Consider the following 144,179-nt stretch of genomic DNA (forward strand, 5'->3'; position numbering starts at 1 on the left):
GAAATCATGCGGAATTTAAATAAAAACCAGAAAAAAACTTCACAAACCGAAAGAAGAGGACACTGAGGCCAAGAGTAATTCCAGGTATAGGAACACCTCGATGGCAGCTAAGAACCATTCGACCCATCTTAGTCTGCCCGTTTCATGATGCGTTATCCGCAGATCCTGCGAGGTATGGCAGAAACGGAGATCCGATCGAATCCGGACCAGTACAACGCAATAGAACCGTTTGGTAACAAACAATTTCACACATTCCGTTTTGAATTCTGGAACATACTATTAACGAGGTGGTTGTTTTCCTAATTGATTTTCTATTTTTCTCGATATTCTATATCATTTAGTTATTTTATAACTATTATTAACTTTTCTATTTTATTCTGTGGACGCCGTAAATTGTTTTTGTCTTGATTCACCAAAACTTCCCGATCTAATCCAGACCGGTACAAGGCGATAGAACCGTTTGGTAACATAAAGAGTAATTGCAGCCAACATATGAAAAAGTTTTAATAGGTAGTCATTTTTCAGAGGGTCGATCATCCTTAAGGTGTTCGGGGAATGTGTATTCTACATTCAGTATCGCGACATATTCCTTGAAACTAATGGTAAAAAAATGTACGACCAACCAGTCTGCGCTACCATGTCCCAAACACGCCTAAATTAGGATTAGTTACAAAGACAGATTATTGACTATAGCAGGATATTGTAGAAAAGTCTAGAATGAGTTCCCAAGTACTTTACAGATAATAGAAACCTAAAATAAATAGAATTCCGATCGTAGAAACATACGGCTACCAACATACTCGGTACAATACATCCTTGGGTTTCGTCCTAAACAGTAACAAAATTACAACCTTCATGCATTCCCTAACTTTTTAATTCAGCGAACGGACCATGGGAATGATTGTACATCCATTCCATCGCCAGTGCTTGACCCTTTCCGTGCCGGACAGAGGGTTAAAGATCATGAGGATTAGACCGGGCTTCTGGAGAAAAAAGGAATTAACATAGCAGGCGAGTGGCATTTAACCCTTCGCTACAGAGATCACCGGTCCCAACTTTCAAAAACCGGAATTGAAGGAAAAAATAATTTTGTAACGGTCGGAAGCCTTTGAAAAACTTTTGAAATTCATAAGATAAGCTCCAGATGCCATGGACATGTGAACTTGGTCATGTGACGGAGCTCCCTTGGCTTGGCAAAGCATGGGTTACATTCCCAGTTTGAAGTGGTGGGAGGGACCGGAGGCTGAGATCAGTTGTATGGAGCATCACTTCATTAGCTCTGTGGCACCAGTCAGTCTGGCCAGGGATACTAGAGGTTTTTATGTAAGGAGTTGGGAGCAGACAGTCCACAAACTCCCAAGGATCCCGACCGCGCAAAGTCTAACACTGAAGAATCACACCACTAAAAGCGGTAAGTCAGCGAGTGACCAAAAGTTACTCTTTAAGTCCAATTTGTATATTTGATTATTAATTATTACATTTTATTTTACTTTTGTTTTGGTCAAATTTTGACAATGTAAATTTTTGTGCGTATAAATATAAGTAGGCCACACTGTAATTATTCCAATTTTTTGGGGGGGGGTTTATGGTAAATAACACGTATTTAAGACAATTATTGTACAATTAATAAAGTTTTAAGGTAAATGATATATTTGATAGAATGGCAGTCTAATCATTCACAGTTCCAATGGTTGACAGCCCTAATAATTATTTTTTATTAACGTAGGCTTTCAGTGTTTTTTTTTTTTTTTCTAAAGGTCATTGGTTCTACTTGAGTAACCACAATACTTACATTTTGGCTTTGCATAAGTTTTATTATTTCGTTTTATTAGAATTTCAAAACTTTTTGAAAGATTTAAAAACTATTAAGCGTTGAAAGCATCAGAAACGTAAAAATTTTATTTTTTTTGAAAAAACAACACATTTTTGTTTTTGGATTTTTTGGCAAATTTTTACTGAATTAATTTTAATATTAAATTAACCGATTTATAGTCAAAATACACGGACAAACTTAATAACACCTCGATTGCGCCAACAATAAATACGTATAATTCCAGGGAAAGGAATCAACACCACAAAAATCTAAACGATATCCATTAATGCCAAAATATTACCTAATTATTAATAACTTTGTTATTTTTTTTCTGTGCTTTATATGATTGATCACTTCGCGGAATATGTATTTCTCGAGGTTTTTTTTTAGTAATTTACTAGAGCTTGGATCTTGAAATGGTTTATTTCACGTTTTTGTCTCTTTTTCGAGTACTCAGTCTCTTTGTAGCTAGAATTGAGATTAATTTATCAGGCCAAGTTTCTGGAAGGCCCCGACTATCAAACAAGCGTTGATTTCCTAAAACAAAAAAAATGGCTGGCGTCAAAAAGACTATAATTTTAATGGCATAATATTGTAATGAAGTGGTAGAGATCTCTGTTATGCCCTCACTTTGGCCCAGTTTTCAGACCATTAGTGGGAATCTCATGCAAAGTGGAAAAACTAATTGTGTATTTCAGGAATATTGGGTTCGCTTTTCATTAATTTTGGTGTTTTTTTTAATACTATTCTCCATTGTTTTGCGTATTTTTTCCAGGATTAGACATTAAAATAGTTCCACAGGCAGAAAGAGAAGAACTCATTTACTCTTTGAGTATTTAGCGAGGATTAATCAGTCTGCATTATCTCAAACCCCAGGATTAACGTTTTACTGGTTACCGTGCGCCATTGGATTGTCACCTGCCATTGAGATAAAGACTCTCGTATCGTAAATGATTTAAAGGAAGGCAAAGGCGTAATTAAATGAAATTTAACTACAGTTTTTTTTTCTGTGAATAGAATTTTATGAATTACACAAAATTATGAGATATATATATATTTTTTAGGGCATTTTAGAGAAGATTGTAGACGATGAACAAATAAACAAAACATAAGGCCTTAAAAAAATGTAAGCAAACCACTAGCTAAATTCTGACTCATTGGAACATTCTATTTTCCACCCAATATTTACTTAGGAAAAATGTCAATAAATATGTTTTTATAATTGAAGTGCGAAACAGCGGTAATTTTTATTTACGTTTATGTAGAATTTACTATTTCTTCCAACTTTGCACCATATTTATACATTTGGGTATTTATTCTTAAGAATCAACCAAAATCCATTTTTTTATATAAATAAATCGTGCAAAATATTTTGTTCATTTTGAAAGAAATTGCGAAAGCAAAATACGTATCGCAATATAAAAATTAGCCGGAATTTATATTCAAAATTTACCAAGGATTTGGAACGAGGCACTGACCTAACATTAGTTAATTTATTCCAATATATGATAATTATAATGTAATTTTTCTAAAATGTTCTACTATTTTACAGAAAACTTCTGATCCGTGAGCGTAATCTAACTAGAACTTTTATTGATATCATTTCCTTGTTTATTATTAATTTTTTTTTTAATTTCTGACATTTTTTAAATTATTACTGGAATTACTATTAGCCCAACAGTGAATATTTGGATTGCTAAATGAATAATAATAATATAAAAAAATATCTAAAATATTTAGACAAAAGTTAATAACATTTCTAAATGTTCTAAATGTTTCTAAATTTTCTTTTATATGGAACGTGGGAATATTTTTCATATGAATATTCAAACAAATTACATTTTACATCTAGAATTACAGATCATCCGTTTAGAGAGGCCTTTTAATTTCTGATTAGACTATCTTGTTGTATTATCAGCGAAAATCTAAAAAAAAACATTTTAGGCGACGTCCTACTAGGAACAAATTCCTCTTTCTTCCAGGTTCAAGGAAATCATATTAAGTCTAATTATTACATCGTTTTCCGATTTAGCTAAAAACGTCATAGCCCGCAAAGCTTGGTTTCGCCACACCTGATATTTTACTCTGTGGACATTGAGAGTCTCCATTTTGCAAACAATTTCACACCTTCCATTTTGAATTCTGGAACATACTATTAACGAGGTGGTTGTTTTCTTAAAAGATTTTCTATCTTACTCGATATTCTATATCATTTAGTTCTTTTATAACTATTATTATCTTTTGTAGTTTATTCTGTGAACGCCGTAAGTTGTTTTTGTCTTAATTCACCAAAACTTCCCTTATTTGCCATCAAATTCTGTGTCCATGTCTATTTGCGATTTTTTGTTGTATGGAAATCAAGTATTTATCGTATTATTTCATTTTCTATACAGAATTTTAATCTGAAAGAAATTCTACATAATTCTTAATTTTGTATAAATAGGGTTGCATGGGAGCATTTTTTATAACATTTTATTACACGTCGATACTTATATTATTTACTGCGCCAAGAGAGTAAATGCGCCAATAAGTTTCTCTCCTTTTGCTGATTGGGTGCTGTATGTTTTTTAATCCTAAGGTAAAAGTCTTGGAATTCTTTAAACACTTTTTAAATATTTTTTGTTGATTTACGAAGATGGTGGTAGATAGAAAAGATGTCATACGTTTTTTGGACTTTAGAGGTGATAGATAAGTGGAACTGTCTCCAAGGCGAAATGGTAGCTGCTAATACAGTGAGGGCATTTAAACATGCATGGGATAGAGATATGGCTCCTGGCTCTAAGACGAGACCAAGGAAATTGGCAAAAACACGCTAAACTGTAATCTTTATCATTGCAAAAAGAAGCAACATCGTCTATATAACCCACTCCTTTAGCCTCACTACCGCCTCCTCTGAGGGGTATAGTGTTTGTAACGTTGTCCTTCCTAATCGTACATATTAGGAACTCAAGTACACAAATCAAAGCAGAGGGGACACCAGGCACCCCATATTTACTACGGATTGTAAGCATACTTGTTCCCGTGAAACTATTTGTTATTTGAGCATCCATCACAAAGAACTTTAAGAGATAATGATTCCATCTCATCTTCTGTAGGACTTGCTAGATACCCACCGAAAAGCCCTTCAGAATCAGCTGGTAACATGAACAGTTTCTATGGCCTGTCCTTTGTATGGTTAATAACTGCTTTGATTAAGTTTAAGTTATCATATAAACTATACCCGGGGACACCACACACTTGGTAAGGGTTAAGCAACCCTTCTATGCTATGTCTCAAATTGTTGTACATACAATAATAGAGCGCCAGCAGATCCTGTAGCGCTATTACAATAAAATTGACAATATAAAAGTTGACAATAAGGTTTTCACATGTGAAGACACACAGGTACAGAAGGTGAAGACGGTCAGGCTCTTATGAGCATAAAATCTACTAGATGGTATACACATAATTTAACTAAAATCTTATAGTCGCAATTTAAAATTATAATTTTTTCTAATTTTTATTATTTTTTAATTTGTATTTTTTGTGCCAATCGCCTAAAAATATTGTTTCATTTCCAGGCACCTTTCCTATTTTTTTTCCCCCCAATTGGTTTTAACTGTTGATGTCAATCCTTTATGACTATCCTTCATCTGTTCCAATCCGAGTTAGTCCCTCAAATCCCAAGTAAATCTTGTCTTGTGGTTTTTTATAGACCAGGAAAACCCATCAATAAAATCAAAGCCTGGTTTATCAACAAATATGTTACCCTAACAAATAACGTCAATCCCTGCAAATCTGTTTTTATAGGAACCTGACCACACAGATAGTCCATGTGGCCAGTCCTCATATCTTTTTATAATTCCGGCAGTGTGGGATGGTAAAAACAACAAATACGGATTAAATATAATCCATGTATCCTGTCAGCAATGGCCATCTTCGGCACTCAGGCAAGAGTCGTCTTGTTGACCAGAGGGACCTGTGGATATTTTTTAGCATTCTTTCTTCCTCCTTCCATTGGAAAATAGTTCAGGAGATGGAGCTACTCAGGGAAGCTGGCCTTAAGTAATTCTAGGCAACATACTTGATGTTGACTATAGACGTTGAATTTTACCTTGGCTTTCACCACAGGTGTCTGCTCTATTCTGGTCCCCAGGTCCACTTTGCTATCATTGTCGTTGATCCATGATGTCTCATTAAACACCTAATTTCTATTAGATGATAGGTGATTGCACATAATTTTGGTTCTTTGTGGTCCCAGGTACTTGACAGGGAATCACTGCCTGTTGTTTCTTTTATTTGTGCACCATTATCCAGGTTTCCCATTTTTAAAATAAAACTGGGAGATGCCGCTACCTGCTGTTTGTTCTCCTTTGGTGTTAGAATATGCTCACCTTACCTCTCAGGTGAGGATACCTCTGCCCGCTGCTTATTGAGCTCCTTTCATCTTATCTGTAAACTTCTCTTCCTGGAGTTGATCGGATTGGATCAGCTAGTGACATTTTAGCTTCCATCTGTTCGTTCAAAAGTTCTGGAGGGAAGTCAGGCTCTGGTTGAGTTGATGTTTGATTCATGTTGTTTGGGACTGCGTTTGTTTTTGTTGAGTTGGTTTTGCTTTGCTGTAGCCCTTGGAAGATGGTCAACATAAGTAGATGCAATTTTCTGGGACGATGCGTGGATTATACAGTCCTCTAGTAGGCTGGCACTCCCTCATTATATAGTTCACCATTTTTATTTACCGGTTTAACCCCGTTGGGTTCAATGACATACCAGGTACTTCATAAAACTCTCACAGGACCTGTGATGTCCCCGGTACGTCATCAGTTGAAATAGCTCCCACAAAAGCAGTGGTTACAAGAATGTCAGCAGCGGTGCCTGTGTGATTATGGTGAAATTATGTTGCCTTGATCGCCACAATCATGAGGGCATCTCTGTGTTCATCGTTTCTCCTCCTCACTGGGATTGTGAGTTGAAGACAGACAGAGAACTGTAAGAAAACACAGTTATTAACACAGCCCTACTTGTTCTGAACATAAACATGATATAACCTGGGTGGGTACACTAATTGAGAACGCTGCAGCATCCGATTTCGCCCGGCAGTCTATTGGGCATTCGCCCGGTGTGCCATGTGGCCAGTCCTGGTTTGGTTGGAGGTCTTCAGGTTCCTCCAACGCAGTCTGAGTCCTCTTGAAAAAAGACTTCCAACCTCCATTTTAATGTCTATTTTTCAATGTATATAAGGAGAACACATCTTAACCACCATGACTTTGTCACACAGGCCACGTGGTAACGCATTCTCACACCTCAGAGCTTTAACAAAGTCGCTATAAATGGGTTTTCCTGTGAACGTCGTCACACGGGCGCCTCCCGTTGGGTAGCGTTACCTCCGTATACTGATCTTCAACTACATACTTCAGTTATTGACCTCCATTTTCTTCCTTATTGATGTGGATTCTCAGTGTTCTTTATCCATCTAGTCCGGTGCTGAAGGATGTTTTGGCGAGACCCATGAGAGGACCCACATTAATTCCCTCATAATTCCCCCATAAATAGGAACATTTGTCCCAAATCTCTTTCCCTTGTGAGCAGGATTAGTCTGATATGATAATGACGATGATTCCAACTGGAATTATCCATAATCTAAACTTTTCTTTGGAGATAAAATAATTGAATCCTTAAACTTTTTTTTTAACTAAATATAGTCTTAATTTCCAATATTAATTTCCAATATATAACATTAAACAAATGATTACTAAATGGGTCCCTATTTAAATAAATCACTTATGCCACTTAAGGCCGGCTGGTGGTCAGCACTTTGAGTATGAGGTGTTTAGAGGTACAATTCCCGTTGGAACCTATTAGCAAAATGCAATGCAGAGGCATCCTAGACCCAGAATCTACTTTTACTAAGGGGGGGCAAATGAGGCATTAGTGTCTTGTTAATTATTTTAATTTTTGCTTGTTACAAAACCCATTTAATGAGGTTTGACATTTAATCCACATGATCTCATAAGGTCACCAGTAGAACCCGACTCCACTGATTAAACTATACATTGTTTGAGGGATACAGGCTGTTAAATTATAATATTAAATATTAAATATACCATTTAGCACATATATTTAAACACATTTTATTTAAAGAGATCTGTTAGATGTGTGGCTAGCGACAGGTCCTTATAGAGACTTTTTTATGTGATTTTGTGACCTACTTATTGTTATTTATGCATTTAATGATATAACTGAATGTATAAGCATTGCTCCTGCCACATTATAATGACATTTAGGGCTGTAGGACTCCGTGAGACACCAGCCACCAAAATAAGAGGGATATCGAGAAGGGAAAGAGGGACAGGAGGATTTGGGTCCTCAAGAGGGACTGTCTTTCCTTAACAGGGACACTTGGGAGGTATGGAGAGTGCCACTGTTTTTTCTCATACTAATACTCCATCTGTGGCCTCCAAAGTATTGATACAGAGTTGTGTAACTGCGTTCAGATCGTGTAGTCTTCTCACATCTAGCATCATTGACCTTGTTCCCTTGGGCTGTCTCCGTTTCGAGAGATGTTTAGATAAACCGACACGGCTGTAGCCTCGTTACATGTCTCCTAATTGAACCTCGATGTACTTACACAGAATATTCTTTTTAAAAATTCACTCTACTTGGAACTGACTGAGTGCTCGGGGCGCTTTGACGTCGTCCTACGCTCATCTGGGTTGCTGGAATGTCTTCATATTACCGTATTTGCTCGATTATAAGATGTAACCCCCCCCCCAAATTTGTATATTAATTAAGGAAAAAAGAAAAAGCTTAGATGACCCTATAGGAAAAAAAAAGTTTTACTAGTAAATCTTAATTCATGTAAACTATTTTTTCATATTTAATAAAAACTAAGATTGAGAAAAATGCATTTTTGTATTTATTTCCTTTTATTTGCCAACCTGCCCCCCAGTTATGCATATCTGCCCCCAAGCTTGCCACTCTGCCCCCAGATAGACCTTATACCCCCTATATGCCACTCTGCCTCCTACTTAAGCTTTATACCCCCAAAATGCAACTATGCCTTCCTGGTATGACACTCTGTCCCCCAGAATGGGTTATACCCCCTATTTGCCACTCTGCCTCCCCAGGCTTACCAATGCATCCTCAAACTTGCAGCCAGACTCCCTGGTGTCTAGTGGGGGCAGCCGGCGGGCGTTTGCTTGATGCGCGTAGATAACCTCCACTTCTTCCCGGCACTTCTGCAGGGGCTTCTATGACTGAGCACCGGAAGGTCATGTGATGCCGGCGCGCCGTCATAGAAGCCCCAGCAGAATTGCTGGGTAGCAGCAGAGGTTGCCTGTGGGCATCTCACAGGCGTCAGAGAGGAGGATCCAGGTCCCCTGCAGCGCTGCAGGGGATCTGGATCTTAGTCTTGTAGTCAGACCTCATTTTGAAACACTGTGTACATGTGCTTGGCCTCAAAAAAGAAAATGCACATTAAAGTGCTTTGTATGGAAACAAAAGCACAGCTTTTGGAGAAGCTGCAGCTCCAGACTTGCAGCACAATTCTTACGTGGTCACTTTTTCACACCACTGATTGGCTGTTCGAAAGCAGCCTATCAGCAGCATGAAAATGCTTCCCATTAAGGAAGATTGGGAATAAGATCCCCATCTCTACAGGATGTTATGCTGATGAACGGTTTCTCGGCATGAAGTCCTGACGCAGTGACCGGCTCATTAGGATTTTATTACCTTTACCAAGAGGCGAAAAACAATCACCCAATTATTGCTCAATAACCGCTAATTCCAAAGAAACGCAAATATTTGACCAAGAGAAGAGAGGAGCAGGGTTATAAAGGGTATTACTAGCGGAAGGCACCTTCAACACCTACCGGTGGCTTGGGATGGAAGGCCACATCCCTGAAAGGCTGTCGTCACTGGTTTGATCCCAAGAGGAATCCAGGCAAAAGAACTTGATAGATAATAATAATAATAAATAGTAAAAATAATAATAATAATAATAATAATGCTACCTCTTGCTCTGGTCACAATTTTTTTTCCCCAGAATATATTTATATATTTATTCTACATTTATTTTATATTCAAACCAGGAACCAGAAACAGTTCAAAGGAAGAATTATTTCCATCTATATGTTTTATACCAGGACTCTTGTGATTTTTTTTTCTGTAATGTCCCCATTTTAGCAGTCTCGGATATATGTAAAGCAAGAAATCTGTTTTAGCATGAAACCTGATGTTATATAGCGAATGCCATTTCTCAGCTTATAAATAAACTCCCTTATATAACTTGTATTAACTTCTTACAAGATCAATGGTGCCACCTAGTGGTCAAAGAGAAGACTCAGACGTCTGGAGGTCGGGCTTCCCTAAGTTTTCGTAACTTTCAAAAGTTTGATAAATGTGGAATATATATATATATATATTATGGGCAACCAATAAATATTGTGAAAGTGCGGATTAATAAAATTACCCGTAAATAGGTTAGTAGGCAATACTTACAAGTAATAAGATCAAAAGTGCAGAGTAAATTAAAAAGACCTCGATAGGTTAATCACAGCTGATTTCCTCTGAATTATTGATATTTGACGTTTTCATTCACAGTCCTACGTTTTGATGGCATTGCAACAAGAAATGGTTAGAAAACCATTTATACAGTAGTGCCATCACAGTTTTGCCCCAATATCAGGGTCTCAGGGTGAAGGGGTAGATTTTCCAAGCCTGGAGATGACTCCTTCCTATTCTCTATGCCGTGATCATATATATAAGGCTCCCAGTTGGTGCTTTTGCTACCTGTGTGTTATGGTTGAGATCCTTGCTTTAATGCAGGTGACTCTGTTAAGTATATCTTTAAATAATAATAAGTCAAGGCTTCTGGTGTTACCGGGGGGGGGGGGGCTGTCACCTTCTGACCCCTGGCACACACATACTCCTTCTCATATATACACATTCATGGTCACACACTTATACATACACACTCATGTTAACACACACTTACACATTCATGCTCACTTACACATATACATTCATACTCACACAAATACACATTCACGCTAATGCATACACATTTATACTCTTATGCTACCACACATACTTACACAGTCATGTTAACACATACCTCCTCTCACACATACTTACACATACACATTCATGCTCACACACATTCATGCTAACACACACTTACATGCGGACACTCACATACACATCCATGCTGACACAATCTTACACATTCAAGGTCATACAAACACTTATACATACACTCTCATGCTAACATACATACAGCCATATATATATATACACATACTTCCCTCCCTTACCCTCTCTATCACTCGGTCCCTCTCCCACCCCCTTACCTCACCCGCAGCTCTCTCTCTCTCTCTCTCTCTCTCGCTGCTTCCACGCCACATGAACCTCTCTGAGTTCCGGCTGCACAAGCCGACCCAAAATTGTTCATAAAGGGCTAGATTGACCTAGACCAGGCCATTGAATGGCAAGTGCCCCTCTGCCCCCCCCCACTGTTATACTTTACCAAAGGTTTCTCTATGTAGAGTCTAAACTCCAAGCTTTTGTACCCCTCAGCGCAACTCCCACTCTTCTCCTTCAAATGTTTGATCTTAGCCTAGTCACTTTTACTTGGATATGCAATTTACTGCTTTTACAGTCTACCCACAAAGTCACTTGTCCCTGGTCAAGGTAGTGCCCCTCCAGAGGTCTACATAAGGAGACTAGGAGCTGCGCCATGTACATACTACTCCATACATGAGTATGAGCCGAGTTTCCCAGCTGGATTCTAAAGATTTTAGTTACCTCTAGATTTTGAGAAGAAGTTGCAGCAAGCAGCATTCTCTCGCTCCGCCGCTTTCAATATGTCACGCATTTGTTTCAGTTCCTTGTTGTTCACTGGCGCGGAATCTGCTAAAGGTTTATAAATTATAAATAATGATAATAATATTACCTCTCTTTACATGAATTTGAACGCTGAAGGGATTATGCCAAAGGTGCGCCCACCCCGCACACGCCGATTTAATTAGGCTACACGTTTTATTTGCCATGCACTAAACGATGGTAAATCACCATATTCTCTGGCTGCAAAACGATTCATGCAAGAAAAGCTGCATTTCCCTATAGGGCATAATGGGTTAAACATAGAATTAACATTTTTTTGTGACCTATCCCCGGCTATGTGAAGGAAATCATTGTTGCCCATCCTGGAAGCCGGGGGGTTACGATCTAATTTTTGCTTCTTAAAACAAACTGTCGCACAGCAGAGAGGTCTTGAAGGGTTAACGCTAAGTGCTTTCGAACTCATGGTAGTTTGCTAAATTATTCAGGCACAGAATGATCCTAAAAACCCCAACTGGGATTCCATTTAGGCCACGTCGTTCCGGAGCTTGACTGCGTCTCAGGTCTTTATTTAACTGCTGAACATGCTTTCTGGTAAAAGAGTAAAACGACAAGAACCGCAGGGTTTGAAACGTTTTCTCCAACATCATAAGTGGGACAAAGTCAAAACTTTTCTGCCACCCAACATGGCCTCTTGTTCTAAACTTCCTTCTTTGTTAAATCCCTTTATGTATTTAAATGTCTCTCTCCCATCCTCTCTCTCTTCTTTCCCCATCTCTTTCTTCTCTCCCATCCCCTCTTTCTCTCCTCTCCGATCTCCTCTTTTTCTCCTCTCCCCCGTCTCTCTCTCTTCTCTCCACCAAGCCGGACATGTTGAAATTCCTTAAACATCTTGACGTACAGATCCTCTTTTCTTCTAAACTAGAATAACACTGCTGAAGGTCCTTGGACAGGTGCACGTGACGCAGTAAGTTTAATGTGTGTGCGGGATAAAGTAACAGAGAAGCTCTCAAAAATACTCTCCCGGAACATTTTTCGGTGTTTGCCAAGCCCTGTCTCCAAAAAACATCTACATCATGCCGTATTCTGCAAAAGTACCATACCATACGTGGTACACCTCGGGTGCTAGAGACCTATTCTGAAGATCTGAACTGCCTGCCCTACTTGACTCTTTACCATCGAAGTCCCATTTCTAGGTTATGGCTTCTCCTTCAACTGCTTGCCCCACTTGAACCTTTACCATCCAAGTCCCATTTCTAGGTTATGGCTTCTCCTTCAACTGCTTGTCCCACTTGACCCTTTAACATCTAAGTCCCATTTCCAGGTTATGGCTTCTCCTTCAACTGCTTGCCCCACTCGAGTCTTTACCATGGAGGTCCCATTTCTAGGTTATGGCTTCTCCTTCAAATGCTTGTCCCACTTGAACCTTTACCATCGAAGTCCCATTTCTAGGTTATGGCTTCTCCTTCAACTGCTTGCCCCACTCGAGTCTTTCCCATTGAGGTCCAATTTCTAGGTTATGGCTTCTCCTTCCTCCTTATTCGGATGAACTACTACTCTTAGTGGCACTTAGTGGCATTGTAGCTCCCATACAGTGACAGGTAGGGTGATAGAGCATCTTCACCACTAAATTATGGATGACCACCAAGAGGCGAAGCTCCCGTAATAATCTCTGTTTCAATAAATGCCCTCATTTGAAGTTTTTAGTACACAGTGGGCACCATCAATCCCAAGAGTTGCATGCCAGTCATTTAGATTAATGTCCAAACCAGTCTTAATGGGCTTTAATCCTATTACAGCTTTAGGATGTCTCTAATTACTACTTAATTAACCAATCAACGTTCATTATCATTCAGCCAAGCTAAGATCTACCTCCTAGCCCATTGCGGATAAGGCCCCCCCGGGATATTAGATAAATAGTACCATGGCTTTATACGTTACGGAAAGGGGAGGGGAAAAAAATGGGCGACATGGTTCTGGCATTAGTAGGTGGGACTCAAAATTTAGACGAGAAGAGAAAGATGTGGACCTGCGGTTGCCGAATGTCACTGCACATTAACTCTGTTTTGCGGTAACCTCTCGCCCGCGGTGAAACACCACAGCTGCATCCCAACCGCAGCCGTATCCAAGAAAAACAACAGTGTCTTTTCCCCGCTGCTCTGTCTCTGTGAGCTAATGTCACAAGCCGAACCCACGGCTCCCGCAGCGCAGCGGGGGGTACGTGTTAATGTCCGTATGAATTTAGCAGCAACTTGGCCTGACGTTGCAGAAGAAGCGAATGAGAATTTGGTTTGGAGAACATCTCCATGACCCGGACCTCATGCGGAGAACAAGATTATTATTATTTTTTTTTTTTAATTAAAATAATTCCATTATTGGATATTGAGAATTAAGAATTAAATTTTAATAAAGGGGTTGTTTGTTTTATTGTTTTTTCATAACATTTGGATGAATATCGGTGCGCAGAATTGAAAAAAATCACATATTTTAGGGAGCTCGGGAGCGACCTGAGTTATATATATAGTTTCTAATTTGATGTTGTTACCGGTTATATGGATAATTCACTGAGTTCTAATATTGATTTAATGTCACTTTACTTGACACTAAGCCACTTGTATCTGATGCGTCGTTCTTGCCTGGAAGGTGTCTCGGGAATTGGCCTTATTGACCGACAAGGTCAACACACGGGGCAGAACCGATGGCATTAACAGATGCCACGAAGCTGAAGAATTCACAAATTCTGGGGGAAAAAAGCTCTTCAAATGTCATATTATAGTAAGAGGTCCGACTTATAAAAATATCAACACGGACACCACCGGTAATGATAAATGTTTGTATAATTGCATTAATAAATATTTTATATATATATATATATATATATATATATACCGTATATTTACTGGTATATATATATATATATATATATACACACGCAATGTACATAGGTGCTGATTTATTTTTTTCTTTCCTCGCTTTTATCTCCTTGGTTCTTTTCCCATGGAATTGTCAAATATCCACTATTAGAGTTTCATGCGTAGATATGATATGAGATACGAGAGTAGGACGGCGGGAAATAGCATCACGGCTTTTCTAGGAGGTCTTCGGTTGTAGAATAGTCCTCACCGATCCTAGTTTAGCGATTTCTCTCACGTGCCACCATCCGCCACCCGTTTTATTAATCCCTAAAACGTTTTATTGCAATTTACCAGCAAACATAAGTATAGCTGGATTGGAAATGACAATGCCCCAGTGAAGAAGCAGGTCTCACCTGAGGTCAAGCAGGACCTGATACTAATACTAATGACTGTAAAGCTATTGATGGTGTCAGCTTTTCCCTGGGCTTTTCTCTCCCTTGACCTCCTTCTACCCTTACAAAGGCTAAGTAAACCAATCAACAACAATCAGCAACTTAACAACAGAGAAGTGACTCTCAGCATCTCTCCGGGTTTCTTTAGGAGACTCCGGATGAAGCGCTGCTTCAATATCAATACAGGGAATCTCCGGGTCGGGAGGAGTTGAAGCGCGTCCCGCTCCCCACGACTGCCCCATTAACAATAGCGTGTGTCAGGTGACATCAGCAGGACCGCCCAGTGACATCAACAGGACCTCCTACCCACATCCTGCAAGAGGGGCTCCAGGTAGCCAGACCCAGAAAGTTCCCAGGTATGGCAATAAGTTAAGATGGCTTCAATCATGGTGGGTTTCCAGTATATATATAAATATACACCGTATTTTGCTTATTTTAACCTACATTATTATTATTATTATCTTTATTCATATAGCGCCAACAGTTTACGCAGCGCTTGATACAATCCATAAATTCAAGGGGTAATTGACAGACTAAGACAAACCAATACATTAGGTGTATCCCCTACACTTCCCCTACACTCTGTCTTCAAACCATACCTCCCAGTCTCCCTCTTTCCTCCTCTGATGGCCCTCTTTCCTCCCCTCTTTTCTAGGAGGTCAGAACGTTTGCTGGGTATGAGGGTATCGCAGGGTTCTACGGCCCTAAAAGCCCCAATAATGTGTATAGAAACAGCAGGGAACGTGCAATCATTATAATAAACAAACAGCGTATATGTTAACAACAACATGTTAATCATATACGGGTAACGAGGCCAGTAGAAACCTAGAACCCGCCGGCAGATCGGCCCCATCCGGCCCCCGTCTAGTCCCCCGTTTCTCCTGCTGTAAAGACTCAAACCTTAATCAGTCGTTGGTCTCGTCTTAGATTCAGGAGCCGTGTGTCTATCCCGCGCATGTTTAATACCCTCAATATATTAGAGTATTCTACCAATATTGCCCTAGCCGGGGCAAATCTGGCTAAAGTGCCTGTTATTATTGGTACAGTCATGGCTGCGGTCTGCTCATTAGATCCTTTGCCTGGTTTCCTTATTCTCGTCTCCGATCCTTTCTGTGTAATTATCGTTCGTCTTTTTGGTTTATTATCTCAGCCGCTGACTTCTCTCTCGTTGGCTTGCTGTTGCTGGAGGCCAAGAGCACTCTCCTCCTCCCTTGTGGTCTTACCCTCCCTCCTCTCGCCGCTCTCCACCGCCCGCCCAACAATTGGAAGGATCTCGGCGGTTCGCGCGGACGGGTCCCAAGCCGCGGTGCATTCACAGTTCACGCACACGTCAAGCCTAAGAGAAGCTGACAGCAGAACCTTTACTGGAACAAACGGGAATATAGTATCAGGGAGAAGTGACCGAGCCGTGAACCGTAGCCAAACACAGACCAAATCATCATCAACTAAAATAGCAGGCAGTTCATATCACTTATGTGCGAGGTACCAAATGCAATTGCGTGTCAGGTCGCATTAGATCGGGGATGAATTCTAAATTACCCGTGGAGCGCGCGCCGACAATTTCCTGCCGCCATCTCTGTTGTCTTAGGAAAAACTTCTCAAGACCTCAGATAAGTTCGTCTGGCGACCCTGACGATGGCTGGCGAAAAATTACGGCTTGGAATAAGATCAGGGACGGCGCGACGGGGGTTAAAAGCCAAAAAGGAGACGCAAAATGTTACACAATTGTGTATTATAAATACGGAGACTCAGGAGCCGTATGTCTATCCCATGCATATTTAAATTCCCTCTACCGCTTCTGCTGGGAGGCTGTTCCATTTATCTACCCCTTCTCGGCAAAGTAAATGGTCAGTTCTTTTGTTGTGTTGAAATTATTAGTGATGTACAGACCGTTGGCTCTCTGCATTAAAACACACCAGCATACCTGGGAACTCTCCGGGTTTGACCCGGAGATTGCCGGATGAGCGCTGCTCCTCCGGTTCTCTGGGTCAAGACCGAAATCCTCCGGGTCGCGGGGTCTTGCCACTCCCCGCTCCCTGCCCATTTTTTCCTTTACATGCGGGAACGCCCCCGACGTCAGTGTGACCACCCACCGACGTCAGCGAGACCGCCCAACAGTGTGCAGTCATGGCCGCGCCCCGCAAGGGTAGTCGCAGCCAAGAAGTTCCCAGGTATGGGAATCAGGAGAGGGCAAGCGAGGTAGGCATGGCCTGGCATGATGAGATCCTTGATCCTAAGACAGATTGTTCTTATATTGAGTTCTGAGAACCCCATTGATTGATCAAGAGTTGTTGACAGCCATTGACCGGCGCACATTCAAGTCGCCAAACAGCGGGTGAGCCACGTGCTCCTAAAGCTGCACTATGATTCCCATCAGCCGCCTGAAAACCATGCTTTGTTCAGTCTCAATGCAAAGTATTAAAACTATGAGGACTATTCTGGTACAAAATTTGAAAAGTGGTCTTATCACCATAGAAACCAATGTAATGCTCCTTCTAATTGGACCATTCCATTGGTTGCTATGGCAATCCCTTTTCATGCACACACAGAAAGACCTCAATGGACTGAATATGTGCGTTAAAAGATGGTGTATATTGAGTCCTCAAAAGGTTAAACACAATTATTTAGCAGCAATGTGGAGCAAATCTAATTTTTTTGCTGGGAGGAATGTCCGTCAGCTCAGGTTATAGATATAACGAGACGGACCATGTTTACTGTCAATCCGTGTTATTATAATCCTCCCCCTCTCCCCTTTTTATGGTATGGTCCAGGAGGCTGGAAGGAAGATAACTCAACCAGTTAATAATCAAATAAAGGGGGCCATCCCCAAAACGTCCATTTCATGTACAGCAACGTTTTTTTTTTTATGTAATTCTAAAAATTTGCTTAAACCAAATTGTGTAAATTCTGCCATGGTCCGCCTCGACAAAGTGTAGATGATTGTGCGTAAATTGTGTGTCGTGCGCTGTCCATTTGAATTCATCTACCTCTCATCACCTGGCAGCTATGCTTGCTTTTCTTATCAGGTTTTTTTGGATGACTACTGTGGATACATTTTATACAATTTTATCACAATTAAGTAAAAAGACCCTAGAGTTACTTTTGCGGTATAGTTTACCTTTAGCGCAGGGATGTAGTTGTGTTGGGCACTACTCCAGCACCTATTTCTGCAGCCGCCATACTTTCCACCAAGTGTCAGGGCACATTCGGCCCCCGTCTAATCGCCCGTTTCTCCTGCTGTGAAGACTCAAACCTTAATCAGTCGTTGGTCTCGTCTTAGATGCAGAAGCCGTATGTCTATCCCATTAGGTAGTGGATCACTATGGAGACAGATTGGGCCGAATCCAGAACACACTACCCCTTAAGGGTTTGACTAAAGGGACATATCAAGTAGAACCCAAAAGTGTGTTAATATTTTTTTAGTGACCTTCTTCTGGAGGTTTGTCCCCACAGACCTGGATCTTCTCCATGATGGTGATCATCAAGATCATCACAAGTTCTACGAAAGAGCTCTTGGGAATAATATGGAAAAATATGGAGTGTGGAGGGCGAGGAGAAATATTATGGCCCTGAATCCGAACATGCCAAAAAGAACCCAAAATTATTCTAAGAGCAGGACCAAGAGAAAACGAAAGACGAAAAGCTCACTAGTCCTACACTGCTGGGTGGAAAGCATGAGGATCCCAGTCAAGCAGTTTCCACCTTGCTACAGACCGGAGAGCTTTGATGCATTTATATATTCATCTCATTAAACAATGTATCACTAACACTGGTACCGAACGCGAGGACCTCAGCAACTGAAAGGGTCCCAGGCGGCACGTGGGTAATAATTGCACATTTTGCTGGATACAGTAATGTATCCGGGTCACCAGAGAAGACATCATAGGATGAGCCATCTCTACGGTTTATAAATAAACCACTTTATCTTCTGAATAATGATCCGTTCTAATGGAGACACTTAGCAATTCGCTGAGGGCACTGGGTATAGGGGTCTTCACACGTGGCTTCGACTCCCGGCAACTCATCGGGGAGGTAACATTCTGCAAACGGCGGTTACACAGAGGCCACGAGCCACTTATCCGGAGACTTCTATCAGAAGGGGATTTACAGAACAAAACCACGGCCCTTTTCACACTCCCCTGGTTACCACGGATGAGTGAGGGTCACTTACAGATCAAACAGTAAATACCGGATTGCCTTAGAGGAGGACCCTGGTCCCCTGCAGCGCTACGGGGGATCTGGATCCTAACCCTACTGCTTGCCCACAGCAGGGCTAAATGGAAAAGCAAAAAAACACCTGTCTGGCAACTGTGTAATACGACATTCTTTGGTCTATTCACTAAAGGTGATCAGGGGCCGGCAGTCAAGTTTTTTAAGGCAAACTTGTGCAAATTGGACAAAATTACCCAATTTGCCAATCCATCAATCTCAACCCAACTGCCATAAAACAAAAAAAAGTCAATCGATGAGGGTTTTCATCGCCTTTCCTGAGGATTGACCACAAATATGTATATTAAAATAATGGTGCTTTCTAATTAACAATGAATAAACACAGCAACTAAGCATTATGGGAGATGTGGTCCACACCAACCGGAGGCCAATGGTCACCTAACCTAGCATCCCCACTGAGCCAAATTGCCCATAAACAGTATTTCAAGCATCTGGCCCTCCAGCCCCTGTGATGGCAGCTCAAAGGCCGGTTCACAAGTGGCAGACCTGGCCCCTGGTGGCCACCATATTTCACTTCTATATCTGATTCTATGATTAAAATATTGTCCTAGAGCCATGGGGCAAAGTCCAGAGCTGATTATGGGTAACCAGCGCAGTGAAAATAATTATGGCTAACAAAGCAATTAGTGTTGAAGTCAAAGGGCTTATGGGGGGAGGAATTCTGTCCGTCTGCGAGTTTCTGCTGCCAGGCACTGATTTAAGAGCCTGATCCTTCGTGAAGCACGGGGGGGGGAAATCCTATGACCCATAAGATGATTCCTAAATCCTCTCCATGGCTTGACGCTCGTTATCCCACATGAGTGAGCGCTAGTATCTAATGAGGCTGCCCTACTTAGAGCAGGGGGTGACCCGCTGCCAGCATTTACCCAATAAGGAGGAACGCGGAAAGGAAACAGATACACGGAACGCGGCCGATACAATGTTTCCCTTCAGAAGTTCTTCGTAAGTCCCCCTGAGGTGGCACCTTAGACCATCTTTGGTCCCTGTCCAGATCCTTAATCTGTTCACGGTATACGGCGAGGACGCCTTTTTATAAGGCTCCGTTTTACAAATATCACAAATCGAAAATTGGATACAATGAATAAAAAGCACTTCTCTTAAGTTTCGGGAATCCTACAACTTCTCAGGGTCATTTTTATTGTTGGACATTGAAGGTCCCCTGTGGAATGGTCCCTGGGGATCACCTTTGCTGTGCCTTTTAACTGAGAGGGTGGTAGATACGTGGGACAGCCTCCCTGCAGAAGTGGTAGAGGTTAATACAGCGAGCCAAGTTAAACATAAATGGGATAGGCATATGGCTCCTGAATCTAAGACGAGACCAAGGATTAAATAAGGTTACCGTACCGCGATGGCCAGGACTTGCAGGTTTACTGTTCCTCCGTCCCGTTCTCCCAACCAATATCTTCACTCCAAAAGCTGTAATGGGTATTTGAATGATGTCACTTATTAAACAAATTAAATGTTTTAAAAAACCCAGTTTTTATGTTTTTGTAGTTTTATTTATTTATATATACTGATTATATATATATATATATATATATATATATATAATTTTATTTTTATTTATTTATCTTTGATACCATAGAATTTAAGGTATGGATGGCACTTTTCCCTGAGTCCTGCCCCAGTTATCCATTGAGTGGATCATAACCTACTCTGCAACCTCACTCATTCGCACAAAGTATATGCATATCTTCAGTACTGGGTGGGGAAGTGTTTGGCGCTTGTCAAGCTACGGCAGACAGTGGGTTAATTAAAATAAATGACTACTAATAGGAAGCCAGATTTTTTTTCTAAAACTGAGTGTTTCGTACAGACCCTTCCACTAGAGGGCGCTGCGGATCCAGGCCAGATTTACTAATTATGCACAATAACACCATTGTTTATCGAAATTAACCCTTCGAATAAAGGTCTTCATGCAAAAGAACCAGTAAATATGTCTCTCGTTTCAGCACCCGGTCTTTTTCCCCTGCAGTCTCTATAAAAAGCCCCTGTTAACCCCTGTGTAACCAACCTGGCATTTAACATAGTCGATATTATTGTAAAAATCCTTATATACTACATTAAGGATACCAAAATAAATAAAATTTACATATAACACCTTAAAAAAAACGCCCCCGGATTCAATAAAAGAAGACATCAATTTTTCGCCCCCCCCCAGAATTATTTTATTTTTTCCCCAGAATAATTAAGGTTCATAACATGTTGGATCGGGGGGTTTCAGCGCGTTCTCCGCATGTATTGTCGCAATATCCGGATAAACATGATCTAAACCCCCAAACACACATCGCTTCGCATTAAATGCCCACGAAATGTAAATTCGGTGTCGCCTCTTATTAGGGCTGCCGCAGAGGTAATGTTAGGGGTGACGGCTCGGCTACCGGGGGATATTATTAAGGATAAATCCATGGGAAAAGCCGCGCGAGGACATCGTTGTCAGCGAGGGGTTAACCAGGGCCAGCCATACATTTTGCAGGAGCCACCGTAAAAGGAATGGGCCCCTAGGGACACGCGGCGTCTCCGTGTAAGTGCGCTGATGTCATTGGTACACTGCATCGTCTCTGGCGATGCGGTTTGCTGAAGCGACACGGCGCTAATGCAGATTGGCACTTTCTCTGACTCAAAGTCACAGGCTGACCCAGCTGTGCTCAGTGACCGTGAGCCGAACCCTGCTGCTCCGGCCTGCGCCTGCGCGCTCGCCGACCCCCGCCTTCGGTGTCCCCTGGCGCCGGGGACAGCATTTGCCCGCAGCACAGCTCAGGGCTGTTTGCGAAAGGTGAAGTCTTGTGGGTGGTGGGGGGGGGTGAAGTCGGCTCTCGGAGGGTCTCTGCCCACCTGTATTATAAGGACTGCGGTTCTGCTTGTCTTTACCGCGGGCCGGCGACCTTGCCTTGTCTAAGCTCCATGAGACCCTATAAAATACCCCTCCGTGCGGGGGGCCGAGCTGACTGCATGCCCACAATGTCTCCCATCTTAGGGCTCTATAAGAACCAGAAATAAAAGGCACGCAGGAGATTTGCCAGCCTTAGGATCGTAAATCTGCCGGCAGATCGGCCCCCATCAGCCCGTTTCTCCTGCTGTAAAGATTCAAACCTTAATCAGTCGTTGGTCTCGTCTTCGATTCAGGAGCCGTATGTCTATCCCATGCGTGTTTAATACCCTCACTGTATTACCCTCTACCACTTCTGCTGGGAGGCTGTTCCACTTATCTACCACCCTCTCAGTAAAGTAAAACTTCCTTACATTACATCTCAGCTGCCGACCCTCTTAAGCTATTTTATTAAGATCAAAACCTCTTCCAAACGTTCCCATGGCCAAAATACCCTCTTTTAAAAGGCAATAACGAAGTTTAGAGAGGGAAACAATTATTTAGATGAGGCTCCCATTATCTATTAATGTATTGCAACATTGAATCCCTCGGTGAAGCTGTGATGCTTTTGGAAACTCTTGGGGACTGTCACGGTTTGACGCTGCGGCACCTTCTACGAAGCTGGGTTGGGGGTGATGAGAATGGCGGCCCAAAAACAACAGGAGAGGGTCTTACAGCCTGGCCGTGGTTGCCATAGGATAGAAGAACGTAGGAAGGATAGCCGCTAAAGGGAAGATATTTATATAACCAATTAATTGTCCCTGCGTAAATCTTGCAATACTATCGTTCGCCACTAGAGGGCAACTACTCTTTTTGTATGATATTCAGGTCAGAAGCTCAATTAGCTACATACAGGACCAAGTCCTTAGGTCAGGACCGGTTTTCGGCAGGGTCTTTCAGCGCACCAAGGTTCATTGAGTAAATCAGACAGTCAGGTTACGCTTTTAGGGGCCGATGTGCGGATGAGAGAAACCGGGCTGGATGTGATTCTGGATCTAAATCATAAGAGATTAAATAGCAGTCCTCCCATAAACTGCAGTGGGAAAAATGGGATAAACCAGATGAATTGGACTAGAGTCATTAACAAAAATAAAATGTATCACTGCTTTTGTTTTATTCTCTTTTTTCCTAACGCAATGTACGCTTTATGGGGAGGGGGGGTTAACATGATGCTTTGGGACCCTTAAACTTCAGATGGCTGCCTTGGTTATAATCTATTACTGGATGGTTTGGAAAGGGTTAACACAATATGTTTAGAATTATATAAAAGAAGCAACCCTGATGCAAATATATAAATATTTTTACAATCACCATGGTAATCCATAGAATGTTGCGTATCAGTAGGACCATCAGATGGGCATTTAACCCCTTAGTGACAAAGGTTTAAGGACCGCCCATTGTCTGCATTTTACAGAAATAAACTTTACGAATAATTTACGGTCCCATTTACACAGCCCAGTCTCAAAATGCATTGTTTTCAATGGGTTTAAGGACCGCCCATTGTCCTTAAGGGGTTAATGTTACACAGATTTTTACCCCTGATACCCTCTCATGCCCTGTTAATCAGCAGTAATTAATTAGACATCAGCCGCAGGCTACCCTGGCTGGTTAACAAAACCTGAACGCGTGATCTGACGCAGAATCCCAGGCTGTTTCATTGGCAGGTGCAGCTGATGGATCTCGCCATAAGATCCATGGCAGTATTTAGTTGAGTGCATTGGGTTGTGAGTCAGAATTCTCGGGGGCCAATTCTGCTATAACTGCCAGACTTTCAAAAATATATTTTTTTACCCTAATTTCAGGATGAGTGGGCAGATTCTTAAAGTAACACAGTCTGGAGTGGACTTCATGTAGCCTCTTCTTAGATCAGCCGGACTGCGTGCAGGAAACATGTCTGATCCCTGCTGATAAGGGGTTAATGTGATGCATTGTCCATAAAAACCATTCACACATTGGAAACCTTAGGTAAAGAGTAAGCTGTTTATAAAGTTGTCACCTGAATATATAGTTTTATTTTGCCAGCAGGGCAGTGGATAAGTGGAACAGCTTCCCAGCAGAAGTGGTAGAGGCTAATACAGTGCATGCCTTGATAACACGAGGCAGGAGAGGTCCAGGTCAGTAGTCAGAGGAGAAATGCAGGGAATTTCGTACTGTTTCAACTTCATTGGCTTCCATCACTGAATGAGGTCAAAAGTATAAGAATGAAGGCGTGAATTCTAAGGATCGTGAAAAGTTCTGAGACGGAACAAGCGAAACATGAAATGCTTTGTGCAAACACAGACACACAAAAAAAGTGTTAATTGGTTCACGCAGCGGGGATAATATCACCCGGTGATAAATGCCTCCGATCGATACGGTATTAACCCTGCGATGGCTCGTTCAAAGCAACTCATTCCTTTACAGAAAACATTCAACGTCAATTGTTTTTTCACCACCGAATCAGTATCAGTAATCTCAGTCTGAATTAATAAAAAGGAAATTGTCGATGTTTTTTTTTCCCGATGATTAACCCCTTAAGGACAATGGGCGGTGCGTAAACATGTACTGGCTTTGTCATTAAGGGGTTAAACAGTAGCCTTTACGCCAAATTACTTTTTCCTAAATCCTGCATTTTACAGAAATAAACTTTACGAATAGCTCCCAACGGTCCCATTTACACAGCCCAGTCCCAAGTTTGGAACTCTGTCCCAGGAAGTAGCGAAGGTATGTGACACAGAGATTGGTCCCGTGGTGTGACAATCAATTGAGCCAGGAAGTGATGTCACATCTGGGCTGAGAGAGAGAGGAATCCACAGAGCAAGCTCAGTATAAAAGCATACCTCCCAATACTTCAGGCGTTGACATTGGGATACATGTGCAGGGGGTGTGACAAGAGGCAGGGACCGGGTTCGGTCAGTTCCATGAGGGACCGCCCATCCTCCCCGGAGAGCTGCCCTGTGTTGCGAGGCGGCCATATTGGGTCTGCGATGGAGGCCTATGCAACAAGAGCACAGACTTCTATTGATTTTGCATTTTATTAAGCTGGTGAGGGGAGATCAGGGGATCTCTTCAACTAACTGGCCCTTGATGCCTATTGCCCCCAAACAGGGACAATTTTGCATAGTACAGCCTCAAAAAAAAGGTTAATACTTGGAAGTGGGTCAGCCATAGTTATTTATGATAAAGGCAGATGCACAGATGATGAATGGAACCAATCCAAGTTGTTTTTACAGCTTGGCAAAGGAGCACTTACCCAGTGCCAACCAATTCCTCAAGGCTCAGGGCCCACGGTGGTTCCTGCATGCGCCCGAGGAGCCTCTGAATTTTGAGTTTAATCCTCAAGAGAAAAAAAGAGAAATGGGAAGAAGGGCTGTGATGGAGGGATGAGGTGAAGATGGATGGACAGGAAACTTAAACGAAGGAATGGCACTTGGAGACGGTTTAGGGGACATGGGCCCATAGGCAGAGGATTGTTCAGGGCCTCATTATCAGTTAATTTCATGTCCAAAAACCTCTTAAATATGAAAAAAGCCAGAGACTATAATAATTACAATCAGTCAGATGGGGACATATATATGTCTCCTGGTTTGCCTCCCCATTAAAATACCTATTTAAATCTTTTGTCGGATACTCCATACGGGGGCATTTCGTTCGATTCCCCATCAATGCCAAGTGTCTGGTTTAACCTTTTGCAGTCTTGACGTTGAATTATAGAAATGACAAGTGACATTTTAATCCCATGTAGCATTAGCAACAAAGTTATTTCTACATTACTGAGCATGATTGTGACCCGATGAAGAGCTGCAAGCCTTAAGAGGAGAACAAAGGTGGATACATGCGCAGGATCGGGACAAGCCCTTGGCAGGATTAGTGCTTTAGTGCGGCTGATGGCCACCTTCCAAAAATCTTTCCATCTTCGGACTCTATTACACTGTTCCAGTGTGCGTCTGTATTGTATAAGCCACGGAAGGCATTGGAGTGTGCCTTGGAGCAGTGGTGCCCAACCCAGTCCCCAAGGTATACAATGGTCCAAGTCATATGGCGCCCCCTGTTGGAATAGAGAAGTGGAGAAGTGCCGGTTCTCTGGGTCAACACCTAAATCCTCTGGATCATGGGGTCCTGACACACCCTGCTGCCTGCACATTTCCCTCTTAAATGGGGGTATGATCAGCAACGTCAGCGGTAATGCCCACTGACATTGGTGAGAATGCCCACTTCAAGCAGTGGGACCGCACACGACGTCAGTGGAATCACCCACTGATGTCACCAGGTAGTCCTGGCCGCATCCCGCTAGGGGGGCTCCGGGTAGCCGGAGCCTAAAAGTTCCCAGCAATGGTGGGCAGGAGGGGGCAAAACATGGGCAGGGAGTAGGCATGGCGAAATTATGCCCCCTACCTGGAGATTAAAGACACTAACCTACAGTCTTTAAGTTGGGCATCTTCTGGTGAAGCCCAATAAGTTCTCAGCTCAGGGTATCTACCTGCATCAGTAGACAGAAGGCCCAATGGGGTCCATTTCTTCTTCATGTTTGGGAATTACAGTTGATTTCCAGGACAACCTTTGAGCTCCAAGTGAGTTGAGTGGCATTTGGCTCTGCTATCTTCAAGTCCAAGCTTCCCCCACATTTTGCCCTGTTCCCTGTATATCTGGGCTAGTGCCACCCTATTCATGGGTGGACTCTGACCCCATTCCTTTTGCCTCCAACAAGGACCTACGAGGATTCCCCAGTTTTGGCAAAGACTTGCAGAACCCGGCATGAACCATACCCCTGTAACACCCAACCGCCCAGGGTTCTTGCCCCTTCCCGTTATGCCTTCCTCTGCAGATGCGACGGATCTCAAAGCTTCGGATGGGACAATGTTATCTTTTTCACATCTCATACATTTTCGCCTCCCTCTGCAGCACTGATAGCAGGGGGATACTAGGCTGAAAGTGCAGACATCATCTTTAATTCACAGCGCATTTCGCACACTTCCATGTACATTTTTGACACCATATGAACATGGCTCCTTCATTTTCCCTCTCGATGATGCATCTCCCCGTGCACAGGCACTTTCTGTCTCCAAGTATTATGCATGACTGAGCAGTTTAGTGTTTATTCGCATTTACACGGTGTTACTTTTGGAAGAGGGTAATTCGGGGACATTCTGCCTAAGTATGCCTTATTTTTTTACTTCTCTTCCTGTGTAATTCATCCTTGATGTCTTGCTGGTATAAGGAAACCCATAAAGAATGTATTTTTCATTTAAATTATAGAAATACATTTTTAAAAAAAGGAAAATTTAAAAAAAATACTTTTTTTTTACATTGAGGTTAATGGTTGAATTGATTTTTGCCTTAAAACAATTTATAATCTCATATTTTATGATTCTTACATTTTATTTATATGCAAACATCAGCTTTTCCATCTTTTTACAAAATCCTGACATAGGATTACATACATCATGATTTTAGCAATAACCTCAAGTTTCCCATTTTATGTGTTTCTTGAGTATGCCTTCATCCTTAAAATAAGCAAAAAAAATTAATAATAATAATAAAAAAAAATAATAATAATAAAAAAATAAAATAAATATATATATATAAAAATAACCTTAAAAAGTACAAGAAAACCCAAACCCAATTCCAAGTAAGTGAAATAATCTGCCAATGGAACAACACAAATTAGACTTATATTCAAGGTATATTTTCAATACTTATTAGATAGAGAGATAGATAGATCTATATATAATAATTATTTTAAATAGTGTTAGACTTTTAGCCAGAAAAGATGATAAATATTCATGATAAAATCGGTATATTTTTGTCAGTGACACCATAGGAGCATCTTATCTTAATTTCCTGTTCTCTATATCTGACTGATTATTCCTCCCCATTAAGTTGTCTTAAATTAACTTTGACATTAACATGGCTGTGCCTTCAATCATAATGCACAGAAACAAAACACTGTATGTTAGTAGATTTCAGGATGACTTGAAATCTGACGTTGTTCCGGACCAAACGTGTTGACTTTGTTTTCTGAATTGGTTGATCATTAAAGTAATGATTATTTTTTTTTAATGTTGATCACAGGACAAGAACTTTACGCGATCCACCGGACTGTCTGTCACCGGATACTGGGAATAACTGCAAAGGCGAAGTAATCTCACAAACTATAGAATGACCCAACGCGATCCTTCAGAACGACATTCTCTGCGCCCGGACTATTTACAGTATATTGATGACGTACATACGCAATCAATACATTATCCATCCGTCCAAACCATCGCCCATCAAAACATCACATTTTCGCTGATCTGGGGAGAGAACCGGCCATGTGAGGAGAGGAAAAGTGGAATGACATTTGAGAGCGCGAGTGTCTGCAATTGGGGCGAGAAAAGAATAAAAGAAGTAAATGAAAGAGTGGAAAAGAAGGGAAAAAAGGGCGGCATTACAGGAACAGAAAGACATCGCTCTAATGTCGACTGCCCTTACCCCATCTCCGTGGACAGCCATGAATGAGAGTTAAACTAAGAATTAGTATCGGAGGTCCTCATGCCGGATACATGAGAAACCCCTAGAAGGCACAGCTAGGTGGGCTACTCGTGCGAATGAATGCTCCAAATGGTTCCAGACATAAAGTAAGGGCAGAACGCGACAGCACAAGAGGAACCGGCTAGGGAAAACATGCTCCACGATGCAGGTAGAGTAGATTCCGGATTGAGAATATAAAGAGATCGGGAATCCATAAGTATAACCCAGAATGGTATGATCCAAGGATAAGGTGTGAGGGTACATCGATGTCAAAACATAACCAGACCGTTTATGTTTATGTCATACATAAGGTGAGGCTAGTAGCCACCAACAAGCCCGTAACACAAAAGAAGTCAACAGAAAAATGGATTTACGAGATGAGACACAGCACTTGGAAGAAAACAATAAGACAATAGGAGGGATGTGGGAGTGAGACACGGGGCCAACACAAAAACCAAGAGAATGGGTGGTCAGGACAGGCAAGGACTAAGTCAAGATGGGCAGCGTGGGGGAACCAGAGGTAATGAGGACTGCTGACAAGCCAAGTGCAGAGTAATAATGGGCAATGGGTAATCTGTGGCAAAGTGGCAAAAGTGAAGCAGTCACCGTGGAATCACTCAAAAGCTCCGCAATTTAGAAGTTATCTAATGCCAGATAACAAAGCCGCCTAGCATATGTGCTGACACAATGACCACCGGGCCCTTTGGACGCCATCCTTTCAATAAGGGAGAAAGAAGACTTAATGAGGTAAGTACTTGCAACGGAGAATGATGGAGTTTAATGGTTAAAACAAAACTCATAATTTCCAGGTAATGGGAAGGCCATGATTGTTGTTGTGAAACATTCTACTCTGCATCTTCTCAGCTTTGCAAACAGAACCACAAACCGTTAATTACTCTCTGTTCTGTTAGATGGATGGAGGAGGCCGAGGAACACTCACTCTTGACCCAATTCAAGGATTTCCTTACGTTCTTGTCTGAGGTCCACTTATAGCTCAGCTTTTTTGTTCTTCCATTGTTTTTTGCGATTCTTACAGGAACACTTAAGTTTTTTCAACGGGGACACCAAAGTGATTGTGTCCGCACCGGGATAGACTTAGACCTCGGTCCCATACATAACGTGACCATTAAAGGTCACTGCCCTATTGTCTGCATTTTTTCCATCCCGCTATTCCTCTTCCACAACTCTTTCCACTTTCAGCCAGGGAGGTTCTGCAGAAGAGGATATTATCAACAGAAACCAAGTTACCGAGGATTGAACGCCTGAATCGTACCGTCACAAACAAGCTGTAGACAAATTTCAAGATAAGTCACATGCAAGAGTTTGATCATCTCTTAATATGTTCAGTTTTTTTTATTTTAGAAAATGTTTTTTTTTGTCTGCCCCGTAAGCAGCGGACAATATCCGAAATACAGCGCAGTGGGTAAGTGCGTGGTGACAAAGACGGGGCAAAAGCTGTTCAATATAGACAAGGCGGACATAGAATAAACATACATTTTAATGAGATCACCAATTTCATGACAAATTTAGGGTATGACATATGTGTTGCAGAAGAGGTAAGCAATATTATGACCTAGTTTCCCATTAACAGTGCTAAGCAAGAACATATCTATATGTACCAGAGAATATATGTAACATACAGTAGGATATATTGTTATGACGTCATCAAGCGATGAAGAACGTGTCATCCATTTTTCTACAGTCACTACTAGCGTTACATGGAGATCATTTCAGGGTGAAATACAATAAAATGTTTTCTATATATAAGCATTTAAATAATGTCACACTGAATTACATGAAATATTTACCTTTAAGTTATAAACCAATCGACCAATGACGCGCCTTGATGACTTAAGATGGTAAGAAGTGCCCCTGTTGGGGTTAAGTTCTGACATTTTTACACAAACATGGACAGAAGCCCAAATATCATATTTTTGTGTTTGTTTAATTTACATTTATCAGGGGTCCTTCACCAAACTATGAATCAGTGCCACCACTTTGGGGGGGGGTAGTTAAAAGGTAAACCCCATAGTTTTTAGAACACAATTCTAATTGAATTAATTTCTCGCTAGGATTTTGGGGTAAGTAACCCACCATAGTGCCCTCAGATGCACGGTATGCCCCTTCCTTCAACATATTATCACATATAACGGCATCAGAAGAAACAGATCAATTTATTTCTTCTAAAAGCGCCACAAAGTAGAACCACTACTCCCTTGTCATATAAGTATAAATATAGAAATGACTCAATAAAACCTCGGATTATAATTCACAATTTCCAGATGGTCTACTCTGGCGTGGTCTCAAATCTGAAGAAGACATCCTTTGGATTATAAATATATTTGGGGTTTTTCCTTGGATTATTGAGCGTCTACCCTTGTGGATTACAATAAGAATGTATTGTTTGTATTTTGGATGGCGACTCTTTGGATACGAAGCGGAGGATTCAGGGGCATCGATGAACCTCGCGGATGAAACTGGCTTCACTTTGGCTTGCAAAGTTCTTACTTTCAAATAGCCACCTTGGATCTTCCATGGCAAATGTTTGGAGAATCTTCTTGAAGAAAAGCAAGGGGAGTCCTCTCCAAGAATATGGTCAGTTCCCAAACGTCAACATAGATCCTCCTGCGCGTCCACATTATTAACCAGGAAGGAGCATACCGTGCTCTGCTGTGCCATGGCATTAGTGAACCCCATTCAATCACTCGTATTCCTTTATTTAGACCATATATAAAGTTTGAGAAAGGACACATTCTTTAGAGGTTTGCAGCTCATCAACATGAGTGCCTTAAACCACCGCGGGATTTGGTAGGCGCAGGTATTTAAAGAGATGATGTCATTAGACAACATGTCTGTGGCTTTAATTGAATGGCGTTATCATTTAGTCCAGAGTACAGATGCAGCATATATAAAAAAAATTTGACATCAAATTTCAAGAATGGATTTCCTGTAAACCCAGGTTTAAGGTATGTGATCCAATTGGTATCACTGGCCGGCACGCTGCATCGTCCATGCTTTGGAACTTAGGTGGCACAGATAATCAGGTGAGAATCATGACGCTGTGCCAGTGAACTCTGTATATCAGGGTCACCAAGCGTCCACAATCTTCTCTCACGAGCCAAGCCAGGAGCTTCTTCCAGATTACGAGGAGTGTCCTAAAGAAAGACAAGGTAGGTGGTCAAGAAGTGCCGCAGTCCAACCCTGTTAATTGCATCAAGTTTCACTTTTCAGGTTCAACTTTCCAAAAAACAACAATCAACCCAAGCCCCGCACTTGCGATGATCAAATCCAATGATTTATGATTTAATGAATCTCACCCACCATAGTGCCTTCAGATGCACGATATGCCCCCCCACTTATATATATATATGTTATCGCGTATATCGGCACCAGAAGGAACAGACCAATTTATTTCTTCTAAAAACACTATAATGTAGAACCACCAAGCAATAATCGATCCAAGCCGCACACGTGATGATCAAATCCAAGACACTGGGACGCCAAAAGTGATGAAGGACAAACGTTGGATAAAGATGGGATTAAATATCAGGGTGTACAGTATTATGCATTAACGTTGCATTTACACCCACTAGGTGCAGTATGAGAAACATAATTCCTTGTACCCAAACCATTCCCAGAAATAGGTCTTTAATCAAGTAAAACGTTGCCTCGTTCATTATTTTGCTGGGAAAACTTAATTGTCATGTGACATAAAAGCATGTAGTTACAGGTTAACTGATGGGGATCTTGAGATCTGGTCTGAGACCTATGACATAAGATGCCATCGTAGAGTATGATGCGGGAGAGGAACATCAAGGACCATAATTAAAGGCTCTACTCCCATCACCATCTGGCATTAGGGCTGAATCCACCATTCTTGCTGGAAACATATGGAATTAGTAGCAAATATACCTTATAACATATGCTTGTTTAGGGGCAGGGGGAAACAGGGCACATGTCAACAATTCCTGCTACTAATAACCTAATGTGGACCCCAAGTTCACTATGTAACCTGTATAACATAATAAATAATTAAACATATCTGGTGTCATGTAATGGACAGGGGAGAGTACTATACATTTCAGGGTAACTTATATTAGATGATATATGGGGGTGTATTTACTAAAGGGAGAGTTTTGAGGAGGGTTGTGGCTATAACGCTCTCACGTTGCTATTCATTATAAAGGGCCATCTCTGAAACAAATAGAGCCCATAGTGTCAGACGTAACAGAAGGTTGTTCATATAAATCAAAGACCCATCACAATGCAATATGAAGTTCTTCTAACAAAAGGACATGCTGGGAAAAAGTGGTCAACATCTGTCAGCGGCCATCTTTTCACAATCCAGATTCTGCTGGGGAAGCCCCCGGAGGAGACCTTTTACTTCATACCTCCCAACAGTCCTGTTTTTGTGGTATAGTCACAATTTTCCAGTTTTTGCAGGCAGCGGGGATAATGGGCTGGTTGGGGAGATCTCCTGTTCTCCCATGCCTGGCCCAGGAAGCTGTGCTGTTGCAACGGGTGAGCGGGTGGTCATGCTTTGGCTCCGGCTGCTTCTGACGCAGGTCTGCTCCTCCTTAACTCTTGCCCCATACCCCTATACAGGTGCCATGATCTGGAGTTGAAATTTTTGGGGGTATTTGTAACAGGAACCAAGGGCACCGAGTATTCCTTGGCTGTTGTTACTTGTCAGCGCTTTTGGGTTTAGTGCGTTGTCCCCATGTATCATTCCCCAATATAATGGACGACACCGGTCTTATCGGTTGAACGGAGGAGCACACTTTATTAAGGAACATTTCTAGCCAGACCTAGAGTGTTATCTGCAGTCCATCGGCATACAGTAGTGGCAAGAGTTGGCCAATCAGCTGGTCGTGAAAGCAGCTGGGTGCCAGGCAACGCCCCTCTGAGTCCTGTTAACTCGTCGACCAATCAGCTTGCCATGGAAGCAGCAGGGGGTGCCAGCCGACAATCCACTGAGTCCCGTTTACTCGTTGACCAATCAGCTTGCTGTGGAAGCAGTGGGTGTGCAGGCCAATCACACAAGGATCTACCCCATCCTCCATAAATTGCTATGCAGTGAAGCGGACATAGCGACCAATGGGAAAAAGGCCTAATTTACTATAGAACGTCCCAGCCGGGCTTAGCCTTTGTTATAGCGGCCGCTTGCTTAGCGTTCTCAGGGACAAACAGGTAACGACAACATACAACAAAAAAGGTGGTCTTCAGCACGGGGGCTTCCGTAACAGTATGTTACCGTTATAGCACAGTTTCGGCAAAACAAGAATTGCATTTTTTTCTATTCACATCCTTTTCACAAAAAAAACATCAGCATGACTAACAAAAAATACCATCATTATCCATTAATAAAACACACAAAAAGTGCAATACACTTAATGCGAAGTCATAAAATATATCAAATAAAAGAATATTTCAAAAAGACATTTTGGTTTGAAAAACTTCCAAGTCAAAAAGCGTGAATAATTCCTCATTCCTCCTGGCCTAATAGATACCTACACACGTGTAAATATTCTGGTAGCATATGATATACGATACAGTACATCCAGGTGTAACTTGGCACATACATCTGTGTCGATAGCCAAATTAATCAGACGTTGAAAGAGTCTAGAATTTGACTTGCGGAATGACTCATTTGCATATGGAACTTTACGCCAACATGTGGCGGTACAGTAAATACCGGAGCGGATATCTCACGGAACACGCTAACAGCTCCATGATACTGGGTATTATTGAGTTATGTGCTTAGGTTCAGAAGGTAATACCCTATGTGTGGGGTCAGCGGGATATGTCCAGTTGGTCGGCGGCCAGTAGAGCCACATAGTTTCCAATACCGCCGCTCCAGAGGCAGATCAGGTCCTGTAGTATGCAGCCACCGGCTTGATACGCGACAGGTGCCAAGCAAATATAAAAACATAAATTGCGTGAATTTAGCCGGTGGCCACACATGCATCATTGGGTGGCTACTGGAGTTAAAAGCACCGTGGCTCCCTAGACATCCCGGTCCAGCTCATGTTGGGGTAGCATGCAGAATCCTGAAATCCATAACGTTCCTGATCTCTTCGTGTGATTATCGCATTTCTAAGATATAACGAGCCAGCGATAACAGCTGTCAGGTAGAAGTCATGAAGCTCATGTATTTTTCACTCTACCCATCTTAGGAACATATTCAGAGTGAACGCATCAAGTAAAGCAGAGCTTCCTACAGCAGATCCTCAGCCATTTAACCCCTTAAGGACAATGGGCGGTCCCAAAACCCATTGAAAACAATGCATTTTGAGCCCGTACATGTACGGGCTTTGTCATTAAGGGGTTAATATTAGGTTGTTTTCAGTAAGTGGGTAACTTCGTATTACAGTCTTGATGACCAACTGTGCTTCTCTTCTCTCCTGTGTGGAGAGATCCAATCCTTAATCCAGACTTTTAAGATGTTAGGTTCACAGATGGAGGGTAGTCGTTACTAGTGAGGTACATTAATGATCAGTACTGGGACGGACACTTTTTAATATTTTTATGGTAGACATTACAAAAGGTCTGATAGGTAACGTATGTCTCCACTGGTGGAATAAGCTAAATGGCGAAGAAGAGAGGCAGATAAAGTTTAATGTTGATAAATGTAAAAAAAATGCACTTGGGACGTAAAAATTCAAAGGCAAAACATTGCACTGGGGGTAATTCAAGGTAAGCAAGCAATGCAGCAAAGTGTCCAATAAAGTAAGCAGGCTGCTGGGTTGTATAGTGAGAGGCATTAGTAGCAGGAAGAGAGAAGTGGTTCTGCCACTTCACAAATCTCTGGTCAGACCTCACTTAGAACATTGGGGCAGTTCTGGAGAACCCCATTTCCAGAAGGTTATTGACATCTAGGGAGCTCAGAGGAGGAGGACTAAAATTGGGTGGGGGAATGGTTTGCAGGATAGAAATTATCAGGTAAGATCTAGGGGTCTTAATATGTATGGCTTTGAGGAGAGAAGAGAAAGGAGGGGGGCATTTAAATTAGGGTGCCCAGATGTCCCCGGATTGAGGACACGTTCCCCAATCAAATTATGTCCCTGGACATGTCCCCAGATGCAGGGCTGGATTAACTTCCGCAGGGCCCCTGCAGTTTACCCGTGCGTTGCTCGCACACACTGTGCGAGCAGCATCTCTTGCTTTGTTCAGGGGAAGCAGAAACCCAGCAGTTGAGTATATGAATGAGTGAATGAATGTTTGTGAATGAGTAAATGAACGAATTGCTATGTGCGATAGCATGAATGTGTAAGTGTGGGGAATGGCACAGGGAGGCTGTACGTGATGTGTACACCCCATACTGCTGGCAGCATCAATTTACAAGGGAGGCAGCTAGGTTTCAGAATGTATTGGCTGCTTGTGCATGATAGGAGTGTGATTGCTGTATTAAATATATTTGATTGCTAACAGCAATCACACTCCTATCATGCATACACAGATTCCAGAATGTACTGGTTGCCTGGGCATGATAGGAGTGTGATTGCTGTTAACAATCATATATATTAATATTGTTATTTAATTTTTTTGTCCAGTTTTGGTGTGTTACTTTTAATAGAAGTGTAGTTATTTTTTTTTTGTTTTTTTAAAGGTGTGTGTGCGGTCATTTTAGGTTTTCGGCCAAGTGAATTTCTGAATGTTTTGGTTTCAGTCCAGAATTTTAATTTCGGTGCATCCCTAGGGTTGGTGTGGCAGAGTCTGTCCTGGTGTGTGCGTTTGGGTGTCGGTGTGGCAGAGCCTGTCCTGGTGTGTATTTGGTCATCTTTTTCGTGGCACTTCCTTGAACAAATAAAACTATTTCATTTTTATTTATCCAAAGATAAAACCCCCTCCTAAATGTGCAGTCACTTAAGAGGACAAAACTTTCTAGGCCCAGAAATCAGTGAGAGGAAAAGTAAAGGTTTTGTATTATTTACACTATTTCAATTTGCATATTTTATTAAAAAACATTAGTGGCTTCAGGCGTCCCGTGTATCATGACTTTTTTTTAGTGTACTGATTACTCCCAATCCCATCACATCATACAATCTCTGCATAAACACATACCAAATACACTGCATATATAGTTTGAAGAAAATATGCTTAGAAAATCTTTTTTCGTTTTACCATTTGCCAATTTAAAAAAAATGTCACCAGATTTCATCCTTAATATAAATACATAAAGGGATTTAACAAAGTACAAGAGTTTATTCAAAGGAGGAGAAAAGTTACAGCAAATAAGGGGTCAGAGTCTTAGATGTATTGTAAGACATTTTAAGACATGAGTTGGAGGCAGATACGTGGAACAGCCTCCCAGCAACATGGGGTTCCAAAGCAGGACAGTCCCACTAAACCCAGGACACATGGGGTCTGTGTTAGGATCATGAATTTGCATTTAAAGGGCAAGCGTCTCTGAATACTGAATTTACGACATACAACATGATCCCACTCCTGGATCTCTGATCTTCTGGTGCCAAATGTGAGGGACACAAAAAAAGAACAAGGAAGGAAGGAAGTGATGCCAAGAACATAAAATTAAATTACAGCTGAGGTTTTTAAGCCCAAGGCATTATTTGCCCAGGGGGTAGCGAGTGAAGACGCTCATTGTTCTGCTCTTAGAGGTTAATTGCTGAGATTTACGTACTGCTTCATGTTTTTTGTTCCTCATCATAAAGAAACGGCTTACATCCACGAAGTGTTTCCAGGAGTAACAATTATATAATGAACAATGTCTCTTATCTCCAACTTCTGTGATCAGGTTTGGCCTCCCAATGGCTGGCCAAAATTTGTGCATGAGGTCCATGCGTACCAGACAAAGGTGAGGAGGTATTTGCAGAAATATTACCATGAAATGGTGGAGAGACACGTATGGCGGTGGGTAATCCTCAATGGATGGAACTATTGCGAAACATGGCTGTATAGTACTATATGGACGATGATTCCCTTCCCCATTGTCCCCCTCCCCCAGCTTCCAACCTCTCCTTCTTCGCCATTTTCCTACAGATGGTTCTCGTTACATGTACAATATGTCATATGTACTTCTGCTGACCGTGGCACGCTGTAGAATGGTTGTTGTCTTTTCCTCTGAATAAAATAAAGACGAGATTTTCTTTTTTTTTTTTAAATAATGTTACGGCTGATTTTCGCCAGGGGTTGGTGACCAACAGGTAGCATGATAAGTGTGAATATTCTCCTAGTAAAATAGCCTGGGTTGTCTTCTCTCCAAAAATATATACTTCTGTAGGGGTATTTTGAGCTGGTGGGCTGCTGAACCGTCCCAAACGACCATACGGGCTGCTGAACCGTCCCAAATGACCATACCTGGGAACTTCTAAGCTCCGGCTACCTTCCCTTGCAGAACGCGGCCAGGACTGCCCACTGTGGTCAGCGGGAAATGCCCCCATTTAAAGGGAAAATGGGCGGGGATCAGGGGGTGTCGAGACCCCGCGACCCGGAGGTTTTGGGTCTTGACCCGGAGAACCGGAGCTTCACCCGGAGAGTTCCCAGGTATGCAAATGAGACATGGGCTTCAGAAGATAAAATGTGAAAAAGTTTGGAAAAGGGAACGGAAAGGTTTCATTCTGTGCCCCGTAACTTCAACAAAAGAAAACATTCAAGACACCTATATTAATATATTTTGAGGTATTTTGGTGAACCAAACTGGTTTGGGGTCATAGCAAAATAGAACAAAAAAAATATTTTTTTCCCCCCAAAAAATTATTTTAATGTATTATTCATACTAAATGTTGGACTTTACATCTAAAATTAGCATAAAAAGAAAAGTTCTAAATATTCTAGAAAACAGGCGAGAAGAAGCGGGCGATGTAACTTGGGTGCTGTAATTGTCTTAGTGTCCATGTGATAATATCTGAGCCGTGCAGTAAGATGAGACCGGTCCCTGGAAACTCATTTTACATCTTCCATACTGGATTTCTTAGTCCAGTTGCTGTACAAACCAATAATTCCCAGTATTGGGAGAAAAACATTCAAAATATAAAGCTAGGCTATGAAAATTAAATTAGAATTATTTATTTAAGTAATTTTTGCACCCATATAGCATAATTGCATCCCTAAACATGACGCCAGCAACCAAGCAATGACGAAATCCAAGGCTTTTTAACTAGCATATAAGTGGCTGCCCAAAACAAACATGGCGGCGGGAGAATCCTAACTCCGTCTCTATGGTAGGCATTCCTATTAGCGTTATGGTTTCCCGCGATGGACAGGAAGTCGTTGGTTTTGGTACTCTATGGTTAGCGGATGTGCTTCGTCTCTATGGTTAGGTGTCCAGCTGTCTTGCTGGAAGCTGGCTCAGCTTAGGGGCGGCGGAGGCTTAAGTTTCGCGGGTACATTCAGGGTCCTTCAGGTGGGCAGCGCCGAGTAGAGCAGTGGAAATGCTTAGAGTTTAGTGAGCTCCTCGGGTCTTGGAGGAGAGCTGTCAGGGGTGTGCTGGGAGTTGGAGTGTTACTGGGGGGGTTGTAGGTAGGAGGGGGAGAGAGAGCAGTTGCTGGGGGTAAGGAGGCCTGTAGGCTCATTCCCTGACACAGAGTCCCCAGTGCAGTGCGAGCGGCCCCCCAGTGCAGTGCGAGCGGGCCCCCAGTGCAGTGTCGCCGTCTGATCCAGCAAGATGTGGTTCATGTATGTACTCAGCTGGCTGGCCCTCCTCATCCAGGTGGCCTTTGTAACCCTGGCAATAGGTGAGTACCTCCTCATTACCCTGATTGTTACTGGACTGCCCAATCAGACTGCAAGCTCCAGGGGGCGTGTCATATTTTACTAATTGGTCAGCGACTATTAATAGGGACACTTATTGTAAAAAAAAAAAAAAAAGGGTCTCCGTTGTTCCAGTTTAGTTGGGGCGGGTACCCGGTCACCCAGCCCATTTTATTTCCACGTGTTAAATCCGTACATGTATGTAACATGTATTTTCTATGTATGTCTGCTTTGTTTTAGTCCACAGAAGGTTTATTTAGTTCTATAAAGTTTTGCGGAGTGTTCTGGATCCATACTGCTGCACGGAGCGCTTTTTTCCTTTAAAACAAGAAAATAAAAAATCCTGTACGGTTACAAATTCCTTTAATACTGTAGGCATAAAGAATCTTTAGTACTCAGACTGTACCATTCCACTAGCAGGGGTGCCGGGTAATACCCTGTATGGTTTGGTGGCTTATATATTGTGTGCGCCTCTTTTATGATTTAAGATGACATTATAACGTAAGGAAGCTTTACTTTACTGAGAGCGTGGAAGATAAGTGGAACAGCCTTCCGGCTGTAGGGGGTAATGCAGTGAGGGGATTAAACATGCATGGGATAGACATATGGCTCCTGAATCTAAGACGAGACCAACGACTGATGGGTCTGATCTTTTATGGATCGCGTGTTATTTGCTGCCGGAGGAGACGTTTATTCTGTAAGGTGACGCGTCTCATGGACCTGCAGCTCCCCGTCGGGTTAAGTCCTGTTTATAGGATGGGTGGGGTAATTACCCGCTTTAGTGTACTTTATTGTATTGGTAGAGGAGTCGTGTCATTCAGTGGCAGAAAGCTTTCCCGTTGATGGGGGGGGATTTCTGCTCACGGTTCCAACGCCTGCGGGGTTTGCTGAGCCTGCCCCGGAGGAGCTGCCTGGAGGGCCAGTAAATCGTGTGCGGGGGGTAAAGGGGTGAATGCATACGGAAGGAGTCTGCCGGGTCCCGGCGTGCTTTTGGGAGGGAAACGCCACGTAAATCTATAGGGATATATCTATATCGTATATATTAAACATCTCTATACGTATTGCTTTAATATGCCAGGCTGTTAGAAAAAATGTAATCGCCAACTTGGGAAAAATGGAACAGAACCCTTAAAGTTATTTTGCTGTATACTACTTGTTATGCCCTGTCCTCCTATTGTACTGTGCTGCGGAATATGATGGCGCCATATGAAACAACAATAAAAATAATAAAATTCTATTTTACCCCAAATGGCCAGCTGTTAGAACCTATGGCCCTCTGGGTTCACAAGTCCTGATTTATGACGGGCATAGGTAGGTTGTGACGTGCGGAATGTATTTTTGTACTCTGACCTCTGTGTATGTAGTAAAAGCCTTCCGTGTTCTGCGTCTGATGGGACTTGATTTTATCAATTTGAAAGCAATGACAATATTTGAATGTATGGTGCTCGGAAATCCAGCGCAGACGGGGTTAATGCTGTAAATGGCTTTGTAGCTGGAAACGGCTGTTTTTTAAATGGAATCTCTTCATAGGCGTACAGAGGCCCTTTATCACTCCCATCACTCCTGTGTTCTAATGGCCCTTTATCACTCCCATCACTCCTGTTTTCCAATGGCACTTTATCACTCCCATCACTCCTGTTTTCCAATGGCACTTTATCACTCCCATCACCCCTGGGTTCCAGTGGCCCTTTATCACTCCCATCACATCTGTGTTCCAGTGGCCCTTTATCACTCCCATCACTCCTGGGTTCCAATGGCCCTTTATCACTCCCATCACTCCTGTGTTCCAATGGCCCTTTATCACTCCCATCACTCCTGGGTTCCAATGGCCCTTTATCGCTCCCATCACTTTTGTGTTCCAATGGCCCTTTATCACTCCCATCACTCCTGGGTTCCAATGGCCCTTTATCACTCCCATCACTCCTGGGTTCCAATGGCCCTTTATCGCTCCCATCACTCCTGTGTTCCAATGGCCCTTTATCACTCCCATCACTCCTGTGTTCCAGTGGCCCTTTATCACTCCCATCACTCCTGTGCTCCAACGGCCCTTTATCACTCCCATCACTCCTGTGTTCCAATGGCATGTTCACTGATTCAAGGTTTCAATGGCTAATTGCTGGTTAGACCTTTTTTGTAATTTATGTTACTGACAGAAATTCCCTCTTTTCCATGAAAACAGCTGCGCGACCCCACGTTTTTGCGTGGCGGGGTGTGTGTGACGTGGCTTTCCTCTCTGGCTGTGTTGTTTAACCATTAAGCGCACAAACGTGTAAAAGTCTCTTTTTCAGTAGACGTGTGTTAGACATATGTTTGTATGATGGGTGTGGAGCGGTTTTGTATTAGTGAGCGCGGCTCGAGGTAGAGCTTTCCCAAAACGTCTAAGTTACATTCTGGCTGCATAAAGCACACGGCTACCCAACAACACCGTCCAATTCTGCTGTTTCTACACATTATCGGGGCTTTTAGGGCCGAAGAACCCTGCGGTACCCTCATACCCAACAAACACTCCGAGTGCTCCCTGTAACTCACACTCCGCTAACTAGAGAAATGTGAACATGCGCAGGGTAGACATACGGCTCCTGAATCTGAGACAAGGCCAACGACTGATTAAGGTTTCAGTTTTTACAGGAGAAATGGGGGCCGATTGGGGCCGATCTGCTGATTCTGTGTTGTGTTTGTAAACATTCTGAGCTCCTAGTAATGACAGACTGAAGGATTTGGGGGCTGAGGAGTAACGCGTGGGGGCAGACAGTGCGGGGTACGTGGGATTTACTCGCTAATCGCTCGCAGAAGAAACACTACTAGACTTTAATGTAAACATCTAGCCCTTGTACAGCGCTGCGGCATATGGCGGTGCTATATAAAACAAATAATAATTTCCTGGTTAGACCCCGTGCTGCTCCCTAAAGGGTTTACAGAGGGAATTAAAGCCCCTCAGAGGGACAATAATATATAAATATATATCGTTACCCATTTCCTTGTGTTTTATACCCGAAATCTTACTCGGAGACCTTTAAATCTGTCCATTAATCCTCCGTGCTGATGGCGAGGGTCTGCACCGGGGCAGATACCTGGGTGGGTGGGGAGAGAAATGGGGCAATTCGTCTCATTATGTAGGAATACTCTGATTCCAGGATCGGCCCCTTTTAATATCTTCTGAGCCCTGATGCTGAATGTATAAGAGGGAAAGCGCTTTTCATCACCCGGGAAACGCAAATAAAAATACTTTCAGAAATAGGTAGTCTCTGCCGGCTGGAGGATCCGGTACGTTCGCCGTCCGGCGTCTGCCTCGGGAATGTAAAGGAACCCGTTAAACCATTTAGACGGCGAGGCCCTTCTGTATCCTGGGAGTCCAGAGACAGAGGGGGTTCGTCGTGTAACGCGTGCGTGAGACCCCGCTGCATCCGACGGAGGTCACTGCCCGGTTACACAAATCCTCTGTCACTCATAGTAAATCTGCGAGAGCGCTGACTGGGGGGGGGCTTATTCACGGAGGGTCTCGCTAACCAGCGAAGCTTATGCCACCGGCGCGTCCCTTGTCAGAGGAGTTATGGGGTCCATTCCATGACGACAGAGTTCACGATACATTATGAAGGGCCAGCCCTACTGAACGTATTTATAATGTATATAACGTCACCTAGATCTCTCCTTTACCCGTGGGATTATTCATTATACAGGGCTGCTCTCTGGGGCCCTTCATAATAAATAGTGAAGTGAGCAAACTTTGCGTTTAGTGAATAAACCCCCAATGGTTAAGGAAATGGGCTGCAAGCGGCTCCTTCATATCCCTGTTTGGCAAGCTGGTTAACCCTGTGCATTCCCTGCTAGTCAGTCTCAAACAGTCTCCAAGAACCTTGTAAATCAGAAGCTCTCGTTAAATGACAGACTGGGGGCCCCCGACGTCCTCCCACCGACCAAGCTGTCGGTCCGGCAATCACCTGCTCGGCTCTCTGGCTCTGAAGGTCCAGGAGAAGCGTCACGGTGTCTGTCATAAAGTCCTGCGATCCATGGATGGTCAGGGAAGGGCAGCAGTCTGTCCTATGGCCCCCAGTTACCCTCGCCCCTTACTTACATGATCTACCCCTAAAGAAAGCAGTGGGGGGTATCTGAGTTAATGGCACCCGCTCTGCTGATGGGGTCACAGCCAGCAGCAACAGAAAGGGGGGTCTTTTTGGGAAATAACCTTCTCAGAACTTCATGGACTTGTAGATCAGGGGGTCCCCGTCCACTAATAATTAACCCTTACTGGTGATACATGGAGACATCCTGAGCCAATGAGGAGAAAAGTTACAACAAGAGACCCAAATCTAACAATAGAGGGTCCAAGACTGAGATGGAATGGAAGTTTCACTTTACTGAGAGGCTAGTATAAAAGTGGATCAGCCTCCCAGTAGAAGTGGTAGAGGGTAATACAGTGAGGGGATTAAACATGCATGGGATAGACGGCTCCTGAACCTAAGACCAATGACTAATTAATTTCTACAGCAGGAGAAACGAACAGACCAGATGGGCCGACAGGGGCCGATCTGCTGGCAGATATTTTTTTGTGTCGGCCGGAGGGGGTTATGGGCGTAGCTTTTGGGTGCTCGGTAACGTTACAATGATTTCCCTGTAATAAGGGCAGCGCGCCTGCCATTAATCCCCTTCGCTTTCGCTTGTAAGCCTCGGAGCTCGTATCCCAGAGTCCTCCGGAACGTAAGTCCTGCGTTTGATTTGCGCTTGTTGCTTAGAGGCGGCAGCGGCCCCGGGGGGCCACCGGCAGCTCCGTCCTAGTTTTGTGATCCCTCTTGGTCTGCGTGTAACTAAATTCAGAGCTAGAAATAGCTGCTGATCACTCATCGCAAGGCAAGAGATCAGCGCGGACCCGGCAGATATGGGAGGTCCCCTCACACTGTATGCCGTATAATTCCCAGCCGCTCGCTACGTCAAAGTACCTGAAAAAAAAAAATAATAATTAAAAAAATCAATAAATGAAGATACTACATACTATGTCCTTTTCATTGGCCTCCAGATTGTAAGCTCTTGAGCTCAGGGCCCCTTTTCCCTAATGTATCAGCCCCGTCAGACCCTTTGAGTGTACGGACTCTAAGAGGCTCGTTATTCGTATGATTTCTGTACGTGATGTGTATATCGTCACCGCATGTCTCTCCCTTGGTCTCCTGCAGCGGCCGGACTGTACTACCTGGCGGAGCTGATCGAGGAGTATACTGTTGTCACCAGCAGGATTATAAAGTACATGATCTGGGTAAGTTCTTGGAAGTCCAGGTTTATTCGTACAGTGAAACCAGATTTGTTTTCATGCTAGAAGTCCTGCATTTGCGTTATGATCGTAGGACATTATTCACTAAAAGGGGAGTTGTCTGTCTCGACTTCACTGTGTATTATAGACACATACCCCATGTCCCTGCAGGGAGGGCTGGCCCTGTATAATGCATAGTTCAGTCAGAGATCTGTCATTTAACGCCCGGACCTGCGCGTAGCGGCTGGGTTGGATAAGCTGGCTGTTTGTCTTGCAGTTTTCTACGGCGGTGCTAATTGGACTGTATCTGTTTGAGAAGTTCCCCGGGGTGATGATCGGGGTCGGCCTCTTCACCAACGTGGTGTACTTCGGGCTGCTGCAGACGTTCCCGTTCATCATGCTGACGTCCCCCAACTTCATCTTGTCGTGCGGTGAGTCCCGAGACGTGAAGGTGCCTTTTGTGGCTCACTTAACACTTTAATAATGCTATCTACTAGAAAAGCAGCCTGACTCGCTATCGTACTGCCGTAGAATGGTATGGCTCAGTCTCAATCACCCAGCTGGACACTCTGACTAATGAAAGTCTATGGAGGGTCGGACTTCATTAGCATCGCCATAAAGCATCAGCTCAGTGTGGTGTTTGAGCCGGGAAAGTCATCCAAAATATCACATGACTGACAGCAACGGCGGCTCCAGATCTGCAGATAAAGGGGGTTTATTGGGGCAAAATGAGGGGCACCGGAGGCTACATAACTGTTTGCGGGGCCGGGGTTTTCCCTTTCATCATTTTTTAAGCTTTATGAAATAATCCCATTCTCCTTTACCCAAATTGGGTTATTCCACACAATTTTTCCGAAGTTGCTTACCTAGCAGCCTGATCCACAAGGAATGTGTATAAACTCCTTCAGGACCGGCGTCCTCGTACTGCGTCTTCCCTTGTAGACTGCAGTTTTATTTAAATATTTTAATTCCGTGGTCGTGATTCGCTTCAGTGGTCAGTAGCAGCCGCCCCTCGCGGTCCCAGCGTCCATAGCGATGCTGGATCGCACATCATCGATGACATACCTGGTACGCCCCGGTCTGTGGGTGACACCCAACCAGGAAGTAGCAGGTACGTCACCGGTACAGAAGGGGTTAATTGACTGTAGCGAAATAATCTGCAATGCTTTCTTTCGTGTGAATTACAGAATCGCATAAAGCTGCAGGGATTGCTAAAGTTACAAACGCTTCTGCGCTGCCTACATCCAACGGAACGGAGCCGTAAACAAACGAGGGTAACGGGAATAATATTGATGGCCCGGGCCCCCCCCCGCACACGGTGATGGCCCGCAGTGCCGTTACTGGCCGGGTGCACGCCGGTGGAGCGCAGGTCTCTGACGGCGGCGTAGTCTGCGCAGGGCTGTGCAGTTAATGAGTCAGCAGCTGCTGTCATTAGTCTCTCGGGCTTTAGTAACTTATCACGAGTTATAAACACTCGTCAGCGATTATTCAAAGCCTCTCGCAGCTAAACCTTTAATGTTCCCTGACAGCTCTCGTGGTGCTCAATCACTACTTGGCTTTCCAGTTCTTCGCAGAGGAGTATTACCCCTTCTCAGAGGTACGTTAAAGATATATATATATATATATATGTGTGTTAAAAATATATTTCTATAATTATTCTTATTATGGGCACTAAAAATGGTTCTATATTAGGCTCTATCTAGCATGTTTTATATGATTAAGGGGAGACCTCGTAGCTCTTAAAATCTTGCTCTGTGGATACGCTCGATGTCCACGCGACCTACAGCCCCCCATCGCTTGTGATATGAGGCTGAAATAAAGTCTGGGTTCGTTTCTCTGCCTTTTTTATCCATGATCCTCGGCTCGGGCGTACGTCTGAAGCCCTGCCGTCTGTCTGTCTGGCGTTACTGAAATCCTCTCGCCCCAGACATGAAGCTCCGGAAGGGATTTAGTTAATCTGTCAGGAACACTCATCGCTGTAATCGCACCAAACCGGTCTTCTTCATCCCCCCCCCCTCAGTCTAGAAACCTGACAGATCTAATTTAATCCAAACGTTCCAAAGGTTTAATTAAAACTACTGCTGCTTTCCTAAAGGCCTCATATAGAATAACGGCTCTAGCAGGGATTGCTGAAGTACGTCGGGTGTGCGTGCGTTTATTGATTATGAATTCTCCGCAGGTTCTCGCCTACTTCACCTTCTGCCTGTGGCTCATCCCGTTCGCGTTCTTCGTGTCGCTGTCGGCCGGAGAGAACGTATTGCCGTCGACGATACAACAAGGAGGTGAGTCTGGGCTCCCCGTCGTCAGAGCTCTGAGGAACTCCTGATAATTTAAGAGTAGAGAACGGTTTTTGTTCTATTCCCCTCCCCCCCATATGCACTAGCGTTCAAAAGTTTGGGGTCAACTAGAAATTTCCTTGTTTTTGAAAGAAAAGAAGTGGATCAGAAATCCAGCGCAGGCGGGGTTAATGTTGTAAATGATTATTGTAGTCATTGAGACCCTTTTGTAATAATGCGACAGCCAGAAATTTTCCAGCTGAGTGACCCCAAACTTTGAAATGGTCGTGCACTGGAATATATATATATATTTATATAATTTTGCCCGCAGTCTTGAATGGTTCGGTATAATGATCATAATATCCCAGATCTGGGACTTCTTGGGGTCGTTTCTTTACATTTCGGGTCGCTAAGCGGCGCAGAAGCCAAATTAACTCCAATTCTAGAATTCCTTGTTTTTTTACGGTTGCTTTGTGTCCCGCAGATGACGTGGTGTCCAACTATTTCACAAAGGGTAAGAGAGGAAAGCGTTCTGGAATCCTCGTCGTCTTCTCCTTCGTCAAGGAGGCCATCTTGCCGAGCCGGCAGAAGATGTACTGAGCCTGCTGTAAAAACCTGTGCAAAAGCAGCCATGCAGTATCCCAACGCGCTGCTAAGGAAAACCAGGAATAAAGCATCTGGGGGGTTCATAGCGGCCTGCCATTAGATTTGCACAGAAAAGGAGTTTTTCCCCCCCGAAAAAAGGGATTGTGTTAAGGAATATAAACACCGCAGTACGGATGAAGCACGGTGTGCGGTGGGCTGCGTCTCGTACCCACATGAACTGAGCCTGAAGTGGGGCTTTCCGTTGCGTGGACACAAAAAAACGATCAAAAATATATATCCACCAGTTTGCGGATCATGGTGAAAGTTATTCCTCCCCAGTCTAACCAGTTCTAACAACAGTGATTCAAGGAAAACTCCAAAATGCTCTTCCTGCGAAGGATCGACCCCGTGATCTAGTTGGATTTTAACAAACTTTGCTTAGTGCCAATAGTTTGTACTTTTCATGTCGGCGTAGCGGCCGTTTGGCCCCCCCTGGACGTTCAGCGGAGGCGTTCGGTAAAAGTATCGCTCGTTGTGCCAGCGCATATTTTGATTTGTTTGACGCGAGTCATCGTTCGTCCGCAGCACTGGTCGGCACCCCTGTGAAATAAAGGCTACGTTTCTTAATAATCGTTACTTCTTCTTACTGAGATGCGGCAGGAAAATGGGGGGCGGCCGTCAGCGGAACGTAAAGCCACCCAAAAAACCATGATCGATAGGCAGGCTTAGGGAATGCGATCAGGTGTGATAAAGAACGGGGGGTCCCTTTTTGTTGACATTAGTGAGACGACAGCCTGATCCAGCGGGAGTATTTAGTATTATTTTTTCACCTTTGAAGAAAGACGGGGTCCTGGGACCACCATAGAAATTATTACAGTTAGAACAGAGGTGTCCAACCTGCGGCCCTTCAGCTGATGCAGGACTACGTCTCCCATAATGCTCTTTCAGCTAGGGGGCTGGCTCAGGAATATGGGAGATGTAGTCCTGCAACAGCTGGAGGGCCGCAGGTTGGACACCCCTGCTTTAGGTTGGTCGTTTAACGTCGCCTGTGAAACGCGTTGGGGAGGAGAGCCCTGTCCTTGTTCCAAAAGGACCCCCCTGGTTGTTACACTGAAGCCGCTGGGGAAACTCTGGCGGGTTTTTGGATGCGTTTCTAAGCTTATCCTGATCACCAGCAAATATTGAGAGATTTCAGAATTTTTTAAGGAAATTTTATTTAACGAAATCGCTGCCGCAATCCCGCCTGACAGCGCTCAAAAAATAAAATAAATCAGGTTCTCCTCCTGTGCCCCGGGCAGTTTGATTATTGATTATATATATCTATATAAAACACTTATTTCCTATAAACGCCCCCGTTCTTTAGCCATCTTCTTAAACTGGGAGTCGTATGTCTGTCGCAGGTGAAACTCGATTTCCGGCTGGTTGTGCGGCCCGCAGGCCGGCTGATGCTTTTTGGGCAGTTCAAAGACATGGGTGGACTTGAATTCCTGAGGCATACGGATCCTCCCCCGAGGAACGGTGCCTGGAAAAAGCTTCCTCTCGATGACCTCGTACGGCAGACTCGAGGGTGGCGTGGCGACCCTTCCCGAAGCTGTGCGGATCTTTCGGTTCCCACCGCTGTCTTTTATGATGGATACGTAGGCGCTGAAGTCCTCTCTGATGGGTTCTTCTGGCTCGGCGCCCAATCTGAGAGTGGGACGTCTCGAGATGCTGGTCGCTGGTGGCATTGATGGGTTGACGCTTCGGTTCCAGTTACAGCTCAGCGTTCCAGACCTCCGACTCTGGAACCGCGTAGAGGAACCCGGTGTTTTTGTCTTGTCTCCCTTTTGTAAATGGAGTTTCTCGCCCTTTGAGGATTTAGCGTCGCTATCTTTGTATCCATCAGACGACTTTGAATGGCAACAGCGAAGAGGCTTTGACTCCGATAAATCCCTTTCTCTGCATCCATACTTTTGTCGTATTGTTTCCGGGAAGCCCTTTGCGTCGATCCATTGAGAGAAATTGGATTGACGAAGTAACTCCTCTCGCTTCTGCAATCCGTACAAACAGAATTATAAGGAATTCCATAGACGGACATAAATATATATTGTTTCCAGGCTAATATATTTTATTTAAACACAAAAAATAGACGGTCATTAAGTGGGACAGTGACATAAATATTATAACGCCCTCCCCACAAGAGAAACAGAAGCAATTCCTAAATCCCATTAAGCAGAAACATAATAAATATAATAAAGCAGATTTAATAAATAACAACAGGCAGCAGAGAATATACACAAATTTGAAATCAATTTATGACATCATACAACCATTAAAGGTGCAGCTAGTTCTTTAATAATAAAAAAATATTAACCCTTTTTACACTTACCTTCATATTTAATCGCGTTTCCTGCTCTGTTTCATAAATGTTGTTTACGAGTCTGTCCATCTTCTTCACGTCGCGTGCGTAACTTTCCTTCTCCTTCTTCCACATGACGCTTTTCAGGTACCTGGGGGGGGGGGGAAGGCAATGATATTTATTTATATAGCGCCAGCAGATTCCGTAGAGTTTTCAAATTAAAATCTTTAACAGTAACAAATTGGTACAAAGGGAGAAGAGGGTCCGGCTCCTGGGAGCTTACAATCTAGCCGGTGGTGGAGGAGGGGGGGGTTAGGTTGCGCGCTTGTTGTTAAAATTGGGTTTTCAGGGAGCTTTTGAAAGTCGCGGACGGGAGAGAAACTATAATGGAAAGAGAAGCCTAATGGAATGGAGCTCTGGCCGCTTCGATTAGAGCCGCCACGTTATTGCAGATGCTGAATTGTAGAGTCGGCAAGAAGACTTTGTCCTAACGTGAGAGCAATTGGCTGGGGGCAGAAGCTTTGCCCCTTCAGGACACGCTCGCTGGTTTATACAGATTACAGGACGTATTCACTTAGTAGCGCCGGGGGGAATCAGCCACGAGGAAGGACAATGTCTGCGTTTGAAGAGAGAGGGTTGGAGTCTGATACCTGGCACAGTCGCGATGACAATGGATTTTGCACAAATCGATTGGTTTTAGGCCCTTTGTGTCCTTGGCATAGACGTCTCCTCCAGCCTCCACCAACGTCACGAGACACTCCTGCAGCCCCTCGCGTGCGGCCAGATGAAGAGGTGTTACTCCATTCCTGTCTTTCCTGAAGAAAAATAACAGATATAAATGGGGGGGGGGATAAACAATTATTCAGCAAAGACCCAAAACACTGGCTGTTCATACATCAAGTCCATTTCCCATCACACACCGGCTCAAACGTAGTGTCCCTCTTTCCTCCCTTCTTTTCTAGGAGGTCGGAATGTTTGCTGGGTATGAGGGGATCGCAGGGTTCTACAGCCCTAAAAGCCCCGATAATGTGTATAGAAACAGCAGGAAACGGCTTTATAAATTATACTGAATTGTAAAATGGATTATTCTTCCACTCGGTTATATAATAACTGTAGCTCCTTGCGTTACATTACAGTTTATTGACCCGGGGCGGTGTAATGAGCCCCAAGGAACGTGAGGGACGTTTTTGGAGTCCGTACCGGCCAAAGCACAGACCTCTGCCCCAGGTAAGGTAGCTTTAGGTCTGCTGCCCTATACCAGAAGGCACCCAGTTTCCCCATGTGGGGGCTGGTTTGCCCATAGGGCACAAGACACGCCACTTCTAGTGACATAAAGCATGGGCGGATGAGAAAGGTACTCACGCATTAACGTCAGCTCCGCGGCCTATCAAGAACCGCACGCAGTCCAGCGCTCGAGAGCCGTTCTTCTGGTTTAAAGTCAGGTGGAGAGGACTCCGGCCCAAACGCGTCGGAAGGTTAAGGTTCACGTTGTAACGCTCGGCTAGTAGCTTTAGACACTGGAGCTTGGCTTGGCGGGCAGCCGTATGGACTGCCGTGAAACCCTGTCGGGAAAAACAGATGCAACCATCAGGTTACCGGCAGAGCTACGGATAAAACCGGTCTGACCCCCCCTCCCCCGAACGCCCGCTCTAAATCCTCATTGGCATTGATTTATGTGATTTTGCCCATGCCACATAAAGCTATCGGAACAAAAGTTCTCTTGTCGCTGCACGCCGTCTTAGAACAAGAGGCCGTAATATAAAACGAGAGGGTCGTAGGCTTAGGTAGTTGTACAGCCTCCCAGCAGAGGTGGTAGAGGGTAATACAGTGAGGGTATTAAACATGCATGGGATAGACATACGGCTCCTGAATCTAAGAGGAATCTAACGACTGATTAAGGTTTGAGTCGTTACAGCAGGAGAAACGGGGGCCGACGGGGGCCGGATGGGGCTAATGTGCCGGTAAATGTTGACCAAATGCCACTCGAACAGCACTTACATATCTGTCTGCTTTGAGTTCGGAGCCGGCGTTTGCCAAGCTGAGTTTAAGCCAGTCGACGTTCCCAAGAGTGGCAGCCATCAGCTGGTCTGAGGTGAGGTTGTCCAGCGCGGGCCGCACCGGGGCCTTGTGGCTTCGCGGAGTGAAAAATAAAATGGAAAGCGTTTAATATTACAATGAGGAACAGCCGGCGTCCCATCACTCATATAATTCCCCAGAAAATGCCATTTAGTACAATAAATACGCTTCTATGCTGCGTAATTATTATCATATTCATCGTCGTATGAACCCTCATTCCTGATTATAACCATAGCTGACAACAGTCCCAACAACAGGACCGGTCCCATTTACTTGGACTACTAGAGGTTTAGTATACAGGAAAAACGTGCGTTCCATAGGCACCATGTGACATCATGCTGCCCCATGTGATGTCATTCGCAGTCCAGTACCCCCCTTGATTCTTGTACTAGTCATATATCATCCTCTATATACCTATTTACACATCGATTTGCCCAGAGAAGGCGGGGCTTTGGGCATTAAGGGGCAATAATAATATTATAATAATAATACATCACATTTAACATGATAGGGATTGAATTATACATAAAGTGAAGAATTCAACATTGTATTATTAGTCTAAAAACAAATGATTTTCGTACATTTGTAACATTAAATATCTTTTTCTGCTTGTTTGCTGGCTCTTCCTGGGCCCGAGGGGCTCCTTTTTCCTACGAGGACCAAGTGACGTGGCCCATATAGCAGAAATCCCCCCAAACGGCTGATAATGATTGGGGCACGGGATCCATTCATTATTTATTGGCGTTAATTAGCATCTTAACACTTGGAGAATGTATTTATAGCCAGCCACTCCCATCAGCCTCAGCCAGCTAGGTGGGGTGACAGGTGGCCCTCCGGACAGCCGCGTTCACATTTAACGTGTGTCTTACCTGGAAGAGCCAGACATCACAGAGAGAGGACGCCAACGTCCTGTCACCGCTTCCGATCACGGATCCGTCACGCGTGTCACAGGTCTAGGTATGCAGAGCACACGTCCTTCACACAGAAAGAAAGCCCTGCCTCGAGGAAATCAACACAGTTACCGGGTAACCTGTATAAACAAACAGCGCAAGCTGAGCGATCAGCAGCCACATCCAAACAGAAGTGAGGGATCCAGGGGGTGTGTCCACCCTGATTATCTCTCATTGGCCGCAGAACGTTCTAACCTGAAACAAACAAACAGCGCCTCGTCCAATCCTGGGAGACGGAATCTTCTGTCACCTGCATCCTGCATGCCAAGGCTTTTTTATTTTGTGGTGGTTTTTTTTACACATTTTTTACACCAAATAAAGATTACAGAGGGCAGAAAACACAGCGAATATTTACTAATATTTATTTATAGAGCACCAGCAGATACCGTAGCGCTGTTACAATAAGGGATCGGCAAAAATCAACAAATCAAAGTGAGAAGTTGTTATTAAAGTGATAATTGTGAGGATACGTTTAGCGAATCAATCGCTTTAAAAGGAACTTCTGTATTTGAAGAAATAAAGGTTATTATGAGCATTATATATATATATATATATAGACATGTATGCTGTATATATACCGGTGTGTATATATATATATATATATATATATATACACGGTATACGGAAGATCTAGAGATACGTAATGTCTGACTGATCCTTTATTAGGATACCTGGGAACCCGCGGGCCCCGGATCCTACCCTTGCAGGACGCGGTCAGGACCGCCCACTGATGTCAATGGGCGGTCCCACTGACATTGCGGGGAAGCTCCCCCATTTAAAGGGGAAATATGCGATTTGGGTGTCGTCCGGCAGGTGCAGCGCTTCACCCGGCGTTCCCAAGTATGTTTATTAGTCATTTATTCGCCAAGTGGAGCGTTGTCAGGCGGACGGGTCTCCCGTTTCATCTCTGTCCCTTTCAAACAAAATTAGTCACCTGGTGTTTCCCTTTAAATGTTCTAAAACAGCTCAAGATACACCATTTGTTAGTAAATCTGTTATATAACAACATGTTATGACGGTGAAATTTGGAGAAAATTTCCATTTTTAAGTAGTCTCCCAAGCGTCCCTATTCAGGCGGGTCAGTCCCTCTTTGTTCCCCATACCCCTGATGCCCCTCCTTCCCCTCATTATGTCCCTCTTTTCTAGGAACTCAGAATATTTGCTGGGTATAGGTTTGCCACCTATCCTGATTTTCACAGGACAGTCCTGACTCCTGAGTCTAACTCATTGGGCCCTATAAATTAGTCTGCCGGGCAGGATGAGCTCCCAGACGAGAGCAGCTGATCGCCGAGCAGCCCTCTGTGTTCCCTGTGAAACAGCAGTGGCTACATCGTGACTCGGGCAGACAAAAGCAGTTGATTACAGAGCAGCCCATTGCGTTCTCTGTTCATAAGCCAGACAAGGGCAGTGGCTACACTGTGAATCAGCCAGACAAGAGCAGCTGATTACAGAGCAGCCGAATGAGCGCAATATGAAGGACCGTGCTTCCTATTCAGCTTCACACAGACAGATTCCTGTCAAGCAGGCATTCGCACTCTGCCGTTCTAACTACTCTCAGCCATACAGATGACACTTTACCACACACAGCACTCTCAGCCACACAGATTTCATTCTATCTCATAGACACGACTCTCAAAAAAAAAACTGTAGTTTCATATGGTAGTTTAAGTTATTATATAATGGTATAGAATTACCGGCACATACTAAAAATGCTTAGTGGAAAAGATTTTTAAAAAAGAGATATGTATATAAAAAGCAGGTCACATCCCCATCTCTGAACACCTCAGAAAACTAAAGTGTCCCCCTTGGGCCATTTCGGATATTGGGAGATTTGCTTCGTAATGGAGGGAAGATGTCAGGGTGCCAAACGTTCACCAAATCCTGGCTTAGTGGATACACAGTCTGTGCGGACGGAGGAGATGGTTCACCAAATCCTGGCTTACTGGATGCACATTCTGTACGCACAGAGGAGATGGTTCACCAAGCTTGGTGACAGTTTTCCAGCACGATAGTGAGCCATCTTGTGGCGCTCAGCCGTCAGAAGGCCACGTAATGGCCGTCTGTGCAGCTTCCATTGATTTCATAGCTACTTGAGTCGGTCGGAGGAGATTAGAGGATCTCTCCAACTGGCCCATGATCCCTACCGCCTGCAGAAATTCCACAGCAGGACTGTTCCACGGGACACTCGGGAAGTATGCTGTCTTACAACCGCGATTGCAATCTCAACGCCAGGCGACAACGGTTCTCCGATGGCCGCTGAACTCATGCAAAGTTTGTTTGCAAAAGGGTTGATGTCCAAGTTGTTCTTGATCCGTCGACCTTCTTTTCTGTTACTCGCTTGCAATTAACCTCATTTTACTCAGTCCGCGTCCGAGTGTTTCAGATGACAAGCTGGTGGCATTTAAACTATCAATATTTAATCATCAGAGAATGTATCCTTTAAATGTGAAGCGCCAGGAGGAAATGTCAAGGACTGGAACCTGCCAACATTAATCTAAGATGAAAGTTGAGGGATTTTAACAATATTGACAAGACCCCGCGTTTGCACAATCTGACGCGGCGCGTCCTGACTCCAGACATCATCTGCCCGGTCTCGCTGCACAATCCGTCGGGGGAGAGGGACAGCGGAGGCTTCTCGCGGCACTTGGTATTGATTGCCAGCTGTCTGTATCAATCCTGATCGCCAGCGAAGTACGGTGACCTATGCGGATACCCTGACGTGAGGGTATTATGATGGGTCCTACGCAAGCTTACACAATACAAAACTCTTGTAAACAGAGCAAAGGCATGTTTTGGGATATAACGCCAGGAATTGATTTCCATCCGTGGTAATTCTGAAGATTTCACTGACCTCTTAAGAGTCCCGGAGTGAACAGATAGCAGGGTGACCGGGCAAATCCACTTAATAATAATAGGCGTGTGTATTTTGCCACCCGCATGCATTACTTTGCATTTATCAATATTGAATCTCATCTGCACACCCGATTTAATGACAGCATTCCATCCACCCTGGGATTTCAGGGGTCTAAATTAGGACACCTGTGCTGCGGGGCATTGCTGAACCCACGGTCAGGGCAGGACCACCTACTCACTGAAGAACCACTATTTTTGGTGCTTAACTGCAGAGCGTCACAGGAAGCCACATGGAAGCGTTGATGGAGGTCTCCACCACCACTAGCCCCCCCCCAAGTCTTTGGGCGTTGGGTGCAGATTGGCATGAATTTACAAAGAAAACACAAATATTCATGATTTTCTTTTATTAATAATGATGGGCCTTGTATATAGAACACCGATGTACTCTCTTAAATCCAAGAATATCCAATGTCTGGCCAGTAAAAAGTTTCTATAAAAAGTAAGTTTCAGTTGGATCTGTGTATGTCTTTGAAGAAGCGTCATTTCTGGGTATCCATCCGTTTAACTTGCTGTCAGCTGTCTTGGAAAAGTCAGCTTTTCCTGGTTAAATGTAGCACGTGAATACCACACACGCTACATCAAGACCAACACTATGATACAATGTACCAGAAAGTCAGCATTCAGGATGTCCTGTATCTATTGACCTTTCGCGTCACCTATTGCCAACGCATTTCTCTTGCTCTTCAGAAGACTGGATTTTCTGTGCCGCATCTGTATCAAAATTGGACTTTTATCCATAGACCGGGGTGGTAATGTCGGTGTTATATCATCTGCAAATTACAAAGTATAGTTTTAAGAAACTGCATAAAATGGACATGTTAGTGTAGGATTTTGTGTTATTGTCCTTGACTAAGAATCCAACCATAGCCTGTGGCCCAATCACCTCTGGTGTCAGAAGTCAGCTTCTTGTGACTAGTGGTTTCCATATGGGATCCTTGTTTGGATCATCATTTGGAATAAATACATGCAAGGAATAACACGGTGCTACATTATAGCTGAGTGCACCCATTCAATCTACGAATGCTTTTCTTATGGTACCTTGACCCAGTTTGGTTATTCAAGGCACTTCTTGGCGTCTAGGTGGAGAGGGAACATGTGTGGAAAGAGTTATGCGGAAATAAATACACAATACAAAGTGTGATGGATTGCTAGACCTTTCAGGTTACTTTCTTGTTGCTTTTCAACTGACTCATCCACGATCCTTCGACGTCTGCCCAGCACGCCTTCCAGTTCATTTTCAGTAACTTTCCGGCTAGTCCTGCGAATACTTGTCCTACGACCAGGTTTTCTCATGGTATCCTGCAAGAGATGTGTGCCAGTGTGACATGTCAGGCGGAAGCTTCACCCCAAATATCGAGCAGCATGTTATACTCTAATGCCTCAGGAACTCAAAATGTAGAGTGCAGGAGCCCAATTTCCTTTAATGATCTCAAGGTCAGATTATAGGTCCAATGAGGGTGATACACAACGGGGCTGGCTATAGCCATTAGGCACAAATCTAAACTGGCACCATTGATAGCTACAAAAATAATTAGTACACTCTCCAGTGCCCCCACCTTCTGGCGCTGAAGGTAATGTCCCTATCTTATCACTTACATGAATTAGCCGAAGGCACGGAAGTTGGTTGGTGAAAACCTGGTTGTGAATTGAATTGCCAGTGAGATATGTGGCTGCACTGGAAGATCTCTCTCCCTTCTCCTACCCTTCACTTTTACAAAGACTGCCAAAGCCAACAATCAGCAATATTATTTGCAATTATTATTTAGTGTGTAGAACCCCAAAATGTAGGATGTTGATAATAGCAAAAATAGTAAGGCACCAGGCTAGTTTGGTGATAGATGAGGTCATACATGAAATAAGGACCGTTACGTACCAGAATTCCATGCAGTTCATTGATGACACTCTTGCGCTTGTTGACGGCAGCATAATGGCTCTATGAGTGTGAACAAATGCACGAAAAGGATGAAGGAGATTGACGTTTTAAAACATTGGAGGGTTAATGTAGAAATACAATTGAATTTCTTGGTCTTTTTAGGTAAGAACATGCTTGAAAAGTAGACATTTGTTACTCAATTAAGAAGCTGAAACTCAAAACAACTTCAGGAAAAATAAAAAATTCCACCGATCTCCAGGAACTTGAAGTTGGTGCTGAGTTCCTGAGGCCGAGCTCCATTTTGTTTTGGAGTTCACAGTTAAAAGATGACTTAATGCTGCAGGCGACATGATCTGAATAGTTTTCAGACCCCACCATGTGTTAAAACTCAAACTCCGCATGGGTAATAATTTTGAGGATTGCTGAAACATTCTACTATCTTGTAAGGACTGAATCTGGGTCTGCCGAGCCTATAGATCTATAAGGGGAAAGTGTTGATAACAGAGCCTAGAGAACGTTTGTTCTGTTGACTACAGTCCGGTTCTCAAAGTAACACTAAAATATGCAGATACAGTAGTGTTTGCGTTTGCAATGCTGTAGAGCTGCTACCCAGTACATAGATGCACACCAACCTGCCCATCCCTCCGCACTGGCTTTAGGACAATGCCATGTTTAATTCTCTCCATCATCTCCTTCACGGCTTCAGTTTTAAGGTCTTCACATCCTAAAAACCATGGAGAACCAAAGAACCTACGTTACATCGCGTGAACAGAGCACAGAAGTCCACCCTAAAGGACTAAGTCATAGACCGGAGCTAAACAGGCGACTCTAGTACAGGTCCGCCACGTTAAAAAGCTAGAAGAGGCTGACACAAAATTGGATGAGTACAGAGATCAGCATTAGTGGACTAGTAATGACGTAACAGGCTTGCATTACCAAATTGGGCCCAAATGACTGGTCTTGAACAGAGTTCTTGGCGGATTACAACTATGACCTTTGCCTAGAAAATACAATGGCGCGTTGGCAGACGCCAGCACGTACTTTTTAAAGTGTCGCGTCCTGGTGTCTTCATGCCGCTTCTCTGCTGGATTAACGCGACAGGACTGCAAAAAAGAAAACCGCAGAATCTTGTTATTTCATAGTTTTGTGTCTTCTCCAAAACATTTTGAAGAGTATACAATGAAGTCAAAGTATCAATTTGATGAGATCAGTAACATTGGTGTAGTGTCTACCAATAGATCGCCCCAAGAAAACATTTCTTGGATATCTATATATTTAATATATATTGCGTGTGCCATCGTTTGAAATGTTCTATCCTGTTTGTGAGTTGTCAGCATCCATCGCGATGTGTTACAGGGTCACCGTACCCAAGGCTGAGGAATCACCAGTCAGTTCCCTAATACAGAGCTCCTGCTATCCATGAATCAGTCAGACCACCATTCGTGTAGTATGACAAAAAACACTTTTATTACAAACACATATAACTTATATAGATCCATAATTCTATCAACATTCCTTTAACAGACATTCTCAATACACACAGAACCAACCCCAAATCCCATCAGCTCGGAGTGTACACAGGGAATGGATAAGGTGAGGTGATCCCCCGCCTGTGTTATCCCCCCTGTAGTGCGGGTGCCGTCTGGACAAACAGGGCTGTGCTGGCCGATTACTAGCTCCAGCCGGGTTACATCATTGTCCTTGTGAAGGGCCGGAGCTGCAGCCACATTCAGTCCAGCTATAACTTAAAAACATCCTATAAAATATTACCGGGCCATGGGATCAGAAACAGGACACAGACGCGCTCCATGACCTGGCTAAACCGCACACGAATCCCCACCAAAGACCCCCAAAACACACTCACACAACGAAACACTTTGTGCAAACTGCCCCCCAGACAACCCGACCCAGAGTTCCACGAAAATGTCTGTCTCTGCCCGGGGTCCGGAGGTCCCGGGCAACTCCAATTAACCTGGCTCTGTCACACCTATGGACAAGAATTAAGCCATGCTTGTGTTTATTTGTGTTCTTGACTGCCCCGGAGTTCTAACGCTTCCCGGAAGAGTGGCTTCATGAAGTTTGGGCTACCTGTCTGTGGATGTGGGGCTAGTACCAAAAAGCCTTTAGTGGGAGGGAACTAGGTGTGGAGCAAAGGAAAGTAGGCGAAATGTGGGTGGGAAGTGGGTGTGGCCACACGCTAGCCCCCTGCCCAGAGAAAGCGGAAACTGACCCAGGGAGCAGGGTTCACCAGGAGGCTCCAGGTCAAACTCAGAGGGTTCCCAGGTATGTGTTTGGTCCACCACCCACATTCAGAACCAATAAGGGTATTAGATTATATAGTTTATACAAAAAATCATACCCAGACAGTGACATGAGAGCACGAGATTACCTTCTTACCTTTCTGTAACTTTGAAGGATCGGCAAGGAGGAGGCGGAGGAGGGACAGGGGGTGGAATGGGTGGTGACGGAGCTGCTGTGAATTGTTCGCCAGTTCTACCAATTTCTTCTTTTACTTTTTCTTCCATGACTTTAACTGGATTGAGGGGAAAATCCACAAATGGTAAACAACTTGTTACAAATCCAAAAAAGTTAGCATAGATATCTGCCAAACTTTGGATGAGCTTCCAACCTTCTCACCTTTCTCCTCCAGAAGAGAATATCTCTGAGCTATCTTCTTCAGGTGATGCTGAAGATGGCATTTCTCCATATGTGCTGCTTTCAACTCTTCTTGAATCAACTCAAATTCTTCCTGGGAAGGTCTCTTAACCAATTCCGATTCCAGATTCACCAACTTAGAAGAAAATATATATATTTTTAGAAATGTCAGAATGTTCTGTATCACTGCAAAGAAGGATTGTCAAGTTTATATTACCCCTTTCAATCAAATACTTTAGTTATTTTTTTATTTTAACCAGCTTTGGTCTTAATTCTTATGGGAGCTACAGAAAAAAACCTTTATCACATGGTGTAAACCTAAAGACACGTCGCTTGCAGAGCTTCTGCCTTTGTTTTTTTCTTTTTTTTGCCTTCTTTTGGATCAACAGCCAGAAATAAACAGAAATGGGAAGGGCTGAACTTGATGGACGCATGTCTTCAGCCTATCTAACTATGTAAAGCTAACAAGAAGATAGTGGCCAACGCTGGATGCGGACTGGACTGCGCTCTCACCTTTGACTCTAGATCCTGTTTGGTTTCCTCCAAAGAGTTGGTGAGTTTACGGACTTCTTCCAGAGCACGGAGAAGCATGACGTTGGGTTCCAGGTTCTGCATCAGTATCATGCTCTGTCTGTTTGCTGCCTGTTGCTCTTTTAGCATCTAGGACATAAAAAAAATAATAATTTGGATCATGCTAAGCCTTTTGTGGAAACCAAAGAATAATTTATACGGAAATAATTTGTGAGTACTTTACAAAGCATTTTTTTTAGAGATTTAAACAAACAAAGTAAAAGACTTACATAATGGAGAAGTTGCAGCTCTAAAGCTGCAGCTACTCACCTCCTCTATAGTCCAGCGATTCTTGCCAATGATTGGCTGCTTGGAACACTCCCATTGGGTGCAGTTTCTGTACATACGCACGCTTAGGATCTTGTTAGTCCCCCCACAATGTTTTTTTTTATGCCAGTAGCAGCAAATTCCTCCATTTATTTGCAAGGGGACCACCACAGAAATTAAAATGCATATGATGGCTGGCGTGTCCCTTTAAAGGAAGCTACCGGAAAGGCAGACTCCCACCGTCGTTGTGAAGAACAAAACGTGGTGACTAATGCTCCACGTGGTTTTGGGCCACAGGGAAACCAGGTCCCCAATCTTCTTCTTCTTCGGAGTATGCACTCCCTCCTAAGGAGAATATGCAGCCCCTTTCTTGTTCAAGGAGGGCTGGATCTTTTAGGTGGACTGAAGTCCTCTAATGGTGATGGTGACCAAAAGGCTTAAGCCCCCCACCACCAAAAAGCAAAGTCTCCGGGGACCCAGCTACTGGTTACCCCTGAATCTTATTGCAGATGCTAGCGCCATATGATGTAACACACAACACAATGCAATACAAACATAATTCAACGCCCTTGTTTCTGTAGTCTTACCGCATGCGCAAAAAGCTCTGCCTCCTGACGCAGACTCTGCTCCAGTTCCAGCTGCTGCATCATCTCATTGTATTCGTGGGTGACCATCATAGAAACTGTTTATTGAGAGAAGTTTTTATGCCCATCATTATAAAATAGAATACTCTAGAATATAGAATAGCGATACAGAATATACTCAGAGATACTAATTGCTCAGAGGTCTGTTTAGTAAGCTGTGAGTCCAAACCAGGTGGCTAAAAATTGTCCAACTTACATATTCACTAAAGCCAACTCGCTTCTGGGGAAAAAAACAATCTAAATAATAATTTCTGTAAAAATGTAATTTTTCTGTTCAGCATGCCCTCGCCTGAAACACACAAAATGCAGTGCGCATTCGCTCGCATGTACACAAAAACAACTTATTGAATTTGCAGGCGTTGGCATACAAGGGCATTCTTAGTAAATAGACCCGTTAGTGAGCAGAGGTGTAAATTTCCATGTTTCTGGGTTTTTTTATTTAATACAATCCAGTCCCTTTATTTTTTAGCTAAGATGCTGTAGTGTAATGCATTTCAGCCTTCACTCACCTCTGCTTAGTTTTTTAAATGTCTTCTCATTATTAGACAATACTTTTAAAAGAGATTTTCCTTCCATCCGTTCAATTTCCATCTACATAATTAAAAAAAAATTAATTAAAAAGTGATCTGCAGCAATTTTAACTCTTTCTGTTCTCGTGATACGCTTCAATTTAAAGTATGCCCAGATAGCATTAATTTGTTATATACTTTTTTTTTGGTTCACGTGTCTCATAATTCTAATGAATTCAGTGATATCACCTTTTCTTTTAATTATACACACTAGTTTACTCAATGCCAAGATGCACTGACGATGCACAGAAAGAAAGTGTGTAAGTAGTAGATTCGTCATTCTAACTTTTCTGTAAGAAAGCTAGAATTCTGTTTTTGAGTGTCAGCTCTGCCAACTTACATCAAGATCCACCTAGTTATATGCCCTGGAGATGGGAGCAGGTGAGGCTAAAATGGATGTGATTGGCTGCCTCTGCACAATGATTTCAATGGGGCTCCAATTGACTTTGTAGCGCTGTACAGGAAGTGTACTTAAGTATGCTTCCTGCTTTAAGTAAAAACAGGCAGAAGGAGGAGAAAAATAACAATACAAAATTAAATTGCAAAAAAAAGTCTGAGCTGATCTGAATGTAGAAAAACATGCCGGAGTCCACGCAGAATGAGCGTCAATATTCCTTTTTTGTTTAAATAGAGGACAGACTGTCCCTTTAAGCCAGGTGGAGGGTCGCGGGAATGTTTATTAGTGTCTGTTTAACATTTGGTGGGGAGAATAATTAAAGTATAACAGGCAAGCTAATAAATGATTTACCTCCTCACGCAGTTTTCTTATCTGATCCTTGAGGTCTTCCTTCTCAAGGAAAGCTTCTTGCTTCTCTTTCATCAGACTTGTGATGATCTCCTGCAATTCTGTAAATATAACTACAAACTGTAACCTTACAGACTGTAATGTCTAACGCCGTGTGATAGGATAAGGTGTTAGCCGTACCTTCTATAATACGGAATACAATATTCTATGATTAATGGAGAGCCATCACAAAACCCTCGCCAATACAGCGTGCGGGATACCCATGGATTATGTCAATATACATTTTTCCCCATATTTCCTGTTTCATAAAGGAGTAAAATGTCATAAAATGGACAGGCAAAGAGGCAGGCCTTGGGAAATTGTATAAAGTCATACCACCCATGTGTCCCTGTTTAGTTTGGTCAGTCCCTGTTTGGGGCTCAAATTATTGTGTACAGTTCTAGAGACCCCCATCTGCAGAGTGATATTGACAATCTGAAGAGAGTTCAGAGGAGGGCAACTAAAATGGGGAATGGTTTTCAGGATAATAATTATCGAGAAAAAAATAAAGGATATCAATATGTACAGCTTGCGGAGAGGGGGTGGGAGAGAGGTGTTTAAATCCGTTAATGGATTTAACAAAGAACAAGAGGGACGTTTGTTTCAAAGGAGGAAAAATGTTACAAGAAGAGGCCATGTTATGAAACTAGAGAGTCAGAGGCTTAGATGGAGGTTAAAGAAGTTTTAGTTTACTGAGAGGGTGGTAGATAAGTGGAACAGCCTCCCAGCAGATCTGATAAAGGTAATAGGGAACATGCATGGAATAGGCATATGGCTCCTGCATCTAAGATGGGCCGTATCTACCTCCGCGTCATACTTCCCGTTATGTCACATCATAAATCATATAAAATACATTATTCCACTTTTAAAAAGTCACAATTTTCAACATGACACCTAAAGCGTCTTGCCGAAGCCCCATTTCTGAATACACCCCTCAAAACAAACGCGTCGCTCTCTGACTCTTAGAAATCTCGGGGATTTCAGTGAGAAATGTTTGTAGGCAGGTGGGACTCTAATACAAGATGTGAGATGCTCCATGCCATGATACCTTTAATCTGTTGGTCGTTGTCCGCGCCTCGGTCAGCCGCATGTTCATTCTCTTTTCCCACCGCTTCAGAAACCTCTTGAAACACCGGCGTCAAGACCAAAACTGAAATAAAATAGTATTTGAATTTTAGAAACTATAATAAAATGTTACATATATATCTCCTTATAAAAGTATACATTGCTCTACCTGTGGGCAGTTACCACGTTAAGTAGAGAAATCGTAAGATGACCGGCAATTAAACAAGTTGGAAGCTGGGATGAAGAATATAAATTATCAGGAAAGACTAAGGGGTCATTATATGTCCGGCTTGGAGGAAAGAAGAGAGAGAGGGGGATGCAATAGAAAGTACAGGAGGGAAGCTATTTTGAAAGGAGTCACAATGTTAGAAGAAGAGGTTGTGGTCTATAACGAGAGAGTCAGATGTTTAGAGGTAATGTATGGAAGTTCTACTTTATCAAAAAAGTTGTAGGCTGATACAGTGAGGAGATTTAAACAGGCATGGTATAGACATAAAGTCATTTGCAAACAGAAGGGGTCCTGAGTCTTGTCGTACCCTGACAGGAGGGGAAGGGGAAAAGAAGTGTTACTGGAGATGGAGATGCTAAAGGCACGATCAGAAAGGTTGGATGTAGACCAGAAGAGGGCAGAGGCGCAGAGACCAAGATCATGAAGAGTTTGAAGGAGAAGAGGGTGGTCTGCAGTATCAAAAGCAGCAGAAAGGTCTGGTAGGATTAGCATGGAGTAGTGGCCCTTGGATTTCTCAGCGAGGAAGTAATTTGTAACTTTAGTAACAGCAGTCTCAGTAGAACTTCGGCAGTGGAATCCAGATTGAAAAGGATCGAGTAAAGAGTTGTAGTCAATAAACTTGGGTGATTTATTCATGAAGCTTGAAGGAGAGAGGAACGTAGTTGGGCAGATAAGTCGGGTCCAGGGAGGTCTTTTCCAGGATCGGAGTTATGGTAGCATGCTTGAAGGATGATGGGATGGACCCAGTAGAGAGGGAGAGGTTGAAGATGTGAGCTACTGTAGAGACAAGAGTAGATGAGAGACACTGGGTAGGATGAGAGGTGATAGGATCGAGGGGACATGTTGCTGGACGAGGAAAAAAGTAGAGCACAATCCTCATCTTCAGCGACAGGAGGGTATTGGTGTAGAAGAGGAAGAAGAGTTCAGTCGATGGGAGAACGGGGAGTCATTTTACATCTGATAGTTTCAATGGAATTATTAAAGTATTTGGCAAAGTCAGAGGCATTAAGGTTAGTGGAAAGGGTAGTTGTGATAAGGCGAAGAAGGGAATTGAAAGTATTGAAGTGGCATTTGGGGTTATGAGACAGGGAGGGGATAAGGGAGATAAGGTAGGTTTCCTTAGCGAGGAGCAGAGTCGTAGCAATGTAGCATGAATTTATAATGCAGGAACAGAGAGGTTTTGAGTTGAAGCAACATCATTTTAAGAAGCTTGTTCTGTTTTTCTGCAAATGACCAATCAGAGCCCAGCAAAAAAATATTATTGCAAGAAAATGATTATATAATGTCTGAAAAAAATCATTTTCTGTTTTATTTTGTTAATTTTAAGATTATCTTCCTCCTGTGTACTAACGGTGTCATTGAATTTGCTCCATGATCAAAGGATTGAGTAACCATTACCATTCTCCGGTTGCTGATGTTGAAATGCCGGATCGTCCGTGGCGCCGGTAACTTCCTGGTTCTCTTTGTCTTCATTCAGCACTTCTAGCACAGGATCTATTTGTGTGTTAAATATAATAAAATACAGCGCAACGAAATATGATGGCGCTATATAAAACAATAAATAATAATACAACATCTTTTCTTTGGCTGGCAATGATTGCTTGGCTTATCCAGCATCATTGCCTTTAATCAACATCTCCTTGCACATACAAGATTTTATACTAATTGTATATTAATTGCTGTCCTAGGTTTCCTTGGTCAAAGGAACGGGTAAGATAACTATATCGCTTTACCATTATTTGGTTGCTGAGGTTGAAATGCTGGATCATTGCTGAGTTCGGTAACTTCCTGGATCAGGTTGTCAAACATTGCTAAGTCTTCATTCAGCACTCCTGGCATCGGATCTATTGGCATGTTAAATATATTAACAGATTTAGTAACTTTTTCCCACGTAATTCAAATAATGAAACATGACTGGCGGTGATTGCTGGTTTATACAGTGCCCCGGAACATGACGGGTTTTTGTAAGAGAATAAATGGCTAATTTTATAATAGTAAGGGAGATAGAGGACAACCTTGAGTTGTATGTACCAGAAGTATGTCTCCCTCTGCTGTAGACATAATTCTTGAATTCAAGCATTCTGTGGGGGTCTTTTTCTGGTGGGGTCACATATCTCTAGGGGACACATTTCCAGGGCTTCTAAAAGTAAGTGCAATCTAGGTGGCACCAGCTCACAGAAGTTGAAGGAGCCTAGGAAAATGTATGCCCTCCAGCAGATCTTTACGTCACTTGGGTTACCTTTGTTGTTGTTGTAAAGCATGTCGTGGACAGTGTTTGAACACATTAGGAGCAGAAACATATAAAATGTGAGGTTATCAAGGAGTTCCTCCCACGAGGAGCAGGGCATTTTGTGAGCTATAGCATCTTGCCGGTTCATATGGCATAAGGTACAGGGAAGTGTGGAAGGTCTATGCCTATATGCTGAGTACAAACCTCCACACCCAGCCTTCTAAGGCACAGGGTATTCTGATTTTTAAACTTTCAGCTAATTAGGTCTTGAGCCGTTCATCTACAATGACCATTGGGAAATGTCCCAAGAACCCAAGCCCATCAACCAGGCATCTGTCTATACCCCAGCCCTGGTTATCTGCTTTTAGTTAGCTGGCATGTGATACCCAAGGTTAGTTGAGAAACACAGCGGCGTGAAGGCTACCGATCCTGCCCAAGAGGTTCACATCCATAAGAGTCAGAGCGGTAGGATATGACAGCAATGAAGAGCTCGGATGTGGAGAGTGGGGGTGATACCTTGGGCCAGACCTAGGGACTTGAGCTTTTTGGGACTCTATATCGATTATTATTTATCATTATTATTTTAGTAGCGTGGCATGCAGTATCACATTACCTTTAATAAGCTGTTGACTATCATGGCTTTTGTCTTCTCGGCGATCTGGTAACTCCTGGTCATCTTCTCCCCGAATCAATATATCTTTAAGCACTTCTTGTGCACAGGAATCAATAGTATTTGCGATATATATATAAAGGCATTGACATCACTCTTACAATCAAATACAACCTCGGAATATATATGGTGGTCTGACACATCGAGAATAATATTACAAGCTCCAAAAGCTTTCGGGGTCAGCCTCCTGTTAATTTAATTATGTGACAATTATGAAAAAGAGGATCATACCCACAAACTTCCCGGGTTTGCCTCTGAGTCTCAACGTTTTTACCCTAGTCTCAGGGCAACCTGATCTCCTGTGTACTGGACAAGAAATACACTCAGAGCATCGAAACATAGAATTTACCGGCAGATCAGACCCGTTTGGCCCCATCTAGTCGCCCATTGCTCCTGCTATAATGACTCAAACCTTAATCGTTGGTCCCGTGTTAGATTAAGGAGCCATATGCCCATCCCATGCATGTTTAAATCCCCTCATTGTATTAGCCTCTACCGCTTCTGCTGGGAGGCTGTTCCATTTATCTACCCATCTGCCCTTAAAGTGAAATCAGTAAAGTAATACTATTACATACTGATGGTACAAGAATTCAGAAAGGTCACGAGTATGATCATTATACACGCATTACCTTTAGTAAGCTGCTCATTGGTTTTATCTGCTGGTGCCTCGGTCACCTCTGGGTCCTCTTTGCTAGACGTCTGTATATCTTCAGGCCGCTCTTCTAACCGGAGAAGCCCTTCTATGTTCGGAGATTTAAAAATAATATGCAGAATTGTTGGAAAATCATATATTAATATAAATAAAATCACAAGCATTTTAAATGAAATATATACTAGAGAAAACCTGTAAGCAAAGTAAGGATTGGTGTTGGCCATCTGGCACATTGGGCAGATGCCCGGTGGTCCTTTGGATGACGCCATAAGGAACCGATCTGCCTCTCCACAGGCTTTTTATGCTCGGCCGCTACTTTACTGTAAGAACTCAATGTGGGGCCTCTCATATCTAGCCGTCGGCTACAATAACATCATTTGGCGGCTGCCGGCCTTAAAGTGCCAGGGCCACCTCGTCATCCTCAGTCCGGCCCTGGTGTTGAACCAAATTGCCACTAAGTGAGACATTAGAAGATGTAACGTGGAGTTACTTTTATCTCGTTCCAAAACGTCATCATCCACGTCAGCCACTTGATTTTGGGTCACTTCAGGCTGGTCCTGTAACGCGTCAGCGGATTCTGTGCATGCTGAGTTTTGATTGGTAAGCTGTATGGGAAATAAGAAATATAAGAACCGCGGATAAATATTCAAACGCGCACATTATATGCAAATGTAAAAACGGGATGAGTACAAGACAGACAGTCAGCTAATATAATGATGGACTTACAAAAATATAATAACGGGCAAATCCGGGCGCCATTCATATAGATTATAGAATATAGAGTAGAATATAGATATAATGTATATTAAACATATAGAATGTTAATGGAGGAGCCCTTACTGCTGATCAAATCTCTGTAACACGAAACACATGCACATTTACATACACACATACACACTCATGCTAACACACATACACTCACCCACACATACACGTACACATACACTTGCACACACATACACTCACATGCTAACACTCACACATTTACACATATATACTCATGCTTACACACACGCACATACACACTCATGCTAACACACATACACTCACCCACACATACACGTATATGCCAACACATATACACACATACACTTGCACACACATACACTCACATGCTAACACTCACACATTTACACATATATACTCATGCTTACACACACGCACATACACACTCATGCTAACACACATACACTCACGCGCACATATAAATGCTACGTCATCCCCAGTCTGGTCCTGATCCAGAACCAGTCCCTGTTATTCTAGACACCCTAGTCGCTGAAAATGGTTTTGGCTGCTAACAACCCCAGGGGTGGATCCCCCCGATGCCAGCCCTCCGCCGTACGTAGGAAAGGGGAGATTAACCTTTATGTCTATTTTTCTATAAATTTATACTCTACACACCTGGGTTGGATAAAGCTCTTCCTCTCCCAGGGACGCATTGTTTATTTCAAACTCGGCTTCCAAAATCGACAGTTCTTCCAGCAGCTTTTGTGATACTACCAAAAACAAACACTTTTTAGAACCATTTAATTATATAAATCGCTGGATATTTTTTTAAAAATAGATACAGATTTGCCTTTGTTCAGCAATAATATCAGCTATTATCATTTGCTATAATAATAGAATAACACAAACTGACGTTTGCTCACCGCTTTGTGCCAGAGGGAAATATAAATAAATATAAATATCATTTTGTTTGTATTTTTTACTATAGATAGTTGTCCAAAAAAATCAATTCTGTACAAACCCGATCTTTTATTTTTATTTGTGAAAAAAATATTTCTTTCCCTCCATTTCCATTTTGTGACGCTGTATAATGGCATTAAAACTTTAAAGAAAGTTGGGTAGTTGATGGAACCTGGAAGTTGTTGCCAAATATTGAATATTTACAGGTGGCATCGTATAGAATTGTGAAATATAGAATTTAGGTGACTTCTGTAATCGTTACCCACTTTCTTCAAACTCGTGCAGCCTTTTCATCGTTTCCTCTTTCTTATTTCCTGCATCCTGGGAATGAACGAGAACGAATTTGCGTTAAAAGCGAAAGGTTTGCGTCCTTTGTGGAAGCGGTGGGGCGGTTTCTCTGTATTTTACCTCAAATTCAGTGTCAGACGAGCCTGTATCACGCTCATCGGGAACATCTGAGGAAACAGAAGTTCATCGTTTAGATAAAAATGCTTTTGAAACCTAGAAAATCCAGAAAATGAATTACGAGGATCCTGTGCTTGGGGTCCAGATGGATCCATTTCAAAAATAACATCATATCTGATAATAGAGATTTTTTATATTTTTTACATGGGTTTTTATAAAGTTCTGCCAGCGATACTGGATGTAACGATACGGTATATTCTACGTGATGGGAATTCTATATGGGGGTATAGTTATACTATCTTAATAGCTGAGGGTATGAGTGTAAAGGCTGCACACTTCTATGGGGGGAAATTGCCTCCAATGGGTAGATTTGGTCGGGTCCTGACAGGGGAGCCCCAGGAGCCTCCATAATGCATGCGGGATGTGCATAGGAGCTCGTTGCCTAGAGGTGCCTAAAGTGGTGGCAGCCCTTTGGCCTTTGAAAGAGAAAGATTACTCTAACGAGATGGGCCCCAAACACCTGTGCCCCTCATCATCCTTGAAGCCCCAGTTTCTGCCCCTGAAGGCCCTCTTTCTTCCCCCGTTGCCCCTCTTCCCTGAAGCCCTCTTTCTTCCACTAGTGCCCATATTCCCTCCTTGAAGCCTATTTTTCTTCCTCTGATGCCCCTCTTCCCTCCCTGATGCCCCTCTCGTTCCCCTAGTGTCCACCTTCCCTCCTCGAAGCCCCTCTTTCTTCTACGGCCCTAAAAGCCCCGATAATGTGTATAGAAACAGCAGGAAACGGTTTTATACATTAAATTCTGTAAACACAAATAAATACTGAAAATGGAGACGAATATGGGGGGGGCAGAGAGTCTTCTTCCCTGAAATGGCGTTTGGTCGAGGCCGGGTCCGGTTGATACCAATGGCCTCTACCAGACATGTTTTTAGTTGGCAATTCCAAAAATCCTGTTGTTCCTGTAAGTCTGCACCGGTTACCCTACCCTTCACATGTAAATGTTATGAATCTCAGCTTAGAAACACGGAAGAAAAAACAATCTGCCTGTCTACAAATCCCTCTGATTAATTCTTTAGAAGAGCTTTAACCCCATCCCATGCTTCTTGAATCTTTGAATCTTATCTGTATCGTCTGCACTGGGAGCCTTTTCCAGGTATCTACTACCATTTCTAATTCCCAATTACATGTAAGAGAGGGGATGGGATGATGGATCAGACATAACAGGCCAAGAATTATGCAATGCCCAAACTACAAAAGAGGAAAGAGAGAGCCCAACGCAGTTTAATGGTTAAAGTGACAGACCGCGTATTCACAGACGGTGTTAATATAACGTATACATTAACATAAAAAGGAAGCTCATTCGAGAAGCAAACGTTCATTCCTTTCTGGGGAAGTGAATCTAAGGAAGTCACAAGAATAACGACTTCCCATGTTTTTTTATCCCCTGTCCTGTATAATAAAGGGTTAAGTTTTTTTTGGGGAGTAGAATCCCTTTAAGAGTTAAAAAAAAAGAATGATTTCTTCTTTAATTCATTGCTTACATTTCTCATTCATAGAGTTATACGTGGAGGGGGCGTGTCCTGAATCCAGCTTCGCTTCCTTTTATTAATCTACCAATTGTTTTTATTGATTTCATTGAAATTTGAGAGATTTCATCTAATTCTGAACAGAAGCTGAGCTCCGGGTCCTAACGTCGGCTCCTCTAACATCAATGTCCAGTCCTGAAGTTCATTACTTTCTCCTCCCCAGACCCTTAGGAAGGCTGTATGAACCAATCAACAGCAATCAGCAATTTAAGAGTTAAAGAGACTTAATGGGGAGGAATAACAAAGCACTATCTCTCTGAGGCTATCACCTTCTTGACGGACAGACATTACCGCGTATCTACACACTTTATTTCAGACGCCTTGCTTCCTTATTTTTAACGCAATTAATGTAATTTAAGTCTGGTCGTCGCTGCTGTACATCGCTACGGACTATGGTGGCGTTATATAGATCAATAAGTAATAATCACCTGGTGGGTGACCGTCTCCTGCGCTCTGCGCCGTGTCGCACTCCTCCGGCGGCCGAGACATCATCTCTTATGATCTCAGCTGGATTTCATTTCATGTTTTTGAGGAACTGAAATTCCATCATCTCTTCTCTCGTTAACTCTTTGTCAGCAAAAAAAAAAAAAAGTTGAAATTCTTGTTTTTTTTCTGCCCTTCACAAAAATAATAACTTTTCCTGTTCCACCTAACAATAGCGATCTGTGTCACCGAGAGCGGAATTTAGAAGAAGAATAGTGGGGTACCCCCCCTTACTTTATTAACCCTTTTCCCGCTGTTTCTATACACATTATCGGGGCTTTTAGGGCTGTAGAACCCTGCGATCCCCTCATACCCAGCAAACATTCTCACCTCCTAGAAAAGAAGGGGCATACATAGACATTCATACTGTATACCGTAAAAACCCCTCCCCCAGCGCTGTATACAGTAAAAACCCCTCCCCCAGCGCTGTATACAGTAATAACCCCTCCCCCAGCGCTGTATACAGTAATAACCCCTCCCCCAGCACTGTATACAGTAATAACCCCCAGTGCTGTATACAGTAATATAACCCCCAGCGCTGTATACAGTAATATAACCCCCAGCACTGTATACAGTAATATAACCCCCCAGCGCTGTATACAGTAATATAACCCCCAGCGCTGTATACAGTAATGTAACCCCCCAGCGCTGTATACAGTAATATAACCCCCAGCGCTGTATACACTAATATAACCCCCAGCACTGTATACAGTAATATAACCCCCAGCACTGTATACAGTAATATAACCCCCAGCGCTGTATAGAGTAATATAACCCCAGCGTTGTATACAGTAATATAACCCCCACCGCTGTATACAGTAATATAACCCCCAGCGCTGTATACAGTAATATAACCACCCAGCACTGTATACAGTAATATAACCCCCCAGCGCTGTATACAGTAATATAACCCCCCAGCGCTGTATACAGTAATATGACCCCCAGCGCTGTATATAGTAATATAACCCCCCAGCGCTGTATACAGTAATAAAACCCCCCGGCGCTGTATACAGTAATATAACCCCCAGCGCTGTATACAGTAATATAACCCCCCAGCGCTGTATACAGTAATATAACCCCCAGCGCTGTATATAGTAATATAACCCCCCAGCGCTGTATACAGTAATAAAACCCCCCGGCGCTGTATACAGTAATATAACCCCCAGCGCTGTATAGAGTAATACAACCCCCAGCGGGGTTGGTGACAAAATCCTGGTTTTATCTCATTTTTCCCCAAGAAACTCCCTTTATCTGCAGACCTGGAGCCGCCGTTGCTGGCAGTCATGTGATATTTTGGGCGACTTTCCTGCTGAATCACCGCACTGAGCTGATGCTTTATGGCAATGCTAATGAAGTCCGTTCCTCCATAGACTTTCATTAGTCAGAGAGTCCAGCTGGGTGATTAAGACTGAGGCATTCTATTGTTCCCCACAGGCAGTATGATAAGGAGTCGGGGTGTTTAGTAGATCGGGGGTCAGATAACAGAGCGAGAATCAAACAAACGGCTGATATGCAGCTGCCTGAAAACATTATATTATGGGGCAAAAACTACAACTGGGGTAAAAGAAAAAAAGCTCAATATTTTAGAAAAAATATTTTTAATCTGATAGAATTAATAAAAAAAGTTGCTGGAGATCCGTTTTAAGTAACTTTTTCTCATTGCCTTCGCAGATCTATTAATACTGTATTTATTGATAAAGTAACTCGTTATTCTTATTTTAATAGGACTGTGAATAGTTTTGGTTGAAATTTATCAAAAATGTAGATAATGTTAAATTAATTTCACACCAAATAAATTGCTGCTGTGTGATGCAGTCAAGGAGGGGCATGTGACGAATAACGGGGCAATTTTACTCAAACTGCACCGGCATCTCTGTGCTCGGGGTAAAGGTGAGCTATAAATCCCGAGAGACAGAGAGAGAGGGATGACGCTTTGATCGGGCTATGTGTTATGTGTTATTCATACTCCCGGGCACCATTTGGTATGATGTCATCAAAATGCTTAAAAAATGCTTAACTTTCATATTTTCATATTTACAGTCCACGTGTCTCTAACAGAGCCGTCTCCGCAGCGTTTGGTTCAGGCACCGGAACCCGGGGGCTGTCACCTCCCAACACAGTTCTTTATTATTGTTTATTTATACCCGGGACTGTTGGCTGTTTGGGTCGTTTTGAAAGTGTTTTCTGGGGCAGGCATAGATCGGGACCCCCCTGAGAGTCTCATTGGGTACCTTTGTGGGTCCCATTGGAAAATTTGAAAAAATTGTCTCGCTATTAAAAAAATTCAAGCCAAAATGAAAAAGGTGCAGATGGGGGGGTCTGTGGTGCTTCGGCGCTCTTACCAGCACTTACACAGCTTGTGCCCCCCACCTCCGCACCACAACAATGGAGGGCAGCCCCGTTGGACCTCCTTGGGGGTGTGAAGCACCTCGGACTTCCAGGTGTCTCGAACTAAAGGTGTGAGGAACCATTCTAGTTGCCATGAGGTCATCTTTATCATGATTCTGGTGACCAGAAGACCCCACACTCTACTACTACATAAGCATGGATGAACCTGCACGGTTCTTTAATGAGATCAGCAGCCCCTCCAGTTACTACGTTTACCCGGACATCTGCGACGACTAAAGCTGTGATGCTTCTGACACAGACCTCGGGTTGTAGCGATTAAAGCAAATCTTTGTTCTGCAGGGGTGTAGTTAGGGGGGCTTCAGGCGCCAACTTCCCTGAGTTTGTGAAAAAACATCTCGACCTTCAGCAGTATTGGAAAACACATCAATGTGTAAAAGGAGTTTGTGAAGTTTTTACTTTACTGAGAGGGTGGTAGGTAAGCAGAACAACCTTCCAGCAGAAGTGGTAGAGGGTAATACAGTGCGGGTATTAAACATGCATGGGATAGACATACGGCTCCTGAATCTAAGACGAGACCAGCAACTGATTTAGGTTTGGGTCTTTACATGTTTGTCTCCATATGATGAGAAGGACTCTACGTGGAACAAAGAGCTGGATTTTCCGGTAAATTCCGCGCAGTGACTCCAACACTTTATCTCCCGGCGGACGGGTCTCGGGATAACTGGAGCGTCAGGAAAGCTGTCCAGCCAGACACAGCTCCCCGTCTCGCACAGTTCATGTGAAAAACAGGACGGACGCCGTCACGGTTTGTTTCACAGCCATTAAGAGCGCTAGACGCTCGCTCCTGGGGGGGGCACTTTGACTACCAGATCAGGGCAACCAACGATAAAATAACAGGTCGGATATTCCGAATTCCCACAAACATTTAATAATCAGACAAGTAAACGTTACAAGGTTTTATAATAAATATATATTTGGATATTGCAGGCGCGCTCCGGCGGTGTCTCGTGAAGCGGGCCGGGGGGGGGGATTTGGTAGACATCTACTGTGGCCGGGACTCTCGGGGGTAATATTCGGACAGAATGCTTTCTGGGATACGTTTTAGCAGCTCCTTGGGGAAGATGCGCAGCAGCTGCCAGCCGATGTCCAACGACTCAAAGATCGTCCGGTTCTCGTAAGCCCCTGATCGGGTTGGGGAGGGAAAAAAGAAAGCAGCCGTGATATTAGTGAACGGAACTCACGCGATATATTATATATATATCCTGCACACAGGCACAAAGTCCTCGAACCTTACTGATTAAAGGGGCAATCCAGCCATCAACAGCTTATTCAATAAATTGTAATAATAATAAATAATAATAATCCCCCCTCCCCCATTTCTGGCTTGCAGGGGGTGTTTTTGGCCAAACACATCTCCTGCCAGGTGATGGCCTCCTCGATCAATTAGCTTCATCACTGGTTTGGCAAGGGTTACTGGGAGCGCATGCACAGAAACCGCTCTGAATGATTTCAGGCTGCTTGAATTGGCAAGAAAAGCTTGGACCACGGTGGATGCATTGCGCTGCCGCTCTGGAGCTGCAGCTTCTCCTCAAGGTGAATGCTGGTGGAGTTGCACGCGACACTGGATTGCCCCTTTGAGTTGTGTTTGTAAACCCTCCTAGACACTAAAGCATAGATTTGTATTCCTGGCGCAACGTGTGAAGCGCCCAATAACTACCTTGTGCGATAAACTGCTTCTCAAACTTCTGCAGAAACTCCAGGTACAGAAGGTCGTCGGAGGACAGAGCTTCTTCGCCAACCACGGCCTTCATCGCTTGGACGTCCTTCCCAATGGCGTAACATGCATACTGTTCAAACATTAGGCAAAGGAAATCGTTACACGTTGAGCCACAAAGCATCAACAGGGTCTAGCGGCCATGTCCTGGGAGAAGAGCCACGATTTACACCACGAGAGGGGGCAGCAAGATGGCGGCTCCACATACCGCCCAACAGGGGATAACAGAGGGGACTTCAAAACCTAATACACTATAAGGGCTGAGGATCATCTCGGAGCGGCTCCTGCACCTACCAGCTGGTTGGACACATCTCCGTGGTCTTTTCTGGTCATGCCCTCGCCGATAGCAGACTTCATGAGACGAGACAGAGAAGGGAGCACGTTGATCGGGGGGTAGATCTAGAAACAAATGACGTTACAGAAAGAGGAACCAGGTTTCGTTTTTTACGTCTCAAACTTACTAACCCAACGAGGGGGCCGACGGGAGAGCCCAAGCTGGAGGTTTTAGGCTTGGTTCTTCCTTATAAATCATTACAGATCGTAAGGAATATATTTCCCGTAATGTTTAGGGGATGGCGATCTCCAGCTCCTGTCAGGTCCTTTCATTCTTCCTACAAGTTGTGATTATTTGATTTAGAACTTTATGGATTTGCTGTCAGCATTGACTCCTAAACACAACCTGGAGGCTCCGGAACACCAGAAGTATTACTGAAGAGCTTTGACTAAGTAACGCTTTTTTTTGTTCTTCCATTACTGGTAACGTTGTGTTTCTTTTTTATTAAAGCTCCTTGTCACACGTCATTGTTTTATTACGTTTGCTTTTTATACGTCATGCGGAATAAATGGTTTATTGGCATGACTTTGGGGTCTTATTATGGAATTTTGATAATTAATTATTGAGGTTTACTAATATTACATAACAGATATGTAATATTTATATATTAATATATTTATTTGGACCTGTATGTTTGAATATATTTTCAGAATAAATTTAAAAAAAAATATATATATATAAATATATATATATATATAATAATAATAATACGTTTTGTAAGGCATATGATGAGAAAAAGACAAAGAGTAGACGGCCGGCTACGGTCTCTCCCGGTCAGACGGAAGGTAAGGTTAAAAAGTAAACTTTATTCTCTTCATTAAAAACTGAAGACGGGGATAAAAAAATATTTTTCACTGACCTGTCTGTTATGGAGCTGCCGGTCCACGTATATCTGTCCTTCTGTGATGAACCCGGTCAAGTCAGGAATAGGATGAGTGATGTCTGGAAGAAGAAAATATGAGATATAAGAACTATTTGAAATATAATGTTACGTGTTAAGTGGTGGAAGTGGGCACAAACGAGACAGATTCCAAATAAAAATAATAATAATAAACGGGACAAAAATAGGAAACACTGGGGAGAAATTCACCATCGTTGGGCATGGTAAGGATGGGTATCTGTGTGATGGAACCCGACCGGCCCTCCACCCGACCAGCACGCTCGTAGATCGTAGCCAAGTCGGTGTACATGTAGCCGGGGAACCCACGTCTACCAGGGACTTCCTCTCGAGCCGCCGAGACCTGTAACAAAAATAGTCAGAATGATTGAGATTAACATAAATCATAGTTGGCGTGTTAATGAAATACTCCGCGGGGTGCGAGAGATCTAGAATGAGGGGGTAGCATGGCGCCTACCTCGCGCAGGGCTTCGGCGTAAGAGCTCATGTCAGTTAGGATGACCAAGACGTGTTTCTCACACTGATACGCCAGGTATTCGGCTTCCGTCAGAGCTAGACGGGGGGTGATGATTCTCTCAATCCTGTGAAAGGGATGTGTGAAGGCATTAGTGCACAGCATCAGGATGGGGCCAGAAAGATTTTGCTGTTATAATCAACATTAAAATGCTGATATATATCTGAAATATTTGATATATTACCCGTGAGTAGGGAATAGGGGGGCATAGAGTGAAAATGGGGAAATGGGTATAGTATGGTAAAGAAAGCGAAGTGTTAAGCAGCTATTAAAAATACAAACAGCAAGAATTTTTAGCGGAATGGAAGTAGCATCCTGGCCCAAGCTAGAGGTTATTTTTAATGAATATAACACATAAAATGGGAATTTATAAAGAATGCCGTGATTTTAACATTATAGGGGGCTGCCACCCGTGTGTGAAGATTGAGGAAATGGTGTTTGCTCTGGCCCAGACTGGCCACTCGGCACACTGGGCAAATGCTGGCCGACATTGCCACCTACTCATCCCATCGGCCGCTCCAGAGGCAGGTTGGGTGTTGTAGTGTGTGACGGTGTGCAGTGTGAGCATGAAAACGTAGCGCGTGCCCCTGCATATCCAGCCATCGGCCAAACTCGCGTCATTGGCTTTAAGCGGCCGGGGCCGTCTCCGCGTTACAAGCCGGGCCCCGCGTTTGCCTCATACTCACGTTGGGTCGTTCGCGAGATTCAGGAAGAGGCACACGTTGTCCATGGAGCCATTCTCCTCAAAGTCGGACTTGAAGAATCTGGCTGTCTCCATGTTCACCTTTCAATGGGGGGAAAAAAATGAGATGTCTCCAAACCTTTGGTGCTGGACATGGGGTATAGAAATTCTCAAGACTTCATTTAAAATGTGGGGGTTTTTTTCATGTCAAAATTGGGAAAATCCACAAAATGGCATCAATTTAAGGTTGTACCTTAAGGTCTTCAAACTAACCATGTGGGTGAATTATAATAAGTTGTATTTTTTTTTTTTTTTTACTATGATTCCAACCCCGGACTTTGGCTTGAAAAATGTAATTAAATTTTAATGCAAAATTCGAGAAAAAAAATAATGTAACTTATATTTATGGAAAAAGTACATCATTTTTTTCACCAATGTATAATAAAATTCATTTAAAATAATAAAATGAAGAAATATATATCTTTCGTTTTTTTTTTTTTACTAGTGATTATGCTACAAAAATACATCCGGGCGATATAAACATTGTAACAAGTGAAACGTCAGAGCCGGTGGTTCTATTGGCTGCGTTTTTATACCCAATGGTATGACTTACCCCCATAGCAGCAAAAACAATGGCAAAGTTGTCATCATGATAATCCATAACATCTTTAGACTTCTTTACCAGCCCAGCCTGTCGGCAGATCTGGGCCGCAATCTGGGGGAAAAAAAACCTAAATTAAAAAATAGCCCAACCTGGGCATTTCATGTAAATTTCCTATTTTTCCCACAATCCCCCAGTGGAGACTGCATTGGAATCCTCCCGTCAACCCAAACAGGAAGTTGGAAGCCACTTCCTGACCCCCACCTGCATTGTTTGAGCGGACCTTAATATCAGAAACATGCGCCGTTTCCCAGTATAGCCCTACCTCATTATGGGGGAGCCCAGCAGCTGAAAAGATGGGGATCTTCTGTCCTCTGGCAATGCTGTTCATAACATCGATAGGAGAAATCCCAGTCTGAATCATTTCTTCTGGATAGGTTCGGCCAAAAGGGTTAATGGGCTGACCTGTAGGGGCATTACGGCGATCAAACTCAACTCATGTATCTAAAATGTGTGTTTAACCCCTTAAGGACAATGGGCGGTCCCTAAACCCATTGAAAACAATGCATTTTGCGCCCGTACATATACTGGCATAGTCATTAAGGGGTTAAAGGGACCGTTTCATCGTTACAGCGAGCATCACAGAATTCCAAGGAAGTCCTAGGTAGACCAAGAAAGGCGCGAGCGGGGGGGGTTATAGGAACGTTCCTCCTCACCGTTGATATCGAGGAAGTCTTCAGCCATCACGGGGGGTCCCCTGTCAATAGGCTTCCCGGAACCATTAAAGACGCGACCTGCGAAATATGAAAGCGTGAGGGGTCTGTGTACGGGACGCGGACATCGATTACAGACGTTTCTCAGCCGTAATTACAGGGTCTTCTCACAGATCGGTTCATTATAACGTGCATGAGACATAATAAAAAGTACGAGTAGCCTTTTAGGAGGAAACTTATGAGATCGAACATTCTAACCGGTCAAGTAATCCAACCATTAACCTAGAGTTCTCTCCAGCGCTCGGACCTCAGAAAACCTTTGTTGGGACCACAAGCCACATCTTTATGAGAAGGACTTCCAGCACTGTCCTTCTGGATGGGACCTCGCTTTTCCGATTACGACAGATCTAGAGCCAGTGCTTCCACACGAACAAACACTAGAACTCAGAATGTTGGCGACAAAGCGGAATTCGCCCCAAAAAACGACGAGGCTTAACCCAAAATCAGGTCTTGTACTCGTAGTTTCTGCAGCCACCAGGCCAGAGCGGAGAACAACTTCAGAGAATGGCCGACAAGGCAGAAGTTTTAAGAAGAAGTCCCATGGATCATCACGCAGCTAACCATGAAATGTTGGCTTAATTAGCGTGAAGAAGACCATGTTGGGTTTGTTTTTTTCTTCTTAGCCGGTGCCCGGCAGAGGCACCGCGATGTACCTGTTCTACACAAGGACCTGCTTTAGTTTACCCCAGTGTAATGTCAGGTCTTCGTACCGCGGCTCAGCGACAGAAAGCCTCTCTTTATTGTCAGAGCACATAATGTTCCCGGAGACGTCGAAAAGGACGCTCAATGACCATGAAAGGTCAGTAACCCTGGGAGGCACAGGAACGTCCTTTCTTTAACGTTGGATCTTCTGTTATGTTTCACTGATGCAGATAACATAATAAAGCAAAATAATAAGACAGACGCAGGACATGAACATCGACCCCCCCCCCGGCCATCGACCTACAAGTCCTCAAAGCAGAATAATTCACAAAATAAAATAGGAGAAAGACCCCGGTCATCCAAAAAATGATCCAGAAGCAACTAGTATTAGAGAAAGGTTTAGCTTAACAGAACGATGCGTTTTTATTTCATCATCGCCAGCTTTGTTAAATAAGCCGTAGCATTTCAGGGGTCCGGGGGGGGAGGGGTTGAGAATTTAATAAGGAATCGAAGAATAAGGGCAGAATTTTGTAAAAAGTTCAAAAGTTTTAGATGATTTTATCATTAGAGCTATAATCATTTCCATTCATATAATTAATTCGTTCGTTTAGAGCAGATTTTCACTGGATTTGCTATTTTTTGCTAATTAATGCCATGGATGTTGCTTGCCGACCGTCTGTTATCATAAATAGTTTATAAAAACCTTAATCACCGAAACTTTTTGACCAGACCAGCGATTCTTAGTGAATCCCATTTATTCCAACATTGTACGCGGCTGTGGTTGCCACCGCTGGTTCGTTGGGCTCTTTAATTAGGAGACCTACGATGTATATTATTCACAAAGGCGGTTTAAGTGAACTAGAAGAACGCTGGAGCGTGCGGCAGCTGCAGTTTCATGTTGATAAATGTAAAATAATGCACTTGGGATGTAAAACTCCCAAAACAAAATCTAGCAACTAGAGAGTCAGAGGCTTAGATAGAATGTAAGAACATTTTACTGAGGGGGTGGTAGATACGTGGAACAGCCTCCCAGCAGAGGTGGTAGAGGGTAATACAGTGAGGGGTATTAAACATGCACGGGATAGACATACGGCTCCTGAATCTAAGACGAGACCAACGACTGATTAAGGACAAAACAAGCAGACTATAGGGGCCTCTCGCCCCTCTCGCCATAATAACCTCTCGCCACCTCGCTGACATATTTCTTTGTTGCAGGATACGACATGTAGGGGTAACGGGAACCGAGGGAAGAGATATAATCTACCAATGTACCGCATCAACATTAACGAGTACATTTTTGGTACGACCGCAAGGACGCGCCATTCATGTGTCTTCTTCAGGACTTTTAGTGGGGAGGCAGTCGTTCCATAACACGACACTAGATGGCAGTATTGAGTGGGAAACATCCGCACCCATGAACCATGAGTTTGGGTTGCTTTTGGCCAATTCTCCGTAATAACGGGTACTCGACACATAAACGTCACAGGAGATGGCGGGGCTGCCACCTTTTCAGACGAACGCGTTACAATGCGGATTATTCATCCATATAAACCTAAAATGGTGAAAATAAACACAAAAATATACAAACATTCTCCATCACTGCGACCATTTCTCATTTGTTCTCCAGGATAGCTGCTCTGTATATCCTAGTTTTTCTAATATTTTATTGTGTTTCGTTCTACTGCATCTACTGAGATGCCAATGCAAGGATCTACTACCTCTTTTCAAAAAGTATACATTTTGATACGAGATAAGAGCCAACCAATCCATTTTATCCACATGAATGTCCATATTCATTCTTAATTCGGGATATTTAGGTGTGCAAATAGAAGCAAGGACAGTTATCTAAAACGTTGGGGTCGGAGGCTTAGATGGAATGTAAGGAGGTTTTGTTCAGAAGATGAAAGACAAATGGAACAGCCTCCCAGCAGAAGTGGTAGAGGGTAATACAGTGAGGGGATTAAACACGCATGGGATAGACATACGGCTCCTGAATCTAAGACGAGACCAACGACTGATTAAGGTTTGAGTCGTTACAGCAGGAGAAACGGGCGACTAGCCGGGGGCCGAATGGTTCTTATAGCTGTATTCCTATCCCACGCAAGTTTAGATTTCCTCTACCTCTGCTTTTGGGAGACTGTTCCACTTATCTACTGTCCTCTATATGCAAATACACACATTGTCTACCGCTATACACTAACGCACACCGTACACTGACCCTCAAACATTGTACACTAACACACACACTAACAATATTCATGACCACCCAGTCTAACACTGTACACTGACACCCCTACACACACATTCACTCTAACACTGTACACTGACACCCCCCACACACACATTCACTCTAACACTGTACACTGACACCCCTACACACACATTCACTGTACACTGACACCCCCACACACACATTCACTCTAACACTGTACACTGACACCCCCCACACACACATTCACTCTAACACTGTACACTGACACCCCCCACACACACATTCACTCTAACACTGTACACTGACACCCAACACACTACATATTGACACCCCCATACACACTCACTCACTCTAAGTCTAGCACTGTACACTGACACCCCCCACACTCTTACTCCATACCCCAACACCCAACACATTTTCACTGTTTCATTTGTTTGAATTTTTCTAAATAATAGTAAATTGAAGCGTCCCTGGCTTAAACGCAGAGGGAGTCATCCTATTCCATTAAGGTGCTGAACAGCAATAGTAACAGATAGAATGTCAAGATACACAACTATACACCGCCCTTACAAACGCCTGCCCATACACACACACATTCACATTTGCCTTTGCACACACACTTTCCCTAACGTACAAACACTTTCAAGACACAAACATTCTCTCTCTCTGCCCCAACTTAATCTCTCACTATCTCTCCTCTTTTTCATTTCCTCTCTGCTCTCCTCCCCTTCTCTCCCCTTTTCTTTATCTCTGTTTTTCTCACTACCATCCCTTTCTCCCCTTCCTTTCTCCCGGTGCGAGGGAGCACTGAAGCAGAGTTCTATATTCCTCCCTCTCCCTTAATTCTGCGCCGGTTAGCAGAGGATCCATGATCTCCCCACGCGGCCCGGCTCCTCCAACAGTGATCTTCCCTCCTGTTTAAGGCATCCCAAGCAGCTACCTTGGACTACTATCCCTGATTCCAGGTATCTACTACGCCTTCACACATTACCCATGACTCTTCAATGCTCAGATTATACCCTTGCCATTTGGTGCAACATCTTCTAATGACCTACCCCCCAAGGCTTTTAATCCCCCCCCCTTTGCCAAGCAGGTACTTTGGTTAGGGGGGGGGGTATGTTCTTTTAAAATCCGGATCAGCCCGGCTAAACAACTAGAGCCATTCTAGCCTGGAAAAAAAAACTCCGCTCCCCCCTTCCCCGTCCAAATTCGATCTGCGAATACAGCCTCTCATTGACAAACGCCGTGAATGACTTCTCCGTCCTGCCAAGAGCCTGCAATGGTTTTCATGTAGGTTGGGGAGGAATAATAAAAATAGAAGAATAAAAAAAAATCCCAGCTCTCATTAAGCTCCTACGTTTCAAAATCTCCAACCTAATTAACAGCCTCCCACCGACCCATAATTCACTTTATTTAAAGACGCTATTAGCGCCCAACAAAGGGATTTACAAATGGGAAATGAAGTCGTTTTTTTTTCTAATTTCAGTGTTTTCTTCAAATGTTGTGAAACTAATTAAGGGGGTGGGGTGGGGGATGGGCTGGAGGTATGCCCCCAATTAAAGCAATTTTACACAATGCTGATATTTATTATTGGGACGTCGCGATGGCAAGAATCATAAAGCCTCGGGAGTCGCGTTCCGCCAGGGGCCGGCTCACTAAGGTGTCTCAGAAAGCATATGGCGTCAGCCGGCTTTTTGCGTTAATAGAGCCGGTTCTCGATCTGATGTTCAAGCTCTAGGTCTCGTCGCTGAGCGTTTGATCAGGAAAACGGATAGAGAGGCGTACAATAGATCGGGCCCATCTAGTCTGCCCGTTTCTCCTGCTGAAAAGAAACCGTGACGGCCTCTACCGCGTCTGCTGGGAGGCCGTTCAACTTATCCACCGTGCTAAAAAGTCCTTACATTACAATCATATAGCTGAAAATAATATGTTTCAGTTTAGCATAAAAAAGGATGTAGAGTGAGACGTCGGGGACCTCGGCGGTCTACCATTCATCGATTCCTATCTGCCATCGTATGCCGGGGCAAATAGCGTAACTGAAGCTGAATTAAGTGCCTCTCGGCAGAGCCGTCATCATCTGATCGATATCCCGTCCTGAAGCTCTCTCCCTGCTCTTCCTCCCAAAGGCTGCCTGAACCAATCAGCAACCACCAGCAACTTAACGGGAGGGGGGGATAACGAGGAGGAATAATCACGCAGAGCTATCACATGTATGTAAAGAGGTTAGAGGTGGCAGATCTGCTTTAAAGTTAGTATTTTGGGGCAATTTAATAGAAAAAAACCACATAGAAAGGTAGAGATATAAGAAGACGTCGGCGGATTTGCGTTAATGCACCGGCCGGGGTATTAAAGCCCCCCCCCACCCCCCGAGCATCCCACGTACCCAGCATGTCTTCTGAAACAGGTGTCCTGAGGATGTCTCCCGTGAACTCGCATGTGGTTTTCCTGGCATCGATTCCAGATGTGCCTTCAAACACCTGCGGAGACCCGGGGCAAGAACCCAATTATTGGCAATTAGCGAGGATTAGAGCGGCCGCGGCGGGGGGGTGGGGGGAGTCAGGTCCGAGTGAAAGCGGAGGGATAATGTGCAGGGATTTAAAAGCGGGGAGGCATTCTGCGCTCTTTCTTTTACACACGCGGGACCCCACGGCTGCCGGAGGGGAGGCTTTTAAACTCTCGGCAGCGGGCGCAAGCTCTCCGGCATTACAGGAGTTAATCAGTTTTAAACGGATGAGTGCTTTTTTGTTTTGTTTTGTGTTTTTTTTTCTTGTAATCCCCGTAAAGCATGCACAGGTTTGACCCATTCGAGCGATAAAAAAGGGATTTTTTGCCCCCAAAATATACCTGAAGGCAAAGGGCGGCGGTGAAGCAATGGTGGGTAATTAGAATGCATAGTATGCCAATAATGGGGCGAAAATCATCTTTATATCATGAAATGTGTAAGAATTGCCCCAAAAAATAGTAATGTGAAAAATTATATGCAAGAAATGAGGAAAAAATACGAACATTCATTGCTAGAGGACTATGGGGGTTAATTAAAGTGGGGTAAAAGGGTCTATTCACTAGAGATATTATTGTTTATTGTGTTATATAGCGCCATCATATTCTGCAGCGCTGTACGATGGGTTAACCTCCTGGTTCTTTGGAGGGACAGTACTGCTTTTCGACTACCGTCCCTCCTGTTCCGGGCGGCTGGCCCACTGTCCTGCTACCGTGGGCTATGGGGACTGTGGGCCGGTTGAGGAGATCCTCTGACCTCCTCTGACTGCCCCCGGGGAGCCCGCGGTAACCTTGCATCACTCTGTAGCTGAGGCTCTTCCTGTGAAGTGGACACGCCCACTTCCTCAACAAGCCCTGCCCATATCCAATGCCCTCTCCATATCCAGTCTTATGCCTTCATCGCCCAACACTGGGGCCCCGACGTGGACGCCTGAAACATTAACGGGAATGCAGGGGGTCGAGACCAATTTCTGGCTCGACTTGTTATTGGTCAAGACATAGACGACATGCTTGACATCCCTCATCCATGGTCCTACCATGACTTAACCCATGCAGCGCCACCAGCTGGTTCACCCACCTCTACCCACTGGAATTCTAAAAAGAACTCCTGAATATCATTGGCCAGCGCCAAAAAGGACTCCTGCATTTCATTGGCCAGCGTTAAAAAGGCCAATTTTTTAAGTTTGATTCTTACTTGTAATAATCCTACCCCCCGGGAGATCGGTATTAGACTGACTCGGCCCGTCTCGATGTTAAATAAGACGTTTAATTCCGTGGTCAGATAGACAGGAAGGAAGTCGCAGCGGAAGAAATGGTGGAAACCAAACCGGAGGCCGGGCGGTAAAGGCCCGGTAATTACGCCGAGGAGAAGATAATGAGGTGGTGGTTACTACGATACATTAACATTCCATTCATAAATTATGATGAGGATAATTAAAGAGAATGGGGGGGGAGTTCACTTGGATACCCAATTCCTGTAGTCAACACGGTGGAATGGACAGGTTCATCGTCTGGAGACCTAGCGGGGGCGCCTTCACGTTCTGCTAATGGAGCCCCATTATGTTCACAGGCCTTCTGCTCCATCACAGATGCCCTCCACCGGGGCAAACGGAGGAGCAGAGGTTCTGGAGCCCAACATTCTGGTCTCTCCAGAAAAGACTAAGGGAGCTCAATATGTCCGGCTTGGAGAAGAGAAGGGGGGGGGGACGTACAGGAGAGAAGTTTATTCCAAAGGAGGAGAAACGTTAGAAGAAGAGAGTCAGATAATTAGATGGACTGGAAGGAAGTTTTGCTTTACTGAGAGAGTGGTAGATAGGTGGGACAGCCTCCCAGAAGAAGTAATGAAGGAATGGACAGCGTGTATTAAAGGTGTGCCGTGTGCTTCCACCTTAGTAGATCTGTCCCTTTAATCTTCCCTCTAAAGGTTTAAATAAATACAAATAATGCAGATTCTTTTTTTTGGAGGGGGGGGTTCTGTGGCAACAACCAATTAGTGCCGGCTTTTGTGTCACATGATAATTAAGGGTTCCTGGCAAAAATAACGAATGAGGCAGAATTTGACATGATTAAAGAATGGTTCCTGGGAAGGGTTTCCGCTCATTACAGAAGAATATTTACACGACATAAGCCTGATGAGCGAGGGCCGGAGCGGGACTGGCAGGTGGCTCGGTGTAAAGGAATGGAGATGTGATTGGTATAATATTTGACACCGTTTGTGTTAATTAACCTTCGCACCGTAGATTTAATTAGATCCGTGTTGCCTCAGAGCGCCGAGGAATGCGTTGGCACAAAGCTCGTTTCTTTTGCACATCTGCAGAAAGCGGCCCTTGTGTGTGAACGAGGGCCCGGCTCTAAGCTGCTTCTGCTCGGCTCGGCTCTGAGGCTGACTCTCTAATGGGATTATGAGGGCCCTAGAAAGGTCTCGCTGGGATTAAAAGAGAGAAATTTGGCGGCTTGCCATGACAGGTCCCATGGAGGTCAAGTTGGAAGCCGACCTTGGTGATAGGATGGGGTATGGGTGGGATTTGGGGAGAGGAACATGCGCTAGGTAGACACAGGCAACAAAGGCTCCGACTGTATAATGGAAGAGGTGATGGATTATGTGCTTCGCTGCCCTTCGCCTAACCCACAGCAGCGCCACTATCTGCCCTCCTCAGTCCTACCTTGTTGGGGTCTCTACTACATGTCTTCTTCTAACTGCCCCGTCTTAGGTCTTATGGTGCTTGTATCCCCACCAAATCCAACAATTTGATGAGAGACCCCTAGTAAAGCAGAGGTCCCCGGGGCTGCGTTCCTCTGGACCTACTACCCTGGGTTCAAGAAGAATCTGAAGCTGGTAGAAGGTCTCTCGTAGACATGTAAACAGGCCCATCTAACGTTTTGATTGGGCTTCCAGCTTGTTGCCTTCAACAAGCTGGAACAAGCAGTTCATAAACAAACATTCTTATTAACGAAATACCTGGACAATGGCTTTGGCTCCCACAACCTCCAGGACTTGGCCGCTTCGGGTGGTGCCATCTGGCAGGGTGAAGTTGACGATTTCGGCGTACTGCGCAAACTGCGGGGCGAGAAGGACGGTTATGTGAAATTACTCGCTTCCGTGATGTCATCTTACTGAACTACGGGGTCAGCGCTTGTCATAAATAGAATTGCATAGTTCAACCCCACCTTATTAGCAATGCTTGCGCATGGACTGTCTTGCTGGGTTAAGGAGAATGAAAGGATCACAGAAAGGATCCAGACATCAAGGAAAGTCTGCCTAAAGCTCATGACACCCTGGTGGCTGGGTGTGGAATTGCAAGTAAAACACCCCAAAAAGTTTCAGATAGCAACCCAATATTTTTCAATCAGAACAGCCCCTCTTTTGCCCCCCAATTGCACCGCTCTGCCCCCTCTTTTGAGAGCCATCGGCATGTAATTCTCATCCCATTTTATTTTAATGTCTCCACAATACAAGATATAGAGGAGTTAACCAGATTCAGTACTGGTTCGCTGTGGCTGACAGTGATGGGATTGGTCCGTGGAATCCCCCCCCATCTGACAGCTGCGGATTCTGCGTACTTCTCCAATCCCCGGTAATCTCTGCGTTGTGTTGTGTAACCGCAGATGAATTGTTACCTTTGTTTTCATCCCCAGAAGGTCTATTTAATAAGATTACCGGCTGGTGCCCGGCCGTCAGCGCCACGCCATTTACTTCAGATGATATTGTTGCAATTATTATTGGCACAGTGGCCGGCGACTTAAGTCGAGTCCCTGCAAGATGTTCCGTGTCCTGAAAGCAGGAGCTTTGTGGGTTCGAATTACTGGCGCTGGATGCAAAGGGGGTGGAACGGGGTATTAACGGCTCCCGGCCCTTTAAGGTGGTTTTGGGAATGGGGGTGATATTTCGGGGGACTTTCCCGGCTCAAACACCACACTGAGCTGATGCTTTACGGCGATGCTAATGAAGTCCCTTCCTACATAGACTTTCCTTAGTCACAGAGTCTGGCTGTGCTACTAAGACCGAGCCATTCTATTGTTCCCCATAGGCAGTATGATAAGGAGTCGGGGTGTTTAGTAGATCGGGGCTCGATATTTCTGTTGGTGTAACAGTGTATTTAATGTAATATTCTGGACACTTAGCGATTGGCAGCGATAGCGATGAGTGAATTGCGTGGCTTTTGCTGTAATTCACGTCCGCACATTAACTTTCCTTTTTAATTCATGACCCGTGAGCTGCTATATGCGATGGAATAAAGCCCGGCCCACGCACTCAATTACACGCATTATTCTTCTAAGGCGATTAAAAGAAGGCCTTCCTACACCCGATGAGAACACTCGGGGGTCCGCGACTTTCTGGGGTCAGCCGAGGACAGAAAACTATTCCTGCTCTATACCACCGCTTACTTTATATAACACAAGCTCCCACCAAAAGCTTTTTTATTTATAAATATCAGATTATATTTTATTTTTCCAAAAAATATTGTTTTTTTTAAAAGGTTCTAGTTTTTGCCCCATAATGAAGCTGCGTATCAGCCATTTGTAGGAGTTCTCGCTCTGTTATCTGAGCCCCGATCTACTAGACAAACCCCCCGACTCCTTATCATACTGCCTGTGGGGAACAATAGAACGGCTCAGTCTTAATCACCCGATCAGACTCTCTGACTAATGAAAGTCTATGGAGAAAGACTTCATTAGCATTGCCGTAAAGCACCTCCTGTCCCTTAGCCACGCGTGTTCTGCCGTTTGGAGCATCTGTGACCCCCATGCGCGGGGCGTGACGTGTCCACGCTATTAGATCGTGTTAAAGACGGCTTCTTTTAGGGCGTTTCGGGGTCTGACGGATGAACGGATGGCCTCGTACCTTGACATTGTCCAACACGACCAGCGGCCCGTTGACCCCGCACACTGTTCGGTAACCTATAAAAAAAAAATGGGAGGGTTATTCAGACGATGCCATTCCTTTCGATTTCACATTTCTCTAAATATTCGTCTCCAAAGCCCCCTCCAGCGCATTCATCAGAGATTTACCGAGTTAAAGCAACTGCGGCTATAAAGCACAGAAATGTCTGCGTGGATCTGTGCTGAACGTTCCTGGAGGCATCAGGTCACCGCCGTACAGTAAACCATTGCTACTACTATCTTTAAGGGTGGTAGATCAGTGGAACAGCCTCCCAGCAGAGGTGGTAGAGGGTAATACAGTGAGGGTATTAAACACGCATGGGATAGACATACGGCTCCTGAATCTAAGACGAGACCAACGACTGATTAAGGAGAAACGGGCAGACTAGAGGGGCCGAATGGGGCCGATCCCCAGTCAGTTTCTATGCGTCTGTCCTGTAAATACATTACAAATAGTTGTGCTCTGTATACAGCCTATTGTGTTTAGCGCTCTTTTTTGCCCCAGTTAAACCCAGCGCTCGTCCTGGAGTTTCCGGTCATTTTCAGTCAAACCAGTAAGATTCCGGGAGAACTCGGTGGCAGAAAAGACGACACCTGATAATATTTATTCATATATATTATTATTATTATAGATAATAAGTAGTTAATAAGTCGGGAGGGGTTGGTTTTTTTGGGGGGGGGGGTGTAATTGCCCCGCCGTGTGGCAGCTGCCCTGTTTTTTTGTCTGGGAGGGACCACCATTCGTGGCGTTTCTAAGAACATAAAAGCTTCTCCGAAAACCATTTAACTTTTTAATCTGCAGAATTCCAGCAGCTGAATACCAGAGCGTGTCAGAAAAATAACTGAGCCGATCGCGGCCAACGAGGGCCGGCACCGGGAAAAAACACCAATTTCAGTCATTGAGAGCCTGACCCCCCAAAGAAAGAAAAATGAGAAAATACGCCAATACACAGAAAAAAAAGAAAAAAAAACCTTTGCAGGGGAGGAAAAAGGCAGTGTGGGTGGGCTGAGATTATAAAAGGAGGAAAGGAGAAAGCTGTTAAGGGTGATTGCTAAATTCCGAAGAAAGAAAGAAAAAAAATGTCTGCCCCCCCCCCGCACGTACCCACCCAAATTTCACAGTTCCTGTCACATAAAATCATCATTAGCCCTGAGAATAATACATCGTTAACCTCACATCTGGCCCGAGACAGAGATTAGAGGCTTAGACGGAATGTAAGAAAAGTTACTGAGAGGGTAGTGGGCAAGTGGAACAGCCTCTCGGCAGAGGTGGTAGAGGGTAACACAGTGAGGGTATTAAACATGCATGGGATAGACATACGGCTCCTGAATCTAAGACGAGACCAACGACTGATTAAGGTTTGAGTCGTTACAAAAACTATTATACTGTAACAATAAAACAGTCCCAGGAGAAAAAAAAACTACCATTTCTGCTGGGTGGCTCTTCCATTTAACTACCACCCTCTCAGTAACGTCCTTTCATTCCACCTCAGCCTCTGATCCTCTATAATAATAATAATAATCTTCCCTCGGAAAATCGGTACTGAGGCTGGAAATCCAAAAATATTCCTTTTTCTTTTTTAATAAATTTTTAGATATTTTATACCTTTTTTTTTATATACTTTCTATCATTTAAAAAATGAATACATTTGTATCTCCTATGAGCTCAGCAAACTCCGCAAACAAAGTAGTCGGCGACCAAATCTTCCTCCTGCGGACTTTGTATTATGACGGGAGGGTTTTATTTTATTTTTTTAACCATATTTTTTTTTCAGTTGTGTTTTTTTTTTATATAATTTTTATACATATTATTTTATGTTGTATGATTTTATATATATATTTTATCATTTTTATATATATTTATATTATATCATTTTATATATATATTATTTTATGTTATATCATTCTTATTTATATTATTTTATGTTGTATGATTTTTATATATATTTATATTATATCATTTATATATATATTATATCATTTTTTATATATATTATTTTATATTATATCATTTTTTATATATTATTTTATATTATATCATTTTTTTTTATATTATTTTATGTTTTATCATTTTTATATGTACACTATAGGCGATCATTTAGAAGGAATATATATTTTTTAAAATTTAATTTTTTAAAGAAAAAAAAATTATATTGGAAAAAAATGTCAGCAACATTTTAACCCCTGCTAGAAGCCACTGCTGAAAAAAAAAATAGTTTTTTCTTAGTAACATCCGCGTGAGTAGAGTAATCTACATAGGTGCTCAATACCCCCCCCCCATATCCCACTCCAGTGGTGCAGCAGATTGGGTGATGTCATCAGGCGGCCGCTGGCCTTAAAGTGACAGCGCTGCCTTGTGATCACCAGCCTGGCACTGGCAGTGTTAACCCCTTACTTACCATACTCATTTATAACATTTTAAAAACTTTTGGGTTGGGGTCGGGAAAGGGTTTATTTGTTTAAGTGCGAGTGCTTTGTGTGAATGCGCACGAGGGGGTCTTAAGAGACCCCAACATGAAGTCTCACATGAGCCAATGCTGGAGCTGGCTAGCAGTGAGTATATCGCGCATGCAATGGCAAGAGAGAGGTGTGTTTGGCCAAACTGATTTCCTTTTTTTATAGAAAAACAAAAAAATATATATTATTTTTTTGAATGCAAATAAGGGGGGGGTTATTTAAAGGGATATATGATGGCCGGAGAAAAAATTCAAGAATAAAAATCTTTTATGTATTTTATTTTATTTCCCCCAAAATATCACTTTTTTAAGGGTTTCAAATAAGGGTATTTAAAAGATTTGTTGGCCTTTAGCAGATTCTCTGTAGCCCAACTAAGGAAGAATATAAAGTTTTGGATGCCCCGAAAGGCGATGAAAGGGGGGAGTCCCCCCCCCCTCATTTTGCCCTTTGACCCGTGCTCATTGTGCGATGTGTCAGTTAGGGCAGGGCCATCAAACCGGCCGACCAATCGCAAGCCAGCGGCCCGGGTGAAAAGCCCAGCGGGGATTCTCACACTATGCCACTAATTAAGCCTGCTGACCACAGTTCCCATACACACCTGCACAGTCATGTGGGGCGGAAAAAGAAAAAAAACTTATAGAAAAAAAAAAAGCAGCCTGGCCAAGCGTGAAAGGTGAACAAGGCTGAAAGAGATGTGAAACACGGCGGGGCCGCCCGGCACAGATACGCACGGATTTCATCTTCCATTCAGGAAAAGATTCATTTGCGAGTTTTGACGCTTCCTTTGTCTCGCCCCGATTTGTGTGGCCCGGCTCGGCGGATGTATCGAGGGCCCCGTGCCAACTCACCACCGTCGTCACGTGGCCTCATCATGAAATGCCACTATGGCACGGATCTTCAAATAATATCCCCCATTCCCAGACCACAGTTCCTATCACTCTTAGCCGTCTGGAAGAGCTAACGTTACATGTGACCTCAACTTAACACATAGGAATCTACAGGAATTATATGATGGTGCTATATAAATAATAATAATAACACACATTGTACACCGCTGCGGAGTATGACGGCGATATATAAATAATAATAATAACACACATTGTACACCGCTGCGGAGTATGACGGCGATATATAAATAATAATAACACTTTGTACAGCGCTGCGGAGTATGACGGCGATATATAAATAATAATAACACACATTGTACAGCGCTGCGGAGTATGGCGGCGATATATAAATAATAATAACACACATTGTACAGCGCTGCGGAGTATGACGGCGATATATAAATAATATACATTGTACAGCGCTGAGGAGTATGACGGCGATATATAAATAATAATAATAACACACATTGTACAGCGCTGCGGAGTATGGAGGCGATAGATAAATAATAATAACACACATTGTACAGCGCTGCGGAGTATGACGGCGATATATAAATAATAATAACACACATTGTACAGCGCTGCGGAGTATGACGGCGATATATAAATAATAACACATTGTACAGCGCTGAGGAGTATGACGGCGATATATAAATAATAATAATAACACATTGTACAGCGCTGCGGAGTATGACGGCGATATATAAATAATAATAACACACATTGTACAGCGCTGCGGAGTATGACGGCAATATATAAATAATAATAACACACATTGTACAGCGCTGCGGAGTATGACGGCGATATATAAATAATAATAACACATTGTACAGCGCTGCGGAGTATGACGGCGATATATAAATAATAATAACACACATTGTACAGCGCTGCGGAGTATGACGGCGATATATAAATAATAACACACATTGTACAGCGCTGCGGAGTATGACGGCGATATATAAATAATAATAACACACATTGTACAGCGCTGCGGAGTATGGTGGAGATATATAAATAATAATAACACACATTGTACAGCGCTGCAGAGTATGACGGCGATATATAAATAATAATAACACACATTGTACAGCGCTGCGGAGTATGACGGCGATATATAAATAATAATAATAACACACATTGTACAGCGCTGCGGAGTATGACGGCGATATATAAATAATAATAACACATTGTACAGCGCTGCGGAGTATGACGGCGATATATAAATAATAACACACATTGTACAGCGCTGCGGAGTATGACGGCGATATATAAATAATAATAACACACACTGTACAGCGCTGCGGAGTATGATGGCGATATATAAATAATAATAACACACACTGTACAGCGCTGCGGAGTATGACGGCGATATATAAATAATAATAACACACACTGTACAGCGCTGCGGAGTATGACGGCGATATATAAATAATAATAACACACACTGTACAGCGCTGCGGAGTATGACGGCGATATATAAATAATAATAACACACATTGTACAGCGCTGCGGAGTATGACGGCGATATATAAATAATAATAATAACACACATTGTACAGCGCTGCGGAGTATGACGGCGATATATAAATAATAATAACACACATTGTACAGCGCTGCGGAGTATGGCGGCGATATATAACTAATAATAACACACATTGTACAGCGCTGCGGAGTATGACGGCGATATATAAATAATAATAACACACATTGTACAGCGCTGCGGAGTATGACGGCGATATATAAATAATAATAACACACACTGTACAGCGCTGCGGAGTATGACGGCGATATATAAATAATAATAATAACACACATTGTACAGCGCTGCGGAGTATGACGGCGATATATAAATAATAATAACACACATTGTACAGCGCTGCGGAGTATGACGGCGATATACAAGTAATAATAACACATTGTACAGCGCTGCGGAGTATGACGGCGATATATAAATAATAATAACACACATTGTACAGCGCTGCGGAGTATGACGGCGATATATAAATAATAATAACACACATTGTACAGTGCTGCGGAGTATGACGGCGATATATAAATAATAATAACACACATTGTACAGCACTGCGGAGTATGACGGCGATATATAAATAATAATAAAAACACATTGTACAGCGCTGCGGAGTATGACGGCGATATATAAATAATAATAACACACATTGTACAGCGCTGCGGAGTATGACGGCGATATATAAATAATAACACACATTGTACAGCGCTGCGGAGTATGGCGGCGATATATAAATAATAATAACACACATTGTACAGCGCTGCGGAGTATGACGGCGATATAAAAATAATAATAATACACATTGTACAGCGCTGCGGAGTATGACGGCGATATATAAATAATAACACACATTGTACAGCACTGTGGAGTGTGATGGCGATATATAAATAATAATTTTGCCGGGGTGGGGGGGGCTCACGGGGTCGTGCGGATGGAGGCTCTCGGGGGGGGGGGGTGAGGCTGTGCCCAGGGCTGGCTGCCAGGTTGCCGACGTGCCAAGCTGTTAAGATGAGCCAAGTGAGGGGGGGCATTTACAAGGAGCCGTTGGGTTAGGTGCCAGAGAGCACTGACTTGGATGTACAATGAAACCCGAGGCAAGAGGGGGGCTTCCCACCGCGGGCGCCGGAGAGCTGCCAACAGCCTGTACCGCACGGCATTCTGGGAAATCCAGACTTTACAAGAACCCCAAACAATTCTTGGTAAAAGCGTCTCGTATGAATACAGCGCTGGGGGGTTATATTCCTGTATACAACGCTGGGGGGTTATATTACTGTATACAGCGCCGGGGGTTATATTACTGTATACAGCACGGGGGGTTATATTACTGTATACAGCACGGGGGGTTATATTACTGTATACAGCACAGGGGGTTATATTACTGTATACATCGCTGGGGGTTATATTACTGTATACAGCGCTGGGGGGTTATATTTCTGTATACAGCGCTGGGGGTTATATTACTGTATACATCACGGGGGGTTATATTACTGTATACAGTGCTGGGGGTTATATTACTGTATACAGCGCTGGGGGTTATATTACTGTATACAGCGCTGGGGGGTTATATTTCTGTATACAGCGCTGGGGGGTTATATTACTGTATACAGCGCTGGGGGTTATATTACTGTATACAGCGCTGGGGGGTTATATTACTGTATACAGCGCTGGGGTTATATTACTGTATACAGCACTGGGGGTTATATTACTGTATACAGCGCTGGGGTTATATTACTGTATACAGCGCTGGGGGGTTATATTACTGTATGCAGCGCTGGGGTTATATTACTGTATACAGCGCTGGGGGGTTATATTACTGTATACAGTGCTGGGGGGTTATATTACTGTATACAGCGCTGGGGGTTATATTACTGTATACAGCGCTGGGGTTATATTACTGTATACAGCACTGGGGTTATATTACTGTATACAACACTGGGGGTTATATCACTGTTTACAGTGCTGGGGGGTTATATTACTGTATACAGCGCTGGAGGGTTATTACTGTATACAGCGCTGGGGGGTTATATTACTGTATACAGCCCTGGGGGGTTATTACTGTATACAGCGCTGGGGGTTATATTACTGTATACAGCGCTGGTGGTTATATTACTGTATACAGCGCTGGTGGTTATATTACTGTATACAGCACTGGGGGTTATATTACTGTATACAGCGCTGGGGGGTATATTACTGTATTCAGCGCTGGGGGGTTATATTACTGTATAGAGTGCTGGGGGGTTATATTACTGTATACAGCGCTGGGGGTTATATTACTGTATACAGCGCTGGGGGTTATATTACTGTATACAGCGCTGGGGGTTATATTACTGTATACAGCGCTGGGGGGTATATTACTGTATACAGCGCTGGGGGGTTATATTACTGCATACAGCGCTGGGGGTTATATTACTGTATACAGCGCTGGGGGGTTATATTACTGTATACAGCGCTGGGGGGTTATATTACTGTATACAGCGCTGGGGTTGTATTACTGTATACAGCGCTGGGGTTGTATGACTGTATACAGCGCTGGGGTTGTATGATTGATACAGCGATGGGGTTATATTACTGTGTACAGCGCTGGGGGGTTATATTACTGTATACAGCGCTGGGGGGGTTATTACTGTATACAGCGCTGGGGGTTATATTACTGTACACAGCGCTGGGGGGGTTATTACTGTATACAGCGCTGGGGGTATTACTGTATACAGCGCTGGGGGGGTTATTACTGTATCCAGCGCTGGGGGGTTATATTACTGTATACAGCGCTGGGGGGGTTATTACTGTATACAGCGCTGGGGGGTTATATTACTGTATACAGCGCTGGGGGGTTATATTACTGTATACAGCGCTGGGGGGTATTACTGTATACAGTGCTGGGGGGTATTACTGTATACAGTGCTGGGGGGGTATTACTGTATACAGTGCTGGGGGGGTATTACTGTATACAGCGCTGGGGGGGTATTACTGTATACAGCGCTGGGGGGGGTATTACTGTATGCAGCGCTCTTAAAAGGCACATGTCAGATAAAATAACAATCAAATGAAGAACATTTATCTCTATTGTTATTATTATTATTGTTATTATTATTATTATTATTATTAATGAGATAATATATAGAATTATTAGGACTTTCTTATATTACAGTTGACATTTTTTAGGGAAATTCAAGTGACCCCCCCCCCCCCCGCCGAAATATGAGGATTTCTATGATTTGTTAACTTCACTAATACCTTTGAATGTAAATGAATATGGATTGTTTTATATAGCGCCATCATATTCCGCAGCGATGTACAATGGGATATGTAAAGCCTGCCATGTTCCTATGAATGTATGGACTCATAGAATGTAGGCTGGGGAAGGGGCCAGGGCAGAGGGCCGGGGAAGGGGCCAGGGCAGAGGGCCAGGGAAGGGGCCAGGGCTGGGGGCCGGTGAAGGGGCCAGGGCTGGGGGCCGGGGCAGAGGTGCAGAGCGCCCGCCCGCAGGGTGTGAGGCTCCGTGTATGCCTTCACGCCTGGCAGAAAGAGGGTCAGGAGGTCAGGAGCCCTCGGCTCTGCCACCGCTGGGCCGGGGCAAACTCAAAGCGCAACGTGCTGCGTCCGATCAGGATCTCCGAGCGTCACCGGTAATGGCCTCTGTCAGGAGAATCCGGGGAAGAACAAGGAGTCCCAAGAATTGAGTGGGGGAAAAAAACAGGACTTGGGGTGCAGGCCAGGGACAGGTCGCGCCTATTGTTGGTTACAACTCCCAACACCCTTCGCCGCACGGTATATGTGGCCCGCGGATAGGAGTTGCGGCTACAGTATCCTACAAACCCCATCATGCTCAGCCGGCCGAACCCCTGGGCTGTTTACAGTATTATACAGTAATCCAGGAACGCAACTCTCAGTGCGCTCAGCCAACTCATAGCTCAGGGCCACCGGGCTTTATTCGCTAAAGAGAGCGTTTGCAGGAGAGATGCAGCTTCACTGTGCATTATAAAGGGGGCGTCCCTGGGGGGGCCTCTCCTGCTGTATAATGTATGAAGAATAACCCCCTGTGCCCCCGAAACCTGCCCCAGAGGGCATTTAGTTGTAAGCAGAGAGGGGTGCAGAGGTCGTTTCCATCCACACAATGGGGGGATGATGAAGTAAAGGGTTAAGCAGCCGTAATGACCTGTTAATTATTTTCACACCCACCAGGCACGGTATGCAACCCCCGGACCCCCGCTCCTACAGGACTCATGTCACATCCAATCAGGTCATCCGCCAGATGCCAAACCCCGGACCCCCCAGACCCCCCCGGACCCCCGGACACAGGCTGGGAGCCTCCATCTCACAACCACCATAAAAAGAGCTCTGAGTGCCGCGGGGCAAATCCTTACAGTATATAAATATAAGGTATCTGCCCCCACGGCCCCCATGGGCCAAAACCAGGGGTGACCCCATTGCTCGCCGCAATGCCGATGGTAACACCAGTCAGTCGCCGTATGCCTATCGCATGCATGTTTATATCCCCCTCACTGTATTACCCTCTACCACTTCTGCTGGGAGGCTGTTCCACTGATCAACCACCCTCTCTGTAAACCTTCCATTCCGTCCAAGCCTCAGCCTCTGAGTTAGATTACGGCCTCTTGTTCTAACATTTCTCCTCCTTTGGAATAAAAATAAAAGAGAACTACGTTAATGAATAACTTTAAAAAAAGGATATTTTATCTTAATAATTCTATTCCTTTTGTCATATAATAATAATAATAATGATAATAATAATGTTAATAATAATAATAATAATAATAATAATGATAATAATAGTAATAATAATAATAATGTTAATAATAATGATGTTTTTAATAATAACATTATTATTAATAATAATAATGTTACCGGTATTTTTATGAATAATGTTAATAATGATGATGTTATAATTAATGATAATAATAATAATAATAATAATGTTATTTTTTAATAATAATAATGTTAATAATGATTATGTTATTATTAATAATAATCATGTTATTAATACTTTTAATAAATTATTATTATTATTCATAATAATCAATTCATAATTAGGATTAGGAATTATCTGGAAGACACCACCAACGGAAAAATCTCAAAATTACAAATGAATCTTAAAAAAAATTAAATTTGCTTTTACCAAAATGACTTGCCCTTTTAAAAATATATATTCTCCACATAAATAAAATATATTTTCTGAAATATTTAAGATTTAACGTAAAACGTTATGAATTAAAAAAGGATTTTGGAAGTGTGGAAAGTGTTCTTATCACCGTAGCAACCGACCATTCCTATCAGAAATAGGAAATATTGTTAATTCAAAATTCTGAAAGTCTTCATTTTTTAAAAATAAAAACCGAGAATTTTGAGGGTTTTTGGATGTATTTGCGTGGTTGTGTTTTCCGCGGCGCGTCCGTGGGGGGCAGCGCATTGTTTTGCGACACCCTTTGCGTTAAGCAGGGGGGGGGGACAAGCTGTTTGGCGCGGCGGCGGCGGAACGAACACATTGATGATTGTTGTGGGCTCATTAAGCAGGGCGGCCGGCCCCTCCGTGCCGCTAATGACCAGATGGTGTCCTATTGAAGCCCGGACCCCCGTTAATGAACGAGACGTGTCAGGAGGAATTCTTTTTTGTTGACCTCGTTTGGGGGGGGGGTAAAAAAATGATGATTTTTTGATTAAAGAATTTTTTTCTGGAATATTTTCAAAAAAAATAGAAATGTTATTTTTCCCACAAAGTAACGTCGCTGGGCAGATTCCCAGGGGTTTTACCCCGGTCTCGGGGCGAAGGGGCAGATTCCCAGGGGTTTTACCCCGGTCCCGGGGCGAAGGGGCAGATTCCCAGGGGTTTTACCCCGGTCTCGGAGTGAAGGGGCAGATTCCCAGGGGTTTTACCCCGGTCTCGGGGCGAAGGGGCAGATTCTCAGGGGTTTTACCCTGGTCTCGGGGCGAAGGGGCAGATTCTCAGGGGTTTTACCCCGGTCTCGGGGCGAAGGGGCAGATTCTCAGGGGTTTTACCCCGGTCTCGGGGCAGATTCCCAGGGGTTTTACCCCGGTCTCGGAGTGAAGGGGCAGATTCTCAGGGGTTTTACCCCGGTCTCGGAGTGAAGGGGCAGATTCTCAGGGGTTTTACCCCGGTCTCGGGGCGAAGGGGCAGATTCTCAGGGGTTTTACCCCGGTCTCGGGGCGAAGGGGCAGATTCCCAGGGGTTTTACCCCGGTCTCGGGGCAGATTCTTGGGGGTTTTACCCCGGTCTCGGGGCGAAGGGGCAGATTCTCAGGGGTTTTACCCTGGTCTCGGAGCGAAGGGGCAGATTCTCAGGGGTTTTACCCCGGTCTCGGGGCGAAGGGGCAGATTCTCAGGGGCTTTACCCCAGTCTCGGGGTGAAGGGGCAGATTCTCAGGGGTTTTACCCCAGTCTCGGGGCAAAGGGGCAGATTCTCAGGGTCTTTACCCCGGTCTCGGGGCGAAGGGGCAGATTCTTGGGGTTTTTACTCCAGTCTCGGGGTGAAGGGGCAGATTCTCGGGGTTTTTACCCCAGTCTCGGGGTGAAGGGGCAGATTCTCGGGGTCACACAGTCTGACTTCAAGTTCTACTCTGACTTATTGATATCTGATGCTTTTCTCACGGCAGGAATTCCTGCTTGAATACAGGTGGTTTCATTCATAATATCTTTACATCCTTACAAGCTGTCCTGTTTCTTCCTCTCTGTCCCGATTTTTGGGGGGTACAATCCAGGCTGCTTTAAGACCTCAAATCTTACAAAGCTGACACCTATCCCATGCATGCTTACATTCCCTTAGTGTATTCCTACCACTTCTGCTGGGAGGCTGCTCCTCTTATCTACTACCTTGTCAGTAAAGAACTCCTTTAGCCACACCACGATGACGCCATGATTCTGGCCTCCGGATAAGCCCCTGGGGATACCTGCCCCTGGGTACTGCCCTGCATTGCGCTGCCACCCTGCTGCATTGGTAATGCCTACAAAATATTATGTTTCAACCAATAACACGAGGCAACACAGACGGACCCGGGCGGCTGTTCCATGTATACACAACAAACACAGCGTTCAGCTTGTTATCGGTTTCGGTAGCCGAGGGGGGGAACTTTTGGGGCAGATTCAAGTCCTCCTAATTGACAACGTTTACACCCTTTCACTGCCAAAGGGACGCAGGGAGCAGCACAGCGCCCCCTGTCTCACAGACATAACAGCCAATCGCATGGGAGCATGCTCTCAGCAGACTGAGTGGCCCCTTAGGGCCCCCCCTTGGTCAAGGGGCTCCGTAGCAGCATTTGCCTAGGGGCTTTAGCATTTGGCCACGCCCAGAAACCACTCCCAGAAAAGAGCGGTGCCCGGGCGCTTTTAGATAAGGGGGGGCCCCATCGGAGTGTTTAGGGCCCCCAGGAACCCCTGACAGGAGTCTGCAGCAGATGTTGGCTCTGGGGTTAGACCACAATCTACGTATCGTAATGTGGGGTAAACCTGTTACCCGGCCCTCTATCGCCCCTACGGCCCTACCCCCCAACCAGCCAAAAGCGGGGTAACAAGAGGAAATCATCATCTCATATATCACCAACACACTCCGCAGCGCTGTACAACGACTAAAACGGTGCCGGCCCAATTATCTCTCCAGCGGCCAAACATGGTGGCTTAAAGGGCCGTCTCTTAACATTAATATTGCTGCGGCCCCTCTGTTCAGCAAGCAGCCCCCACCCTCCTCTCTCTCTCTCCCTTCTCTCTGCATCCTTTCCCAATGTCTCTTCCACCTCCCCACTAAATATATAACACCCACAATAGACAGGGGGCCGACCAGCTCCGAGCGGAGGGCCTCAAACTGCCCCTTAATCTGGGGGCCACAGGGCAAACCCAAGCCTTGCCCCCCCCATCCAAAGCAGGTATACGATGTATACAATCCTTACGTCGCCTATAACGTAGACACCTGACCTTGCGTGACCTTCAAAGCTTTACTGGCGCTGCGGACTATGATGGCGATATATAAACCAATAAATAATAAGAAAGGGTCGTACGTATCTTCAATGAACTATTAACCCGCGGCTGCCGCCCGCAGCGAGTATCCCCACCAGGGAAGCTCGTAATGGGTAAAAACATTACAGAAATGGTAAAAGTTACAGAATATGTTTCTACGTTAACACCTTGAGTGCCAGATGAGTGTAAATGGGAGACAAAAGGGTTTAGACATACAGAACATTGAAACATTGATCTGCCTGTCCAGTTACAATGTATATATATCCATACTGTCTCCAGTTACTATGTATTATATATATATATATCTATACTGTCTCCAGTTACTATGTATTATATATATATATATACTGTCTCCAGTTACTATGTATTATATATATATATACTGTCTCCAGTTACTATGTATTATATATATATATATCCATACTGTCTCCAGTTACTATGTATTATATATATATATACTGTCTCCAGTTACTATGTATATATATATATATATATACTGTCTCCAGTTACTATGTATTATATATATATATATACTGTCTCCAGTTACTATGTATTATATATATATATCTATACTGTCTCCAGTTACTATGTATTATATATATATATATACTGTCTCCGGTTACTATGTATATATAGATATATATATACTGCCTCCAGTTACTATGTATATATAGATATATATATACTGTCTCCAGTTACTATGTATTATATATATATATATATATACTGCCTCCAGTTACTATGTATATATAGATATATATATACTGTCTCCAGTTACTATGTATTATATATATATATATACTGTCTCCGGTTACTATGTATTATATATATATATATACTGTCTCCAGTTACTATGTATTATATATATATATCTATACTGTCTCCAGTTACTATGTATTATATATATATATATATACTGTCTCCAGTTACTATGTATTATATATATATATATACTGCCTACAGTTACAATGTATTATATATATATATATATATATGATGAAGCTTTACACATATTCATACGTGTCATACGTGTCATAGAACATACAATTCACACTCAGCCTGCATTCTAAGCCTTGGATACAATTTATTGAATATATGGACATATATCTGCTACCACCTGCGCCAGGAAGCTATTCCATCAACCCACCACTCTCAAAAACACCAGCTTGTAGTCTTTTTTAGTCCATCTCTGCTGGTACGAGTCCCATTAACAGAAAGGGTTAAAAAACTAGAACACCATAACGGGGTGGGGGGGGTTATGTTTGTTGTTGTCTATTATGTATAAATGGTGCAAACTTGTGAAAGTGAAGAAATCAGCTGGCGTTCCATCGGTTGCCATGGTGACTGCTCTGTTTTGTTTAGTTTTTTTTGCTCCGGAATTCCTTTTTAAGTGATTTCTGTTGTATTCCTGCCCTGGTTTAACCCTTTGCAGCTGCTGTGGACTACAATGCCCACTATATGCAGCACGATTATAATAATAATAATAATAATATGCTCTGTTCCCCTGACTGCGAGCAGGAATGATGGGAGTTGTAGTCCACAATAAGCCGGAGCTGCAGAGGATATATATCCGTGGCGTTTAAATGCCCCGTAAGCTCGGGCGTGAGGGTACTTACACAGCCTGGGGTTGGAGATGTAGTTTCGGGTGACGGCCAGCATGTGCTCCTTGTAGGGCGCGGCGTCCACCTGGTGCCCGTTCAGCCTGATGTCCACTTTGGTCGCCATACCTGCAGCCGCTGCCTGTGACCCTGAGCGCTCGCCCTCTGGGTTTTATAGCCCGTGCGGGAGGCACTTATCCTGCCCCCTTGTTTATTTCTGCCCATGCCCCGGCTCCACCGATCCAGGTAGAACTGCCCTGCCCCGGGCCGCGCCGTGTCCGTGTCTCACCAGCTACAAACATCCCCGTGTTTACTGTACACAGTCACGGCCGGCTGCTTCATGCCTCCCGGTGCCTGGTGCGTGCGCCGGGGTTATATCATTAACCCCGTGGGCTCCAAAATTAACTCTCAGGATGCCAGTCAGGGAAAGGCAGCCTCTGCCACGACAGCGGGACTGCAATCCTGGGGACCCCCGAAGCTGTTCCGGTGTTGGGGACCCCCCGGGGTTTCGTATTATGCCACTGAGCAAATACATTAATGCGGTTTAATGCTGGGACGCTCATTCAAGCTGCCAACAGTCCTGAATTTTCTGCCGCATGGGGGGTTTTGGGCCCCACATAAACGCAGCGTACACGTATAAAGCGGATCAGACCCATCTCGCCTGCTGTAAAGACTCGAGCCTTAATCCGTCCGGGGCTCTCGTCTTAGAATCAGGAGCCGTATGCCTATCCCGCGCATGTTTCGATTCCCTGTATTACCCTCTACCACTTCTGCTGGGAGGCTGTTCCATTTATCTGCACTTGGTGAGAAACCAAGACAAATAGATTTAGTCCCAAAGACAAACGCTTCTATCGGGACTCGACTGGCTGTTTGTTTTTGGGGAGAAAACGGATCCAATTTGCGTAAATCAACCAAAAACAACTAAAAAAGAATTTGGCCAAATATCTCGCATAGCGAGGCGGATTGACGGCATTTCAGTGAAACGTGCGAGAGAGATCACTAGTGAAAGCGGGCGAGCGAGTCGTGCGACTCCAAGCACTTTACCCCCAGATGTTTATCACGCGGTGTTTGTGTAAACGCTTCCCCTGATTGCCTCACAAAAGGCTTCCGGAAAAGCCCCAAACGCTCTGAATACGTTCTCCTCGCTGTGCCGGGGAAACAAAGCTCGGGCGGGCAGAGGGCAGAGCTTTGGCTCCAGATCCAGATCGGCCTTGGTTCCAGATCCGGCTTTGGCTCCAGATACGGCTTTGGTTCCAGATCCAGAGCCGGTTTTCCCCTGCGTAGCATCCCTAATGCTGCGTTCTGGGTTATGATGTCATATCCCAGCGCTCTTCCTCGTAGGAACATGCAGCACTAGCACACCTGCGAACTTCCCAACACCGAGACTCTTTAAATATTAACCCTTTAGCAGCCCATCGTGGAGATTCTATGTATTGACTCGCCAAATGTGTTACCAAAATAGCTCTAATACCGGTCCACGTGCCATTATTTAAAGATCACCTGCATTCAAGCAGGGATATCAACCGTAACATACTGGGAGCAAAATGACTCATCGGGAAACTCAGGTATCATCGTATGGTTGTAGAATATGAAGGATTCTGCTCCAGACTGTGTGACCCTGACAATCCGCCCCGTCACCTCTGCGCATCCTAAAGATCCACCAGAGATGGGGACCACTGGAGACTTCATTGAAATCAATGGGAGGGCTTTCCACGCATGCGCAGCGGGGGCTTCGCTGGTATATCACGTGCAAGGAGATGACTTCGGCCAAATCTCCTGCGCAGAAAATAGATGGGAGCGGGGAAAGGGGCAAAGGGGTATGATTCCTCCATACGTTCGCAAGGGGGGCACCATGCAAAGTTAAAGGGACCTATTTAAGCTATTCTTCGGTAAGAATGATGGAGACTTTCATCTGCTCCCCTGGACACCGACCGGCACCTGAATAAGACCTTCGGGGGCCCCTAGGCGTTCCTGTTACCAATAAATACAGCCGTAATGGAAGATCTTCTGGACCTGACACAGTAGGGTATGTCCTTTATTGTCTCCCTTACGCCGGCCAAGTTATCCTACTTTCTCCACGGGTCCTCCACCACCTCCTGCCACTTCCAGGAGCGAGGGCCGCATAGGGTGGCACAGGGGGCTGCGGCTGGGCACCCCTCACAGAACCCGGCAGGGCCACACTGAGAATAATGAGGTGGCCCTGGCACTTTAAGGCCGCCTGCCACCTAAAGGCATAAGCATGACTGACGGCTCGATATGACTTCTGAAGTGGCAGATCGAGTGCGTATAGAGCGATGATGGACAGCAGCATTTGCCTGGTAGCCAGTCCAGGCCCGGCCCCCCGGGGACAGTGACCCCTCTAGCCTCCCTGGACCCACCGGCCATTCTACTAGAAAACCAACAACATCTGATCTTAACATTAATAAGAACAAAATGATATATTCCACAAAATGTGACAATTCCAAACCAAATAATTTAGAACCTTTCCTTTTATGTAAAAAGTTTGGGTTTTTTGGTTTTTTTTAGAATTCCATATATTTAATAAATGCATAATAATACATTCAGGTCCCAGAATTTTGGGGCAGATTACGGCTTCTATTGTTTTTCATGTGGGGGATATTTATCATCACGCACCTCTCTCAGGTATCAGCACGCGTCCCGTCCCCTCGCCCGGGGCTGGTGGGGGAACAGGTCCGACCCGTCCTTAAAATAAACTCCTGCATAAAACCCTCTCTTCAGTGCGGAGAACGGCAAAGAGTTTTGTGTAAACAACACCGGGCAGCCGGGGCCGGTTTATACCGGGAATAAGATGATGAAGGTGAAGAAGACGACTCCGCTGCATCTCAAAATCTCTCTCCGGATACAATGTTTCCCTTGAGAGGGTGGTAGATAAGTGGAACAGCCTCCCAGCAGAAGTGGTCCGGGCGTTTGTAGCCATAGGGTCCCCCCAGCCGATGGGCTCTCGCTTCGGAGCTTTAGCGGGAACAGTCCAGTTTTTCCTAGGACCTCTGACGCTTCATTACCACCCCTGCGGTGTCTCAGCCCCCCCAATAAAACAGGACTCTGCGTTACTGAAAGCCGACAACTTTTATTTTGTGAGAATGAAGAAAAAAACATTATGTTGAAACACCTTCAGTACCAAGCACCAAGCACAACATTACTTTTATGTTCTTAAAATTACAGAGAACGTTATTATTATTATTATTTTTTTTATAAATTTTATCATTTTTAAAGGACGAATGAACATTTGGGACTGGCCACGAAACATCGAGACAGATCACCGACCTCCATTAGAGTCCTTGCCACCCCCCCAATAGCCCCAATTACCCAGACACCTCCCAAAGTGCTTTATTTATTCTGTTCTACAAATTGCAGGACCCCCGTGGTTAAAGGGCTAGGACACTCATTCATGGCTGGACTACAATCCCCATCATCCTCTACGTCCTGGGATGATGGGAATGCTTAGCCCAGTAATTGCTGACGGCTCGCAAAAGACCAGCTTTGGGTTAGAACATCACAGAATATTCGAGTGATGTCTCTTTAAACACATTCCACAAGTGACATCGTACGCACTTCGGGACGAGATGCCGCTTATCTGAATTACCTAAAATTCACATTTATTAGATTTTTTTTTTATATATATAATATTATTGACTTACATCCCTTAAAAAATATATGAAATCCTGGAATGCTGGAATAACGAAATATAAATTGGATGGAAAAAGTTCCATGTAAAAAAAAAAATATTAAAAAAAAAATCAATTTAACTAAAATTTTTAATTTTCAACAGCGGTTTTTTTTGTAATATTAAATTAAAAAAATAAATTCCAATTGTTCGTATGAATCGGGGTCTTTTAGAGGTAAACCGAACAAAGTTATGAAAGAAGTCAATCGTGAGATCACCAATTGAAGCATATTTCACGATAAAATGGTGCAATAGGGAGTGAAAAATAGGAAAACTAGTGCAATTGCCATAGCAACCAACTCTTTGTAAATAACCCATTTTGCGTTAAATTTGTATTTATTATAAGATTATGTTTTATTCTGTGGCTGAGGATATTCAATTTTAGAAATTAATTTTTTTTTTTAATTTTCAACAATTTTTAAGACCTGTTTTTTTAGTTTTTGATGACGTTAAAATATTCTGTTGGTTCTACGTCTGCCGAAAAAATCTGAATCTCACTTGAAAGAGACGGGGATATTTAAACACCTAATAAATGATATTCTCACCCAAAATTGGGCTGTAATTGGAGCCTGTTACAGAAATACGTCATTATTGGAGATTGATTTTATTTTTACGGGTTAATAAAAATTTTATACATTTGAATATTAAACAATGTTTCATGGACCATATCTATGTAAAAAGTTATGAATAAATATCTAAAAAAAAACATCTGCAAGAATGGGTAAAAAAAAAGTAGTACGCCAATTTATGTTATTTTCAGTTAAATTAACGCATAAAGGTGGCAGAACAGGTACCAAAAAAAAAAAATTGTAAAATAATTATTTTTATACAAAATAATGATATGATCTTGATTGCGCAATGATTAAAATTCTGTTATAAGGGATTCTAAACAATATTTGCAATTTTGTCACAATTTAGTCCCAAAAAGCCGTTTTGCGGCAAAATTCTAAGTTTGCGGCACATAGGAACATACTGAGGGTCTCCATGACAATGACTCCAATTTTAGATTTTTGCCCCACAATTCTCCTTTCTAAATAGAGAATAATAATTATCAACCGTCAGATGTCTCGTCCAAATAAAAAAGGGAAACTGGGAATTTTTGGGGGTGAATTTGCTGGTGTAGATTTTTAAGACTCGTTATATATATATATATACAAAGCACCAACATACTCCGTAGCGCTGCAAGATGGGAATTCCACCACGTTCAATGGACATCGACCCCGGTAGACTGTTGGCGTCCTCTGCATTAGACCATTTCACTTGTGTTTCCCAGTATCATTCCGCGTAATTAATGGGTTTAATGGGAGAACCGGTCTTGTGCTGACCTTTGAGGTATAAAACCACCCCACCCTCCCGACATTTCTACGAGGTCCAACCATGGCCCAGGTAAGCCGGATGGGAAAGATATACTTTAGCAATGTGGCGAGAGTGCTTAGGGGTTATTTAAAAAGTGGGCACATCCAAATGCACCGGTGCTAGCAGCTGCACACGTGTCCTAAGACCTTCTCCATCTCCTGGCCTCCACATCCAGATCCTTGTATCACTGTGAGACAAACACAAATCACTAGACAAAGTCTTCCCAACGGCCGGTCACCGGGATCGCGTTACTGGGCAGCCAACGCAGTGGCTTTTAACACCTTCGAAAGAAGTTAGGAGCTTGGCTTTTTACTGGAAGTAGAGTCTTTCCTTTCCAAGCGTGTGTAGGGCTCGAAAGCCGAGCTCCCTAGTCCGTACCCGGTGGGTATTTCATGCAGACCTCCCAAGAGAGGACCCGGGAAACAAAGAGGAGCTGGTAACCGCGGAGAAGTCGGAGCTAATGATGGCACCTGGAGGTTGAAGGTTCCTGCCCCGGGAGGAGAACTCCTTATAACCGGCGACGTGCTTTCTGAATTCCCAAGGCTGGACCCATTTCCAGAAGAAGTTCCTATGGTGGTTTGACTAGGAGAAAGCAAATTGGGGGGTGCCGGGACTGATAAGAGTCTGCCTTGTTCCAGCAACCTTAAGATATTGCAAGTGGCGAAGGATTCAGATGTTGAAGATGAGCGTTTCTCAGAGTCCCTGCTCTGATCCTTCTTCTGCTTCGTCCTCCTGTTCTGGAACCAGACCTTGACCTGAAATAGAAGGACAGGAGTCAATCAAGGCGGGGGATCCCTATTTCATCCCAGCCATGTCTCACCTAGAAGGTTCCAACCGTCATTGACCAGAGTCTTTACAGCTAACCCAAGGTGATACCTTACCTGGAGGTCATCCGTGCTCCCTCTAAGGCAGGGGTGTCCAACCTGCGGCCCTCCAGCTGCTGCAGGACTACAATGCTCTTTCAGCTCAATGGCTGGCAGAGGAGTATGGGAGATGTAGTCCTGCAGCAGCTGGAGGGCCACAAGTTGGACACCCTTGCTCTAAGGTGACTAATGCTGACGTGAAGAGTCCTATTGCTATGCTGGACCTTAGCAGAAAGATGTTATATGGGCCATAACATCTGACCAAAAATTGTCTAAACTAATGTTTTTTTTCTTAAAAGAAAAAAATCCAGGACAAATTTACCAATTTTCTATATTTATTTTTAAAAAAATGATACTTTAGTCTTTTAGAAACTCTGTTTTTGGGAAAATGTGATTTCACGTTCATCAACTCGCAAGACAACAAGCCGCTATCTTATTTCTGCTCATTATTGAAGCAGGCCTAAGGGTCCATCTCTGACCCTCCATCCTCCTAAAATCTAGTTATTTCAATTAACACGACAACGGCATTTATTCCGACTCCCAAATCGCTCTAATCTTTACGTCATTCCTTTTTTTTCCCGTTTGGAAACGGTTACCGCGGATTTGCTTTTTTATATCTTTTTTCTTTTACTTATTTAAATCTGAAGATAAAGAGATTCATGTCTAAATGCAGCTTTCCGTGTAAAATACGCTTTACAAAATATACATTAAAATGACGGGGTGGGAACTACGGGAAACAGCGCGGAAATGAAGTGGTCGCCGTAATCATTCATTATATTTAAGGGAAAAAACGCCATTATTATTAAGCAAATCTGACAGCGACAAAAGGAAAAGGGGGCGCCCGCTGAGAAAACTCTTGCCGTAAGCATTCTCTGTTGTTTAAGTAAATCACTCCTTCTATGCGGCTTAAAGAAAGGACAATTACAGTTTTCCCTCCTGGCTTTTAAGTCCATTGATTGTGGAGTGGAGAGCGTACGTTCGGATAAACGCAGACCCAAAGCCCAGACGCTGGGGCATTAAACACAGGCTGGACGTAAAGAGCTCCGGAATAAATCTGCCGACGTATGAATAAATACAAAAAAAGGTTGGTGTGTAGATGGAGGAAACCGTTTCGTGATGTAATGTCTCCAACCGGCCATCGTCGGGAGTAAGGTGGACCTCTCGATGTGGACAAGTCCGACGTATGGATGACCAGAACAAGTTCTATGGGGAGGCTTATAGAAAGAGAATGGCGGGGCCATCCTTAATGAGGGACAGGCCTTACCTTAGGGTAGCTGTCCCTTGGTCTTCTCAAAAGCCACCAAAGGCTGGAAAACAAGATGGAGGCGATGGGCTCAGACCTCTCCAAGAGTGGATGTGGAGCTAGCATTATATACTGAATCCTGGCATTAGGTCGGCAAACGCTAAAGAAGAGGTCTGTGCCGACGGCTGCTTTGACCTCCGTCACACCGTATCACTGCTCCATCAATGGCGGCAGGTACAGCTGGGCTGGGGGGGGGCATTATTTTCCATATGGAAAAAGTCTTTAAGTTAAATCTGGGGAGAAGGAAAAGCTAGACTGTTTGCTACTAGGCTAGGTTGATAGAAGGAACTTTGATGGACCTTGAAGAAGACATCACAACAAAACGATCACCTCTCGTTGGCTTTAATGGATAACCATCGGCCAGATTTACGCTTCTTACTTCTTGCCAGTCTGCATGTATGGACAGACTCAACGGTTCCAGATAATGAGGTCACAGCTCGGCACACCGAGTATCTGCGAATATATAAAGGGAGCAGGAGGAACGTATATCCTTATCCTCCTCACATACACTCAATGGACGCTACCGGCACTATGATGTATACAGCACTGGGGGTTATATTACTGTATACAGCACTGGGGTTATATTACTGTATACAGCGCTGGGGGTTATATTCCTGTATACAGCGCTGGGGGTTATATTACTGTATACAGCACTGGGGGATATATTAGTGTATACAGTGCTGGGGGGTTATATTACTGTATACAGCACTGGGGGATTTATTACTGTATACAGTGCTGGGGGGTTATATTACTGTATACAGCGCTGGGGGGTTATATTACTGTATACAGCGCTGGGGGGTTATATTACTGTATATAGCGCTGGGGGGTTATATTACTGTATACAGCGCTGGGGGTTATATTACTGTATACAGTGCTGGGGGTTATTACTGTATACAGTGCTGGGGGGTTATATTACTGTATACAGCGCTGGGGGTTATATTACTGTATACAGCGCTGGGGGTTATAGTACTGTATACAGCACTGGGGGATATACCATATTACTGTATACAGTGCTGGGGGGGTATATTACTGTATACAGCGCTGGGGGTTATATTACTGTATACAGCGCTGGGGGTTATATTACCGTATACAGTGCTGGGGGTTATATAACTGTATACAGCGCTGGGGGTTATATTACTGTATACAGCGCTGGGGGGTTATATTACTGTATAAAGCGCTGGGGGTTATATTACTGTATACAGCGCTGGGGGGTTATATTACTGTATACAGCGCTGGGGGATATACCATATTACTGTATACAGTGCTGGGGGGTTATATTACTGTATACAGCACTGGGGGATATACCATATTACTGTATACAGTGCTGGGGGGGTATATTACTGTATACAGCGCTGGGGGTTATACTACTGTATACAGCGCTGGGGGTTATATTACTGTATACAGTGCTGGGGGTTATATTACTGTATACAGCGCTGGGAGTTATATTACTGTATACAGCGCTGGGTTATTGTATACAGTGCTGGGGGGGTATATTACTGTATACAGCACTGGGGGGGTTATATTACTGTATACAGCGCTGGGGGTTATTAACCAGAGGCTCCACGTTACTTTTTAAAGGTGCTACAAAGACCGCTATGTACAGAGACCGAGTTGGGTCGGCAGCGCCGGGGTTAATTTCGTGGCTGGGTGGAAGTGGTCAGTGGCCACCAACACCCAGGTCCAAGAGCTTCTCTCTGGAAATGAAATATCCGCTAAGGAGCAGAGCCGTGTTTGGGGAGGACGCTGTTAGGAACGTACACTTTTACGTCGATCAATAACCAACGGTATCTAAGCGTTGTCTCAGGACCGTGTCCCATGATGCTTTGCAGAGACACGGACAAAAGCATCGAGCGACTGAGCGGTAATTGGACACTTTATTTAGTTCTGCCGTTTGATTCGCGAAACTAAAAAAAACAAAAAACTTTTCTTTGTGTGTTTTCGGAACGTTGCTGTCCGCAGCCCGCCAGGAAAACGCGGCCCGGGCCGCTATTGTAAATTAACGCGTTTCGCGGCTTGGCCGGAATTTCAGACGAGAAACCGGTACTTTCTCCGCGTCTTAACGAGCCGACCTTTTCAGAGTCTCGTCTCACGCTGTCCTCCGGATTACGGGGAAGAACCTAATCCGGAGCAACAAAAAATAATAAAAAAAATTGGGGGTTTTTTGTCTACTTAGTGGGAAAAGCGTACCAATGTTCTTTCTTTTCGCCCGTTGCCCTGGCTCCTCGGGCTCCGTGTATTTTAGTTTGTTGGCAAAACTCCACAAAAAAATCTAAATGAGGCTTCGTGCGCCCAGTAGGGTCCCGCGTGCCACTCGTGTATTATTTCATTTTATTTTTTGACATTTTGGATCTCCTGCGCCGCTTCGCACCTCAGAGCCGAACAATGAAAGCGGCCAGCATTCCGCAGCGTCGGGATAATGCCCCCGCACCACGCAGAGACCCTGATTACACGGGGGACGAGGGCCGCGCGTTTCTGCAAAGAGCCGCGTCGCGCCGTTCTGTTCTGCCGAGCGGCTTCTCCCACGGGCGCGCGCCGCACTCTGCCGGCTCGACACAAAGGAACCGCCGGGGGACCTCTGCTCCACGTTTACTGCTGCATTTATTTTTGTTGTTGTCACGTCCGGACCCAATATTTTAACACAAACCGCCGCGCATACTCAACGGGCAAATGGCACAGCGGGGTTTTATTAAAAAAATAATAATTATGATAAAAAATGTATCCGATTAACTCTCTCGCTGTCCGGTAAACGTTTGGCTTTTCTGGCTCTGCACCGCACAGACATGCAGAAATTTCACTGAAATCGATGGTGGGACGACCCGTTGTCTCATGAGATCCTCCAGAATAGGTTTCGACGCGACCAAGGGGCCCAAGGGCCGATTTCGTACTAATGGAACCCTTTCACTGATGAGTTCTTATCAACTTCTAGGTTCCCATCATCAGCACGCCCAACTGTGCAGGACCCAACGCGCAGGACCCAACTGTACAGAACCCAACTGTGCAGAACCCAATGTGCAGGTCCTACCACGTTGTGATGTCTCAGCACGGTCTGCCTGTGTTGGGAGGGCACATTGTAAAGATCTATGCTCAAGGGGTACGTCTGCTGCCACCTTTGCGCATGGAGAGCGCTCCGATTTGGGGCAAATAATCAGGACAATGGCAGAGACAGCAAAGAAATACTTTGGCGGCTGTGGTGAGGTCTTCTGCTCCTTGACGTTGGATACAGGGGTGGATAGGCGATGCTCCGGTTCATCATCGCATCCCTTAATGAGCTACATAAAATGGAAAAAAAAACATTGGGGGGGTCGCGCCGAAAGAGTATTCTTGGTCGGGGTGCCATCTGGCATAATACTGACCGATGGGTTTGGTGCCCTCAGCCACCAGCGCCTGTGGCTTTAAGGCTGGTGGCTTCCTTAAGATGTAAGTGCGGCCGACGGCTGGATGTGCGCGGCTGCACGTCATGTTTTAGGCTCAGGTACAAAAACTGTTCTGAACACCTGGAGCGGCCTTCCGTCAGAGGTGGCACATGCCGACAATGACTTAAGCTTTGGGCTTTTCTTTTTACAGTAAATGGTCTGGCACTAAAACCTTTTTTTGCCCCGACTTATCTCTCCTTAGTAAATTCGTATGTTATAGATTCTATCTCCCGCGTTCCGAGAGCGGATAATGGCGTCCGAGGCAAGGAGCGCCAACAAAAGAGGGCTGGAAATGCAGCGATTTGCGTCGCGGCGGCCGGGCTATTACGCCGCGTCTCGGGAAAGCACTTAGCGTAAGAGCCGGCGCTTGGTTTTTTTATTTTTATTTTTTTTCCGCGACTCGATTGAAGGGAACGAAGGCTTGTTTTTATAAACAGGCAAATGACTCAGCTGGCGATCTCAGCTGGCCGGCTTTCAATTATTATTATAAGCGAGCCACCTGCTGGAGCCTTCCGGATCTCGGCATTAGCGAGGGGAAAAGAAAGAAACGCCGCTTGGTTATGTTCACCTGCGCCGGTCGGCGGGAACGCCAATAAACAGCGCTTCTTTTTATTTCTGGACCTTCACACATGCACACGCATGATAACGTGGACCGGAACACGCGTGACCAGACGCGGCCAAGACCGCCATATAAAATAAAAACACACGGGATGGATTTTTGGGGGTTTCTTTCCGCTAAACACCTTAAAGAAATGCACTGCCTTTAAAGGGTTAAACAAACTGTAAATTGGAATGCTGGCGCTCGCCAGTTGTTGCTTTTGTCTTTTTTTAGGATGTTTTCATTACAGAGCAGACGAGTCATTTAGATGGAAGTTTGACTTTACTGAGAGGGTGGTAGATAAGTGGAGCAGCCTCCCAGCAGAAGGGGTAGAAGCCAATACAGCAGGAAAAGGGGCAGACTAGATAGGGCTCACACACTCACGCTCACACTATGCATCCAGCCAAACTCAGTCAGTACAGGACGTCATTTCTTTCACATAGAATGATTTCTGGGCTCATCTTCCTTCCACGACCCCCATTAACCCCGGAACTTTCTAAAACTCTAGAAATATTAACCCTTTAATAACCTGTCGGGGAGATTCTATGTAGCAAATCGCCATATGTGTTACCAAAATGGCTCTGATATCGGTCCTCATGGAAACTTTGACTTGTCACTATTTAAAGATGTACTTAATGGAGTCACCTGCATTCAAGCAGGGAGATCAGCAATAACATAAAGGGGGTAAAAGTACCAACTGGGAGTCTTATATATGATCCCACCGGGGTGGAATAGGAAGGAGTCGGCTCAGGAGCCGAATGTCTATCCCATGCATGTTTAAATTCCCTCACTGTATTAACCTCTACCACTTCTGCTGGAAGGCTGTTCCGCTGATCTACCACACACTCATTACAGTAAAAATCCCAGTAGAATCCGATCCAATTAAAGTGGTAAACGCTATCACTTTAACAGCTTTAATGAATAAATCTATTTGCAGCATAAAGTCTGGTGCCTTCCATCTTAAGACCAGGTAGTAAAAGCAAAAATATATCGTAAAAACTGCTAAACCGCGTTAACGGTAAAACAGTAAAGAAACGTTTTTTCCAGCTTGAAAATTAATTATTTACAAGGAAAGATTAAACAGAGAAATTAAAAGGCCTTTAAAGCAAGAAAAAAAAACTAGCCATATGTGATATATACCATACTAGATCCGGGAAAAACTCCTACTAAAATGTAAAACTGCTAAAAATGAGAATTATTATTATTCATTTATTATTACTCGTTTGTAAATAATTTATTTGGAATATTATGATATATATTTAATATATATATATATTTTTAAATTGTTCTAGTTTTAATAATATATTATTAATCATTTTTATATTTGTGATATAATTTTTTTAATATTTTATTTTTGTTAATTTTTTTTTTTGCTTTTCTAATGGAAGGAAATTCTTGTAATTATTAAACAGGGAGTTAAATAGTTAAAGCTTTGGTGCTGGCCGCCCAATAATCTACGCACACAGTGAGCGGCTGGCGGGGGGGTCGGTTGGGTCACCGGGGGTATTGGGGGGGACTGGTAATTTGCCCTCTGTAGGGGTGATTCCCATCTCATCATGGATCTGCCTGTGCTGCCCCGGTACATGCGCGGGGTGCGCTCTCGCCCTGCCATTGACCTACTCGGCAGCTACACCGCTGACCTCATCCGTCTAAGCCGTAAGCCCCGTACCAGCAACCCTCTGCCAGGGGGATTTAACCGCGACATATGTGTCTCCGTGTACCCAGCCAGTGCCGTGACTGTCAACACGTTAACAAACATGCACGGTATCGGCATGTGTCACCAAGAGCTGACAGATATATACTTACCCCATATAGAATGTTTACCCCCCCCCGCTAACTGGGGCCACGGGTTCGATAAACGGCTCATCGATACATAGTATCGGCTCTTTATACCAACAACCCATAGATTGTATGATTCCGCTGTACAGCGATCCTGCCTGTGTTGGCGCCATATGAATAAATAATATTTGTTTAATAAATATTTGTATCTTTTTAATAATCATACAAACGTCCCTAAAATGTCATTTTCTGGTTGTTCCTGCAGGTATATCCGTGCACGCGCGCATCGAGCTCCCGGTCACCGATCCATCGAGATATTACAATATGTCCGTTATACGGCGGGGCCCGAAGGGTTAAACGAACACGTTCGCCGGTGGTCGCGCATGTTCCCATACAGCCCGTAGGTATGGAGCAGTGATACCCCCGACCGGTGGGGGAGGGCTTTCTCGCACCCCCCCCCTGAAGAATGTCCGCCTTCTCCGACCTACTTTCCGTGCAGCTGCCTCCCTGCCTGCGCTGGGTGTAAATACCCTGCGCCCAGCTGGCGCTCTGCCCGCCCCCCTCCTTAAACTCCTAACCGATAAGAGTATATTAACCTACCCGTGACCTGTGGAACATACGATACACGTATGTATGCACGATGCCTCTAAGCTTCTTATTACTATAGATATGCGGCTTACAACCCATGGGGAGGAAAAAACGCTCGTAATCTGGAATCGAAGGCGGCAAACAGTCCCGGCCATCTGGCACACGGGGCGTATTCTCGGCGGGGCTGCTAGCCCTCGTCAGGAGGCCGCTGGCCTTAAACCGCCCGGGGACGACCCGTCGATGCCAGTCCGGCCCCGGTGTCGCTCATCACAAAAAAAGAACCAAGAAAATTGGATTTTGGAATTTAATTACAAATAATGCGGTGAAAAAAAGAATATTTTACATTTAGGTCTTTTTTGCACCATGATTTTGTGGGTATTTAGTTTAAAAGGTAAAGTGAGGTCAGAGGCAGCCCGTGGCAAAGCCAGCATTGTCTACATAGTTTCCTGTGCTTCTCCTGCCCCTATTCTCACAGAGGCTGCCTGAACCAATCAGCAACTTTACAACAGGGGGTGTCCTGGTCGAGGGTGGCGGGTCCGGGGGGGCGTTCAAATGTGTTACCCACATGGATCTACTAACGGTTGTCATGGAAACCTTGCGTTCAAGCAGGGATATCAACCGTAACATAATTGGGCCAAAAGCCCAAAGTCTTATAAACATACCTGGGGTCTTGACACGCCCCACTCCCCGCCCATTTCCCCTTTAAATGGAGGTGTTTCCTGTGATGTCAGCGGTACCCCACCCACCAACGTCGGAGGGCAGTTCTGCCCGTGTCCCGCAATGGTAGGCTTCCGGGGGATAAAGCGGCAAAAAAAAGTGAGACAGCTGGGCGGCATGTACTGATTTTCCAATAGGCATTTCAGGAATACATAGCGCAGCGCCTGCGCGGGGTCATTCCCATTAACCCATTCATTACTGGCAGCATGCACAGTTGAGTCTCCCTAATTATACGGTGAGTAATTAAGGCCTCGGTTTTCCTGTAATTGGGATTTTTAGGGCTGTTGCTGTTTTTATAAACGAGGTTTAATTACCTGATCTGATTAACAAACGCGGATCTCCTGCCAACATTTCCCCCTCCCCCCCCCGGGGGTGAAATTCTATTCTTCCGAAGGACGGGGATGTTCTTTACGTTCGGAATATCTAGAAATACCCCCCCCCCTTCTCTGTATGGTATGGTCTTCCCAATCCTGTGCCGTATAGTCATACCTCCCAACTGTCCCAGGGAAGGGACGGCCCTGCTGGACGACCCTGTCCCTCGTCGTCTCTTGCCGCACTCCCCCAAAAACAGGGGTCTCCATTTGGAAATCTGCATGGTACTCGTAGAGTCCGTCCAATCATATCTTGTATTCTATAAACTATATTTCCCCCGAGGTGAGATTTATCAGTTCACCATTTTGACCATTAAACTATTCAGGGGCCGGGGTTTTATGGCAGGAACCCTTGTAGACCAAGAGATTTGTACGGCGACTCCCTCCGAACCGGGGCTTTTACGGCGTCAGCTAGGAGGATATTTGTCGCATCATACGAGGCAAGTGTCAGGATTTGCCCTGGAACCTTTGGGTTTTTACCCCAGTCTGAGGCCGACTCCTTCATATTCTCCTCCCATTTAATGATATCTCGACATGCCGATTGGTGCTTTTCTCCACAGCTGGAATCCCTGCTTGAATACAGGTGACACCGTTCAGAATAGCTTCTACTTCCTGACAAGTGGTGGTTTCCATAACGACGGTTATTACGACCACTTGGCTGCCGCCGTTAGGTTCTCGTGTTATGGCTCCTTAGGCAACCTACTAGCCATTATGCCGGCCGGTAGCCAATCGCTGGGCTGTTCCCCCGGTGAGGTCTCTTACCTGCGTCTCAGACAGGTTGAGCTGTCTCGCCAGCTCCGTCCTCTCTCTGCCGACCACGTACTGGCACCTCTGGAACTCCAGCTCCAGGCGGTAGAGCTGCTCGGCTGTGAAGGACGTCCGGGTCCGTTTGGGCCGATCCAAGTCCAAGCCTTTCGGGAGAACAATCTCTCGAATCGTCCCTTTGGCATCTAAGGGGAAAAAAAATACGCAAATTTACTTCAGACACGATTTTTGTGGCTAAAATACATTATTTCCCAAAAATAGGGGGAAGCTTTAGCTCGTTGCACACAAATTCATGAGCACATTCTGAGAGGAAGCGCATGGTGCGACGGGAAAATGATTCCCTCCAGCCAAGAACTTGTTAATGTCTGCTTTTATCTTGAGGCATAGACATGTGACCTGATCCTCTTCCATGGGGTGGAAAAAGGGGATCCCAGTAAAAAAATGGTCATTTGAAGCTGGCGTTCCACTTGCTACCTCGCATAATAAGCCGCAGCAGACCTGCCGTTTAATCTTTCCTTGTAAAACCCAACACATGAATGTTTAAGAAGCGGTTCCAGATTCTACGGCAACAACCTATCAGTGTCTGATTTTGTATCACATGGCAATTGAGCATTCCCTGAAAAAAATGGTTGAATAAGTAGAAATTTTAGATGATTAAAACATTGCATTTAGCAATAAAACGTGTTGAATAAACCTTTAACTCATTAAAAATTTTTATCTCTGGAGGGTGTATGAAAAGAATTAAAACCAACTAATTTCCCATGATCCCCCAGTGCGGGGTACAAGAAGAAGGATTGCAACCCAATGAAATTATTATTATTATTAAATGAATTTCCGAAATAAAATACCTGCAAAATTAAACTCACATTTTAACGTCATTTGTTTAAAATATAATAAATGATGATTTTATTTTATATTTTTAAAATATTTTTAATATTGAATCAGCAATCAACAGTAATTTTTTGGGGAAATTGATTACTGGATATACCGTATATAATATAAATAAGGTTTATAATTCACTTAAAATGTAATGGAAAATTGATATCAAAGCCGTCACTTAGGGTCTACTCAAAATCTACAGCAGGGAAGTTTGTTGGGCCCCCAGACGGTGTCCGTGCGTATAATGGGCCCCTCTAGGATTTTAGCGGAGCCACTGCGTAGGGTATTAGGCACCTTTTTTAATTCAATACAAAACCACGAGTGTCTAGGGATACCGCCCTAGAAAGGGCGGTAGTAGAAGTTCGGCACCTTTGGACAGGTGTGGTGAGTGCTTATGGCTGAACAACCTTAGTGGGCAGTTTTGGATGGACCTACCCCGAGCTTGAGCCCAACTGCCTCCATGGCGTTCAGAGCCGTTTATTGGACGCTACAGAACAGGGGTATCCAGAGATAACTACAGCCCGGGGGTATCCCGAGATACCTACAGCACAGGTGTATCCCGAGATACCTACAGCACAGGTGCATCCCGAGATACCTACATCCCGAGATACCTACAGCACAGGTGTATCGCGAGATACCTACATCCCGAGATACCTACAGCACAGGTACATCCCAAGATACCTACAGCACAGGTGTATCGCGAGATACCTACAGCACAGGTGTATTCCGAGATACCTACAGCACAGGTGTATCCCGGGATACCTACATCCCGGGATACCTACAGCACAGGTGTATCGAGAGATACCTACAGTACAGGTGTATCGAGAGATACCTACAGCACAGGTGTATCCCGAGACACCTACAGCACAGGTGTATCCCAAGATACCTACAGCACAGGTACATCCCGAGATACCTACAGCACAGGTGTATCCCGAGATACCTACAGCACAGGTGTATCCCAAGATACCTACAGCACAGGTACATCCCGAGATACCTACAGCACAGGTACATCCCGAGATACCTACAGCACAGGTGCATCCCGAGATACCTACAGCACAGGTGTATCCCGAGATACCTACAGCACAGGTACATCCCGAGATACCTACAGCACAGGTGCATCCCGAGATACCTACAGCACAGGTGCATCCCGAGATACCTACAGCACAGGTGTATCCCGAGATACCTACAGCACAGGTGCATCCCGAGATACCTACAGCACAGGTGTATCCCGAGATACCTACAGCACAGGTACATCCCGAGATACCTACAGCACAGGTGTATCCCGAGATACCTACAGCACAGGTACATCCCGAGATACCTACAGCACAGGTGTATCGCGAGATACCTACAGCACAGGTGTATCCCGAGACACCTACAGCACAGGTGTATCCCGAGATACCTACAGCACAGGTACATCCCGAGATACCTACAGCACAGGTGCATCCCGAGATACCTACAGCACAGGTGCATCCCGAGATACCTACAGCACAGGTGTATCCAGAGATACCTACAGGACAGGTGCATCCCGAGATACCTACAGGACAGGTGTATCCCGAGATACCTACAGCACAGGTGTATCCCGAGATACCTACAGCACAGGTGCATCCCGAGATACCTACAGCACAGGTGTATCCAGAGATACCTACAGGACAGGTGCATCCCGAGATACCTACAGGACAGGTGTATCCCGAGATACCTACAGCACAGGTGTATCCCGAGATACCTACAGCACAGGTTTATCCTGAGATACCTACAGCATGCATTTTCAAAGTCCAAATCCTGTTAACCTTGATGTATTTCTGTGGATTCGGCTGTTCTTGGATACCTGGCCAGCACCTGTTTGAGTGCCGTGTCACCTGCCATAGCGATGGGAAGGAAACTCACCATGACGTGTAACGGGTTAAACTCAACCCCTGCTCCGGGGAAATCATTTCTCCTGTTAACACGCCTATTACACGTCTGTCCGGCCCGGCCCACAAACCAGAAAATCTGATTTATTACATGAAGCTCCCCTGAGGGTAAAACCTGTTACTACTAAAAAAAAGTACAATTATTTTTACAGTTTTGTAGGGTTCGTTAAACAAACCCCTATCTCATCCGTCTGGTGTCCTGATGGATTGAGCAGGATCTTGGGAACCTGTAAAAAATTTCTGTATTAGCCTCTACCACTTCTGTTGGGCGGCTGTTCCGCTTATCTACCACCATTTCCATAAAGTAAAACTTCCCTATATATATATCAGGGGCCTACAAACTACATTTCAGAAGGAAACGGACGGTAATTATTTTTATGAATAGGTTTGTAGGCAATAATTCACTTTATTCCATAAATTAATGAAATTGAAAATAACCGGCAGAGAAGAGACTTTTGTGACTCTTATGCTGAATACACTGACCTATAGACAGACATTGTATGTTATATTGTAACGTTAATATGACTCGACGCATTTGACGCAAACTCCGTGCAGCTAACCAATCAGAGGTGGAATATCTGCCCTGCTTATCTCCCATTGGCTGCTGAGTGTTCTAATTTGGAACGCTCCCCCGTAACATAAATGACATTATATAGAGCAGCTATCGACCACGACTACAACATACATGCGGGGCTGATTAACCCTCTACAGCCAATGGGGGAGGGTCTCCGTGCCCTGCTTAGCTCCCATTGGCTCATTTCATTATCTTTCCTTTTTATTAAATATTTTCCCAAATAACATTTTTCATCCTGCCTTTCCAGATCAGTCGCTGCTTATAACCCGCGCACGTGCGGAAAATAAAAAAAAAGATTGAGAGAACCGTACATACGCCGCGCGTGAAAGAGGCATAAAAATAGATCAGAAGGAGAGCAGAGAGGGGGAGGGTAGGAGGATGACAATGACGTATAGGGAGAGTGACAGTTCTCAGTAGCCCGTACGGATCAAGGTGAAAATTCTCGTCTTTGGGTCAAATAAATGCTTTTACCCTGAGATATAAAAAAAATAGACTAAAAAATGGCCGTGTGACGTCTCCAAGCCCCGGAATCTTTACGTTGAAGGTATATATATATATATATGTATGTATGTATATATGTATATATAGAGGGATGAGCCAATTGGCTCCCCGTGGGCCGCTAGCCCAGCTCCAGTGCCTACGGCAGCAGAAATGAGGTTATAGGCCGTCCATCAGTCTGCATTAGACACCGGGATCGCTCAATGAGAAGAGAAAATGCTGCAATTTTTGGTAAATGTTATTTTGTTGCCATTTTCAGTAAATAAGAAATATTCTGTATACAGAGGAGAGGAAACGTTAGAACGAGAGGCCATGAGCTAAAACTACAGGGTCAAAGGATTAGATGAAACGTGAGGAAGATTTACTTTACTGAGGGGGGTGGTAGATCAGTGGAACAGCATCCCAGCAGAAGTGGTAGAGGCTAATACAGTGAGGGGACTTAGACATCCATGGGATGGGCGTTGATAAAAGTTTATAAATGTTTCTATGTTAAATGTCTTAAATGTAGATTATACGGAAGCAGAGACAGGATGGGGGCGTGGCATAAACAGAACCCGAGAAGGGCTGGTGTTTAGCTCCACCCACTGGCCCCTGATGGTATTTTACGCATGTGCTGCTTTGCTTTACGGCAAGTCCTAAAAGACAACTACGAAAAGGCAACCAGTGTCACATCTTTCCTTAAAGGAAGAGAAACCTCAAGAGAAAGAAGCATAATGATTAATAATCAGAATGAGGCATTTCTGAATTTTCCAATTTCCAACTTTTTTTTCCTCATTTTGATTTTTTTTTTTAATTTATTAACATAAGAACTAGGTTAACATCGTAACTGGATCTCTGTGGAAAAGCATTATTTTGCTTTGAAACGCGTAACAAATGAAGCCAAAAAAAATTAAAATTTCCATTAAAAAAGGCAATATTGTTTGTTTCAACAAAATTTTAACCAAAATCTATATTTAAAAAAAAATATTTTATATAATATAATATTTAATATTACCGGTAAATATTTAGTATAAAATAGTATTTAATATTATATATATGTAATATTTAATATAAAATAATACTGAATATAGTATATTTAATTTAAAATAATATTGATTATAGTATATTTAATATAACATAATATTCTGTATAATATATACATATATAAAACACAAAATAATCTTTATTTTATTTACACAAAATTAATAATATGATATATTTCATATAAAATAGTATTTAATATATATTAATAACATATTTGATATAAATATTAATAAAATATTGAATCTAGTTCATATTTCTAGACAATGTATAGCTGTTGGACCCGCCCCATTCCGTCGGATGTGTGCCATCTGCGTCCAATGCAAGGGAAATGCGTAGGATGCGCATGCATGAGCGCTCCTGGTGAGTGCGTGCCGTCAGACATGTGCAGCGCTCTTTTTCATGAACGACCAGCTTCATTCATAGAAACCCTAAAATCAGGAGGGGGGGCAGGAGGTAAGTGCTGCAACAGCGTTTGTCATATAAAAAAATCTTCATTTTGATGGATTTAACAAAATCTGTAAAAATTCTGTCTGGGTGAAAGGAATTTAAAGGGGGGGTGATTTCCAATGAGAGAGGGACTAGAATTGCGTCATCATCGAATTACAGAATCCTATCATTCCCAGAGCTCAGGTTATTACTATAATTCTTGTGTAGAGAGCGCCAACATACTCCAAAGCGATGTACAGAAATATAGAACCTTGCCGGCAGATCAGACCCATTAGGCTTCGTTTTTTTTCCTGTTTTAAAGACTCAAACCTTAATCAGTCGTTGGTCTCGTCTTAGATTCAGGATCCGTATGTCTGTCCCGCGCATGTTTAATACCCTCACTGTATTACCCTCTACCACTTCTGCTGGGAGGCTGTTCCATTTATCTACCATCTTCTCATTAAATTAAAAAAGAGTACAGAGCTCCCAAAGCGGGCAGTTAGTAGATAGTACCCCAAAATCCTGACTATCCTGCAGAAAATGGGACGATTGGCAGGTATGCTAGACCATAATATGTGTCATAGCAGAAATAAATGAATCAAAGCAATTATAGAAACCCAAGAATCTCCCCATTCGGCCCCATCTAGTCCTCCCGATTCTCCTGCTGTAAAGTGATCCGGTACGCTGGGTTCTAGAGCAGGTCCGGTTCTGAAGCCTCACTATAAATAGCGTGACTGCTAATATCGTTAAGAACTACTATACGCTGCATATCCTTCACCAGGCGGTCATAACTCTTATTATTATTATTTATTGTTTTATATAGTGCTAACATATTAAATATGCATGTAGGGCATTTTGCCGGATGACATCACCTCTGGGGTGGTGAGCTCGGTGAAGTCATGTGATCACCTCCATCCCCAAATGCAAAACCTTGGACTTAATTAGATTTCTCTTCTTCCGCCGGTCTTTCTGCTCATGTATTCTCAGTAGTTACATTCAGAGTTGGTAGAAGACGAAGGAGCAGCTGGTGGTGAAGGTAAAGATGAATGTAAGATAAAGGAGGAGGCTGGATGGGGAGGTGTAGTATGGAGGCTGGATGGGGAGGTGTAGTATGGAGAGTGGAGGCTGGATGGGGAGGTGTAGTATGGAGGCTGGATGGGGAGGTGTAGTATGGAGGCTGGATGGAGAGATGTAGTATGGAGGCTGGATGGGGAGGTGTAGTATGGAGAGTGGAGGCTAGATGGGGAGGTGTAGTATGGAGGCTGGATGGGGAGGTGTAGTATGGAGGGTGGATGGAGAGATGTAGTATGGAGGCTGGATGGGGAGGTGTAGCATGGAGGCTGGATGGGGAGGTGTAGTATGGAGGCTGGATGGAGAGATGTAGTATGGAGGCTGGATGGGGAGGTGTAGCATGGAGGCTGGATGGGGAGGTGTAGTATGGAGGCTGGATGGGGAGGTGTAGTATGGAGGCTGGATGGGGAGGTGTAGTATGGAGGGTGGATGGAGAGATGTAGTATGGAGGCTGGATGGGGAGGTGTAGTATGGAGGCTGGATGGGGAGGTGTAGCATGGAGGCTGGATGGGGAGGTGTAGTATGGAGGCTGGATGGGGAGGTGTAGCATGGAGGATGGATGGGGAGGTGTAGTATGGAGGCTGGATGGGGAGGTGTAGTATGGAGGGTGGATGGGGAGGTGTAGTATGGAGGCTGGATGGGGAGGTGTAGTATGGAGGCTGGATGGGGAGGTGTAGTATGGAGGCTGGATGGGGAGGTGTAGCATGGAGGGTGGAGGCTGGATGGAGAGATGTAGTATCCAGCCATCGTATGTACTTTAATAGATGTGGTGCTCCCCTTCCAGATTTATAGGAGGGTTCTGGAGAACCCCCCCCCCATAAGCACTTCCCCCTTCCCCCACCCCCAGCTACTTTCCGCAGCACATGATTCTTATCGCCTATTGGTTTCAATGGGAACACTTTCCTGCTAATGATTGCTGCTTGAAGCGGCCAATCAGTGACGTGCGGGGGTGGGACCTGCAACTAAATAAGTACTTTTTTTTTATTTTGTTGAACGTATCCCTGTATGAAACATGCTGGATGTGACGTCTGTTTTTGCCCCCTTATTCATGTATCCCGTCTATCGACGATTAAATATCCGAACCCGACCGAAAGAAATGAAATCTACCAAAAAAACAAAAATGGAGGGTGGTACAGCTTTAGTGATTTACACACAATTCTTTTTAGCTTGTAAGCTGGTGCTTTTTGTGTAATAACAATATTATTAATGCCCTTTATCCAGGACAGAGAGCGCCGGGCGTCGTCGGGGGCCAAAAGCTCGTATTTCATTTTTTTATCTAATTTTATGTTTGAAAATGCAACTTTATGGGTCTCCCTCGAGAGGTAAACACAAGGAGTCCCTTATTATTGGGGCAGCATATAGCCATTGGCATTCGCTGGTAGCCAGGTTAGCCCGGTGTGCCACATGGCCAGTCCCTGCCTCTTAGTAGCCACAAAAGATGGACTCTGCCTCCTCCATATCTATACATACCAAATAAACACTTACATTCGGCTCAGAACTTTTGTGCCAGAATCGTTCTTTTCCTCCCAAAAATAGTTTAGATTTTTTTTCGCTCTTCTAAATATTTATAAAATACATCCCCAGCTTATATACCATCTGCCCCTCCCCCATATATATATATATATATATATATATATATAACCTCTTTTATAGAATACACCGATCCGTGCCAGCCACCCCTATATGTTTCTGTTATATCATATGTGATATACTGGTGAGTATATATATATAATATATAATATATAACTTATATGTATGCAAATATATTTCAATCATAGTCCTTACATACATTTACTTTTAAACTATATGTCCTGGTCAGATCAGCCCCCCCCCCTCCAAGAACCCACTTCTACCCCATCTCCGGGAGAAGCCCCCTCCATAGCCATCAATGTGACCTTTCTTCTGTTTAATAAATTAATTTACACTTAACCAATCTAACGAAAAATGGATTACGCATTGTTATATTTTTCATCTATTTGGTTTAATATATATATATATATTTAGGGGTAGAAATATATGGGGGGGAATAGAAAAAAATACTTTTTTATCAACTAAGCTTCATAGACCAACTATTTGATTATTTTTATTGTATTTCTTGAGACTATATGAGCTGCTTAAAAAAATAGCAGCTTAAAAAATAGCACTTTGACGAGGAAAAAAATATATGAAAAAAATCTAGAATATAAAAATAGCAATGTGCTGATAAGTACTTCACATACACATGGGGCATATACTGTATATATATATATATATATATAGATAGATAGATAGATAGATAGATAGATAGAAAGATAGATAGATAGATAGATAGATAGATGATAGATAGATAGATAGATAGATAGATAGATAGATAGATAGATAGAAAGATAGATAGATATATTTATTTATATTAAAATATACTGGGGAAACTGTTTAAGTAAAAGCATTTAAGTTAAAAGTTGGTTGATTTTATAAGATTATAAGACGTTTTTCCCAATTTATTGTGAAATTAAAGAGTTTCCAGGTTCCATTTCCTCCGAGAGACAATTAAAGGAATGTTCATTAATAATTAAAGGGGTCCTTTTGTAATTGAGATATTGTCTTTTTTATCACCTTTCTCCTTGGTGAGAATCCATAGCACTTCAGATATTGAATGGAATATTGTTACTGTTACGTAACATTCTTATTACACGTTCACAAGCCGCTGTTAGAGATGATGCACCGATTTGATGTCTTTCACCCCAAGATTCTCCCTGAATTTTTTTTATATATTTTTTTTAAGGGAATTAATATTGGCAGTAGCCCCAGCTTTCGTCCTGCGCAGCTCGGATCTGATTGGCTGTGCAGGTTTCAGACCCCCCCTTTTTTTTGTTGTTGCTATTTTAAGGTCAAACATTTGCAGAACGCTCTAAAAAAATGTCCCTTACCACAGAAAAGTATATATTTTTTTCATCTCCAACTGACCAATATAATATTTCTAAATATTAAAGTTAATAAGAAATACCAATAAAAAAATAAATATATAAAAATTTATAAATTTATAAATTTCAACAAAATTCACATAAGTTAAGCAGACTGTGATTTATTACAGTAATAAATAAATAAATATTGTATAAAGAATATCTTCATGCGTGATATCATACACTACTAATGTGCATTACTTAATACCATGATCAGGACGCCGTCACCCATTAACCTTATACTTAATTAGACGCTTTATTACTTTATTATAAAAAAAAATATTTGGGACGATGAAAAAAAATATAAAAAAATCAATAGCATTTTATATAATATAATATATTTTTTTATAATTATAATATAATATTTATGAATCAGGCAACAAGAAATTATTACAATACATTTTACAAATTTTTTATATATAAATAATAGATTTTTAGACACAGGTTTACCCCTATAGATTCACAGCGTAGGTAACTTCTTTCAAAAGTGTCTAAGGTCCTAATAAATTTATTGGCAGAAAAGGAAAGTACAGAATTGGTCCACATCCATCAATATCAATGACTTTTTATTACTTTAAATAAAAAAAACCAAGTTTTTACTTCTGTTCTTGGCGCATGTGACAGACCACCATTTTTAGGCTGAAAATCCTTCAGATACTGTGTTAGACGACAGAGATATTTTCCTACCCAATACTTATTCTTAAACCATAACTCGGATTATATTTTTACAAGTATTTTTACATAACATTTTTGAATTTTTTTGTTTTAAATACTGGAAATTACCTAGAATAAAAATAAAATCAATACAAAAAAATAATAATTAATCTTTAGAAAGCACATTGCTTTGATTTTCAAGCGAGGGTAAAAGTTATTAAACGTTATTTTTGTATCAAATGAAAAATATCATGTGATGTTATTTTACATTTTAAGTAAATTGTGCCTAGTTATAATCAGCCATAAATTCTACGTGACGTTTATGGCATAGCGTGTGAAAGTACGTCCATTTTGTTACAGTATTGGGTGGTCAGATCAAAATGGTGGCTGGGCGTCATGGCTTTCGATAAAGAGCAATTGGGTATTCGGTCTTTATGAGATGACCGATGACCCTATTCTGTTCTGTATATGGATCGTACGGTTCCAAAATTAGTACGCCTCTGAATAACAATTGTCAAAAATAATAATTAATAGATTCCTATTGGGAATCTCATTGCTCTGTGCGCCAGTAAACATCGGGAGAATAGGGCTCTCTGAACATACATAATTATTGTATATGTTATAAGATGGATGCTATACCTAAATATTTAATGCCCATTGCCTTACGCCGTGAAATATATTTGAACCATATCATATATGAAGTCACAAATCTCACAGCCACAGAAAAGACCATATATGACCTATCCACCGTTTATCCAAAAATATCTAAAATATGTCTTTTTTTAATTTTTGTAATTTTTATTTTTTTTATGTACCTAACAAGCTAAATTTCTAAAACAAAAAAAAAAAAAAATAGCGCATATACAGCACTTTCAGGTCTCAACAGATATCTGCGTTTTTTTGTATGATACCGAGATGCAAGCGAAGATGATTTTAATCAAAGCTCTATTGGAAAATCTTATTTTAGTTTTTTTGAACAATATAAAGTTTTGAAAACTACTTCCTTTTTTCCCCACATTTTTTGTTTATATTATACAGTGCTAATACCTCCTAAATTGCCGTGGACTGCGTTAAAGTGCTTAAGATTCCATTAAAGTGTTAAACTAATTAATGAAGTCATTATTATTACCCTTCTGCCATTTTAGAATGCCAAGGTTGTTGTTTCCGAGTGGAATGTTTTTCCTTTCATGAAATCAAATATTGAAAAAAAAAATGAAATAGGATGCTATCTTTTTTTTACGGACATTGCATTCAGGGGGAAAAAATCCTTTTTTTTCCAGTCGAAAAAAAATTTAAACAAATCATCAAACCTATTATTTTCACACCCGCCTACATATTTGCTTCTGCAAAGTCGTGTATCTCGAGATCATCTTACACAAGAGCTGTTTCTAAATTGACCTAATTTCACAACAAGGCATTCAATATGGCATACTCTCTTTATATACGTTACCGCATATAGATATTCGATGATGTCTAGCTATGCCTCTAAAAACCTATAAAAAAATAATAATAAATATATATATATGTCTATATAAATATATATATTTATTATTTTTTCATTTTTATTTTATTAATTTGAATAATATAATACGACGTTCCCGAGAGGAGCTGACAGAGTTAAATACATTTGTAGCGCATGAGCTAAAATCACAATATTTTTGCACAAAACCACTCAGAATATGCCCCTTGCCTCGATTAACTCCCTCATTGTTGTCCAAGGTTCTTATTTTATACGGAACACTAAATAAATATAAAAAAAAGGAACTTAATGAGTGGAAACAAAAATGTCTGCACATAGTAAAGATTGTTCAATAAATTATAGATTTTCCAACCCTTCTGTCATGTTTGGGGTAATCACTGTCTTACTTCTCAACACCCACTTAAAAAAAAAAAGTGTTTCCGTACCCACTCCATGATAAATAAATTAAACGTTTCCAGTGTTTTTCAATAAAAAAAAAATAAAAAGGTCAAATTATATCCTTTGGGCAGCCCGATCGTAATATTACACCTACCGATACATTATACGACCACCCTGTAAATACCTAATGCTCTTCCGGAGCGTAATGCTTTCCGAACAAATACCGTGAAGAACAAAGGCAATTCCCAGACACACTTCTAGAATGGTTCGAGAAAACCTTATTCTGGTGACAACTTAATTTTCCCAACCTTATATTTTTCCGACACTTCTATATCGCATAATGTATTCAAAACAAAGCATATACATAGTTAATAATCTCAAGATCATGTATTTTTTTTTTTTGGGGTTCAATATTTTTATCAGCTACTTGTTTTAAGGATAAAAAATATAGCAACTTCACTTATTCCTGATCAGAAAAAAAAATCAATATATATATATATATATTTCATGATTTTAAATAATTGTTTTATACTTTTTTTTTTCATGTATTTTTATTTGTTGGCTTGTATCAAGTCCGAAAACTTTTTTCAACCTAAATTATATATTATTAGACAATGGAGCTTTTATAATTCTATCTAAAACCTGAAAAGAAATTCTTGGGGTAAAGAAGCCGAACTGTAGAATATTTCTTTAATGTGCTGCTTAAGGCTCCTTAAGAAATAGAACACGCGTGATACGGACACATAGCACATGGCTTCGTTATGTAACAGAAAGAAAAGCGTTTAATCTCGTGCCTCGGAATATAAACCTCTAATCGGACGATGGGATCAACACAAATTTTGGACGTTCTGAAAATGAAACGTCCTTATTTTCACCGTTTCATTGCAAATTCGTAAAATCAAGCCTTTCCCTGCAAACTTTCACAATGTTAGAGTCCCTGATATATTTTATTTTACCTCATTGAACGTCTTTAAGCTCTCGATTCAAAGCTATGATCACATTTGTGTCCCGCAAAATATATGAAATATTTCTGGGGGGTGGGGGGGAGTTTACATGAAAATCGCAAGTAGTCCTGATATTACACAAAGTGTACATTTATTGCCCTAATTCACCGCAGAGGGCAAAACTTTCGTCACGTTGCTTTGTTTACGGTTGCGAACGCACACTGGGCATTTGGAATCCATCGAGACAAGGCCTCGCTTTGCTTGTGTTTTGGATTGATGGACAATAAAGTTATAGATCTCTGCACGTAAAAAAAAAAAAAAGAAAAAAAAACGCCATGATTATCCGAGTGGATGTCGGAATAATAAAAAAAAAATACCAACACATTCGCTGTCGGGAAAAATAGAGCAGGAGCGACGGCGGACGAGACCTTAGACTTTATCGAGGGACGTAAAGGAACGCACATTCTAAATATAGACACTCGTGACGTTTCTCTCCTCTACTGTGAAGCGGCAGCTTCTTCTGGTCCTCATAAAGCTATGTGTCGTAGGGTTCCATAGCGAGTAGAGTATTATATGTGTTATTACTCTCAAACTATGTGTCTATAGAAAAAAGTGGGAAGCTGCCCTCGTTAACGACTCTTTATACATATTTCATGCCCTCTATGTGCACGTCGGCAGCTACACATCTCGAGCTCGAGCCTGACATGGAAAGGACTCCTTGCCGGCTGTGAAGCGCAGAACAATAAGACGTATTGTGCCTCACTGGGAAGACCAAGATAGTCCTCGATCGCTACGGGAAAGAAGGGATAACTCTGACACGGCTCCGACGCTGGAGGAACTGTCGTCTCCGAGACATCCGTGGCGTTATCGGACTAACATAACTTTCGCACGATCACCGTGACGGGCAAGAGGCACCTGCAGCTACGAAGCTGCGTGTCTCTGGGGCAAAAAACTATTGGCTCGTTAATGAAAGCGGTCGCTGCTTCGCGTTAGGGCATTCGACGGAAAACAGAGGCCCCTCTGCACAGCTGAAAGGATAAGGTTGTATTATTTTGCTCACCCATCTTTCAGATGCCTCCATTCATCGCCGCTCTTCCCGGTTCCTTCCCATCTTCCCATTCCCTCCATCAACCACCCCCCCCTGATTAAATCCTTACCTCTGACCAGGATCCGTCTGCAATAATCAGCTTCTCCTGAAGACTGGCTGTCCTGACCTTCTTCTTTGGACGAGCCGGGGCTGGAGGTGGAGGTCACAGGAATGTCTTTTATACTGTGGCCTCGGAGGGAACACTCCAGATCTGCCCTACTTCCCTTGTCTCTGAGTCGCTCTGAACAAGACGTGGCTGATTTGCCACAGAGAGGGCTTCTCTCCTCGGACACTCCATCGCCCATACTAGTCGCCTGATCAAACATCAAGAGAACCCCCCCTTTAACTCCTAAACTGCCCCCTCCCGCCAACACCACTTCCAGAAAGAAAAAAAAAAAAAAAGCAAACGACAATTCACGCAGGCAGCATAAGTCAGCAGCCTAGCGCATGTAGGGCATCAGAGGTTCCACACAAGTATTCCACAAAAGGTCTCGTCACGGTTGCCATCGTACGAACGCAGGGTCCCCCAAAGATAAACACGCGGCTTCTTTTTATGAGCACAAACGCCGAGTAGCCCCCAGATCGGGGTTTTCGAACGTTAAAATGAGACCAATAAAAAAAAAAGCTTGCATATATTCTGCATTAAAAAATGTCGAGATACTTTAAAAAACAAATAACGGGGAGGTGCTATTCTCCTTTTTTCTTTCTTTCTTTCTTTCTTCTTTTTTTTTTGTCTTTGATTGTTCAGCCAAGTATGAAGAAATGTGAATGAAAGAAAAGAAGGCGTTCCAAGCTTGAGTTCTTTTTTTTTTTTTTTTAAACAGTTCTAGCTATGACGGTCCAAATGTTCCTCTTCAAAAACTTCTGGAGTCTCGATGCGGGCGATACGTGCGTACAGTCAACACGAAGAAGACAGGAGATGCGTGCTCCGTCGAACCCAAGGCTTGTCTTCTTCAGGACCAATTCTTGCTTTATGTTTTTGTCTGACAGGTTAGACTTTGAAATATGATTGCGCGGATGAAAGATCGATACTACTTAAAAAAAAAATATATATATATATATATTGTAGGGAAAGAAGGTGGGAGCAGAGAAATGGGAAAGGGGGGGCGGTGGGAGGGAGAAGGGCAGCGAGGGGGGGGGGAGAGAGAATGGCAGATTAGCAAAGCTTGTCTATATGTTCATCTCTCCTCTTCTCCCTCCTACTCTGCTTTTCCCAAGATAGGCTGAGGGAATACCTTGGAATCGCAGCTACATAAATGCATCTGTTGAGAAAGGAGGTAGGTAGGAGGCATTTTTAAATTGAGTGCTTACCGCAACGTAATTTCCTGCTTGTCAAATGCCTGCAATTGATTGGTAAACAAAGAAACTATTTAGTGGCAGGCACTTGAATATACATAGAAAAAAAGTGGGAGTGGTGGACAGAAGAGAACACCGAAGATGGAACATTTCATATTTGGCTTTTCAACGTGTAATTATTGCCCGTTCAGGTTACGTATCCGAATTTATCACGTATTTTTTTTTTTTATTTATTTTATGATTTATTATTTATTCTTTCCTTTTTTCGACCACGACAAATCAGCCCAGTTATTTGGGCAAAAACAAGTTTTACGGAAGCGCTTATCAAAACAGTTAAGAAAAGCCGTGTAAATTATTCGTAAGTTTTCCAAATTAAAAAAAAGGAGGCGTTTGTGGTTCTTTTTAAGTATTTTTTGTAACTTTTGGAGATTTGGCAGCTTTTGTTTTTTTCCAAGTTTCTATATTCTCCTTAAAAATAACCCTCATATTGATTTTCTTTAAGGAATAACAGGACTTTTTTTTTTGTTGAAATAAATATTTATTGTGACCGTTGCATTTACATCTATCGTTTATATATTGTAGGATTTTTTAAGAATTATTTTTTTTTAATGCTTTGAAGCGTTCCTGTTAACGTTGAAATAATAATAATGGTGAAAATAATAATAATTGACTAATATTTTTTATTTAGAAGAAAATTTTATTTGGAAACTTGTGTTTCATTTGGAATTGAGATTTACCTATTTCTGAACAAAAATCTTGTTTTTTTCCCCCAAATATCAACAGCAGTGGTGATACCTGTGTATAGTTTTGCTTGGGGGAAAAACAAAAAATAAAAAAAAAAAATAGAAAAATAATTAATGAAAGCTGAAGACATTTGGGATTTTTTTTTTTCTTCTTCATCCGAATACCAAACTTTTTGAGAGCTGCGCAGATAGACTCGAAAAAAAAATATAATTGTGCTGCGGATTCCCACATCTTTTGATTCTCCTCAAGTTTAAAAGCAACTTGATCTCCAGGGGTTTGAATTGTACAAAAGATTTTAATTAAATAAACAGGATCTAAATGAATAAGTCTGTTAATTGGATACGCTTGTCTGACTCCCACTGCAGCTAAAGAAAAAGAAACTATAACAGGTTTTAGTAATTGGTAAAAAGAACAAGGACGCAGGAGGGACAAAATGAAGAAAATAAACATTATAAAAATGTCCATTAAAAGTAAGCCAAATGGGAAACGATCAACCCAATTTGCATGTATTATGTATATCCTAGAAAGAACTTGGCATAGATGCATATTGAAACATATACTCCAAGATGGGAAATGTACTTGGACTGTGGGATGCTGACTTTATAATTATTTTGCCTTTTTTTGGCTTGTTTTGGTTATTTTTAATTTAATTTTCAAATATTTTGTTTTATTATATAATCTTTTTTATTTTAAAAGCTAAAAAGTGAAATCACATGCTTCTTAATATAGAATTCATAGATGCTCCATATTTATACAATAATTTAAAATAATAATTAAAAAAGGAAGGGTCTTTAGGAGGAATAAGTGAGGGGTTAACAGAGGTTTATAAAGTGTATTTATTTTGTAAATTATTTCAACTTTTATAAAATCATGAAAAATTCAGTGATGCTGCTAATATTATCGTGGGTTTTTCAATCCCCAAAAAATATTTTCTCTGGTCTTAAAGGCAATTGAATGTTATTACACTTTGGGGGTATCACTGCACATATCGCCGAGCAATTTAGTGATCAGACATTCTTGTTAAAAAATGCATAAATACATTATTTTTACATCACCTAATTATAAATTGGCTAAAGCATGAGTTATTGCTCAAAAAGTCCCAATGTTACGCAGATTTACAGGTATTTTCTGTGATTAATAAAAACACACTTTGTGTATATATATATATTTATAAATCCTTTTTGGGAAGAATTACTGCATTTTTAATGCAAAAAATGGCATAATAATACATGAAAATATGATATCAAGTCAGATAAATTGTCATTGCAAAAAAATAAGCCTTGTGTGGTTAATTTTGTCTCTATCTATTTATCTCTCTACCTCTATCATCTGTCTATTATATATCTATCATCTATCTATCTTTCTATCTATCATCTATCTATTATCTGTCTATTATCTATCTATCTATCTATCTATCTATCTATCTATCTATCTATCATCTATCTATCTATCTATCTATCTATCTATCTATCTATCTCTATCTATCTATATATCTATTATCTATCTATCTATCTATTTATCATCTATCTATTATCTATCTATCATCTATCTATCTATCATCTGTCTACTATATATCTATCTATCTATCTATCTATTTATCATCTATCTATCTATCTATCTATCATCTATCTATCATCTATCTATCTATCTATCATCTATCTCTATCTATCTATCTATCTATCTATCTATCTATCATCTATCATCTATCTATCTATTATCTATCTATCTATCTATCTATCTATCTATCTATCTATCTATCTATCTATCTATCATCTATCATCTATCTATCTATCTATCTATCTATCATCTATCTATCTCTATCTATCATCTAGCTATCATCTATCTATCTATCTATCTATCTATCTATCTATCTATCTATCCCTCTATCTATCTATCTATCTATCTCTATCTATCCATCTATCTATCTTGTCTATCTATCCTTCTATTTCTCTATTTCACATGCCCCTTGTGACACATATTTTCTAAGCTTCTTAATAGGATATTATTCTATTTCCTAAAGTTCTGAATAATATTGGTAATTAACATAATAAAGTTAATAAAAGATGAGCAAAACCTAAAAACAAAATGTAATCCTTGTTTGCAAAGAAAATCTAAAAATAGAAATTCTATGAAATGGGTCACATAAAGCCACATGACCACCATGCTGTCATAGACTAAGCGGAAATATTAGTTTTCTGCTTTTTGGCTTAATGGAAATCCCGGTTCTACTAAATCGCAGAACAAAATGTAACAAATATAATGATAAATCTATTACGCAAACCACCATTTACTGAAAATACACCTATATTCCCTTTCTGACCACATTTTAGAAAGCATATTTATTAAAATGTACAGGAAAACACATTTTTAACTATTCCTAACGTGCACACGTAAATTACATTCCTATATATTATTATATTATCTGAAATGTGATTGTCATTTGCGCTGAACATTTAATTTGTATTTAGTTTAGTTAATATATATTAACCTTTATTGTCGCGAAATCGAGAATTTTCATAAACCATAACAATCAGAAATTCAAAAAATTCCATTTTCTGGAAAATAATTGTTTTCATTGAGAAATCAGATAGAACAAAAACTGGTAGGATCCATATTTTTAAAGAGAAAGACTAGAAACGATAAAAATGATTTTTTTTCAGAACAGAAAATGTTAAATATCTTAGAAAAAAAAAAAACATTTCAAATTGCAGATTTATTGTACGGTAAAAGCGAATGAATGATCCACTTTGCACCACGTGTGCATCTAGATCCTCTTTGCCATGAACTGGAACCAGAACATTCCTGCAAACTTTTTCCCCTTTAACCTCCATAACTGATCAATATTTGTAAATCAATAATCAGGCTTCGAGATGATCGGGAAAAAAGGGAAATGTGAAGATGGTTTTAGCTGCTTACTTAATTTTATAAGGGAAATTTCAATTTCGGAAATGTTGTCTTTAAAGGGTTAACGGTATGAGATTTGAGATGAATCCACCTGTCAGTATATGCCAGTATGGCACCCATAACCCATCTGTTAACATATCTTAGCTGATCTACCCCTAACTGTTTTTTCAAGTAAGCTTTTAAAACACTAATTTAAAAATAATTTATTTATTTCAAATTTATAACATTCCATACATTGACACATCTTGAAAAATTTACCCCAAACTATTGTTTTTCAGTAAGCTCGTGAACCATTGGGACTTTCTGACAAACTTTTGCCAAGATCCTCGCAGAAACCATCTGGTTTTAAAAAAAAAGATCATTATTCTATCCAAATTAAACTAATTTACTTAGAATGAATGTATTTAGAATGTATAGCAACCCAAAAATTGTCATATCTCAGACGATTTACCCCAAACTATTGTTTTTTAGCGTAAACTAGTGAACCTTAGGGAGTTTGTTGTAGTCCTCTGCCAAGCGGCTCGAAGAAACGCTCAACTTTTTCAAGTAAACGTTATTCTACCTGATTGAAATTCACAATTTATTTAGAATTTATTCATTTATTATTTATAACAACCTACATATTGACGTAACTTTAGATGATTTACCCCAAAATCGTTTTTTTACAGTAAGCTAGTGGACTTTTCTGCAAACTTCTCCCAAGAGGCTTTCAGAAACCTCCAACTTTTTTAATCAAACAGCATTCTACGCATATTAAATTCAAAATGTACTTAAAATTTATAATAAAGCCTATTTTGATGTATTTTACACAATTCACCCCAAACTATTTTCCCCACTAAGCTAGTGAACCGTTGGGGACTTTTTGGAAACATCAAACAAGGCGCTTACAGAAACCATCACCTTGTTTAAAATAAATATTATTCTACCCAAATTAAATTCACAATTTATTTTATTCTACCCAAATTAAATTCACAATTTATTTTACAATTCAGAAAAATCTTTGCCCTCCGGAGCTTTTTCTGTTACTTTCTACTAAATTGTAACAACTATACATAAAATAAAAAGAAAAAGATGATTGTGTTATTTTTGGCGTTATTTTGTTAAAGTTTTGTTAACTAATTTGGTTATTTGGGGGTTTTTTTGGATTATAGAGAAAAGGAGATCAGAATTTATTTACACGCTCCAGAAAAACTTTTATATTTAATATATTTTTTATGTATTTTTTCAATATATATTTTTAAATACATATTTTATTTTAAAAAAATGAAATCTCGTTTCCTGCTTTTCTCAACCATTAGGAAGATTCTACAACTTTTTCTCATGTTCTCTATTTGCAGACGTTTTGTCATAAATTAGCAAAGCCCGAGGGACTTAACATTTTTGTAAATGATGCTGAATGAAAGCGTTCCTTGATTTACGAGTAATGAACAAAAGAAATGATAGAAAAGAACATCTTCAATAAAATTCCTTTTTTTTTTTTTTACAACTTATCAAACATATTTTATGATTTCAAACTTTTCACTCAACAATTTGTCCGTTTATTTTGATTTATGGAATATTGAGACTGACTACTAAAAACTTTTACGCATACTGGCGTGTGAATGGATGCACTGCAGCAGTCACAAGGTGCGTGAGCTACCTCTGTGGTCTTCAAATAGTTAACTCATAGAAAGAGATGATGTATAAAGCGGCGTTAATGTTACCAAAGAAATAGTATATCAAAACTACCTGCAAATATTTAAGTTATTACACAAAGCAAATGTCAAATTAATATCAATTTAAATATATTAACCCCTTAATGACAAAGCCTGTACATGTACGGGCTCAAAATGCATTGTTTTCAATGGGTTTAGGGACCGCCCATTGTCCTTAAGGGGTTAAATGGGTTAAATATTATTTAACTTAACAAAAATATAAAAAAACATTCATTTTGTGCAACGTTATGGAAGTCGCTGTAGTTTTGGATTTAGTTTTGGGACAGTTTGAAAAATTTCCGGGAGCTCACTGAAAAAAAATATATAATTTTTTTTTTTGGTTATTATGCCGTTTTCTACACATTGTAAGAACTTTCTCACTGAATCTCTTCCTGGCGCCACTAAATACATCGAGGAGCTCGTATATTACAGACGTGTCTTGCGATGACATCAGATTAATTGACACTGGGAACATTTTTACTACTTGAGGAAAAAGTTCATCTTTTTTTATTCACAACCAACTTAATCACTGAGGGCGTTCCAGCTCCAGTTTACAACTTCGGAACCTGAAAATCCTCGTTGACTGATGTGGTGCCAGGTTGGCCAGATATCTGCCATTAAACAACCGAAGGTGCTTTACTAGGGCGTCGGGTTCCCTCCCACTCGAAAGCAGCCTCCATTTTTACGGCAGCCTCCATTTTTACGGCAGCCTCCATTTTTACGCTGTTTTATAGTAAATAGGTGCAGTGAGGCAAAATGGATTATACAGCCAACGGTGTTGTTGGGTGGCCTCAGAAGAGACAATTTACGTTGCCTCCAGAGATGCACCAAGACCGGTCCCTCTACTCTAAAAGATCTGGATTTCAATTTTTATTGTAAAAATATTTGGGATTTTTGGACCTTCACTAAAATGATCGTGTGTTCCAATTCCTCCAAAGCCGGCAAACCGACTCTTACAAGCCGGCGAGACATCTCCGTGGCCGAGAAGTTTAGCTCAGACCTTCATAAATCAGATGCTGCCGGTACCATGTATCTAAAAAAAGCACATTATTATCCACTCACACGTACTATTTTCATGCAGATTACCAGAATTCCCCCGGCAAACTGTACTGATAACAGCCACAAGAAATTGCTCAATTTTAGTAATTTGGCCACTAATACAGCAAATGAATATTTTTGGTTGTTTAGCACCGTATTTTATTTTGTTTAACACCGTGTGAGCATTTTATGAGCTTCTGGGATATACTGGGCGGGTTACGGGTGAGGATGATGTTAGGTGTACACGGCTATAAAGAAACCAAAAATATAAAAATCTCAAATAATTGTTCAGAGGATTTAATTAATTTATAATTAACTGTAAAAAAAAAAAAGAACAGGAGAGGCAAATGTGAAGGAAAAAATGGTAACCTTCACAAAATTGTTCTATTTTCACAATTAAATAATCATTTGCTGTACTTTATGTAAAAAACAAAAACCTTAAAAAATATTTATATTGGTGGAAGGCTTTTTTTTATGAAAGGTAGTAGTTGCAGTTACAAATTAAACTCATTCTCCTTCTTTATACCCAAATTAAAACATATGAAGGCAGCCAACACCAAATCAAATTAAACGGATGTCCTGATGAAGTTACATCACACACCCAAATCATTATCACGCTGCAAATCATTATCACGCTGCAAATCATTATCCAGCTTGAAACCTTGTAATTGAAAAAAGGGTTTTTTAATATAAACTGTTGAAAATGTTATATTTTTTGGGTCATTTTACCTTTTATTGCATATTTTTTTTTGTAAAATATGGTGTTTTCAAGCGAAAATATTCCCCTGAGCAAAATGTAGAAATATACATAGATATATATATATATATATATATATATATATATATATATATATAATATTATATATAATCTATATATTATATATTATATATCATATTATTATTATATACAATAAATTAGATATTACATATCTATCTAGATTATGGAAAGAAATGCGTAAATAATATATATAATTAATTACATATTATTACGTATACAATATATAAGATATTACATATCTATCCAGATTATAGAAAGAAATGTGGATATTTATATATATATATATATATATATATATAATTACATATTATTACATATACAATATATTAGATATTACATATCTATCTAGATTATAGAAAGAAATGTATATATATATATATATATAGATATATAATTAATTACATATTATTACATATACAATATATTAGATATTACATATCTATCTAGATTATATATATATATTATTTAAAAAATTGCATAAAAAGAAAATTGCAAAAAAATGTTAAATTGTAGAAGAAAATCTCCCTCAAATAATGCAATTACTTTCTGTAGCATCAAATAATCAGAATTTGTAATAATATTAATGTTTACCCAAAATCTACGTCTAATGCGGAAATGCAACAGGTGACATAACTGAATATATGAAACCTATACGATACGGTTACATAAACTCTAACATACGTCCATTTCCCAAAAGCTTAGAACTATCAATTTATTTCATTCAACGTAAGTACTGTTTTACTAATCCTCTGGATGAGCCCCATAAACGTTTCCTTAGCAGCAGCGAGCGCTCGGGTATTTATTGTCACAGAAATGCTGAATGTTTCCTGCGCTCAATAGATGATGGTTTTTAGACAAGCGAATATTTTGTTACATGCGCACCGCAGAAGCCAGAACAATATTTATTTATTTCCTGCGCAATTTAAAAAATGACAGGTGTCCACATGACAGGTTTTGGTTTTTTTTAAAAAAAAAAATATATATTTTGTTTTTTTTATTTAAATCCGGAATTTTTTTTTAGGATTTTGTAAAAATATCAAAAATTCAAAAAAAAATACTTTAACCCAAGACAAGCCTGAATATGAATGTAAATGAAGTCCAACTATAGCTTTTTTAAACAAAAATAAATAAATTAAATATATATATAGTGAGGTTTGTTCTTCCTGGGTTAACTGCTAATCGGGCGCGCCCATGTAATTGCCCCCTGACCTCTTTGACACAAAAATTGAGGAAGGTCTCTCCTAAAAGGCACCACAGAACCTCAGACTTTTACAAATGGCAGAGTCTGGGTAACAGATATTCCCAGCAGGGAAGCTATTTAACCCCCCTAATGCCAGAAGATCCCCATTGTCAAGGAAATCTTTGGGGAAGTGGATTAAATTCCAGAAGACAATTGTTAAATGTTCCGGTTCCCCTGGAACAAATTGGTTACTTTTAGTTGTGACCTAATCTTTCCCTCAGTTTTTTTTTTATTTAATTGTATTTATTTGTTGCTTTTCTTTTGTTTAAAAAAAACCTGTCATTGCATATATTTCCCAGTAATAAAATTCATAATATATTGCAAATTCATTTTTAATTACTCAAACACACATTTAAGTAAATCACCTTAAAGAAATAAGTATTTCCATCTTAACAAGTAAATAAAAACCAAAAAAAATGTTGTTAGTATCACAAATATCATTAAAACACAAGAAACTGGCCCTATGAGATATAATATTAAAAAAAAAACAACAACTTGCAAATAAATAAGTTAACGTTTTGAATCTTTACTGAAATACACAGTACTTGCAGTAATTCTTCAGCCGTTATTCAGGGTTATTATTATAATCTTT

The 144,179-nt window shown here is 42.7% G+C and overlaps 5 protein-coding genes across 11 annotated transcripts; 1 reads left to right on the forward strand and 4 right to left on the reverse strand.

The window, feature by feature from the left end:
- The first annotated feature begins 38,767 nt into the window (after positions 1 to 38,767).
- Positions 38,768 to 47,970, forward strand: TEX261 (testis expressed 261). The gene is made up of 6 exons (XM_053463917.1): positions 38,768 to 39,224; positions 44,406 to 44,485; positions 44,757 to 44,910; positions 46,009 to 46,076; positions 46,659 to 46,761; positions 47,240 to 47,970. Exons 1-6 carry the CDS (start codon positions 39,155 to 39,157, stop codon positions 47,353 to 47,355), a joined length of 591 nt encoding a protein of 196 aa, XP_053319892.1. The 5' UTR covers positions 38,768 to 39,154; the 3' UTR covers positions 47,356 to 47,970.
- Positions 47,971 to 48,544: 574 nt separating this feature from the next.
- On the reverse strand, positions 48,545 to 52,722 carry ANKRD53 (ankyrin repeat domain 53). The gene is made up of 6 exons (XM_053465718.1): positions 52,624 to 52,722; positions 51,677 to 51,809; positions 51,041 to 51,240; positions 50,329 to 50,493; positions 49,709 to 49,829; positions 48,545 to 49,370 (listed from the first exon to the last, which is right to left on the reverse strand). The coding sequence occupies exons 1-6, from the start codon at positions 52,638 to 52,640 to the stop codon at positions 48,681 to 48,683; spliced, it is 1,326 nt and encodes a 441-aa protein (XP_053321693.1). The 5' UTR covers positions 52,641 to 52,722; the 3' UTR covers positions 48,545 to 48,680.
- A 3,224-nt stretch (positions 52,723 to 55,946) lies between these two features.
- LOC128477611 (shootin-1-like) lies at positions 55,947 to 72,063 on the reverse strand. 7 transcript variants are annotated; one of them, XM_053458085.1, is made up of 21 exons: positions 71,929 to 72,063; positions 69,920 to 69,966; positions 69,778 to 69,832; positions 69,227 to 69,321; positions 68,316 to 68,430; positions 67,803 to 67,910; positions 67,117 to 67,212; positions 66,007 to 66,117; positions 65,672 to 65,767; positions 64,028 to 64,129; positions 62,944 to 63,053; positions 62,136 to 62,217; positions 61,570 to 61,664; positions 60,659 to 60,805; positions 60,128 to 60,281; positions 59,888 to 60,023; positions 58,532 to 58,593; positions 58,123 to 58,214; positions 57,491 to 57,550; positions 56,772 to 56,916; positions 55,947 to 56,387 (listed from the first exon to the last, which is right to left on the reverse strand). In XM_053458085.1, exons 1-21 carry the CDS (start codon positions 71,990 to 71,992, stop codon positions 56,254 to 56,256), a joined length of 2,106 nt encoding a protein of 701 aa, XP_053314060.1. In that variant the 5' UTR covers positions 71,993 to 72,063; the 3' UTR covers positions 55,947 to 56,253. The 7 variants fall into 7 exon arrangements, with proteins under 7 accessions (XP_053314060.1, XP_053314062.1, XP_053314059.1 ...); XM_053458087.1 differs by having other exon boundaries at positions 67,117 to 67,179; positions 67,803 to 67,913; positions 71,929 to 72,062; XM_053458084.1 differs by having other exon boundaries at positions 67,117 to 67,209; positions 67,803 to 67,913; positions 71,929 to 72,062.
- Positions 72,064 to 75,241: 3,178 nt separating this feature from the next.
- Positions 75,242 to 104,742, reverse strand: ATP6V1B1 (ATPase H+ transporting V1 subunit B1). The gene is made up of 14 exons (XM_053458090.1): positions 104,611 to 104,742; positions 90,105 to 90,160; positions 88,221 to 88,319; positions 85,146 to 85,239; positions 79,852 to 79,929; positions 79,461 to 79,600; positions 79,148 to 79,249; positions 78,539 to 78,636; positions 77,796 to 77,919; positions 77,531 to 77,681; positions 77,300 to 77,382; positions 76,401 to 76,505; positions 76,050 to 76,179; positions 75,242 to 75,514 (listed from the first exon to the last, which is right to left on the reverse strand). The coding sequence occupies exons 1-14, from the start codon at positions 104,717 to 104,719 to the stop codon at positions 75,375 to 75,377; spliced, it is 1,509 nt and encodes a 502-aa protein (XP_053314065.1). The 5' UTR covers positions 104,720 to 104,742; the 3' UTR covers positions 75,242 to 75,374.
- A 4,922-nt stretch (positions 104,743 to 109,664) lies between these two features.
- On the reverse strand, positions 109,665 to 134,328 carry VAX2 (ventral anterior homeobox 2). The gene is made up of 3 exons (XM_053472151.1): positions 133,964 to 134,328; positions 120,028 to 120,215; positions 109,665 to 110,388 (listed from the first exon to the last, which is right to left on the reverse strand). Exons 1-3 carry the CDS (start codon positions 134,217 to 134,219, stop codon positions 109,927 to 109,929), a joined length of 906 nt encoding a protein of 301 aa, XP_053328126.1. The 5' UTR covers positions 134,220 to 134,328; the 3' UTR covers positions 109,665 to 109,926.
- Between the last annotated feature and the right edge of the window lie 9,851 nt (positions 134,329 to 144,179).

Source organism: Spea bombifrons, chromosome 1 (genome assembly GCF_027358695.1).
Source record: "Spea bombifrons isolate aSpeBom1 chromosome 1, aSpeBom1.2.pri, whole genome shotgun sequence".
NCBI classification, from domain to species: Eukaryota; Metazoa; Chordata; class Amphibia; order Anura; family Pelobatidae; genus Spea; species Spea bombifrons.

Bases quoted from the DNA above. Each gene is read 5' to 3' on its own strand.
- TEX261 (XM_053463917.1), top strand. From the start codon at position 39,155: ATGTGGTTCATGTATGTACTCAGCTGGCTGGCCCTCCTCATCCAGGTG. The intron at 39,225-44,405 runs GTGAGTACCTCC...GGTCTCCTGCAG, and splicing joins CTTTGTAACCCTGGCAATAG to CGGCCGGACTGTACTACCTG. The intron at 44,486-44,756 runs GTAAGTTCTTGG...TTTGTCTTGCAG, and splicing joins TTATAAAGTACATGATCTGG to TTTTCTACGGCGGTGCTAAT.
- ANKRD53 (XM_053465718.1), bottom strand. The intron at 51,241-51,676 runs GTAAGTGCTGTT...TTTTCCCGACAG, and splicing joins AACTCAAAGCAGACAGATAT to GGTTTCACGGCAGTCCATAC. The intron at 49,830-50,328 runs GTATCAGACTCC...CCCCCCCCCCAG, and splicing joins TGTCATCGCGACTGTGCCAG to GTACCTGAAAAGCGTCATGT.
- LOC128477611 (XM_053458082.1), bottom strand. From the start codon at position 71,992: ATGATGTCTCGGCCGCCGGAGGAGTGCGACACGGCGCAGAGCGCAGGA. The intron at 63,054-64,027 runs GTATCATGGCAT...TACAGTTTGTAG, and splicing joins CAACGACCAACAGATTAAAG to TTATATTTACAGAATTGCAG. The intron at 57,551-58,122 runs GTTGGTGTGCAT...TCACACTCATAG, and splicing joins CAGTGCGGAGGGATGGGCAG to AGCCATTATGCTGCCGTCAA.
- ATP6V1B1 (XM_053458090.1), bottom strand. From the start codon at position 104,719: ATGGCGACCAAAGTGGACATCAGGCTGAACGGGCACCAGGTGGACGCC. The intron at 77,383-77,530 runs GTGAATTTCTCC...TTCTTCTTCCAG, and splicing joins CCTTACCATGCCCAACGATG to ACATCACTCATCCTATTCCT. The intron at 76,180-76,400 runs GTAGGTGCAGGA...ATGTTTGAACAG, and splicing joins GAGATGTGTCCAACCAGCTG to TATGCATGTTACGCCATTGG.
- VAX2 (XM_053472151.1), bottom strand. From the start codon at position 134,219: ATGTTTGATCAGGCGACTAGTATGGGCGATGGAGTGTCCGAGGAGAGA. The intron at 120,216-133,963 runs GTAAGGATTTAA...TTTTCCCCTTAG, and splicing joins CAGACGGATCCTGGTCAGAG to ATGCCAAAGGGACGATTCGA. The intron at 110,389-120,027 runs GTAAGAGACCTC...CTTCTATTTCAG, and splicing joins TCAACCTGTCTGAGACGCAG to GTCAAGGTCTGGTTCCAGAA.